The sequence below is a fragment of the Oncorhynchus mykiss genome, chromosome 12 (assembly GCF_013265735.2).
Source record: "Oncorhynchus mykiss isolate Arlee chromosome 12, USDA_OmykA_1.1, whole genome shotgun sequence".
Taxonomy (NCBI): domain Eukaryota; kingdom Metazoa; phylum Chordata; class Actinopteri; order Salmoniformes; family Salmonidae; genus Oncorhynchus; species Oncorhynchus mykiss.
In genome coordinates, this window is record NC_048576.1 from 81,325,662 (window position 1) to 81,463,580 (window position 137,919).

The window sequence follows — 137,919 nt, forward strand, 5'->3', positions numbered from 1 at the left end:
CTAACAGGACACGGGAGTTTATATGCATTTACATTGAGCTCTGTGTATGTGTGTATGAGATTGTGTATGCATTTGTCTTTATCACGTGAGCATGTTGTGTGTGTGTGTGTGTGTGTGTGTGTGTGTGTGTGTGTGTGTGTGTGTGTGAGGAGGGGATTATTTCCATTTGTTGACTGTTTGGTGTGATTTTTGCAGGGAAAGAGATATAATCCCATATCCCCATCCCTTCTTCCAGAGAGAACAAGGGAGGGGGTCATGAAACTTTCAACTGGACACTACTACAACACTGCACTGATATGTATAGGTTAACAAGTCCATATAGAAACATAAAATCAATGTTTATTGGTCACATACACAGATTTGCAGATGTTATCGCAAGGATCAATACAGGATTAAGATTGAATCCTACGACACTGGCTCTGACACTCGTCGGATGTGGCAGGGCTTGAAAACTATTACGAACTAGAAAGGGAAACCCAGACGTGAGCTGCCCAGTGACGTGAGCCTACCAGACGAGCTAAATGCCTTTTATGCTCGACTGTGTGATAACGCTCTCGGTAGCCGATGTGAGCAAGACCTTTAACAGGTCAACATTCACAAAGCCGCGGGGCCAGATTGATTACCAGGACGTGTAAGTGTCTTCACTGGCAAGTGGCAAGTGTCTTCACTGACATCTTCAACCTCTCCCTGACTGAGTCTGTAATACCTATATTCAAGCAGACCACCATAGTCCCTGTGCCCAAGGAAGTGAAGGTAACCTGTCTAAATGATTACCGCCCATAGCACTCACGTCGGTAGCCATGAAGTGCTTTGAAAGGCTGGTCATGGCTCACATCAACAGCATCCTACCGGAGACTCACTCCAATTCGCATACCGCCCCAACAGATACAAAGATGACGCAATCTCAATCGCACTCCACACTGTCCTTTCCCACCTGGACAAAAGGAACACCTATGTGAGAATGCTGCTCATTGACTACAGCTCAGAGTTCAACACCATAGAGCCCATGAAGCTCATCACCAAGCTAAGGACCCTGAGACTAAACACCTCCCTCTGCAACTGGATCCTTGACTTCTTGACGGGCAGCTCCCAGGCGGTAAAGACTTCTTGACGGGCAGCTCCCAGGCGGTAAAGATAGGCAACAACACATCTTCAAAACTGGGGCCCCTCAGGGGTGTGTACTTAGTCCCCTCCTGTACTCCCTGTTCACCCATGACTGCGTGGCCAAAAACGACTCCAACACCATCATTAAGTTTGCTGACGACACAACAGTGTTAGGCCTGATCACCGACAATGATGAGACAGTCTATAGGGAGGAGGTCAGAGAACTGGCAGCGTGGTGCCAGGACAACAACCTCTCCATCAATGTGAGCAAAACAAAGGAGCTGATCATGGACTACAGGAAAAGGCGGGCCGAACAGGCCCCCATTAACATCAACGGGGCTGTAGTGGAGCAGGTCGAGAGTTTCAAGTTCCTTAGTGTCCACATCACCAACAATCTATCATGGTCCAATCACACCAAGACAGTTGTGAAAAGGGCACAACAAAACCTTTACCCCCTCAGGAGAATGAAAAGATTTAGCATGGGTCCCCAGATCCTCAAAAAGTTCTACAGCTGCACCATCGAGAGCATTCTGACTGGTTGCATCACTGCCTGGTATGGCAACTGCTCGGCATCTGATTGTAAAGCGCTACAGAGGGTAGTGCGTACGGCCCAGTACATCACTGGGACCAAGCTTCCTACAATCCAGGACCTACATAATTGGCGGTGTCAGAGGAAAGACCATAAAATTGTCAGAGACTCCAGTCACCCAAGTCATAGACTGTTTTCTCTGCTAACGCACGGCAAGCGATACTGGAGCTCCAAGTCTAGGACCAAAAGGCTCCTTAACAGCTTCTACCCCCAAGCCATAAGACTGCTGAACAATTAATCAAATGGCCACCGACTGACTCGGTACCGGTACCCCCGTATATAGCCTCGTTATTGTTATTGTGTTACTTTTTATTATTTTTTACTTTAGTTTATTTGGGAAATATTTTCTTAACTCTTCTTGAACTGCTCTGTTGGTTAAGGGCTTGTAAGTAAGCATTTCACGGTAAGGTCTACACTTGTTGTATTCGGCGCACATGACAAATAAAGTTTGCTTGTGTTTCTAGCTCCAACAGTGCAGTAATACCAAGCAATAACATTTTTACAAATACACACATACAATGAATACTGTGTGCAGCACACACACATGCGCATACAGGCATGCAGGCGGGCATCACACATAATCTCACCTCATAAATTTTAATTCTAGGTTCAAGGAGTTTACTCATACAGCATATGCACATAGGCCCACACACACGTGCTAAGGGCATAGTCAGACCATATAGAGAAAATGGATGTAGTGGATTTCCATAAACAATAGGGAGCTTGTGTATTTATCATTGACTGTGTGTGTGTGTGTGTGTGTGTGTGTGTGTGTGTGTGTGTGTGTGTGTGTGTGTGTGTGTGTGTGTGTGTGGCAGCCCCTCCATTCCTCTCTCTCGGACTGTAATCTGAGTGTATTAATCTGTTGTTTGAACTCCTTAAGCACAGACTGTCTATCACATCTGCTCTCTTCACCCTTCTAAAGCTCTGCTATTTATAAATCCTCCCTCATACTCTCTCTTTCCTCTTTCCTTTCGATCTGTCATTGGAATGCAATTCCTCCAGCAGAACCTAGTTGTATTCTTCCCAATCCTCCAGAACAGTTTATCCATCCTCTCTTTCTGCCAAAAATATCCTTTGAAAATTCTCAATTTTTTTTTCTCCAAACGCAAACTCTGTCTTGGTTTTCTCTTGTTCTCACTCTGACTCTAAACACAACTGTTTGAAACGCAACAGCTGGGAAAGCACTTCATTGGAATGTAGATAGTCACATAGTCAGCTAATTCTGAGGTTCCATAGCACTGTTAATATCAAACCACTACCACTGACTACACTCCAGTGAAAGAAAAATGATGGTACAGAACATTCCATGAAATAGAATGAAGATGAACGATGTACACACACACCTACACCTATATACACACATCACCACAGACAAACTGGTAGCAGTACCAGGATATAAAGACAGTCAATGTGCAGCACATTCTGACTGAGGGAAAAAGAGGGAAAGTGACATGAGCACCTGGACTCCAAATTCATAGCAATTCAGTGAATGAAAAATAGCACTGACAATGGTAGTACAACTACATTTCTGGTAAATCCCACATGGGTGGGGGAGGATTTGAGACGAACATGAAAGACATGTCCAGAACATCACTCAGAAGAGGAGAAAGATCAGAGGGAGGATAGGTTAAGGGATAGAAGGAACAAAGAGAAGGGAGGTAAAGTCAGTCCTACCTGCTGTGTGTCGTCTCCCATCCAACCAGAGCAAGGCACCGGGAGAGACACAATGAAGGGAGGAAAGGATGGAGCGGTAGAGAGAGAGAAAGAATAGGCAAAATCCCAGTCCTTGCGTCATCTGAGAAAATTGGCAGATTAATAAAACAGCTTGGATCTCTGAGTCCCCTCGCTTGCTCCTTACTCTCTCTCCCTCACTCTCTCTATTTCTAGTTCTCTTTCTCTTTATGATTGAGTTGTTCCTCAAGGTCAGCGTCTAGTGATAGACTACTAGCTCCATTGATCAGCTGTATTACAGCCACTAGCTTTCCCTTGTTTTGGTTCTTTTAAGTGCTCATCTGGAAAGAACTTTGGGCTGATAATACACAAATAAATGTTTATTGTCACTATAATCATTACCATAGAGAGAGAGAGCAGGCTGTGGAGGGAGGGAGACAAAGTGAGAGAGAGATTTAGAGAGAGAAATGAGCTAGCAGTAAGAGACAGTTGAAAGAGAGTGGAAGTGAGGTTTCGGCCCAATATTCTCTCCTTCCACCTGAAATGTGCACTTGATCACTACTCTCGACAAATTTAAAAGCAATGTATTGGAGTAGGCATGCTAGAGGGAGTTTCCATATTCCAGTCATGTCCTTATAAATCCATGGAGGGACGTGAACAAGTGCACACTTTTGGAGGAAGGATAGATTATTAAGATGCAGAGTTACCTCACTCATTAGTCATGTCAATCAATGGCTAACGCTTGACTTCTGATGCATCCAGGTGTACCTCCACCCTTCCACTTGGGGGCGATAAAGGGCAGAGGAACATTGATTCTACCTTCGCTAGTAGGTACGTAGAAGATAGAAGTGTCCCTTAACCACAGATCAGGATCAGTCACCCCATACTCCAATCATGAATAAAAGTGAGGTTTGCATTTGAGCATCAGATGTACAATAATATCTATAATAACGCTGAAATTAATGATACAGCAACAGTTATGTAATTGCATACTAGCATTTTATTACAGAAATGGAATAAGGAACAGTTTCTATTGTGTTATTTAAAAAAACACTCAAAGTCATTACTATGCAATTAAAGTGAAATAGCCATGATGTCAGTAGTGTTACTGAACAGACCAAGCACTATGTCAACCAAGCACTATGTCAACCAATCACTATGTCATCCAAGCACTATGTCAACCAAGCACTATGTCAACCAAGCACTATGTCAACCAAGCACTACGTCAACCAAGCACTATGTCAACTAAGCACTACATCAACCAAGCACTATGTCAACCAAGCACTACGTCAACCAAGCACTATGTCAACCAAGCACTACATCAACCAAGCACTATGTCAACCAAGCACTACGTCAACCAAGCACTATGTCAACCAAGCACTATGTCAACCAAGCACTATGTCAACCAAGCACTATGTCACCCAAGCACTATGTCAACCAAGCACTACATCAACTAAGCACTATGTCAACCAAGCACTACGTCAACCAAGCACTATGTCAACCAAGTACTATTTCAACCAAGCACTATGTCAACTAAGCACTACATCAACCAAGCACTATGTCAACCAAGCACTACGTCAACCAAGCACTATGTCAACCAAGCACTATGTCAACCAAGCACTATGTCAACCAAGCACTACATCAACCAAGCACTATGTCAACCAAGCACTATGTCAACCAAGCACTATGTCAACCAAGCACTACGTCAACCAAGCACTATGTCAACCAAGCACTATGTCAACCAAGCACTATGTCAACCAAGCACTACGTCAACCAAGCACTACGTCAACCAAGCACTACGTCAACCAAGCACTACGTCAACCAAGCACTACGTCAACCAAGCACTATGTCAACCAAGCACTATGTCAACCAAGCACTACGTCAACCAAGCACTATGTCAACCAAGCACTATGTCAACCAAGCACTATGTCAACCAAGCACTACGTCAACCAAGCACTATGTCAACCAAGCACTATGTCAACCAAGCACTATGTCAACCAAGCACTACGTCAACCAAGCACTATGTCAACCAAGCACTATGTCAACCAAGCACTACGTCAACCAAGCACTACGTCAACCAAGCACTATGTCAACCAAGCACTATGTCAACCAAGCACTACGTCAACCAAGCACTATGTCAACCAAGCACTATGTCATCCAACCACTATGTCAACCAAGCACTATGTCAGCGTTATTAAAGCAGTGTGCTACATTCTGTCTTGTGTGACGTATTAACAAGTTCGTGACAATGACAGTGTAACAAGGTACAAGGGATAAGGATAATGACAGGGTGATGTAAGTAAGCGCATCACAGAAACCCCTGACCTCTGCTCTGTATACATACACACGTACATGCAATGTCACATGGCTGACACCTTCTGACACAGAGACACACAAATCCTCTGCCAAATGCAAAGATACACACACAAACCTCCTACAACACACACAAACACACACACACATGAACTGTCTACACACACACACACACACATTCATACACACACACACACACACACACACACACACATACACACACACACACACACACACACACACACACACACACACACACACACACACACACACACACACACACACACACACACACACACACACACCCTGTCCTGTGGGACTGACAGATGGAAAGGGGCAGAGGAACAGAACAGGGACAGAGGCTTGTGGAATTGGGCCTGTCCTTCCTTTGTGCAGTGGGTACGCTGTAAGTCTATCCTCTACTAATTGCCAGAGCGGTTCACATACAAAGTCTGCCTGTGAAACCCTATACTGCCGGGTGTCGTTCAGTGAGTAAAGTTTACAATGTGTAACAATGTTCCTCTGGCAGAAAGAGAGAGGGAGAAAAGACAGATGGATAAGGGAATGGAGAGAAAAGGCATATGTACGCATAACGGAGAAGTGGAGATGCATAAGGGAGAGATAGAATCGAGGTACAAACATGAAAAGACATCATATTTTGCATTGATACCGTTATGAGTGAGAATCAACAGTATATACAGATCTAGGATCTTAATTTGATCCCCCTGTTGCAGGAGAACTTGTAGTGTATTTAAGGTTTAAAAAGGCTTCTGAAGTTCGTAATTTCCACTTAGAAATATCATACTTGATTTTGACTTACGAAAAATATATTAACCCCTACAAAATGTACATTATTAATAATCCACATAATATTTCCCATTTCCTGTTGCTGCAGGATTATTTTTCTACTGTGGCAAACTGTCTCAAATTAAGGTCCTACATCTGTAGCGTGGGTTGCCAGATAATGTAATGCAGAGCCCCCTCTCCCCTCAGCTCTAGTTTCTCTCCCATTCAAACCTGTTTCTCATTAAGGATTAAACTGAAGTTAGTCCTCTGTTCCCATAATTAAGACATTCCTTACATCCAACTCCTCTGATTTTTTAAAATTCCCCTAGCTCTCTCGCTCTCCCACACTTTCTCCCAAAGGTGAATATCACATACAGGATATAGACTTGAGGCTTTCTGTGTGTTCGTGTAGCTGTGTTAAATGTTTTTATGAGTGAGTATGTGTATAAATGTTTTTATGAGTTTGTGTGTGTGTGTGTGTGTGTGTGTGTGTGTGTGTGTGTGTGTGTGTGTGTGTGTGTGTGTGTGTGTGTGTGTGTGTGTGTGTGTGTGTGTGTGTGTGTGTGTGTGTTTCAGTGGCGGCTCCTCTGAGCAGAAAGGGGAGGACTCTGTGAATTTCATAAAAATGAAAATAGTGAAACATTAAGAAAGTTATCATTTTTAGATAAAACTATACTAAATATATGTACTAAATACTATACTAAACTATACTAAATACATGTTACCAAATAACTGATTAAAACACACTGTTTTGCATTGAAGGTCTGCGGTAGTCTTCTCACCCTTTTCCATAGACTTACAAAGTATTTATGACAACTTCCGGAGGAAGAGCTCTTGCAGCATGAACTGACATGTTGTCCATCCAAACAGAGGATCAGAGAAAGATCGCATAAGCTACAGTTAGCTATAGCACTGCAGTGCATAAAATGTGATGAGTAGTTGACTCAAAGAGAGAGAAAGACAATAGTTGAACAGTTTTGAACAAATGAATTTATTCAAAAATAAAGGAGAAAGAGCAGGGAGAAAGAGAGGGAGATAAATGTTGTTGTATTTCGTTGTATACATAGCGGAACTATATTAATGTAGCTAGCTGGCTAAGGCTATCCAACACTTTCAATTCAAGGTAAGCCACCGGTGTAATTGCTAAACTGATTGCTGTACACTACTGCATGATTGTACACATGGATTGGATTGATAGTAGCTATGTTGACTATGACATTAGCTAATATGGTGACAACTTTGTATGCAGTGTGCAGTGATTATGGACTTGGAGAGGTTTTGTCCACAAGGGAAGGGAAAATGTGAGAAGAGGAGAGCACATAGATGTGATGATGCTGTTTGTATGGTTGCTATGAAAGTGAACTGTATGATCAGGGGTGTATTAATTCCGCCAATTCTGTTGCAAAACGTTTCTTAAACAGAAGCAAACGCAACAAAACGGGGATGGACCTACCTGAATTTGTCCAATAGAAACTCTTGTTTTAGTTGCAAAACGTAATGTTTTGAAAACCGTTTGGACTAATGACTACACCCTAGATCAGCTGAAGTGTGCAAGGGGGTATTGAATGTGTCACTGTCTGTCACCTTGATTACTCCAATTTGTCTCTTGACCTGTATGATCTGTATGTTATAAACATTCATTTGTAGGCTAGGATGTAGCAACCTCATGGGTATAGGGCAAGTTTCATTAACATGCAGTAGCCTAAACCTATCACTGTTACACTGAACTTTTTTTAACCTTTAAGCAAGTCAGTTAAGAACAAATTCTTATTTTCAATGATGGCCTAGGAACTGCCTGTTCAGGGGCAGAACGACAGATTTGTACCTCGTCATCTCAGGGATTTGAACGTGCAACCTTCTCGGTTAATAGTCCAACGCTCTAACCACCAGGCTACCCTGCCACCCCGGAACTGGGTGAATGGAATAGGAATGACAGACAGACATTCAATATTCTGTAATAGAAATAAGGCCATGCTCATTAAAAAGAAGAAATCGTCCTCCCTAATGTTAAACGGCACCGACCACCACTAGTGTCTTAGTGTGTAGGCTATGTCTGGTCTGCTTTGGAACCCCATCACACAGCCTCTCTGACCCTCCCTTTCCTGTGAAATTCAATTTCAGGCTTGAGTGATTATTCCTCAGATATGTCTGCATTATGGTCAGACGTCTGTGTAGCAGAGCTCACTTACTGCTGGGGGGCGAGGTGAGATGCTCCCCCCTCTCTCCTCCCTACCTCCACCCAGACAGAGCCAGTCACACGTTCATCATGAGATAGTATCCCCCCATCCCCTCAGTGAGCCGAACCTTTACCTCCGTGCCACAGAGGCAGGGTAGTACCGTGGCCGGTGAGGGTGACTGGGGCGTTTCCTGGAGTCGCGGGCTAATTGGGTCAGATTGCGGTGAGTGGAGCATTACGCCTGAAATTAGAAACACATGTGGCCGCTCTTCGTACCCAAGTCTGAAAAAGAGGAGGAACGGGGGATGGTGAGGTTCATGAAGAGAGAGTTTAGATGTAGTAAGAGAGTGAGAGTTGAGGAGAGAATGTGAATGGAGAAAGGGGGAATAGTGAGATGTGAGGTGATAAAGTGGACAAAGTGAGAGGGGAGAGAGACATGATATGAAGGGAGAGAGACATGGAAAGAGAGAGGCAGAGAGACATGAAAATATAGTGGGCGGGTTAGAGAGAGTAGGGGGAGAAGGAATGAGAGTTAATGGAAGATTGACACAGCCTGGGGGAAAGGGTGAGTTCAATAATTGAAGTTAAGTCTGACGCGTCTGCCTTCATGCCCCTGGTCTCTGGTGAGGGCAATCAGACTGTATAACCTCCACCCTGACAGCTTGGCTATTTGCAATAATTGCCACAATTACACTGATATTTGGCTGAGGTAAAATTGACGGGATATTCATTGCTTTGGTAATAAATCCATGTTTGATGACATTTTGTGTGAGTTTAAAATGTTTCTGTGTTTTTTGAGGTTATTGGATTGGTGCAAATTGCAATAACATGATTGTATTGTTATGTTTGTTTGTTAGTTATTGATGCCAATTAGCTACATGTACACGAGATGAATGAAAGACCAATGGATCACGAGAGTCATTTATTTATTTATGACATTTCATGTGTCTGTGTGTGCATTTTAAAATGTGCCATGTATTTATGCAGCATGGTCTCTACATCTATTAGCAGAGAATGTTTGGATAATGTGATATGTGTTTCATGTGACAGAACAATGCTCCAGGTGAAAGGGTGTACTGATGTGGTTCTGGGAGAGAGAGAGAGAGAGAGAGAGAGAGAGAGAGAGAGAGAGAGAGAGAGAGAGAGAGAGAGAGAGAGAGAGAGAGAGAGAGAGAGAGAGAGAGAGAGAGAGAGAGAGAGAGAGAGAGAGAGAGAGAGAGAGAGAGAGAGAGAGAGAGAGAGAGAGAGAGAGAGAGAGAGAGAGAGAGAGAGAGAGAGAGAGAGAGAGAGAGAGAGAGAGAGAGAGAGAGAGAGAGAGAGAGAGAGAGAGAGAGAGAGAGAGAGAGAGAGAGAGAGAGAGAGAGAGAGAGAGAGAGAGAGAGAGAGAGAGAGAGAGAGAGAGAGAGAGAGAGAGAGAGAGAGAGAGAGAGAGAGAGAGAGAGAGAGAGAGAGAGAGAGAGAGAGAGAGAGAGAGAGAGAGAGAGAGAGAGAGAGAGAGAGAGAGAGAGAGAGAGAGAAATAAGAGAGAGAGAGAGAGAGAGAGAGAGAGAGAGAGAGAGAGAGAGAGAGAGAGAGAGAGAGAGAGAGAAATAACTTTTGTCCCTACATGTGTTGACCTTACTCTCACTGTCTTTGTTTGACTGTCATCTCTGTCAATACCTTGCTAACTCTCTCTCGCTCTCCCTCTCTCACTGATGTAACCTCGGGCAGAAATATCTAAGTGTGCACAGAACAAGTTCAGACAAAAAAGCAGAGAGAGAATGGTGGGAGGGTTCCAAGGACTGCCACTTTTAGGGAGGAATGCCATGAGGGAGACACCGGGGAAGAACAGCAAAGAGGGTGAGGATATGAAGAGGTAATAACATCCAAATCTTATTTCAGGGCTGCTCCTGTATGTGTGAGAGAGATTGAGTGTATTTGATGGAGTGTGTGCGGCAGTGCGCATGTGTGTGTTGGGAGGAAAACAGTAGCAGTCAGTCACAGAGTGCTATCTATCAACATCCCTTTAGGTCTGACTGTATTGACAGTGGTAAGTACCCCCATCTTTGAGTGAGTTCTACATTTTAGCTAGTTCCACTATACACAACTGACCCGTTTAGCAGTTGGAGTTTGAAAAGTTCTTTTCATTCTCCCCCTCTTTCTCTGTCTCCTTTTCTGTCCCCATCTCTCCCATCCCAAAAGTCTTTCATGAGCAGTCTCACAGGGGCAGGGTTGTAACACAAACCTCCTCTCTTTTGTCTCCATTCTTTTCCTTATCCTTTCATCTTTTTAAACATTCATTGGAAAAAAAAGGTTTTAGTGAGATGGAAACCACTACCTTGGTAAAGAAAGAGAGTGTCTGAGAGACGCAGACACAGGGAAAAGGTAAAGCCTTCCTCTGCTCATCTACCAATTTATGGTTTCCTTTTCAACAACAAACTTCAAGGTGGACTGACTCAGTGGACATGCTGTTCTCCAAGGTTAAAAGAACATAGGCTACATACTCAGCTGGCGCGAAGACCCATCTAGATGAACTCTCTGTCATAACTCCACTGTCTTCACAGTAGCCTAGGTCTCAGCTCTCAGCCATGGTTTCATCTTCACCAGTTTGTTGTTGAGTCGGTCAAACCTCAAACGTTGGCCTAAAGACCTACACAGTAGCCTAGTATACTAGACAGGCGGTCTGGTATATGTCAGCTATCTTCAAACAATCAGAAGATAGCTGTCCAAAGTCATCCAAACACCTCAAATTCTGATTAGGTACACTATTTACAGGTAGGTTATGATGTGTTATATGCACTAGTTAACCTGACTTATATTCATCAGCACCCAAAATGTCCCACCTCATCCAATTACCTCAAATTCTGATTAGGTACAGCACTTATGGGTCGTGTTATGATGTGTTATATGCATTAGACAGTAAGCCTAGACAGTAGGCGAGTTATGAACCTGAACCCAGTTTAGCCTCATGATTTCCCAGGGAAAGGAAGGCTGAGGTAAAGGTAAATCATTGCTTAAATTATTATATTAAATCTATAATACTGTTTTTCTTTATCCCTAATAACCAGCAGTTAGGCTGTTTGGGGCTATACATTTTGTATTGAGAAAATTTGGCATTCGATATCCCTCTCACAGATGTTCCTCGTCCTGTTGTTTCTTCTGTGCTTTCTTTCCCCCTCTGTCCTTTACCCCTTTCAAAAAACTCGCTCGCCCCGTCTTGTCCTCCCTCTCCTCCGCTCCAAAAGCAACCAGAAGCTATTCGCGTTTAGGCTACAGGCGGAGTTTTTGAGAACTGGGAAGAATTTGACAAACTTTGTTGATCCCAACGTAGCCTAAACGGACCGCAGCGCTTCACTGCCAGTCGTTATAGAGACATCGATTAGTTTACTGTGTATGTCGACTTCAATTTAAATTGCAGTTCCTCTTTTCATGGAATATGAAGAACAACGTCAGGAGGATGAGATCTTGACCGAATCATGCATAGATCTTTCTTTTTTCTTTTATCAAACATCGCGTTGTCTATCTGGTTTTAAAGCGCGGTTAGGACGGAGCAGTTTTTGCATGTTTATTTTTTCTTCCCGTCGTTTTTTTAAATGATTGTTGTTTAATTCAAACGGACATGGCTAACTGATAGAATAAAAAAAAATTGTGACGTGGGAAGTACATTTGAATTGAATATGAAAACGTAACTTTTCCATTTAAACCAATATTGAGTTTTACCACTTCGCCAACTCTCTCGGACCATTAGTCTATAACCAATGTGATGTCAACTGGAAGGACGCGTGGTCCGGATCTCACCTAAACGGTACACATTTACTTGTCGTGTCCATTTTACAAACTGCAGTTCATGTATATGTTAATTTGTTTGCATATGTATTAACACGAGCTATGGACACTACTGTTGGGTTTGCCACAGCGCATTATTGGATAGCCTAATTTAAATCTCCATCAATGTTTTTTTTTTCTTTCACAAGTATTCAGATATGATAACAGGCTACGGGTATAACCTAATCCTAATCTGCAGGTGTATGCTAGAGATCACAGAAATTGACAGGTCATCAGGCCAATTGATCCATAATCTACTGAAATCTTGCCTATAGTCTACTTTGTGGCAATTTTTGAGATTTAGGTTGTTGTTTACCTCGTGTTAAAAGTATTCAATGGCATTAAGTGCACGATGTCCCCGAAATATTAGACTACTATGACTATGTCACTATACCAGTAGCAGAGTGCATTAAAGCCACAATCTGAGTATGTGTTTCAGCCAAACATCAGACCCATACTTGGTTTGGTAGGAAGCTGAGAGATGGGGTTTAGGAAATGTAACCACTCTCGTATTCATAGTGGGGCTTTGAATGCAAGTACTGACAATCTATTGCATGCATAGTGGTTTAAAACATTTTGCAGCAATACATTGTTTGTTTACTGAAGTAAATAAGGCCTACAACCCTATATTTTCTGTTGTGATGCAGTAAGAAGACGGTTATATTAAACTCATGAGGAATAATACATTCTATACAAGAATCAATGGTTATATCATTCATTGAAATAAAAAGAACCAAAGAACAGCAGAATTTGCCGTGCAAACGTGGCCCTTTGCGCACCTTCAGTTGGTTAAATGCTTAAGGAAGGTTTAAGGAAGGTTTTTCAACGCCGATTAGGTAAGAACATGGTACCATATGGAATGTTTCCTTCATGGAGGCTCCCTTCTGGTAGACAGCTTAATTCACACTGCACTGCTGCTCTCCTTTCTTCCTATGGACAGATTGACTGTAATTTATCCTTTGGATCAGTGCCTGATTAGATTTGACAGGTCCTTGCATATTCATGTTTATGTTGTGTGTGTGTGTGTGCTTTTTTGTGTGTGGGGTGTGTGTGTCCTAACAAAAAATTTATCAACCCCTACAAAAAAATGTCCATTATTTATAATCCACCTAATAATTCACATTTTGTGTTTCTACAGGATTATTTTCCTGCTATAGCAAACTGGCACAAATTAAGATTCTGTGTGTGTGTGTGTGTGTGTGTGTGTGTGTGTGTGTGTGTGTGTGTGTGTGTGTGTGTGTGTGTGTGTGTGTGTGTGTGTGTGTGTGTGTGTGTGTGTGTAAATGTGAACTGAAAAAGCTGTACACAGAGCCAAGGCCAGAGAGAGCCCAGGGTAGATACCCAGTTAGACTAAAGCGTGGAATGACACAATCATAGAATCCTAATTAATGGGCTGTTTGCACAGAAGGACAGCTAAGCACTGTTACGTGCTCAAAACTCATGAGCACAAGGCTTTTACTCCGTCTCAGGCCATACAGAGACAGAGAAAAACAAAGACAAACAATCTGCTGTAGTGTTTCCTCTGCTCTAGGCACAGCAGGTGTCACAGGCGTGAAGTTGACCTCTGTCACAGTTAGGCTATGAAGAAGTCCACACATTGCACTGACTAATCTGGTCTATGGACGGATGATTTCAGTACACACACACATGTCCATAAGGTTACGTGTTGACTCCAAAGAGATATGATTATCCCGGCTGGTCTGGGCCTTGACATAATGAATCATCTCAGACGGACAAATGGACACCCGGCCCATTACCCACACATGAAGGGGATTAGTTGTTAACAGGATAATTGCACAGCAGCCACTGCCAGGTGTGGAGCCAGCTTAATGGAATTCTCTTCACACTGTTTCCTAACAGAGCCTCCCAGACTAATTCTGGCTTCCCAGTCTCATTCCTCTCCATCCTCTCTCTCACTCCTCCTTCTCTGTCATTTCAGACCCACAATATACTTCTCAGGTAACCATCTAAAAGATAATTCAAACCAACAACCATAAGGCACCTATCCCTAATCACCAGGTTTATTTGTGAGATTTAGGCCTAGCTGTAAGTTGTACGTGTGACTTTGTTGTAGCAGTGTTACTTTGTGTCTGTTTATTTGAAGATCATTTAAAAATGAGTATGTTTTTGAACTGTTGGGCAGTTTGGTTTTCTGTAGGAACTTGGAGGAGTGTTTTGGTTTGGGGTTAGAAGGTTTGTTTTGACAGGGTTTGGGGTTTGGATTGTTTGTTTGGATAATGTTTGGAGGTTTTGTAAATTAGTTGGGAAAGTCTTGTGTTTTCTTATAGTTTTGAATCTGTGGTTTTGGGATGTTTTTTCTATAGACCGACTGTGTTCGTTTGTGAGATTTGCTGGTCAGACAGTGTTTGGGTCTTATCCAGACAGCTGAGGAGTGAGGAGGTCCTTGTCTGGCCATGCAGGGAGTGTAAATGGCGCGTGTCATTGTAGCAAATGGAGCATGATGATGAAAAGCTTCTGTGCCACAGAGTACACTGATATGGTCTCCAGCGCGTGTGTCTGCCTGCCTGTCTGGTGTGTGTTCTCAGAAAACCTTACAACCAGCTCTTCCACTAAACACACACACAGCCTTAAGATTGTTTTTATATACATGATCCCTATGTATAAAAATACATGGGGATCATAATGCCACTGATTGAATAATTGACTGTTGTTCACCTCTCTCTGTCTCTGTCTCTGTCTCTGTCTCTGTCTCTCTGTCTGTGTTGTCTGTTGCCACATGTCTGTTGTCTGTTGCCACATGGCACAGTGCATGTTCATCTATAATTGACAGTGCTCTTCTGCAGCTCACCATCTGTCTGGGCTGGAACTAACCAGAACCCAGAATGGCACTTCAGGACACTTTATCTGCATACAGCACACAGCACACCTGTGTTTACGAACTTATGGATGGCCCTGTGCCAATAAGAGCAAACAGGTAAAGAGTCCTTTGATGTGATTTGTGTATCACCAGGGAACGAGGCCCACAGCATATGCAAGCATAAATACATGGCTGATGTGTCATCTAATGTCCCTGGTTCTTTTACTAATCACTACTGCATTGTGTCCCAGGTGTGGTCAGGTGTAGTGAATCTCTTGTCATTTCTCTTTCTCTCACTGTATCTTTCTTTCTCCCTCTCTGTCTAACTCGCTCAACCTCCTACCCCCCCTCCCTATCTGTCCCCTCCCCCCCTTCTCAGTCTCCCCCTTCCCCTTTCTCAGTCTGTTGTCTGGTCTGGGGACACCTGAAGATAGCAGTAAACCCACATCACAGACATTCTGAGCATTCTACCTTTTTAAACTCTTTCTAAATATCCTCCTCCCATTTTTCACACAACAACAGATTAAATAGAAGTGACACATGACTCAGTCTTGGAAGTGGGTTCATCTTTTTCTGGGTGGAGGCCATATGCTCTCCCAGAGGAATCCTCATAATCATGGTTGACTAGTCCTACATGATGTGTGACACCATCATGATATGCCACATATGTAGCAGGCCTCTTCAGACAAAACGCGAACCAGAGGAAGGCATGTGTGGTTGCTGTACTGATCAGTGTTTCCCTTATATTCCTTTAACAGTGGCGCATAGCCGCTGCTAAATTGTTGGCGCTAAGTTCAGAGTGACAAGTTCAGAGCGACAAGTTATAACAAGTTACATATCTTCCTCAGATTCTCATCAGATCTTCCAAGAAACCTCCCATGTAACTAGCTAGCTAGTTTGTAATCCTGGAAGTGCAGCCAACCATAGAGATAGTGCCCAAATCTAGTGCCCAAAATCCAGTTTGAGCATGGGCAGCGCCATTGAGGACTTTTACCATTTTGAAGTAGTCAACTGGGTGGGACTTCCTATGGGTTAAGGAAGGATCACATAATTCCATCCAGGTTATCAGGAGGGGGGGGGGGGGGGGGGTAGAAGAAGAAAATTAACTATTTCAAAATGGAGATGGCCTCAATGGTGCTGTCCATGCTCTTACAGACGCCCTAATGGGACAGATACAATGTTGAGTCCTCTAACTATCTCTATGAGCCATCCCTATTAATACAGATGTAGGATCTTAATTTGATCGCCCTGCAGGACATTTTAAAACATGTTGTGTATTTGAGGTTTAAAAGGGCTGCTGAAGTTTGTAATTTCCACTTTGAAATTACAGACTGATTTTTCGTAAAGGGAAAATCATCAATCCCTACAAAAATGTCCATTAATTATAATCCACATAATAATTAAAATGTCCTGTTGCTGCAGGATAATTATAATCAACATAATAATTTACATTTCCTGTAGCTGCAGGATTATTTTCCTGCTGTAGCAAACTGGCTCAAATTAAGATCCTACATGTGTAGATGTATGTAATAATTATGATACAGTAACTTTACACTAGCTAAATTATTTTTAGGGTTCATATAGAATTGACTGGGGATGTCATTGAGGTCATGAGATAAAAGGAAACTGTCCTCGATTTTCAGAAGAGTTCTAAAGGAAGAGAACATAATTATATTTTGGAGTAGAATGTCCTTTCAAAAAATCCTTAATGTTACACTTTTACATGAAACTACATGAAAGTTGACATACTAATATGACATTGAAGCTCAGTCAATAGACTATTATTGTAGTACCATATTATCTTGAAAGCGTATCAAGTTGAATATGATGGTCTGCTTTGCCCTCTGGTGGCAGGTGTGAGTGAGAGGACAGAGGATTGGTTAAAATAAAATTTTATTGGTTAGATACACGTGTTTAGCAGATGTTATTGCGGGTGTAGCGAAATGCTTGTGTATCTAGCTCCAACAGTGCAATAATATCTAACAAGTAATATCTAACAATTTCACAACAATACAAACAATACACACAAATCCAAAGTAAAGGAATGGAATTAAGAATATATAAATATTTGGACAAGCAATGTCAGAGCGGCATAGACTAAGATACAGCAGAGTAGAATAGAATACAGTATATACATATGAGATGAGTAATGCAATATGTAAACATTATTAAAGTGACCAGTGTTCCCTTATTAAAGTGGCCAGGAATTTCAAGTATATGTATATAAGGCAGCAGCCTCTAAGGTGCTACTGATGGCTACAGTATTTGCTGATGGCCTTGAGATAGAAGCTGTTTTTCAGTCTCCCGGTCCCAGCTTTGATGCACCTGTACTGACCTCGCCTTCTGGATGATAGCGGGGTGAACAGGCAGTGGCTTGGGTGGTTGTTGTCTTTGATGATCATTTTTGGCCTTCCTGTGACATCTGGTGCTGTAGGGCAGGTAGTTTGCCCCTGGTGATGCGTTGGGCAGACCGCACCACCCTCTGAAGAGCCCTGCGGTTGCGTGCGGTGCAGTTACCAGATGATGATACAGTCCGACAGGATGCATCTGTAAAGGTTTGTGAGGGTTTTAGGTATCAAGTCAAATTTGTTCAGCCTCCTGAGGTTGAAGAGGTGCTGTTGTGCCTTCTTCACTACAGTGTCTGTGTGGGTGGACCAATTCAGTTTGTCAGTGACGTGTACGCCGAGGAACTTGAAGCTTTCCACCTTCTCCACTGCGGTCGCCGTCAATGTGGATAGGGGGTGCTCCCACTGCTGTTTCCTAAAGTCCACAATCAGCTTTGTTTTGTTGACATTACGTGAGAGGTTATTTTCCTGGCACCATACTCCCAGGGCGCTCACCTCCTCCCTTTAGGCTGTCTCATCATCCCTTTAGGCTGTCTAATCAGTCCTACTACTGTTGTGTCATCTGCAAACTTGATGATTGAGTTGGAGGCGTGCGTGGCCACGCAGTCATGTGTGAACATGGAGTATAGGAGGGGGCTGAGCACACACTCTTGTGGGGCCCCTGTGTTAAGGATCAGCGAAGTGGAGGTGTTGTTTCCTACCTTCAAACCTGGGGGCCCCAAGCTTAATGATGAGCTTGGAGGGTACTATGATGTTGGATACTGAGCTATAGTCAATGAAAAGCATTCTTACGTAGGTATTCCTCTTGTCCAGATGGGATAGGGCTGTGCGATGGCGATTGCATCATCTGTGGATCTATTGGGGCGGTAAGCAAATTTAAGTGGGTCTAGGGTGTCAGGTAAGGTAGAGGTGATATGATCTTTGACTAGTCTCTCAAAGCACTTCATGATGACAGAAGTGAGTGCTACGGGGCGATAGTCATTTAGTTTAGTTACCTTTGCTTTCTTGGGTACAGGAACAATGGTGGACATCTTGAAAGAAGTGGGGACAGCAGACTGGGATAGGGAGAGTTTGAATATGTCCGTAAACACTCCAGCCAGCTGGTCTGCACATGCTCTGAGGACGCGGCTTGGGATGCGGTCTGGGCCGGCAGCCTTGCAAGGGTTAACACGCTTAAAAGTCTTACTCAAGTTGGCCACGGAGAAGGAGAGCCCACAGTCCTTGGTACGGGGCCACGTCGGTGGCACAGTGTTATCCTCAAAGCGTGCGAAGAAGGTGTTTAGCTTCTCTGGAAGTACTAGGGAAGCGTTTAAAGGTTTATCTGGTATCACTCATCATTCATCATTGTGTTCATAGGAGGTTGTGATGTAAACTTTCAGAGAATTGGCCAAGGGCCAGGATTTTCTGGAGCCTTTGAGAAGAAAAACTGTTCTTCAAGTATTTCTGGTTTCACTTTTAAAATTTTCTAAGTTCAGCATCTGTCACAACAACAATTAAGTGATTAGTTCAGTTATTACTGTGAAATTCCTTATTTTCTGCCACAAGGCAAAACATTTATTGGATCAAAGCTTGCGTATTTACTCGTATGCACATGTATGTTTTTGCAAACTGACATGCACCAAACCAAATCTGTTTATAGAATTGACCAAAGGGACTACTTCGCACACAACCATAGATTGGGCACAGAGGACCAACTGCAACTACAAACATTTGATGTTTTACGCCCTTAAAAGTTGAAAAAAGCCTTTCGAAACCCTAAGGCCTCATTATGACTGCTTGAGTTGTAATTCATTTCCTTTGGCGGTGAGATTAATGACCCACAGTCGACACACATAGCAGGATTATAGAGGCTCCATTTGAAGGCCAACAACCGGGCAGCCAACCGGGCAGCCAACCGTGCTGCATGTCCATTGACCCACTGTCTCCTCACATGGATACACTGAGCTTTCTGCAGTTTTCCCCATTTTCCATGAGTTCCGCTAAGATTATAAAGCTACAGTGCCTTGCGAAAGTATTCGGCCCCCTTGAACTTTGCGACCTTTTGCCACATTTCAGGCTTCAAACATGTGGAAGATGGTGCTCTGGTCAGATGAAACCAAAATTGAACTTTTTGGCAACAATGCAAAACGTTATGTTTGGCGTAAAAGCAACACAGCTGAACACACCATCCCCACTGTCAAACATGGTGGTGGCAGCATCATGGTTTGGGCCTGCTTTTCTTCAGCAGGGACAGGGAAGATGGTTAAAATTGATGGGAAGATGGATGGAGCCAAATACAGGACCATTCTGGAAGAATACCTGATGGAGTCTGCAAAAGACCTGAGACTGGGACGGAGATTTGTCTTCCAACAAGACAATGATCCAAAACATAAAGCAAAATCTACAATGGAGTGGTTCAAAAATAAACATATCCAGGTGTTAGAATGGCCAAGTCAAAGTCCAGACCTGAATCCAATCGAGAATCTGTGGAAAGAACTGAAAACTGCTGTTCACAAATGCTCTCCATCCAACCTCACTGAGCTCGAGCTGTTTTGCAAGGAGGAATGGGAAAAAATGTCAGTCTCTCGATGTGCAAAACTGATAGAGACATACCCCAAGCGACTTACAGCTGTAATCGCAGCAAAAGGTGGTGCTACAAAGTATTAACTTAAGGGGGCTGAATAATTTTGCACGCCCAATTTTTCAGTTTTTGATTTGTTAAAAAAGTTTGAAATATCCAATAAATGTCGTTCCACTTCATGATTGTGTCCCACTTGTTGTTGATTCTTCACAAAAAAATACAGTTTTATATCTTTATGTTTGAAGCCTGAAATGTGGCAAAAGGTTGCAAAGTTCAAGGGGGCCTAATACTTTCGCAAGGCACTGTAACAGTTAAGCTACAGGTTAGAACCAGTAAAAAGGCTTGTTTTACCTTTTCATGAGAGTTCCACATTTACTGTATTGAACACTGTTTTAACCCCACTGTTTTAACCCCAACCCCATAACCCCTCTCCTCTTTCTCTCTCTCCCCATACCCATCTCTCCATCCTCAGTTGATACGTGTTGGGAGTGATGCACTGGCTTCCCCTGGTTGCCATGGTGATCGCCTCGGCCCTGCCCTTCCCTCACAGCCCTGTGACCAGTACTGTTGCTGCGATGACGGAGCCCGGCAGTAGCCTGGACAACCACACAGAGGACATCGATGACTCTTCCAGTCGCTCCCCCGGATCTTACTCCACACGTCCAGCTCCTCAGGCCTCTGTGGACTACAACTCCCACAGTAATGCCTCACTCAAGGACTACAATGTGACTGCTGATTCTGGGAGAGCAGACAGTACAAAACGCCTCAGCGTGACGGGTGTCAAGAAAGACTACAATAACCCCTCCATAATTAAAGAGGAGGTGAAAACTTTGAAAGGGAAGCGAAAACAACAAAGTTATCTGTCAAAAAGCAATTTTCCTATAGAAAACACGAACAGCGTTGGTTTAAATAAATATTCTAACACTGATGGAGGAAAACGCAGGAGCACCAATGGCAGCAGTCATCAGGACTTCCCCTCCCAGGAGAACTATGTACTAGGGGACTATAAACCAGACAGCAGCAGAGCTGGTGATGACAGCAGCTTTAGAGACATGGCTCAGAAGGAAAACCATCATAATTCTCTAGACCCCAGGACCGATGAACAGGATCTCAGACCTCCCAACATGTATGTGGTGAAAACTTACAAACCTTCCACTAATGCTGGACACCACAGTAAAACTGGGCCAGATCCCTCCAGTCAGAGGACCCCGCAGAGAGCAGAGGCTAGGACAGAGAGCAGTGATAACAGGGGAGAGGAGGGGAGGGAGGGTGGGCCTGGGGCAGGGGCTGGGAAAGGTCCGGATCTGTCAGAGGAAGGAATGGAAGTAGGACTAGGGTTAGGACTGGGTCAGGGGCTGGGAGGTGTAAAGGAGAAGCAAGAGCTGCTGTTTTTAGATGCACACCCGCGGGTCCTTTTCTCTTCCTCTCCTCCAGAGCACCCGCCCCTCCTCCTCATGCTGGAGTCAGGCATGTTGCCCATAGAAGGAGAAGACAAGGAGGAGGAGGAGGAGGAAGTGTCGGACGCAGACGGACACATGGAGGGTCATGGGGACAGAGAGATGGACAGGAGTGTGCCGCTGAGCTGGGTGGACACTCTCAGGGGGGCCAGGGAGCCCCCTCTCCCCGCCCCCAGGCACAAGCGCTCTCACTTGTCCCACACCAGGCGGGGTGAGATGCCGGTGTGCGAGTCGGAGAGTGTGTGGGTAACGGACAAGACGACGGTCATCGACGATAGGGGTAAAACAGTCAACATCGTGCCAGAGATCAAGACAGTCAAGGGGGCGCTTAAGCAGTACTTCTATGAGACTCGCTGCCTCCAGGAGGGGCAGCAGAGGGGCGGTGGGCCGCAGCGGGAGGCAGAGGGGGCAGGGGCCTCGTCAGCGGGCACGTCAGGGGCCGTAGGTGTGTCCGGGGCCAGCTGCCGGGGCGTGGACATCAAACAGTGGGTGAGTCAGTGTAAGGCCAAGGACACATATGTCCGAGCCCTCACTGTTGACAACAACGGTCTGCAGGGCTGGAGGTGGGTCCGCATCAACTCGTCCTGCGTGTGTGTCCTACTGTCCAGAGTAACCAGGAAAAACAGAGGAAGGGAGTGAGGGCAGGAGATGGAGGAAAGGTGGAGAGGATAATGTGGACGAAATGTTAACACAGATAATGCTTGGAACATTGGATGTAATGTCAGTGAGACAGTAGGTGTTACTTTATAGGCCAGGGTGCCTCTTATCCAGAGCGACTTACATTAGTACATTCTTCTTATGATAGCTGCACTCTTACAAAAAAAGGGTTCCAAAAGGGTTCTTCGGCTGTCCCCATAGGAGAACACTTTTTAGTTCTAAGTAGAACCCTTTTTGAGGTTCTATGTAGAACCCTCTGTGGAAAGGGTTCTACCTGGAACCAAAATGGGTTCTTCAAAGGGTTCTCCTACAGGGACAGCCAAAGAACCCTTAGGTTCTAGATAGCACTTTCTTTAAAGAGTGTAGGTGAGACAACCCCTCCACCCATCACGGGCTCAGTGAGAGTGACTACACAAAAACAATAAAACCTCAACAATACAACTTAGGGAAAACTATCATATCAAAATAGTGATTTTAGAAAAGTACTGTTTGTTTCATAATTGTCTTCATGTCATACTTGTTATTGCTGAGTAATACTGTATGTAACGATGAGTTTTAAATTAATATATTTCTTTATATATGTGTACAATATGTGAACAGTATGCTTTTATGTATGAAAGTATGTATATTTATAGAGAAAGGTATGTGGAATGATAGGTTTGTTGTTGTTACATGATTCCAGCCTCTGGCGTCTGGCCTCTGCTCTGAATGGGAGAGGAAGGGACTGGCAGCACCTAGTGATTTAGCCTGATACTGCTCAACACTCCATACTGAGCACTGACCATCCCCAGTCCTCCTTTGTGAAGTCTCACAGAGAACATTATCACTGAGTGGTTTAATAGTAAGATAGAGAGGAGAATTGAGCCATGTATACTGTGAGCACAATGCTGGGTGTCATCATGATGCCCATACTGTTGTCATGAGAGCAACAGTCCATTTACAGTGTAGCCAGTCATATGTGATCAGAACATTTGAGTGACCAATAGAAACCATGCAGCAGTGTGACAACCACAGAAGCATTTTATCTCTATCTCTCCCTGTAGTTAGATCATTAGATGATTGAAGAATTCCATTCGCCTCAGTTTGCAGTTTGAACTCTGCACTCTATAGTATATGCAGTACAACATATTTATACATCTGAATTTTTGTAATACATGTATGTATATTGTAAAGGCCTGTTTCTTATTTCATAAGTAAAAGATAAACTATTATAACTTATTTTATCATGATTTTTATGCATAATGGTCTTTCCCGGCAAGTGTCAATGGTGTGATCTATCGGTGTGTGTTGTCTCTTTTTCTGTCATATACACATACAGTATATATATATGTATATATATACACATGCTGATACACAAATACACAAACCACAAATACACAAACCACAAATCCTCCCCTTACACACTCTCCTGTTGTCTACACTCGTGCCAACCCCAGGTACACAAAGTGAGAACACACACATTGGGATGTGTTGTACAACGAGTCCACTTTATTTTGTCTTTTTATCACCATCATCTTCATTACTGTTTATTTTGCAGGTGTTATTTTCAATTTGTATTATCATCTTTGTCATTCTTTTTTTTTTTTCAATCATAACACAATTTGTTTTCAAAATGTACACATACAGTAGCATATCTTAATGACCATTTTTAATGTTTCATATTTACTTTTCAAATTAGGTCAAATTAAATGAGTAAGAATTAAGTATTAAATGAACATGTACATACAATTATTCAATACATACAAACATAACGAAAATAAATATAGTTATCATAAAAACATAAAAATAAAAATACACACATTTTACAAATTGTTCCCCAGGCTTTCATCCTCATAGGTTAGATTTCTACAGATATATGTGTATCATCTTCACCCCCCAAAGTTGACTTCATTGTCATCTTGGTTGTTTGACATGCATCGTAACACAGAAGCTAAAGGTTTTTCTTGACTTCCAACAGTCTCTTCTCTCACCTGGATCTCCTAATCATCCTTCCTCTCTTGGTTTCTGTTATGGCTTGCGTGCAGTAAATGAATCGTCTCCATCCTCTTTTCTTCTGGTCACTTTGACTGTTTTATCTCACCTTCGTCACACCTCCATCTTTCCCCTCGTCTTCCAGGGGCACCCAATGAACCTGAGCTGATGATGAGAGCCGTAAAGTTCACCACATCTAGAAAGCCATTACCCTGGGCTTTGTACTAGACCTGCAGTATGTAACCTGGCTTCAACAACATGTCCCCCACTCTAATTTAGCTGGCTTTAGTGGATACCTACAAATGACTAAATGACATCACAGCTGTATGGCCCCCCATCCCATCGATTCCCGCTGCTGTGGCCCCCAAATCCCATCTTATCCTCGCTGCTGTGGCCCCCCATCCCATCGTATCCTCGCTGCTGTGGCCCCCCATCCCATCGTATCCTCGCTGCTGTGGCCCCCCATCCCATCGTATCCTCGCTGCTGTGGCCCCCCATCCCATCGTATCCTCGCTGCTGTGGCCCCCAAATCCCATCGTATCCCCGCTGCTGTGGCCCACCCATCCCATCGTATCCTCGCTGCTGTGGCCCCCCATGCCATCGTATCCTCGCTGCTGTGGCCCCTCAACCCATCGTATCCCCGCTGCTGTGGCCCCACCATCCCAATGTATCCCCGCTGCTGTGGCCCCCCATCCCATCGTATCCTCGCTGCTGTGGCCCCCAAATCCCATTTTATCCTCGCTTCTGTGGCCCCTCCATCCCATCGTATCCTCGCTGCTGTAGCCCCCAAATCCCATCTTATCCCCACTTCAGTGGCCCCCCATCCCATCGTATCCTCGCTGCTGTGGCCCCTCAACCCATCGTATCCTCGCTGCTGTGGCCCCCCATCCCATCGTATCCTCGCTGCTGTGGCCCCCCATCCCATCGTATCCTCGCTGCTGTGGCCCCCAAATCCCATTTTATCCTCGCTTCTGTGGCCCCTCCATCCCATCGTATCCTCGCTGCTGTAGCCCCCAAATCCCATCTTATCCCCACTTCAGTGGCCCCCCATCCCATCGTATCCTCGCTGCTGTGGCCCCTCAACCCATCGTATCCTCGCTGCTGTGGCCCCCCATCCCATCGTATCCTCGCTGCTGTGGCCCCCCATCCCATCGTATCCTCGCTGCTGTGGCCCCCCATCCCATCGTATCCTCGCTGCTGTGGCCCCCCATCCCATCGTATCCTCGCTGCTGTGGCCCCCCATCCCATCGTATCCCCGCTGCTGTGGCCCCCCATCCCATCGTATCCTTGCTGCTGTGGCCCCCCATCCCATCGTATCCTTGCTGCTGTGGCCCCCCATCCCATCGTATCCTCGCTGCTGTGGCCCCCAAATCCCATCTTATCTTCGCTGCTGTGGCCCCCCATCCCATTGTATCCTCGCTGCTGTGGCCCCGCATCCCATCGTATCCCCGCTGCTGTGGCCCCCCATCCCATCGTATCCTCGCTGCTGTGGCCCCCCCATCCCATCGTATCCTCGCCGCTGTGGACCCCCATCCCATCGTATCCTCGCTGCTGTGGCCCCTCAACCCATCGGATCCCCGCTGCTGTGGCCCCCCATGCCATCGTATCCTCGCTGCTGTGGCCCCTCAACCCATCGTATCCCCGCTGCTGTGGCCCCCCGTCCCATCGTATCCTCGCTGCTGTGGCCCCCAAATCCCATCTTATCCTCGCTTCTGTGGCCCCTCCATCCCATCGTATCCTCGCTGCTGTAGCCCCCAAATCCCATCTTATCCCCACTTCAGTGGCCCCCAAATCCCATCTTTTCCTCGCTGCTGTGGCCCCCAAATCCCATCTTTTCCTCGCTGCTGTGGCCCCCCATCCCATCATATCCTCGCTGCTGTGGCCCCCCATCCCATCGTATCCTCGCTGCTGTGGCCCCCCATCCCATCGTATCCCCGCTGCTGTGGCCCCCCATCCCATCGTATCCCCGCTGCTGTAGCCCCCAAATCCCATCTTATCCCCACTTCAGTGGCCCCCCATCCCATCGTATCCTCGCTGCTGTGGCCCCTCAACCCATCGTATCCCCGCTGCTGTGGCCCCCCATCCCATCGTATCCTCGCTGCTGTGGCCCCCAAATCCCATCTTATCTTCGATGCTGTGGCCCCCCATCCCATCGTATCCTCGCTGCTGTGGCCCCGCATCCCATCGTATCCCCGCTGCTGTGGCCCCCCATCCCATCGTATACCCGCTGCTGTGGCCCCCCATCCCATCGTATCCTCGCTGCTGTGGCCCCCAAATCCCATCTTATCTTCGCTGCTGTGATCCCCCATCCCATCGTATCCTCGCTGCTGTGGCCCCCCATCCCATCGTATCCCCGCTGCTGTGGCCCCTCCATCCCATCGTATCCTCGCTGCTGTGGCCCCTCAACCCATCGTATCCCCGCTGCTGTGGCCCCCCATCCCATCGTATCCCCGCTGCTGTGGCCCCCCATCCCATCGTATCCCCGCTGCTGTGGCCCCTCCATCCCATCGTATCCTCGCTGCTGTGGCCCCTCAACCCATCGTATCCCCGCTGCTGTGGCCCCCCATCCCATCGTATCCCCGCTGCTGTGGCCCCCAAATCCCATCTTATCCTCGCTGCTGTGGCCCCCCATCCCATCGTATCCTCGCTGCTGTGGCCCCCCATCCCATCGTATCCTCGCTGCTGTGGCCCCCCATCCCATCGTATCCTCGCTGCTGTGGCCCCCCATCCCATCGTATCCTCGCTGCTGTGGCCCCCCATCCCATCGTATCCCCGCTGCAGTGGCCCCCCATCCCATCGTATCCCCACTTCAGTGGCCCCCCATCCCATCGTATCCTCGCTGCTGTGGCCCCTCAACCCATCGTATCCCCGCTGCTGTGGCCCCCCATCCCATCGTATCCTCGCTGCTGTGGCCCCCAAATCCCATCTTATCTTCGCTGCTGTGGCCCCCCATCCCATCGTATCCTCGCTGCTGTGGCCCCGCATCCCATCGTATCCCCGCTGCTGTGGCCCCCCATCCCATCGTATCCCCGCTGCTGTGGCCCCCCATCCCATCGTATCCTCGCTGCTGTGGCCCCCAAATCCCATCTTATCTTCGCTGCTGTGATCCCCCATCCCATCGTATCCTCGCTGCTGTGGCCCCCCATCCCATCGTATCCCCGCTGCTGTGGCCCCCCATCCCATCGTATCCCCGCTGCTGTGGCCCCCCATCCCATCGTATCCCCGCTGCTGTAGCCCCCAAATCCCATCTTATCCCCACTTCAGTGGCCCCCCATCCCATCGTATCCTCGCTGCTGTGGCCCCTCAACCCATCGTATCGTATCCTCGCTGCTGTGGCCCCCAAATCCCATCTTATCTTCGCTGCTGTGGCCCCCGATCCCATCGTATCCTCGCTGCTGTGGCCCCGCATCCCATCGTATCCCCGCTGCTGTGGCCCCCCATCCCATCGTATCCTCGCTGCTGTGGCCCCCAAATCCCATCTTATCTTCGCTGCTGTGGCCCCCCATCCCATCGTATCCTCGCTGCTGTGGCCCCCCATCCCATCGTATCCCCGCTGCTGTGGCCCCTCCATCCCATCGTATCCTCGCTGCTGTGGCCCCTCAACCCATCGTATCCCCGCTGCTGTGGCCCCCCATCCCATCGTATCCCCGCTGCTGTGGCCCCCCATCCCATCGTATCCCCGCTGCTGTGGCCCCTCCATCCCATCGTATCCTCGCTGCTGTGGCCCCTCAACCCATCGTATCCCCGCTGCTGTGGCCCCCCATCCCATCGTATCCCCGCTGCTGTGGCCCCCCATTCCATCGTATCCCCGCTGCTGTGGCCCCCAAATCCCATCTTATCCTCGCTGCTGTGGCCCCCCATCCCATCGTATCCTCGCTGCTGTGGCCCCCCATCCCATCGTATCCTCGCTGCTGTGGACCCCCATCCCATCGTATCCCCGCTGCTGTGGCCCCCCATCCCATCGTATCCCCGCTGCTGTGCCCCCCCCATCCCATCGTATCCCCGTTGCTGTGGCCCCCCGTCCCATCGTACCCTCGCTGCTGTGGCCCCCCCGTCCCATCGTATCCCCGCTGCTGTGGCCCCCCATCCCATCATATCCCCGCTGCTGTGGCCCCCCATCCCATCGTATCCTTGCTGCTGTTGCCCCCCACCCTATCGTATCGTAGCTGCTGTGGCCCGGCCTTTGATCTCCACAATAGATTCCATTCAAAAGAGATTACACTAGAGCCTAGAGCCTCTCAGCTTTCAAGGTGCCAATGGACAAACCATGAGTAGAGGAGCGGCTTGCTGCCCCTCTGATGTGGCTGGAGCCAAGATGGCGGCCTGAATGGGGACATGGTTTTACTGCAGCACTCTAACCAACTTAGGAGAACCCCTGACAGCACCATAGAAGCTAACAGATAGAGAGCCACAATGGGTGACATTGGATATCAGTCTCCTCCTCCTCAGAACACAACTCCACATCGCACAATCACATATTGAGACAGAACAAAGAGAGATAAAACAGTCGTCCTGCCTCATCCTACCCCTCTATCCATGTACGTACAGTATATATCCTGTCAATATTTCATACATTCTTCATGTTCTTTTCCCTTTGTTGTTTCTCCATCTCCGTCATTTCTTCTTTATCTCTGTTATTGCAGAATGGTCAGACCAATAGATTTATATTTAATAAATGTATATATTCATTGCTTCTCTGCTGCTTTCCCCTCCTGTGAATGAATGAGAGGAGGGCAGTCCAGTTGTGATCCAGTCACCATGGCCCTGAGGAGAAACACAGGATTACTCTCACGCACACCACTGTCCTCCTGACTTCACTCAAACCAAATCCCCACCAACCAATGAACCAAGCCCACCGCTAAAGACCTCACCCACAAACAATGATATAACCAAAGCACAGCACCACAACAAACAATGTAGCTTGAAAACAAGTCAAACCACTTCAATATGCACACATGCAAGCTATCTGGCATGCCTGAAGGTTTTATTGCAAATCAAACCATGAGAAAACTCTTAACTAGCTACTACATGTGTTTAATGTGTTGGTTGAGGGCTTCTCACCTCCGTGTCCTTCAGCAAGAGTATGTCCTGACTGAGGCTACCTCACCGCGAGGCCCAGAGTTCACTAAGCGAGAAGGAGAGAGAAACATCAAAATAACAACTAAATAGCATTGAACTTTTCCATGATGTACTATTATAAAGGTATGGGAGGGGGAATTTGTGGTAGCCTTGCCCTCTGAACCTGCTGTGTCCTGTAGGAGCGAGCCACTGGAGGTTTTGCATATGAATGTCCAAGCTAATGCCATCAGTGTTGGAACAAGCCCAATAATGGACTGAAGGAGCCTAATGTTACTCCTTATAGTCCTAGGACCTAACATGTTCTGTTTATAGGCAAAATACTTCATCTAAACGTGATTCGACTCTCAATTGTGATAAGATTTTAGAAACACAACGCCCTCTACTTTCATGTCACATCAAAATAATTTCACAAAGGCAAAATATACACTTACTGTAGACTATTTTAACTGGTTTTAAAACAGTTGAGCCGACAGTATCTTTCAGTGACAACACATTTGTGGTGTCCGTCTTCCTTTTACACACAGTTGTTCAGAGACGCCGAATGCTAATTAGCACAGGTAGTCTACTCAGTCTTCTCTGTCAAGCGCTGTAACATTGGAAATATGGCCGTGTGGGAACCCTATAAATGTGTGTAGTAATTGAACCTTTTGTTTTTAGAAAATGATTTCTCGCTGATATGAAAGACAGGTTCCTTATGTTTCCAAAACTACCGCAAGCGATGTGTGTTAACATTTAGAGCAAGCGTCAGGGCTTTTAACAAAACTTCCCCAGACAGAAAATACTATCATCAATCGTTAGTAAGCTTCTATGAATGGGGCACATCTGAACATACTCGCATGTGACACTGGTCTTACACTTCTTCTCTAATGTAACATGCAACCTGCTTCAAGACAAAGTCAGTAGTTTTTCTCGATGAATAAATCAGTATGACTAGCCCATAGTAAATATGTGTTATCCAGGGTTTTAAGGGGTCATAAATTGTCCAAAGCGTGACCTTCTGAGTGATAATAGAAGAACAGCCCTGGAGGTGTAAGAAGCGGAACAAATAGGGATCTGAGAGCGTGGCCAAAGGGAAGGGTCAGAGGTTAGGGGGAGAGGTCATCCTTCTCACCGTCACTCTGAACCTTTCTCAGGGTCACGGAGGGTGTGGAGATGGCGGAGGCACGGAAGTTAGCAGGCAGGTTCTCCGATGAGTCCGAGGTCACCCCCCTAAGGTCCTTCTCCCTGAACATCTTCCTCCAGGAAGGGGAGCGGGTAAACGTCTTAGTCCCATCCTAATGGAGGGGGGGGGGGGGGTAGAGAGAAGGGGGGAAATGGGGAGAAAAAAAGAGGGGGAGGGGAGAGAGAAATATAGAAAAAAAGGTTATGTCTGTCAACATTGTCAAACTGTCAAGTTAGAAAGAATGACTTGTATGAGGTGGAAAATGCAGTCTTCACATAGTCTCTGAACTAAGCCTACTGTGTTCTTTAATACCTCATCTGGTCTTCTCTCTGTTCCCATAGAGATGAGGGAGTTGTATTCCTTCTCTAGGAGTTGTCTGGCCTAGAGGAGAGATGTGAGAGGAGGGAGTACAGATTAGAATCAGGCTAGTCACTTCATTTGATATACACTACTATCAGTTTCACCTGCATGCCTGAGATACAACTGTCATCCACCAGCCACTGAGGACGATGTTACTGAGATACACCTGTCATCTACCAGCTACTGGGGAAGATGTTACTGAGATACAACTGTCATCTACCAGCCAGCTGTTAGCCTGGGGATGCTGTGACTGAGATACAACTGTCATCTACCAGCCAGCCGTTAGCCTGGGGACGATGTTACTGAGATACAACTGTCATCAAACCAGCCACTGGGGACATTGTTACTGAGATACAACTTTAATCTACAAGCCAGCAGTTAGCCTGGGGAAGCTGTTACTGAGATACAGATGTCATCCACCAGCCACTGGGGACGCTGTTACTGAGATACAGCTGTCATCCACCAGCCACTGGGGACGCTGTTACTGAGATACAGCTGTCATCCACCAGCCACTGGGGACGCTGTTACTGAGATACAGCTGTCATCCACCAGCCACTGGGGACGCTGTTATTGGAAAACAGCTTTCATCCACCAGCCAGCAGTTAGCCTGGGGACGCTGTTACTGAGATACAACTGTCATCCACCAGCCACTGGGGATGATGCTACTGAGATACAACTGTCATCCACCAGCCAGCAGTTAGCCTGGGGACGCTGTTACTGGGAAACAACTGTCATCAACCAGCCAGCAGTTAACCTGGGGACGCTGTTACTGAGAAACAACTGTCATCCACCAGCCAGCAGTTAGCCTGGGGACATTGTTACTGGGAAACAGCTGTCATCAACCAGCCAGCAGTTAACCTGGGGACGCTGTTACTGAGATATAACTGTCATCAACCGGCCAGCAGTTAACCTGGGGACGCTGTTACTGAGAAACAACTGTCATCCACCAGCCAGCAGTTAGCCTGGGGACATTGTTACTAAGATACAACTGTCATCCACCAGCCTGCAGTTAGCCTGGGGACACTGTTACTGAGATACAACTGTCATCCACCAGCCAGCAGTTAGCCTGGGGACACTGTTACTGAGATACAACTGTCATCCACCAGCCAGCAGTTAGCCTGGGGACACTGTTACTGAGATACAACTGTCATCCACCAGCCAACAGTTAACCTGGGGACGCTGTTACTGAGATCCAGCTGTCATCCACCAGCCAGCAGTTAGCCTGGGGACACTGTTACTGAGATACAACTGTCATCCACCAGCCAGAAGTTAGCCTGGGGACACTGTTACTGAGATACAGCTGTCATCCACCAGCCAGCAGTTAGCCTGGGGACACTGTTACTGAGATACAGGTGCAGTAAGAATCCAGTTCATGGGCGCGTTTCTCTGTCCAGGCGTTGCTGACGCATGACATATATTACAATGCCTGGATAGGTATTTGAAGTGTGAAAAGCATTTTGTTGCACCTGCGATAACATCTGCAAAATCTGTGTGCGTGACCAATAAACTTTTATTTTGAAGTATCTGCTACCCACATCATATGTTATAGCAATCTGGTCCCGAAGACACAGTCGATGACGTGGCAGACAACCATCGGTTGTTGCATGCAACATCTGAGCAGGGGAAGGCATTTAATCACTTCTGATTAGTGGGTGGGGTGAGACTTGTGCATGCCTGTGTATTCTGATTGGTTAGATGGGTGAGTACCTTGGGGTTCTGATTGGTTAGATGGGTGAGTACCTGTGTGTTCTGATTGGTTAGATGGGTGAGTACCTGTGTGTTCTGATTGGGTATCTGCAGCAGCAGGGCCAAGTCTGTGTAGTCGAAGGTGTCGTCCAGAGCCAGGAGGGCCCCATGGACCCCGCTCTCTGTCAGGTTGTCAGCGTACTCCTTCAGCCCGATGTTCTGCACCCAGCACATCACACGCTCGTTGGACCACACCATCACATCTACGCAGAGGGGTAGTGGGACGAAGACATCTGTCAGAAAATATCAGAACACCTGATTCTCACTCAAAGAAACCCACAGGGTGACTGGATCTTACACTGACAGGGCCAATGTGGGTGCAGACTTTTGCTCAAGCCAAGCAGTGAAACACCTTCTACTGACCATCAATCGAGGCTTTGATTGTTACTGAATGGAGGATTGGTTGGATGGATGGATGGATGAGAAGCACTAAATTGGAACAAAGGATTTAATGTCAGAGAGGAGGAACACACCTTTGTTCTGGTGCTGGCTGTCTTCTCTCCTCCTCTCTAGCTCTTTGCGGTCGTAGTTCAAGCGCTTCAGACACATTATGCCATAATGCAAACTAACCCTGAGAAAGGTCAAGAGAGGTCAAAAGGTCAGGCGGTTAATAGAGGGCATGGCGACTGACTCTCACCTGTACTCAGAGAAAGTATTAGAGCACTCCGGTGTCTTTGACCCGGAGAAGGCCTGAAGACACACCTGCAGATTGAGAGTGTCACAACAGCAGGAAATCTTTCAACATATCCTTTAACACCTGCATGTTTCCCATGCCACGAACACACACAGTGACATACCAGAGAGAGAGCTAGAGTGTCAACAGAGGGAGAGAAAGAATGACGGACAGAAAAGGAAAGGCAGTGAGTGAAGTGGGAGTGGGAAACAGTTGCAGAAGAAGAATTCATTGTTCATTTGCAGAAACTGGAATTTTGTCTATTTGCTTTTCACCACCCCCTCGAGGCAGAAAAACGCCTCCCCACCCAGGTGCCGAGGTTAATAACAGCAACAGAAAGAGAGAGTGAGAGCGAGAGACAGACAGCCGAGAGCAGGCCATACGTACCTATGGAAGCTGTCCACCATTTTGAGCTGTCCCCTCAGCTCCTTCTTGGTCAGGTGGTCCAGCATGCGGGCGTCCACCAGGGACTCCATGAAGTAGGAGCGGTACTGGGGCAGACCCAGGCTGGGCAGCCAGTCATTACCCACCCACTCATGGTTCATATCCCCATAGGCCAGGATCTGAGATGCAGAAGAGGACTCCTTCACTAGTGTCTCATTTGTTTCAGTTGTAGTTTGATTATTACTTATAGTACTTTTCTGTATGAATCATTTGTTTTTCAATGGCCACATTCAATAGTGTAATTAGTGTGTTATATGTTGATGCCATTTAATACAGTGCTTCCATTCCTTACCTGATCCCAGCTAATCTCTTTCAGCTCCTTAGATGCAGCAGATGGACAGGAGAGAGAGAAACATGGGCAGAAAGAGCGAGAGAACAGAGGCAGAGCAGGATAGGGGGAGCAGGCAAGACAGATGGATGGAGGAAAAGCAGAGGGAGGATAGGAGAAGACAGTAAACAGGAAGGAGAAGACAAAGGGAGGAACAGTGTGTTAGTGAACGGGTCATTAGTGTGAAGCAGTTTAGTGAACGGGTCATTAGTGTGAAGCAGTTTACACAGAAACTAGAGGGAGAGAAGAAGATGCTCAACACCAAGACCTAGTAGTCCCACAAACTCAGAAAGAGAGAGAGAGAGAGAGAGAGAGAGAGAGAGAGAGAGAGAGAGAGGGGGGGAGGGTCAGAGGGAGAGAGAGAAAGAGTTTAACTCCTAACTGAGCAGTATAAGTTATAAGTAGAGCAATATATATTTACAGTGCATTCGGAAAGTAGTCAGACCCCTTGACCTTTTCCACATTTTGTTATGTTACAGAGTTATTCTAAAATGTATTAAAATGTTTTTTTTCCTCATCAATCTACACACAGTACCCCATAATGACAAATCAAAACGGGTTTTTAGAAATGTTTGCAAATCTATTACAAAGAAAAAACTGAAATATCACATTTACATACGTATTCAGACACTTTTGGCAGCGATTACAGCCTCAAGTCTTCTTGGGTATGACGCTACAAGTTTGGCACACCTGTATTTGGGGAGTTTCTCACATTCTTCTCTGGCTGGGCCACTCAAAGACATTCAGAGACTTGTCCCGAAGCCACTCCTGCATTGTCTTGGTTGTGTGCTTAGGGTTGTTATCCTGTTAAAAGGTGAACCTTCGCCCCAGTCTGATGTCCTGAGTGCTCTGGTGCAGGTCTTCATCAAGGATCTCTCTGTACTTTGTTCATCTTTCCCTCGATCCTGACTAGTCTCCCAGTCCCTGCTGCTGAAAAACATCCCCACAGCATGATGCTGTCATCACCATGCTTCACAGTAGGGATGGTGCCAGGTTTCTTCTAGACGTGATGCTTGGCATTCAGGCCAAAGAGTTCAATCTTGGTTTCATCAGACCAGAGAATCTTGTTTCTCATGGTCTGAAAGTCCTTTAGGTGCCTTTTGGCAAACTCCAAGCAGGCTGTCATGTGCATTTTACTGAGGAGTGGCTTCCGTCTGGCCAATCTACCATAAAGGCCTGATTGGTGGAGTGCTGCAGAGATGGTTGCCCTTCTGGAAGATTCTCCCATCTCCACAGAGGTACTCTGGAGCTCTGTCAGAGTGACCATTGCTCAGTTTGGCCGGGCAGCCAACTCTAGGAAGAGTCTTGGTAGTTCCAAACTTCTTCCATTTAATAATGATGGAGGCCACTGTGGTCTTGGGGACCTTCAATGCTGCAGAAATGTTTTGGTACCCTTCCCCAGATCTGTGCCTCGACACAATCCTGTCTCGGAGCTCTACAGACAATTCCTTCGACCTCATGGCTTGGTTTTTGCTCTGACATGCACTGTCAAATGTGGGACCTTATATAGACAGGTGTGCCCTTCCAAATCATGTCCAATCAATTTAAATTTACCACAGGTGGACTCCAATCAAGTTGTAGAAACATCTCAAGGATGATCAATGGAAACAGGATGGACCTGAGCTCAATTTCAAGTGTCATAGCAAAGGGTCTGAATACTTATTTATGTAAATAAGGTATTTCAGTTTTTTATTTTTAATACATTTACAAACATTTCTAATAGCTTGTTTTCGATTGCCATTATGGGGTATTGTGTGTAGATTGATGAGGAAAAATAATAATTTAATCCATTTTAGAATAAGGTTGTAATTTAACAAAATGTGGAAAAAGTGAAGGGGTCTGAATACTTTACGATTGCACTGTAGATCACAGGAGGCTGCTGAGGGGAGGATGTCTCATAATAATGTCTGGAATAGAGTGAATGGAATGGTATCAAACACATGGAAACATGATGTGTTCGATACCATTCCACTCATTCCTTTCCAGCCATTACTATGAGCCCGTCCTCCTCAATTAAGGTGCCACCAACCTCCTTTGTTATACGTCAATGTTAGATGAACGTCAGTGTTAAATGTCTCGAAAATGTTGAGACATTAACATAACAGGACATACTTACCGGTTTGGTGGCTGCGTTTAACGACTCCATCTCAGCATGGGTCATCCACACGTTACTGGTCGACTGTGGTCACAAGACAGGAGAGAAAGAAAACATGATCGTCAGAAAAACTCAAATGTTTGTGTGTTGATGAGTCTGCTGTGAATGCATGTAACATTTTTATGTTAATCTCTACACATAATGTAAATGTGCATTACAGGTAGCTGCCAAAATAATGGAACTACTTCAGTAAATGAGGGACACAAAGTATATTGAAAGCAGGTGCTACCACACAGGTGTGGTTCCTGAGTTAATTAAGCAATCACCATACCATCATGCTTAGGGTCATGTATAAAAATGTTGGGCAGGCCATTATTTTGGCTACCATTGCTATAGGATGACAATGCACCCATCCACCGGGCACGAGTGGTCACTGAATAGTTTGATGAGCATGAAAAAGATGTAAACCATATGCCATGGCCGTCTCAGTCACCAGATCTCAACCCAATTGAACACATATGGAAGATTCTGGAGTGGTGCCTGAAACAGCGTTTTCCACCATCACCAAAAAAACACAAAATAATGGAATTTCTCATAGAAGAATGGTGTCACATCTCTCCAATAGAGTTCCAGACACTTGTAGACTGTGTCAAGGCCATTGAAGCTGTTCCGGCTCGTGGTGACCCAACGCCCTATTAAGACACTTGTAGACTGTGTCAAGGTGCATTGAAGCTGTTCTGGCTCGTGGTGACCCAACACCCTATTAAGACACTTGTAGACTGTGTCAAGGTGCATTGAAGCTGTTCTGGCTCGTGGTGACCCAACACCCTATTAAGACACTTGTAGACTGTGTCAAGGTGCATTGAAGCTGTTCTGGCTCGTGGTGACCCAACACCCTATTAAGACACTTGTAGACTGTGTCAAGGTGCATTGAAGCTGTTCTGGCTCGTGGTGACCCAACACCCTATTAAGACACTTGTAGACTGTGTCAAGGTGCATTGAAGCTGTTCTGGCTCGTGGTGACCCAACACCCTATTAAGACACTTGTAGACTGTGTCAAGGTGCATTGAAGCTGTTCTGGCTCGTGGTGACCCAACGCCCTATTAAGACACTTGTAGACTGTGTCAAGGCCATTGAAGCTGCTCTGGCTCGTGGTGACCCAACACCCTATTAAGACACTTGTAGACTGTGTCAAGGTGCATTGAAGCTGTTCTGGCTCGTGGTGGCCCAACACTCTATTAAAACACTTGTAGACTGTGTCAAGGTGCATTGAAGCTGTTCTGGCTCGTGGTGGCCCAACGCCCTATTAAGACACTTGTAGACTGTGTCAAGGTGCATTGGAGCTGCTCTGGCTCGTGGTGACCCAACACCCTATTAAGACACTTGTAGACTGTGTCAAGGTGCATTGGAGCTGCTCTGGCTCGTGGTGACCCAACACCCTATTAAGACACTTGTAGACTGTGTCAAGGTGCATTGAAGCTGTTCTGGCTCGTGGTGGCCCAACGCCCTATTAAGACACTTGTAGACTGTGTCAAGGCCATTGAAGCTGTTCTGGCTCGTGGTGGCCCAACACCCTATTAAAACACTTGTAGACTGTGTCAAGGTGCATTGAAGCTGTTCTGGCTCGTGGTGGCCCAACACCCTATTAAAACACTTGTAGACTGTGTCAAGGCCATTGAAGCTGTTCTGGCTCGTGGTGGCCCAACACCCTATTAAGACACTTGTAGACTGTGTCAAGGTGCATTGAAGCTGTTCTGGCTCGTGGTGGCCCAACACCCTATTAAGACACTTGTAGACTGTGTCAAGGTGCATTGAAGCTGTTCTGGCTCGTGGTGGCCCAACACCCTATTAAGACACTTGTAGACTGTGTCAAGGCCATTGAAGCTGTTCTGGCTCGTGGTGGCCCAACACCCTATTAAGACACTTGTAGACTGTGTCAAGGTGCATTGAAGCTGTTCTGGCTCGTGGTGGCCCAACGCCCTATTAAAACACTTGTAGACTGTGTCAAGGCCATTGAAGCTGTTCTGGCTCGTGGTGACCCAACGCCCTATTAAGACACTTGTAGACTGTGTCAAGGTGCATTGAAGCTGTTCTGGCTTGTGGAGGCCCAACACCCTATTAAGACACTTTATATTGATGTTTCCTTCATTTTGGCAGTTACCTGTACGTATATGTGTGTATATCAATATAGTATCATGTGTACCCCTATAATTGTGTCTACATGGTTTGTGTTCTGTGAGTGTGTACTAGTGAGACTACTAACAGAGCGATTGCTGGCCGGGGCAGATGGGCTGGTGAGGGACACCATCTCCTGGATGGCCAGTCTCAGTTTGAGGCGGTGCAGGGGGTTACTGATGCCAATCTCCCTCTGGATCTCTGTGTCAGACAGGTTGGCCATGATGGCGCCACTCTTCACGTTGGCACGACAGGCTGCCACGTACCATGCTGGCATTCCTACCCACAGCTGGAGTAGAGAGGGAAAGAGGTGAGCAAGAAACAGATTGGCTAGAATGTAGTGATCGTGAGGGTTTATATGGCTATAAAGGTTTCCCATCTATCTATCAAACATCTATGATTACCTCTAGCCAGGAGACCACAGTGGGTCCATCCCAGGATGCAAAGGGCAGACCCTGACGACACGCCTCCTCCAGCAGCTCATGTCTGGGAGAGAGAGACCGGGAGAAACAGAGGTTGAATTAGCATAAAACGAAAAGTGCTTTCTGAAAGAGTGGAAGAAAAGCAGTGGAACAGAGAGTGGAAAGAGAAATGACTTCAGGAGAGAAATGAATCGGAGGGTGATATTCCCTGAGACCCACTTCCTTTTGCTGCGGCGGTTGTCAACAGTTCCTGTCATGCTTCCCTTGGTCAGTCCCATAGAATCCCCAGTACCCAGGTCCTCAGAAGGCGTAGAGGCTGAGAGACACAGGGGGTCATGGGTTACAAAGACTACAAATATGGGTGTCAACACCAGGTGGACTTTGACCTGTTGCAGTTAAAACACATTTAAAGTCATGGACTATGTCGCTTTCAATTTCAATTCTCTCTCACCCAGAGAGGCAGACTCTCGCCCAGCCGGGCCCATCCTTCCCTTTTCCTTCTTCCCAAAAAGGCGGCCGATGGAAGACTTGATGCTTTTCTTTTTACTGGCTTTGTGGAGAGAGTCCTGACTGCTGTTGGAACTGCTGCCGTCTGCTGACAGACTGAGAGACAGAAGAGACAGATGGAATAAGAGAAACAGGGAAGGACCGAACCATATGAGCGCTACAGGGTTTCCTCGATGATGATTGGCTGTCACACCTGCGGAATTCCCTGGGGTCGTCCATCATGGCCCCTGGGTGGGTGAGGGTCATCCTGTCTAGTCGCAGCGCTCGGGGGGTGGGTGGAGGGGTGGAGTCAAGAAGGGCAAGTGACCGATCATCCTCTTTGTTGTTCTGGAGGGTAAAGTTGGAACACATTTAGAGGCCTTATACAGTATGTATACTGTACGCACGTATGTACACACACCACAGGAGGTTGGTGACCCCTTAATTGGGGAGGATGAGCTTGTGGTAATGGCTGGAGCGGAATGAGTGGAATGATATCAAATACTTTCAAGCATGGTTTCCATGTGGAAAAAGGAGGAAGGGTACAGGTACACAATAGTAGATTTTGGTAGACAGAAGGTGCTCTTTGGTAAAAGGGGTAAATGGGTCATCAAAAAGAGGACCAAGACACTCTTCATATAATTCATTAAAATGCCTTTATTTGTATGGCATGTTCAATGGAAACAAAGTTTTAAATCTCTGGCGCGTTTCGGCTGCATGGCCTTCGTCAGGGGGTACAAAGAAATGATAATACAATGTCCTGTTTTGAACAGCTTTTTCCAATAAACCCTGAATTGAAGAGGAAGTAGTTACAGCATGTATTAGACAACACCTAGTAAGCAATACTAAACACATTAAAAAGTGAAATCCTGTAAATATGTTATCAAAAATGTGCTTGTTTAATGCCATTTCATTCACTCTGTTCCAGACATTATTATGAGCCGTCCTCCCCTCAGCAGCCTCCACTGACGCACACACAAAGACTCACACATTCCCAACACACCCACACAGATACACAGACAGAGCAGCTGTACCTGTCTATCTGTCTCGCGGTGAGGGGAGTGGGACAGGCGAGGGGTGGAGACCCCAGAACTGGGGGGAGAAGGGGAGGCCAGGGTGGAGGAGGTGAGGGATTGAGGGATGAAGCCGCGTCCCATACTGTCCCTCCCCAGGGAGGAGGGTGGGATGGGGGAACCATCCAGAGCCACACTGCTAACCCTGCTCTCGATCTCCTCCGCCCGCAACTCTGTACTCTCCTTCTCTTCCTGGATCAGCCTGACAGGGGGGGGGGCAGAGAGGGAGAGTGAGAAAGATAGACAGACAAACGGGTCAGAGAGAGAGAGGGTAAACAGAGTGAAAAGGGGAGAAGAGGGAAAGACAGGAGATTTAGGAGCATGTCAGACGGAAGACCAATGAATGTTGGTCTTGAATGAGAAAATGAAAAGAAACCTCGGATGAATCTTCTCCACCTGCATTTGACCTAAACTGCTTGTACACAAATACAGCTTCTCGCTACCTGCATCCCTTCCTCCACCTCCCTTACTTGATCTCCTTGTTGATTGCCTCTAGTTGTTCCTGCAGCATGATGGCCAGTGTCTGGACATCAGTCTGTCCGCTGGGAGACAGCAGCTCCGAGCCAAACAGTGTCTCTCTGTCGTCCTCATCGTCAGAGCAACCGTGGTCCACACCCCCCTCAAACCCTGTCCTCAGCAGCGCTGACCCACTGTCCCAGTCCCCGTACTGCACACATACACATACGCACAAACACACATGCAAGCATGCACACACACATACACACAGAGAAGGCTCAGTTTGTTGTGTTGTGATGCTTATGACCATATCAACTATATCAATGTGACTATATCATTATCAATATTAGACACGTCAAAGGTGATCATGTGATCATGTGACCTCTGACCTTGCTGGTGTCCTCCCGGGCTGTGCTCCAGCGCCCGCGATGCGTCCGCCTGACCACGGCCACTGTGTTGGAGTTACCGTAGTGATCCAGGTGAGCGGTGGAGCCCGTGGGGAGGGAGCCGCCCCCGTGGGAGTACCTCAGCTCCAAAGCACTGCCTGGGAGAGACCTGAGAGCGGTAGGGAGGGAGAGAGGGAGAGAGGGAGCGAGAGAGAGAGAGAGAGAGAGAGAGAGAGAGAGAGAGAGAGAGAGAGAGAGAGAGAGAGAGAGAGAGAAACAGAGAAACAGAGAGAAACAGAGAAACAGAGAGAGAGGGAGAAGAGAAAGATAGACTGATATAGACAGTGAGTGGGAGAGATAACTGGAATGTACATTCATCCAGCCTCTCTGCTCCATATGTACAGGCCACACCTGAACCTATACTGAGAGTAGGAGAGAGAGGTTATAGGAAGCACATAACACTGCAAACCACTTATACTACTTGGTTACAATACTGCCAGCCACATTCATAGGCAGCAGCTGTATGAGGTGTGTAGGAGGTGTGTTGAGGAAGGGAGAGAGACCTGGAATAGCAGGACCCGCCGGGTCTCAGTCTGAGCTGGTCCAACTCCAGCTGAATCCTCTCCAGCTCGGCTATCAGCTGGTCCTGAAACAGGGAAAGAAAGAGAGAATAAGTTAATACAATTGAAATATTTAATTATAGTATGTGAAAATGGAATTATCTCTTGATATACCTTGTTTGCTAGAAGGTCGTCCTGGATCTTCTTCATGTTAGAAAGTTCCTCAGAGAGAGCATTCTGAAAGGTTCACCATTAAAAAAAACTTTATTAGGTCTACTGCATAACAACAACATCTGTAATTACACATTATCAATGCCATGAGGTCCGAACTGTATTCCAGAGTAGCTGTTTAAAGCCAGAGTGGGTTTAATATTGAAGTGACAACAATCTTGAATAGAAACTGGATGAAGACGATTGTGTTGACTGTTTTGAGTGGGAACTCAGGTGTGTGTGAAATGAAGGGGTATGGGTTTTAGTTGAAGTGTTTTGATTGTTTTGAGTGGGAACTATGCTATGTGTGAAGAGGTGTGAGAGGGTGTGAGTGGGCCGGTAAGTAGTACCTTGTCCTCCAGAGCAGCCATCCTCTCCTTGAGATGGAGCTGAAGCCTTTCGTTAGACTCAGACAGCAGCTTGTCCACCGTGTCAGACAGGCGCTTGTTGTGTTCATCATTCATTCTCTCCCTCTGCCTCGCCTAGGGAAAGGAGAGAAGGAGAGAGAGAGAGAGAGAGAGGGTGAGCGAGAGAGAGAGAGAGAAAGAGAAAGAGAAAGAGAAAGAGAAAGAGAAAGAGAAAAGAGAAAAGAGAGAGATTAGGGAGCTAAATAGTGAGGTATTTTCATGTCTGTTATTGTTTCTACTGTTGATCCTGTTGCCATCTTGGACAAGGCCTCTCCAGTTGGGAAACTCTGTGTGCCTCCCTTGCCCTGAGGCAGGGAGAGAGAAAAATAGAACATTGTAAGGACAGAGGGTGGGCGGATAGTTAACAACGACCTTTCTGCTTGACTGAGTGAGAGAGAAGGAGATTGGGATCTGAATACAGACTGACAGATAGAGGGTTTAGAAAATTAGTATGCCATTGTAGAGTAAAGAGTGATAAAGGAATAGTATGAAAGAGGGGGTGTAAGGGAGAAAAGGAAAAGGGAGAGCGAGCATGACTCACCCTCTGTAACTCCTGATTCTTCTCCTCTAGTTGCGCCTCCATCTGTCGCAGTCGCTCCTCAAAGTTACCATGACGCTCCTCAGCCTGTGATGCAAGAGGAGGAGGGTGGGGAGTCAAAACAGGCAGCATGTCAGAATGTTGATAGAACATAATTATGACTGCGCAACCTTGGGTTGGGTAAAACGTTTGATTTAAGTGATCTCCTGTCTGTGCAGATCATAGTCAAACACAGTAGGATGTTTTCTAGCATACACATTCACTTCTGATCTGTTTGCAGATGTCAGACAGTGGCGGTCAGTGCTGTTTAAGATTTTGTTTTTCATGAGCATGGCCTTATTTCTATTACAGCATATTGGATGACTGTCATTCATATTCCATTCACCCAGTAACAACGATAGGTTTAGGCTACTACAGGATACTCAAATTTGACCTATAACCTCATGAGGTTTCTACAACTTAGCCTATGAATGAAAGTTTACAACGTAGGTGCACACAGGTCGAGAGAAAATGTTGAGGTGGCAGACAGTGACACATGGACAGACAGTGACACATTCAATACCGCCTTCCACACTCTGGCCTGCATCTAGCTGATATAGGGTGTAATCATTAGTCCAACAGTTGCAAACAATAGTTTCTATTGAACAAATTCAGGATTGTTCATCCCCGTTTTGTTCCATTTGCTTCCGTTTAAGAAACATTTTTGAGTGATGTTATTGCAAAATAGTGGGCTTTAATCAATTATTTGGTGACGTGATTATATTTAGTATAGTTTTATCTGAAAAGGATAACTTAAATGTTTTACAATTTTTTATTTTTTATGAAATTCACTGAGGAGGATGGTGCTCCCCTTCCTCCTCTGAGGAGCCTCCACTAATGTCAGTGTACATGAATATGATTTGGAGTGACATTTCAGGCATCTTGCCTCAACAAGTACTACATAATTGGTTCTTTAGGGTTATGCTGATGATTGAGACATTTACATCTCCTTGACAATCATGTTTGTTATAAATTACAGTTTTATGATACAAGCAATTAATTATCATACAGCTCTTGACATGTTCTGCACCTGAGGCTGAACTACAATGTGAACAGTGTGATGAACAGTGTGATGAAGCAGCATCCATTATCATGCAGGGCTCGTAGCAACTATTGATTTATTTCAGATTTTGATTTGATATTTATTTGATTTGAGTGTTCTGTCAATTTTACACACGAATGCACGCTTGGATGTACTCACACACGCACGCGCGCACACACACACAGGTAGTGGAGGTGGTGTACCTTGTTCAGTGCAGTCACTCTCTGGGCGAGCTGGGCCTCTATCTCAGGCAGCGTCTCGGCCCTCTGCAGGGTCTGCTGCAGCTTCTGCTTGGCATCGTCTAGACGCTCCTGGAGCTGCCTGTTCTTCTCCTCACTCTGCAGGAGTGGAGGAGGACGAGGAGGAGGAAGAGGGAGAGGTAAGATGAGGAGGAAGAGAAGGAGGAGAAGGAATTGACCCTCACAGTCAGTAACAAAAATAATTCTTAACCCTGAACGCAAAATGCAGAGCTTTTATCATTGCTAAACTACCAATCCTCTCCACTAGCAGAAACAACCAGAAGAAAGCAGGTCGCTTCACCCACCTGCCTGTAGAGGGAGTCTTTACTGGCCAGGTCATTCTCCAGCCTGTCTTTAATGTCGTGGAGAGACGTCGCCTCCCTCTGGGCACTTAGGTACCTGCAGGCACACAGCACAATGACATACAGCAGACACATCTTGAAGGCAATGTCGTACAACTGAACACAACAGACACAATTGCCTATGGCAAAAGACATTCCCTGGTGTATTCAGGGGGGGGGGGGGGTGGATAGACAGTTGTATTTACCTGCGTTCTAAAGTAGTTATTCTCTCCTCCATGTCCTCTCTCTGGCAAAGAGCCTGATAGAGAGGAGAAAGGGGGAGGGACAGAGGAAAAGAGAGAAAAACAAAACAAAAGTCGGACATGATCAAAGAGACTTGGCGCTGCTGGCTAAACCACTAGAACTGTAGCTGAAGTATGATAATGGTTAGTTGAAGGAAGTTGTTGACAGAGGAAACACGTCGCTGCCAAGTGACAGATGTTATTGCACAAGTCCTGGAGGAGGAGGAGGAGGGAGAGGGGGGGGGGGGGAGGAGGGGGGAGGGAGAGGAGGGGGGGAGGGAGAGGAGGGAGAGGAGGAGGGGGGGGGGAGCGGGAGAGGAGGGGGGAGAGGAGGGGTAGGAGGAGGAGGAAGAGGGAGAGGAGGGAGAGGAGGGGGGGAGAGGAGGACGGGGGGAGGAGGGGGAGAGGAAGAGGGGGGGAGGGGAGGGAGAAGAGGGGGGGAGAGGAGGGGGGGAGAGGAGGAAGAGGAGGAGGAGGAAGAGGGAGAGGAGGGGGGGAGAGGAGGAGGGTGAGAGGATGGGGGGAGGGAGAGGAGGGGTAGGAGGAGGAGCAGGAAGAGGGAGAAGAGGGAGAGGAGGGGGGGAGAGGGAGAGGAGGGGGGGAGGAGGGGGAGAGGAGGGGGGAGAGGAGGAGGGGGAGAGGAGAGGGGGAGGGGGAGAGGAGGGGGAGGGGGAGGGAGAGGAGGAGGGGGGGAGAGGAGGGGGGAGAGGAGGAGGGAAGAAGGAGGAGGAGGGAAGAAGGAGGAGGGAAGAAGGAGGAGGAGGAATGGGAGGGAGAGGAGGAGGGAGGAGGAGGTAGGGGGTGTGGCGACTGGGTGGCTCTGGGACCACTTGCCCCAAAATTCCTCCCAGTCCCAAGCCACCAATCAGCTGTGTGAGTGACAACGCCAGCTTCTATCCACGCGCTTGCCTGTTTACTAGTGATACTGTCGCCATGGCTACAGGGCAAGTCTCACACATACAGTACAGTACAGTAGCAGTTATTGCTGCCAAGTAGGAAAATGGCTCTGTTGCCACAGGAAACTGTTACATTTCTCTAATAGAGTAGGGAAAACAGACACACATTTCTCTCTAGCGCAATGAGATGCTGACACACACGTGTATTTTCAACCAATTGGGAAGTAGAGCTCACCTCCTTCACATCCCTCTGCAGTTTCTGATTGGCTTCCTCTGACTTGGTCACCTCCCTCCTAGCTGCAGTCAGCTGTTCCTCGATCTCCCCAACCTGGAGGGTGACATAATAGTTACACACAAGAAGCAACCCTCTGGGTCAGTATCACATCTATGAAAGTCATATTCCTTATAACACATGTATGTCTGGTGTATGTATGACTCAAACTGTTAGTTATCTCTATTTGTCCCTCACCTGTCTGCACATGAGGGCCAGTCTTTCTTTCAGCTGGGCCAGCTCTGCTCTCTGCCGCTCTATCTCTGTTTCTCTCTGTCTCTCTCTGTCAATCTCTCCATCCTCCAGGATGGAGGAGGGTCCATTGGGCAGCCGCTGTGAGAGGAAGAAGGAGAGGAAAACGACAAGGGAAAGACAAGATCATGTAAAGATGGAAATGTGATGCGACTCCTTAAACTCCAAGCAAACTATGCAGCACATGAGACACTAATACTTCAACATTTACTTCAGCCAATACAGCATAAATCCCCTCACCTCTTTCCCATTTTCTAAGCCTTGTTGGCGTCTTTTGATTTGGTCTCGTAGAGAATGGCACTAGGTAGAGATGGAGAACAGGAATGTTTAGAAAATATGCTTTATCTGCGGACAGAGGAAAAGGAGAACGAGGATAACTCACCTCATTTGAGGAGGACTCCAGCTCTTCCTCTAAAACAGTCACTCGCTCCAGAGCCACACGTAACCTCTCTCGCACCTAAGGAGGTCCCAGACAGGCAGAGGGGGAGAGAAAGACGAGATAGTGGAAAGGGAGAAAGAGAGTGGGAGTGGAGCCAGCCCACTCACTCCTCCATTTAGCACCCAGACTGACCTTCTTGTCCAGCCCTTTACCACACACACACACACACACACACACACACACACACACACACACACACACACACACACACACACACACACACACACACACACACACACACACACACGCACACACACCTTCTCGTCCAGGGCTTTGTGGTGTTCGAACAGGGACTTGAGGGCCTTGAGGACCTCCACCTCGCTGGAGACCCCGGCAGGAGACTGGGCCTGCCTCTTCACCACTGTCATCCTCAGACTGCGCTCATGACGAGACACCAGGCACTCCAGATGCTCCAGCAGCAGCTAGACACACAGAGAGCAGGGGCCACTTGGAATAAGGATCTGATCTACATGAAAACAGAATTTCAGCATGCTTATAGGGAAGGACACTCAACAAGCACAGCACTTACACAAATGACTGATGACTGGCTGAGAGAAATTGATGATAAAAATATTGTGGGAGCTGTCTTATTAGACTTCAGTGCAGCTTTTGACATTATCGATCATAGTCTGCTGCTGGAAAAAACGTATGTGTTATGGCTTTACACCCACTGCTATAATGTGGATAAAGAGTTCCTGGTCTAACAGAACACAAATGGTGTTCTTTAATGGAAGCCTCTCAAATATAATCCAGTTAGAATCAGGAATTCCCCAGGGTTTTCAATTTTTACTAACGACATGCCACTGACTTTGAGTAAAGCCAGAGTGTCTATGTATGCGGATGACTCAACACTCAACACGTCAGCTACTACAGCTACTGAAATGACTGCAACACTCAACAAAGAGCTTCAGTTAGTTTCAGAGTGGGTGGCAAGGAATAAGTTAGCCCTAAATATTTCTAAAACTAAAAGCATTGTATTTGGAACAAAACACTCACTTAAACCCTAAACCTCAACTAACTCTTGTAATAAATAATATGGAAATTGAGCAAGTTGAGATGACTAAACTGCTTGGAGTAACACTAGATTGTAAACGGTCATGGTCAAAACAAATTGATGCAGTAGTAGCTAAGACGGGGAGAAGTCGGTCTATAATAAAGCGATGCTCTGCCTTAACAACACTATCAACAAGGCAGGTTCTACAGGCCCTAGTTTCTACCTTCTTAACAACACTATCAACAAGGCAGGTCCTACAGGCCCTAGTTTCTACTTTCTTAATAACACTATCAACAAGGCAGGTCCTACAGGCCCTAGTTTCTACCTTCTTAACAACACTATCAACAAGGCAGGTCCTACAGGCCCTAGTTTCTACTTTCTTAATAACACTATCAACAAGGCAGGTTCTACAGGCCCTAGTTTCTACCTTCTTAACAACACTACCAACAAGGCAGGTCCTACAGGCCCTAGCTTCTACCTTCTTAACAACACTATCAACAAGGCAGGTCCTACAGGCCCTAGTTTCTACCTTCTTAACAACACTATCAACAAGGCAGGTCCTACAGGCCCTAGTTTCTACCTTCTTAACAACACTATCAACAAGGCAGGTCCTACAGGCCCTATTTTCTACCTTCTTAACAACACTATCAACAAGGCAGGACCTACAGGCCCTAGTTTCTACCTTCTTAACAACACTATCAACAAGGCAGGACCTACAGGCCCTAGTTTCTACCTTCTTAACAACACAATCAACAAGGCAGGTCCTACAGGCCCTAGTTTCTACCTTCTTAACAACACTATCAACAAGGCAGGTCCTACAGGCCCTAGCTTCTACCTTCTTAACAACACTATCAACAAGGCAGGTCCTACAGGCCCTAGCTTCTACCTTCTTAACAACACTATCAACAAGGCAGGACCTACAGGCCCTAGTTTCTACCTTCTTAACAACACTATCAACAAGGCAGGTCCTACAGGCCCTAGTTTCTACCTTCTTAACAACACTATCAACAAGGCAGGTTCTACAGGCCCTAGTTTCTACCTTCTTAACAACACTATCAACAAGGCAGGTCCTACAGGCCCTAGCTTCTACCTTCTTAACAACACTATCAACAATGCAGGTCCTACAGGCCCTAGTTTCTACCTTCTTAACAACACTATCAACAAGGCAGGTCCTACAGGCCCTAGTTTCTACCTTCTTAACAACACTATCAACAAGGCAGGTCCTACAGGCCCTAGTTTCTACCTTCTTAACAACACTATCAACAAGGCAGGTCCTACAGGCCCTAGCCTCTACCTTCTTAACAACACTATCAACAAGGCAGGACCTACAGGCCCTAGTTTCTACCTTCTTAACAACACTATCAACAAGGCAGGTCCTACATGCCCTAGCTTCTACCTTCTTAACAACACTATCAACAAGGCAGGTCCTACAGGCCCTAGTTTCTACCTTCTTAACAACACTATCAACAAGGCAGGTCCTACAGGCCCTAGCTTCTACCTTCTTAACAACACTATCAACAAGGCAGGTCCTACAGGCCCTAGCTTCTACCTTCTTAACAACACTATCAACAAGGCAGGACCTACAGGCCCTAGTTTCTACCTTCTTAACAACACTATCAACAATGCAGGTCCTACAGGCCCTAGTTTCTACCTTCTTAACAACACTATCAACAAGGCAGGTCCTACAGGCCCTAGTTTCTACCTTCTTAACAACACTATCAACAAGGCAGGTCCTACAGGCCCTAGCTTCTACCTTCTTAACAACACTATCAACAAGGCAGGTCCTACAGGCCCTAGTTTCTACCTTCTTAACAACACTATCAACAAGGCAGGACCTACAGGCCCTAGTTTCTACCTTCTTAACAACACTATCAACAAGGCAGGACCTACAGGCCCTAGTTTCTACCTTCTTAACAACACTATCAACAAGGCAGGACCTACAGGCCCTAGTTTCTACCTTCTTAACAACACTATCAACAAGGCAGGTCCTACAGGCCCTAGTTTCTACCTTCTTACCAACACTATCAACAAGGCAGGTCCTACAGGCCCTAGCTTCTACCTTCTTAACAACACTATCAACAAGGCAGGACCTACAGGCCCTAGTTTCTACCTTCTTAACAACACTATCAACAAGGCAGGTCCTACAGGCCCTAGCTTCTACCTTCTTAACAACACTATCAACAAGGCAGGTCCTACAGGCCCTAGTTTCTACCTTCTTAACAACACTATCAACAAGGCAGGACCTACAGGCCCTAGTTTCTACCTTCTTAACAACACTATCAACAAGGCAGGTCCTACAGGCCCTAGTTTCTACCTTCTTAACAACACTATCAACAAGGCAGGACCTACAGGCCCTAGTTTCTACCTTCTTAACAACACTATCAACAAGGCAGGACCTACAGGCCCTAGTTTCTACCTTCTTAACAACACTATCAACAAGGCAGGACCTACAGGCCCTAGTTTCTACCTTCTTAACAACACTATCAACAAGGCAGGTCCTACAGGCCCTAGTTTCTACCTTCTTAACAACACTATCAACAAGGCAGGTCCTACAGGTCCTAGCTTCTACCTTCTTAACAACACTATCAACAAGGCAGGTCCTCCAGGCCCTAGTTTTGCCGCACCTTGACTACTGTTCAGTCGTGTGGTCAGCTGCCACAAAAAAAGGAGTTAGGAAAATTGCAATTGGCTCAGAACAGGGCAGCACGGCTGGCCCTTGGATGTACACAGAAAGCTACTATGAATAATATGCATGTCAATCTCTCCTGACTGAAAGTGGAGGAGAGATTGACTTCATCACTACTTTTATTTATGAGAGGTATTGACATGTTGAATACACCGAGCTGTCTGTCTAAATTACTGGCACACAGCTTGGACACCCATGCATACCCAACAAGACATGCCACAAGAGGTCTCTTCACAGTCCCCAAGTCCAGAACAGACTATGGGAGGCACACAGTACTACATAGAGCCATGACTACATGGAACTCTATTCCACATGAAGTAACTGACACAAGCAGTAAAAGATTTAAAAAACAGATTAAAACAACACCTTATGGAACAGCGGGGAATGTGAAGCAACAAACATTGGCACAGACACTTACACACACACACACATGAACACATAGGCACTATACATACACATGGATTTAGTACTGTAGATGTGGTAGTGGAGGAGTAGGGGGCTGAGGGCACACAGTGTGTTGTGAAATCTGTGAATGTATTGTAATGTTTTTAAAATTTGGCAGCAACTAATGGAGATCCATAATAAATACAAACTGAACTGAATAACATATAGGTATACAGACCTACTCCAGCGTAAACATATGCGTGAATGAATAGACATGCACACATCAATAGACACAAAGACGTACACTTAAGCCCACAATTCAACACGCACGCATGCACACACGCACGCACGGACACACACACACACACACACACACACACACACACACACACACACACACACCCGTGTGTTGTTCCTCTCTGCCTTGAGTTCTGCTATCTCCTCCTCTCTCTCCAGCAGCTGCTCCCGGCAGACATTCAGCTCTTTGGTCAGCACTGCAAACTCCTGCAGAGACACAAGGGGGCGGCGTTACTCACAATACACTGTATGTAGCCATAATCATATACAGTACATTAGCACACATACATACAGCACAATTACAAACAGTTCAACAAGACACAATTAAGCACAAAAACATTTCAACGAGAAAAAATAAACATTTAAATTACAGACCTGTGACACACTGGTGTCACACATACACACACAGTGGAGGCTGGTGGGAGGAGCTATAGGAGGACGGGCTCATTGTAATGGCTAGAATGGGATGAATAGAAGGGGATCACACACAAAGATATGGAAACCACGTTTGACCCCATTCCAAGCCTTCCAATCAAGCCATTACAATGAGCCCATCCTCCTATAGCTCCTCCCAACAGCCTCCACTGTGTGTGTATGTGTGACACCAGTGTGTCTATAGTATGACGTTGAGTTTCCAACTACGTATATCTGGGAGCAGATAATGTCTATGTTCCTGACCTGGGTTGCTCATAACACTCCAGTGAACACCTTCATGGCCATGGCGGGGCCAGCCACGTTGTCTAGGCTAGGCTGACATATGGCCACATATGACACTGTACCATCCTCTGTCCTGACGGCCATCTTGGCTCAGATGGACTTTACCCGTGCGTGACCAAGCCGTGACACACATTCACTATCAGTGTCACAGTAAGGAAAGGCATGCAACCGCCCGTGTCCTGGAGCATGTGAAGACTGAATCATGGGCGTTTCCACAAGCCACTGGGAGGCATTGGTGCTCAGTCCAGCTCTTCCAGTATATGGTGTAATTCTACATGCCCTGGAGCATTATAACATAACACTGTTGATTATTGTGTTCAGTGGACTGGTAGGAAGATTAGGGACTGGGCTGTCAGTGTGCACATCAGTGGTAACTACTGATAGAGGAGAAAAGAGAAAAAGAAGACAGGGGAAAAAGGAAAAATAAGACAGGGGAAAAAGGAAAAAGAAGACAGGGGAAAAAGGAAAAATAAGACAGGGGAAAAAATGAAAAATAAGACAGGGGAAAAAGGAAAAATAAGACAGGGGGAAAAGAGAAAAAGAAGACAGGGGAAAAAGGAAAAATAAGACGGGAAAAAATGAAAAATAAGACAGGGGAAAAAGGAGAAAAAGAAGACAGGGGAAAAGGAGAAAAATAAGACAGGGGAAAAGGGAAAAAGAAGACAGAAGGAAAAGGAAAAAGAAGACAGGGGAAAAAGGAAAAGAAGACAGAAGGAAAATGTAAAAGAAGACAGGGGGAAAAGGAAAAAGAAGACAGGGGGAAAAGGAAAAAGAAGACAGGGGAAAAGGGAAAAAGAAGACAGGGGGAAAAGGAGAAAAAGAAGACAGGGGGAAAAGGAGAAAAATAAGACAGGGGGAAAAGGAGAAAAAGAAGACAGGGCGAAAAGGAGAAAAATAAGACAGGGGAAAAGGGAAAAAGAAGACAGAAGGAAAAGGAAAAAGAAGACAGGGGAAAAAGGAAAAATAAGACAAGGGGAAAAGGAGAAAAGGAAGACAGGGGGAAAAGGAAAAAGAAGACAGGGGAAAAAGGAAAAAGAAGACAGGGGGAAATGGAAAAAGAAGACAGGGGGAAAATGGAAAAAGAAGACAGGGGGAAAATGGAAAAAGAAGACAGGGGGAAAAGGGAAAAATAAGACAGGGGAAAAAGAAGACAGGGGGAAAAGGGAAAAAGAAGACAGGGGAAAAAGAAGACAGGGGGAAAGTAAGGGGTGATGTACAGATGGTACACAGCAGACCCATAGGAATTTGGATTTCTGGGATTGACTCTAGATGAAAAGACAGCTTTTGGCACCAATATCCCACAATTATTTGCTTTCTCTCTCTAGAGTTCTCTCTTTCTACTATCCTTGTCTCACTCCCCCTACACAGTCCAAGACACAATGTGATCATATACTACCTCAAGGTGTCTCCCGACTGTACCGAGCCTCCATCTCTCCCTCTCATCCTCTCACTCGGCCTACTCCGCTCTCATCCTCACAATCCTTCATCCATCTCTATCTCTCCATGTGATAACACAGAACACCTAAGAATAGATGCCAGAAGCTCCATCATTAGTATGCAGCAATATGCAAATTGGCCTGATTCATTAGTCTGTGTGTGTGTTTCACACCACCAGTTCTCTCTCTGTACCATGCTCTTATTCTCACTCTGCAGCCCTCTCTCTCTATCAATCTGTCTCTCTCCACTCTCCCGCTCTCCCTTTCTCAGCAGTGGCGGCACTCTGAGCAGACGCACTCAATGAACCCTGCTGGTGTTGAATCTATCACAGCGCTCTGTGCTGCTAGCTCTAGTGTTGAATCTATCACAGCGCTCTGTGCTGCTAGCTCTAGTGTTGAATCTATCACAGCGCTCTGTGCTGCTAGCTCTAGTGTTGAATCTATCACAGCGCTCTGTGCTGCTAGCTCTAGTGTTGAATCTATCACAGCGCTCTGTGCTGCTAGCTCTAGTGTTGAATCTATCACAGCGCTCTGTGCTGCTAGCCCTAGTGTTGAATCTATCACAGCGCTCTGTGCTGCTAGCCCTAGTGTTGAATCTATCACAGCGCTCTGTGCTGCTAGCTCTAGTGTTGAATCTATCACAGCGCTCTGTGCTGCTAGCCCTAGTGTTGAATCTATCACAGCGCTCTGTGCTGCTAGCTCTAGTGTTGAATCTATCACAGCGCTCTGTGCTGCTAGCTCTAGTGTTGAATCTATCACAGCGCTCTGTGCTGCTAGCTCTAGTGTTGAATCTATCACAGCGCTCTGTGCTGCTAGCCCTAGTGCTGAATCTATTACAGCGCTCTGTGCTGCTAGCCCTAGTGTTGAATCTATTTAGCGCTAGTGTTGAATCTATCACAGCACTCTGTGCTGCTAGCTCTAGTGTTGAATCTATCACAGCGCTCTGTGCTGCTAGCTCTAGTGTTGAATCTATCACAGCGCTCTGTGCTGCTAGTGTTGAATCTATCACAGCACTCTGTGCTGCTAGCTCTAGTGTTGAATCTATCACAGCGCTCTGTGCTGCTAGTGTTGAATCTATCACAGCACTCTGTGCTGCTAGCTCTAGTGTTGAATCTATCACAGCGCTCTGTGCTGCTAGCTCAAGTGTTGAATTTATCACAGCGTTTCTGTGCCGCTAGCGCTGGTGTTGAATCTATCACAGCGCTCTGTGCTGCTAGCTCTAGTGTTGAATTTATCACAGCGCTCTGTGCCGCTAGCCCTAGTGTTGAATCTATCACAGAGCTCTGTGCTGCTAGCTCTAGTGTTGAATCTATCACAGCGCTCTGTGCTGCTAGCTCTAGTGTTGAATCTATCACAGCGCTCTGTGCTGCTAGTGTTGAATCTATCACAGCACTCTGTGCTGCTAGCTCTAGTGTTGAATCTATCACAGCGCTCTGTACTGCTAGTGTTGAATCTATCACAGCACTCTGTGCTGCTAGCTCTAGTGTTGAATCTATCACAACGCTCTGTCCTGCTAGCCCTAGTGTTGAATCTATCACAGCACTCTGTGCTGCTAGCGCTGGTGTTGAATCTATCACAGCACTCTGTGCTGCTAGCCCTAGTGTTGAATCTATCACAGCGCTCTGTGCTGCTAGCTCTAGTGTTGAATTTATCACAGCGCTCTGTGCCGCTAGCCCTAGTGTTGAATCTATCACAGCACTCTGTGCTGCTAGCGCTGGTGTTGAATCTATCACAGCACTCTGTGCTGCTAGCCCTAGTGTTGAATCTATCACAGCGCTCTGTGCTGCTAGCTCTAGTGTTGAATTTATCACAGCGCTCTGTGCCGCTAGCCCTAGTGTTGAATCTATCACAGCGCTCTGTGCTGCTAGCCCTAGTGCTGAATCTATTACAGCGCTCTGTGCTGCTAGCCCTAGTGTTGAATCTATTTAGCGCTAGTGTTGAATCTATCACAGCACTCTGTGCTGCTAGCTCTAGTGTTGAATCTATCACAGCGCTCTGTGCTGCTAGCTCTAGTGTTGAATCTATCACAGCGCTCTGTGCTGCTAGTGTTGAATCTATCACAGCACTCTGTGCTGCTAGCTCTAGTGTTGAATCTATCACAGCGCTCTGTGCTGCTAGTGTTGAATCTATCACAGCACTCTGTGCTGCTAGCTCTAGTGTTGAATCTATCACAGCGCTCTGTGCTGCTAGCTCAAGTGTTGAATTTATCACAGCGCTCTGTGCCGCTAGCGCTGGTGTTGAATCTATCACAGCGCTCTGTGCTGCTAGCTCTAGTGTTGAATTTATCACAGCGCTCTGTGCCGCTAGCCCTAGTGTTGAATCTATCACAGAGCTCTGTGCTGCTAGCTCTAGTGTTGAATCTATCACAGCGCTCTGTGCTGCTAGCTCTAGTGTTGAATCTATCACAGCGCTCTGTGCTGCTAGTGTTGAATCTATCACAGCACTCTGTGCTGCTAGCTCTAGTGTTGAATCTATCACAGCGCTCTGTACTGCTAGTGTTGAATCTATCACAGCACTCTGTGCTGCTAGCTCTAGTGTTGAATCTATCACAACGCTCTGTCCTGCTAGCCCTAGTGTTGAATCTATCACAGCACTCTGTGCTGCTAGCGCTGGTGTTGAATCTATCACAGCACTCTGTGCTGCTAGCCCTAGTGTTGAATCTATCACAGCGCTCTGTGCTGCTAGCTCTAGTGTTGAATTTATCACAGCGCTCTGTGCCGCTAGCCCTAGTGTTGAATCTATCACAGCACTCTGTGCTGCTAGCGCTGGTGTTGAATCTATCACAGCACTCTGTGCTGCTAGCCCTAGTGTTGAATCTATCACAGCGCTCTGTGCTGCTAGCTCTAGTGTTGAATTTATCACAGCGCTCTGTGCCGCTAGCCCTAGTGTTGAATCTATCACAGCGCTCTGTGCTGCTAGCCCTAGTGTTGAATCTATTTAGCGCTAGTGTTGAATCTATCACAGCACTCTGTGCTGCTAGCTCTAGTGTTGAATCTATCACAGCGCTCTGTGCTGCTAGCCCTAGTGTTGAATCTATTACAGCGCTATGTGCTGCTAGCCCTAGTGTTGAATCTATCACAGCACTCTGTGCTGCTAGCTCTAGTGTTGAATCTATCACAGCACTCTGTTCTGCTAGCCCTAGTGTTGAATCTATCACAGCGCTCTGTGCTGCTAGCTCTAGTGTTGAATCTATCACAGCGCTCTGTGCTGCTAGTGTTGAATCTATCACAGCACTCTGTGCTGCTAGCTCTAGTGTTGAATCTATCACAGCGCTCTGTGCTGCTAGTGTTGAATCTATCACAGCACTCTGTGCTGCTAGCTCTAGTGTTGAATCTATCACAGCGCTCTGTGCTGCTAGTGTTGAATATATCACAGCACTCTGTGCTGCTAGCTCTAGTGTTGAATCTATCACAGCGCTCTGTGCTGCTAGTGTTGAATCTATCACAGCACTCTGTGCTGCTAGCTCTAGTGTTGAATCTATCACAGCGCTCTGTGCTGCTAGCAATAGTGTTGAATCTATCACAGCGCTCTGTGCTGCTAGCCCTAGTGTCGAATCTATCACCGCGCTATGTGCTGCTAGCGCTAGTGTCGAATCTATCACAACGCTCTGTCCTGCTAGCCCTAGTGTTGAATCTATCACAGCACTCTGTGCTGCTAGCGCTGGTGTTGAATCTATCACAGCACTCTGTGCTGCTAGCCCTAGTGTTGAATCTATCACAGCGCTCTGTGCTGCTAGCTCTAGTGTTGAATTTATCACAGCGCTCTGTGCCGCTAGCCCTAGTGTTGAATCTATCACAGCACTCTGTGCTGCTAGCGCTGGTGTTGAATCTATCACAGCACTCTGTGCTGCTAGCCCTAGTGTTGAATCTATCACAGCGCTCTGTGCTGCTAGCTCTAGTGTTGAATTTATCACAGCGCTCTGTGCCGCTAGCCCTAGTGTTGAATCTATCACAGAGCTCTGTGCTGCTAGCTCTAGTGTTGAATTTATCACAGCGCTCTGTGCCGCTAGCCCTAGTGTTGAATCTATCACAGCGCTCTGTGCTGCTAGCCCTAGTGTTGAATCTATTTAGCGCTAGTGTTGAATCTATCACAGCACTCTGTGCTGCTAGCTCTAGTGTTGAATCTATCACAGCGCTCTGTGCTGCTAGCTCTAGTGTTGAATCTATCACAGCGCTCTGTGCTGCTAGCCCTAGTGTTGAATCTATCACAGCACTCTGTGCTGCTAGCCCTAGTGTTGAATCTATCACAGCACTCTGTGCTGCTAGCCCTAGTGTTGAATCTATCACAGCACTCTGTGCTGCTAGCCCTAGTGTTGAATCTATCACAGCACTCTGTGCTGCTAGCCCTAGTGTTGAATCTATCACAGCACTCTGTGCTGCTAGCCCTAGTGTTGAATCTATCACAGCGCTCTGTGCTGCTAGCCCTAGTGTTGAATCTATTACAGCGCTCTGTGCTGCTAGCCCTAGTGTTGAATCTATCACAGCACTCTGTGCTGCTAGCTCTAGTGTTGAATCTATCACAGCGCTCTGTGCTGCTAGCTCTAGTGTTGAATCTATCACAGCGCTCTGTGCTGCTAGCTCTAGTGTTGAATCTTTCACAGCACTCTGTGCTGCTAGCTCTAGTGTTGAATCTATCACAGCGCTCTGTGCTGCTAGTGTTGAATCTATCACAGCACTTGGTGCTGCTAGCTCTAGTGTTGAATCTATCACAGCGCTCTGTGCTGCTAGTGTTGAATCTATCACAGCACTCTGTGCTGCTAGCTCTAGTGTTGAATCTATCACAGCGCTCTGTGCTGCTAGCAATAGTGTTGAATCTATCACAGCGCTCTGTGCTGCTAGCCCTAGTGTCGAATCTATCACCGCGCTATGTGCTGCTAGCGCTAGTGTCGAATCTATCACAACGCCCTGTCCTGCTAGCCCTAGTGTTGAATCTATCACAGCACTCTGTGCTGCTAGCGCTGGTGTTGAATCTATCACAGCACTCTGTGCTGCTAGCCCTAGTGTTGAATCTATCACAGCGCTCTGTGCTGCTAGCTCTAGTGTTGAATTTATCACAGCGCTCTGTGCCGCTAGCCCTAGTGTTGAATCTATCACAGAGCTCTGTGCTGCTAGCTCTAGTGTTGAATCTATCACAGCGCTCTGTGCTGCTAGCGCTGGTGTTGAATCTATCACAGCACTCTGTGCTGCTAGCCCTAGTGTTGAATCTATCACAGCGCTCTGTGCTGCTAGCGCTGGTGTTGAATCTATCACAGCGCTCTGTGCTGCTAGCGCTGGTGTCAAATCTATCACAGCGCTCTGTGCTGCTACTGCTAGTGTTGAATCTATCACAGCGCTCTGTGCTGCTAGCCCTAGTGTTGAATCTATCACAGCGCTCTGTGCTGCTAGTGTTGAATCTATCACAGCACTCTGTGCTGCTAGCTCTAGTGTTGAATCTATCACAGCGCTCTGTGCTGCTAGCCCTAGTGTTGAATCTATCACAGCGCTCTGTGCTGCTAGCAATAGTGTTGAATCTATCACAGCGCTCTGTGCTGCTAGCCCTAGTGTCGAATCTATCACCGCGCTATGTGCTGCTAGCGCTAGTGTCGAATCTATCACAACGCTCTGTCCTGCTAGCCCTAGTGTTGAATCTATCACAGCACTCTGTGCTGCTAGCGCTGGTGTTGAATCTATCACAGCACTCTGTGCTGCTAGCCCTAGTGTTGAATCTATCACAGCGCTCTGTGCTGCTAGCTCTAGTGTTGAATTTATCACAGCGCTCTGTGCCGCTAGCCCTAGTGTTGAATCTATCACAGAGCTCTGTGCTGCTAGCTCTAGTGTTGAATCTATCACAGCGCTCTGTGCTGCTAGCGCTGGTGTTGAATCTATCACAGCACTCTGTGCTGCTAGCCCTAGTGTTGAATCTATCACAGCGCTCTGTGCTGCTAGCGCTGGTGTTGAATCTATCACAGCGCTCTGTGCTGCTAGCGCTGGTGTCAAATCTATCACAGCGCTCTGTGCTGCTACTGCTAGTGTTGAATCTATCACAGCGCTCTGTGCTGCTAGCCCTAGTGTTGAATCTATCACAGCGCTCTGTGCTGCTAGCCCTAGTGTTGAATCTATCACAGCGCTCTGTGCTGCTAGTGTTGAATCTATCACAGCGCTCTGTGTTGCTAGCCCTAGTGTCGAATCTATCACAGCGCTCTGTGCTGCTAGCTTTAGTGTCAAATCTATCACAGCGCTCTGTCCTGCTAGCCCTAGTGTCGAATCTATCACAGCGCTCTGTGCTGCTAGCTTTAGTGTCAAATCTATCACAGCGCTCTGTCCTGCTAGCCCTAGTGTTGAATCTATCACAGCGCTCTGTGCTGCTAGCCCTAGTGTTGAATCTATTTAGCGCTAGTGTTGAATCTATCACAGCACTCTGTGCTGCTAGCTCTAGTGTTGAATCTATCACAGCGCTCTGTGCTGCTAGCTCTAGTGTTGAATCTATCACAGCACTCTGTGCTGCTAGTGTTGAATCTATCACAGCACTCTGTGCTGCTAGCTCTAGTGTTGAATCTATCACAGCGCTCTGTGCTGCTAGCTCTAGTGTTGAATCTATCACAGCACTCTGTGCTGCTAGCCCTAGTGTTGAATCTATCACAGCGCTCTGTGCTGCTAGCAATAGTGTTGAATCTATCACAGCGCTCTGTGCTGCTAGCCCTAGTGTTGAATCTATCACAGCACTCTATGCTGCTAGCGCTGGTGTTGAATCTATCACAGCACTCTGTGCTGCTAGCCCTAGTGTTGAATCTATCACAGCGCTCTGTGCTGCTAGCTCTAGTGTTGAATTTATCACAGCGCTCTGTGCTGCTAGCCCTAGTGTTGAATCTATCACAGAGCTCTGTGCTGCTAGCTCTAGTGTTGAATCTATCACAGCGCTCTGTGCTGCTAGCGCTGGTGTTGAATCTATCAAAGCACTCTGTGCTGCTAGCCCTAGTGTTGAATCTATCACAGCGCTCTGAGCTGCTAGCGCTGGTGTTGAATCTATCACAGCGCTCTGTGTTGCTAGCGCTGGTGTCAAATCTATCACAGCGCTCTGTGCTGCTACTGCTAGTGTTGAATCTATCACAGCGCTCTGTGCTGCTAGCCCTAGTGTTGAATCTATCACAGCGCTCTGTGCTGCTAGTGTTGAATCTATCACAGCACTCTGTGCTGCTAGCTCTATTGTTGAATCTATCACAGCGCTCTGTGCTGCTAGCTCTAGTGTTGAATCTATCACAGCACTCTGTGCTGCTAGCCCTAGTGTTGAATCTATCACAGCGCTCTGTGCTGCTAGCAATAGTGTTGAATCTATCACAGCGCTCTGTGCTGCTAGCCCTAGTGTCGAATCTATCACCGCGCTATGTGCTGCTAGCGCTAGTGTCGAATCTATCACAACGCTCTGTCCTGCTAGCCCTAGTGTTGAATCTATGACAGCACTCTGTGCTGCTAGCGCTGGTGTTGAATCTATCACAGCACTCTGTGCTGCTAGCCCTAGTGTTGAATCTATCACAGCGCTCTGTGCTGCTAGCTCTAGTGTTGAATTTATCACAGCGCTCTGTGCCGCTAGCCCTAGTGTTGAATCTATCACAGAGCTCTGTGCTGCTAGCTCTAGTGTCGAATCTATCACCGCGCTATGTGCTGCTAGCGCTAGTGTCGAATCTATCACAACGCTCTGTCCTGCTAGCCCTAGTGTTGAATCTATCACAGCACTCTGTGCTGCTAGCGCTGGTGTTGAATCTATCACAGCACTCTGTGCTGCTAGCCCTAGTGTTGAATCTATCACAGCACTCTGTGCTGCTAGCCCTAGTGTTGAATCTATCACAGCACTCTGTGCTGCTAGCCCTAGTGTTGAATCTATCACAGCACTCTGTGCTGCTAGCCCTAGTGTTGAATCTATCACAGCGCTCTGTGCTGCTAGCCCTAGTGTTGAATCTATTACAGCGCTCTGTGCTGCTAGCCCTAGTGTTGAATCTATCACAGCACTCTGTGCTGCTAGCTCTAGTGTTGAATCTATCACAGCGCTCTGTGCTGCTAGCTCTAGTGTTGAATCTATCACAGCGCTCTGTGCTGCTAGCTCGAGTGTTGAATCTATCACAGCACTCTGTGCTGCTAGCTCTAGTGTTGAATCTATCACAGCGCTCTGTGCTGCTAGTGTTGAATCTTTCACAGCACTCTGTGCTGCTAGCTCTAGTGTTGAATCTATCACAGCGCTCTGTGCTGCTAGTGTTGAATCTATCACAGCACTCTGTGCTGCTAGCTCTAGTGTTGAATCTATCACAGCGCTCTGTGCTGCTAGCAATAGTGTTGAATCTATCACAGCGCTCTGTGCTGCTAGCCCTAGTGTCGAATCTATCACCGCGCTATGTGCTGCTAGCGCTAGTGTCGAATCTATCACAACGCTCTGTCCTGCTAGCCCTAGTGTTGAATCTATCACAGCACTCTGTGCTGCTAGCGCTGGTGTTGAATCTATCACAGCGCTCTGTGCTGCTAGCTCTAGTGTTGAATTTATCACAGCGCTCTGTGCCGCTAGCCCTAGTGTTGAATCTATCACAGAGCTCTGTGCTGCTAGCTCTAGTGTTGAATCTATCACAGCGCTCTGTGCTGCTAGCGCTGGTGTTGAATCTATCACAGCACTCTGTGCTGCTAGCCCTAGTGTTGAATCTATCACAGCGCTCTGTGCTGCTAGCGCTGGTGTTGAATCTATCACAGCGCTCTGTGCTGCTAGCGCTGGTGTCAAATCTATCACAGCGCTCTGTGCTGCTACTGCTAGTGTTGAATCTATCACAGCGCTCTGTGCTGCTAGCCCTAGTGTTGAATCTATCACAGCGCTCTGTGCTGCTAGTGTTGAATCTATCACAGCACTCTGTGCTGCTAGCTCTAGTGTTGAATCTATCACAGCGCTCTGTGCTGCTAGCCCTAGTGTTGAATCTATCACAGCGCTCTGTGCTGCTAGCAATAGTGTTGAATCTATCACAGCGCTCTGTGCTGCTAGCCCTAGTGTCGAATCTATCACCGCGCTATGTGCTGCTAGCGCTAGTGTCGAATCTATCACAACGCTCTGTCCTGCTAGCCCTAGTGTTGAATCTATCACAGCACTCTGTGCTGCTAGCGCTGGTGTTGAATCTATCACAGCACTCTGTGCTGCTAGCCCTAGTGTTGAATCTATCACAGCGCTCTGTGCTGCTAGCTCTAGTGTTGAATTTATCACAGCGCTCTGTGCCGCTAGCCCTAGTGTTGAATCTATCACAGAGCTCTGTGCTGCTAGCTCTAGTGTTGAATTTATCACAGCGCTCTGTGCTGCTAGCGCTGGTGTTGAATCTATCACAGCACTCTGTGCTGCTAGCCCTAGTGTTGAATCTATCACAGCGCTCTGTGCTGCTAGCGCTGGTGTTGAATCTATCACAGCGCTCTGTGCTGCTAGCGCTGGTGTCAAATCTATCACAGCGCTCTGTGCTGCTACTGCTAGTGTTGAATCTATCACAGCGCTCTGTGCTGCTAGCCCTAGTGTTGAATCTATCACAGCGCTCTGTGCTGCTAGCTCTAGTGTTGAATCTATCACAGCGCTCTGTGCTGCTAGCCCTAGTGTTGAATCTATCACAGCGCTCTGTGCTGCTAGTGTTGAATCTATCACAGCGCTCTGTGTTGCTAGCCCTAGTGTCGAATCTATCACAGCGCTCTGTGCTGCTAGCTTTAGTGTCAAATCTATCACAGCGCTCTGTCCTGCTAGCCCTAGTGTCGAATCTATCACAGCGCTCTGTGCTGCTAGCTTTAGTGTCAAATCTATCACAGCGCTCTGTCCTGCTAGCCCTAGTGTTGAATCTATCACAGCGCTCTGTGCTGCTAGCCCTAGTGTTGAATCTATTTAGCGCTAGTGTTGAATCTATCACAGCACTCTGTGCTGCTAGCTCTAGTGTTGAATCTATCACAGCGCTCTGTGCTGCTAGCTCTAGTGTTGAATCTATCACAGCACTCTGTGCTGCTAGTGTTGAATCTATCACAGCACTCTGTGCTGCTAGCTCTAGTGTTGAATCTATCACAGCGCTCTGTGCTGCTAGCTCTAGTGTTGAATCTATCACAGCACTCTGTGCTGCTAGCCCTAGTGTTGAATCTATCACAGCGCTCTGTGCTGCTAGCAATAGTGTTGAATCTATCACAGCGCTCTGTGCTGCTAGCCCTAGTGTTGAATCTATCACAGCACTCTATGCTGCTAGCGCTGGTGTTGAATCTATCACAGCACTCTGTGCTGCTAGCCCTAGTGTTGAATCTATCACAGCGCTCTGTGCTGCTAGCTCTAGTGTTGAATTTATCACAGCGCTCTGTGCTGCTAGCCCTAGTGTTGAATCTATCACAGAGCTCTGTGCTGCTAGCTCTAGTGTTGAATCTATCACAGCGCTCTGTGCTGCTAGCGCTGGTGTTGAATCTATCACAGCACTCTGTGCTGCTAGCCCTAGTGTTGAATCTATCACAGCGCTCTGTGCTGCTAGCGCTGGTGTTGAATCTATCACAGCGCTCTGTGTTGCTAGCGCTGGTGTCAAATCTATCACAGCGCTCTGTGCTGCTACTGCTAGTGTTGAATCTATCACAGCGCTCTGTGCTGCTAGCCCTAGTGTTGAATCTATCACAGCGCTCTGTGCTGCTAGTGTTGAATCTATCACAGCACTCTGTGCTGCTAGCTCTATTGTTGAATCTATCACAGCGCTCTGTGCTGCTAGCTCTAGTGTTGAATCTATCACAGCACTCTGTGCTGCTAGCCCTAGTGTTGAATCTATCACAGCGCTCTGTGCTGCTAGCAATAGTGTTGAATCTATCACAGCGCTCTGTGCTGCTAGCCCTAGTGTTGAATCTATCACAGCACTCTGTGCTGCTAGCGCTGGTGTTGAATCTATCACAGCACTCTGTGCTGCTAGCCCTAGTGTTGAATCTATCACAGCGCTCTGTGCTGCTAGCTCTAGTGTTGAATTTATCACAGCGCTCTGTGCCGCTAGCCCTAGTGTTGAATCTATCACAGAGCTCTGTGCTGCTAGCTCTAGTGTCGAATCTATCACCGCGCTATGTGCTGCTAGCGCTAGTGTCGAATCTATCACAACGCTCTGTCCTGCTAGCCCTAGTGTTGAATCTATCACAGCACTCTGTGCTGCTAGCACTGGTGTTGAATCTATCACAGCACTCTGTGCTGCTAGCCCTAGTGTTGAATCTATCACAGCGCTCTGTGCTGCTAGCTCTAGTGTTGAATTTATCACAGCGCTCTGTGCCGCTAGCCCTAGTGTTGAATCTATCACAGAGCTCTGTGCTGCTAGCTCTAGTGTTGAATCGATCACAGCGCTCTGTGCTGCTAGCGCTGGTGTTGAATCTATCACAGCACTCTGTGCTGCTAGCCCTAGTGTTGAATCTATCACAGCGCTCTGTGCTGCTAGCGCTGGTGTTGAATCTATCACAGCGCTCTGTGCTGCTAGCGCTGGTGTCAAATCTATCACAGCGCTCTGTGCTGCTACTGCTAGTGTTGAATCTATCACAGCGCTCTGTGCTGCTAGCCCTAGTGTTGAATCTATCACAGCGCTCTGTGCTGCTAGCTCTAGTGTTGAATCTATCACAGCGCTCTGTGCTGCTAGCCCTAGTGTTGAATCTATCACAGCGCTCTGTGCTGCTAGTGTTGAATCTATCACAGCGCTCTGTGTTGCTAGCCCTAGTGTCGAATCTATCACAGCGCTCTGTGCTGCTAGCTTTAGTGTCAAATCTATCACAGCGCTCTGTCCTGCTAGCCCTAGTGTCGAATCTATCACAGCGCTCTGTGCTGCTAGCTTTAGTGTCAAATCTATCACAGCGCTCTGTCCTGCTAGCCCTAGTGTTGAATCTATCACAGCGCTCTGTGCTGCTAGCCCTAGTGTCGAATCTATCACCGCGCTATGTGCTGCTAGCGCTAGTGTCGAATCTATCACAACGCTCTGTCCTGCTAGCCCTAGTGTTGAATCTATCACAGCACTCTGTGCTGCTAGCGCTGGTGTTGAATCTATCACAGCACTCTGTGCTGCTAGCCCTAGTGTTGAATCTATCACAGCGCTCTGTGCTGCTAGCTCTAGTGTTGAATTTATCACAGCGCTCTGTGCCGCTAGCCCTAGTGTTGAATCTATCACAGCGCTCTGTGCTGCTAGCTCTAGTGTCGAATCTATCACCGCGCTATGTGCTGCTAGCGCTAGTGTCGAATCTATCACAACGCTCTGTCCTGCTAGCCCTAGTGTTGAATCTATCACAGCACTCTGTGCTGCTAGCGCTGGTGTTGAATCTATCACAGCACTCTGTGCTGCTAGCCCTAGTGTTGAATCTATCACAGCGCTCTGTGCTGCTAGCTCTAGTGTTGAATTTATCACAGCGCTCTGTGCCGCTAGCACTAGTGTTGAATCTATCACAGAGCTCTGTGCTGATTGCTCTAGTGTTGAATCTATCACAGCGCTCTGTGCTGCTAGCGCTGGTGTTGAATCTATCACAGCACTCTGTGCTGCTAGCCCTAGTGTTGAATCTATCACAGCGCTCTGTGCTGCTAGCGCTGGTGTTGAATCTATCACAGCGCTCTGTGCTGCTAGCGCTGGTGTCAAATCTATCACAGCGCTCTGTGCTGCTACTGCTAGTGTTGAATCTATCACAGCGCTCTGTGCTGCTAGCCCTAGTGTTGAATCTATCACAGCGCTCTGTGCTGCTAGCTCTAGTGTTGAATCTATCACAGCGCTCTGTGCTGCTAGCCCTAGTGTTGAATCTATCACAGCGCTCTGTGCTGCTAGTGTTGAATCTATCACAGCGCTCTGTGTTGCTAGCCCTAGTGTCGAATCTATCACAGCGCTCTGTGCTGCTAGCTTTAGTGTCAAATCTATCACAGCGCTCTGTCCTGCTAGCCCTAGTGTCGAATCTATCACAGCGCTCTGTGCTGCTAGCTTTAGTGTCAAATCTATCACAGCGCTCTGTCCTGCTAGCCCTAGTGTTGAATCTATCACAGCGCTCTGTGCTGCTAGCCCTAGTGTTGAATCTATTTAGCGCTAGTGTTGAATCTATCACAGCACTCTGTGCTGCTAGCTCTAGTGTTGAATCTATCACAGCGCTCTGTGCTGCTAGCTCTAGTGTTGAATCTATCACAGCACTCTGTGCTGCTAGTGTTGAATCTATCACAGCACTCTGTGCTGCTAGCTCTAGTGTTGAATCTATCACAGCGCTCTGTGCTGCTAGCTCTAGTGTTGAATCTATCACAGCACTCTGTGCTGCTAGCCCTAGTGTTGAATCTATCACAGCGCTCTGTGCTGCTAGCAATAGTGTTGAATCTATCACAGCGCTCTGTGCTGCTAGCCCTAGTGTTGAATCTATCACAGCACTCTATGCTGCTAGCGCTGGTGTTGAATCTATCACAGCACTCTGTGCTGCTAGCCCTAGTGTTGAATCTATCACAGCGCTCTGTGCTGCTAGCTCTAGTGTTGAATTTATCACAGCGCTCTGTGCTGCTAGCCCTAGTGTTGAATCTATCACAGAGCTCTGTGCTGCTAGCTCTAGTGTTGAATCTATCACAGCGCTCTGTGCTGCTAGCGCTGGTGTTGAATCTATCACAGCACTCTGTGCTGCTAGCCCTAGTGTTGAATCTATCACAGCGCTCTGTGCTGCTAGCGCTGGTGTTGAATCTATCACAGCGCTCTGTGTTGCTAGCGCTGGTGTCAAATCTATCACAGCGCTCTGTGCTGCTACTGCTAGTGTTGAATCTATCACAGCGCTCTGTGCTGCTAGCCCTAGTGTTGAATCTATCACAGCGCTCTGTGCTGCTAGTGTTGAATCTATCACAGCACTCTGTGCTGCTAGCTCTATTGTTGAATCTATCACAGCGCTCTGTGCTGCTAGCTCTAGTGTTGAATCTATCACAGCACTCTGTGCTGCTAGCCCTAGTGTTGAATCTATCACAGCGCTCTGTGCTGCTAGCAATAGTGTTGAATCTATCACAGCACTCTGTGCTGCTAGCCCTAGTGTCGAATCTATCACCGCGCTATGTGCTGCTAGCGCTAGTGTCGAATCTATCACAACGCTCTGTCCTGCTAGCCCTAGTGTTGAATCTATCACAGCACTCTGTGCTGCTAGCGCTGGTGTTGAATCTATCACAGCACTCTGTGCTGCTAGCCCTAGTGTTGAATCTATCACAGCGCTCTGTGCTGCTAGCTCTAGTGTTGAATTTATCACAGCGCTCTGTGCCGCTAGCCCTAGTGTTGAATCTATCACAGAGCTCTGTGCTGCTAGCTCTAGTGTTGAATCTATCACAGCGCTCTGTGCTGCTAGCGCTGGTGTTGAATCTATCAAAGCACTCTGTGCTGCTAGCCCTAGTGTTGAATCTATCACAGCGCTCTGTGCTGCTAGCGCTGGTGTTGAATCTATCACAGCGCTCTGTGCTGCTAGCGCTGGTGTCAAATCTATCACAGCGCTCTGTGCTGCTACTGCTAGTGTTGAATCTATCACAGCGCTCTGTGCTGCTAGCCCTAGTGTTGAATCTATCACAGCGCTCTGTGCTGCTAGTGTTGAATCTATCACAGCACTCTGTGCTGCTAGCTCTAGTGTTGAATCTATCACAGCGCTCTGTGCTGCTAGCCCTAGTGTTGAATCTATCACAGCGCTCTGTGCTGCTAGCAATAGTGTTGAATCTATCACAGCGCTCTGTGCTGCTAGCCCTAGTGTCGAATCTATCACCGCGCTATGTGCTGCTAGCGCTAGTGTCGAATCTATCACAACGCTCTGTCCTGCTAGCCCTAGTGTTGAATCTATCACAGCACTCTGTGCTGCTAGCGCTGGTGTTGAATCTATCACAGCACTCTGTGCTGCTAGCCCTAGTGTTGAATCTATCACAGCGCTCTGTGCTGCTAGCTCTAGTGTTGAATTTATCACAGCGCTCTGTGCCGCTAGCCCTAGTGTTGAATCTATCACAGAGCTCTGTGCTGCTAGCTCTAGTGTTGAATCTATCACAGCGCTCTGTGCTGCTAGCGCTGGTGTTGAATCTATCACAGCACTCTGTGCTGCTAGCCCTAGTGTTGAATCTATCACAGCGCTCTGTGCTGCTAGCGCTGGTGTTGAATCTATCACAGCGCTCTGTGCTGCTAGCGCTGGTGTCAAATCTATCACAGCGCTCTGTGCTGCTACTGCTAGTGTTGAATCTATCACAGCGCTCTGTGCTGCTAGCCCTAGTGTTGAATCTATCACAGCGCTCTGTGCTGCTAGTGTTGAATCTATCACAGCACTCTGTGCTGCTAGCTCTAGTGTTGAATCTATCACAGCGCTCTGTGCTGCTAGCCCTAGTGTTGAATCTATCACAGCGCTCTGTGCTGCTAGCAATAGTGTTGAATCTATCACAGCGCTCTGTGCTGCTAGCCCTAGTGTCGAATCTATCACCGCGCTATGTGCTGCTAGCGCTAGTGTCGAATCTATCACAACGCTCTGTCCTGCTAGCCCTAGTGTCGAATCTATCACAGCACTCTGTGCTGCTAGCCCCAGTGTTGAATCTATCACAGCGCTCTGTGCTGCTAGCTCTAGTGTTGAATTTATCACAGCGCTCTGTGCCGCTAGCCCTAGTGTTGAATCTATCACAGAGCTCTGTGCTGCTAGCTCTAGTGTTGAATCTATCACAGCGCTCTGTGCTGCTAGCTCTAGTGTTGAATCTATCACAGCGCTCTGTGCTGCTAGTGTTGAATCTATCACAGCGCTCTGTGTTGCTAGCCCTAGTGTCGAATCTATCACAGCGCTCTGTGCTGCTAGCTTTAGTGTCAAATCTATCACAGCGCTCTGTCCTGCTAGCCCTAGTGTCGAATCTATCACAGCGCTCTGTGCTGCTAGCTTTAGTGTCAAATCTATCACAGCGCTCTGTCCTGCTAGCCCTAGTGTTGAATCTATCACAGCGCTCTGTGCTGCTAGCCCTAGTGTTGAATCTATTTAGCGCTAGTGTTGAATCTATCACAGCACTCTGTGCTGCTAGCTCTAGTGTTGAATCTATCACAGCGCTCTGTGCTGCTAGCTCTAGTGTTGAATCTATCACAGCACTCTGTGCTGCTAGTGTTGAATCTATCACAGCACTCTGTGCTGCTAGCTCTAGTGTTGAATCTATCACAGCGCTCTGTGCTGCTAGCTCTAGTGTTGAATCTATCACAGCACTCTGTGCTGCTAGCCCTAGTGTTGAATCTATCACAGCGCTCTGTGCTGCTAGCAATAGTGTTGAATCTATCACAGCGCTCTGTGCTGCTAGCCCTAGTGTTGAATCTATCACAGCACTCTATGCTGCTAGCGCTGGTGTTGAATCTATCACAGCACTCTGTGCTGCTAGCCCTAGTGTTGAATCTATCACAGCGCTCTGTGCTGCTAGCTCTAGTGTTGAATTTATCACAGCGCTCTGTGCTGCTAGCCCTAGTGTTGAATCTATCACAGAGCTCTGTGCTGCTAGCTCTAGTGTTGAATCTATCACAGCGCTCTGTGCTGCTAGCGCTGGTGTTGAATCTATCACAGCACTCTGTGCTGCTAGCCCTAGTGTTGAATCTATCACAGCGCTCTGTGCTGCTAGCGCTGGTGTTGAATCTATCACAGCGCTCTGTGTTGCTAGCGCTGGTGTCAAATCTATCACAGCGCTCTGTGCTGCTACTGCTAGTGTTGAATCTATCACAGCGCTCTGTGCTGCTAGCCCTAGTGTTGAATCTATCACAGCGCTCTGTGCTGCTAGTGTTGAATCTATCACAGCACTCTGTGCTGCTAGCTCTATTGTTGAATCTATCACAGCGCTCTGTGCTGCTAGCTCTAGTGTTGAATCTATCACAGCACTCTGTGCTGCTAGCCCTAGTGTTGAATCTATCACAGCGCTCTGTGCTGCTAGCAATAGTGTTGAATCTATCACAGCGCTCTGTGCTGCTAGCCCTAGTGTTGAATCTATCACAGCACTCTGTGCTGCTAGCGCTGGTGTTGAATCTATCACAGCACTCTGTGCTGCTAGCCCTAGTGTTGAATCTATCACAGCGCTCTGTGCTGCTAGCTCTAGTGTTGAATTTATCACAGCGCTCTGTGCCGCTAGCCCTAGTGTTGAATCTATCACAGAGCTCTGTGCTGCTAGCTCTAGTGTCGAATCTATCACCGCGCTATGTGCTGCTAGCGCTAGTGTCGAATCTATCACAACGCTCTGTCCTGCTAGCCCTAGTGTTGAATCTATCACAGCACTCTGTGCTGCTAGCGCTGGTGTTGAATCTATCACAGCACTCTGTGCTGCTAGCCCTAGTGTTGAATCTATCACAGCGCTCTGTGCTGCTAGCTCTAGTGTTGAATTTATCACAGCGCTCTGTGCCGCTAGCCCTAGTGTTGAATCTATCACAGAGCTCTGTGCTGCTAGCTCTAGTGTTGAATCGATCACAGCGCTCTGTGCTGCTAGCGCTGGTGTTGAATCTATCACAGCACTCTGTGCTGCTAGCCCTAGTGTTGAATCTATCACAGCGCTCTGTGCTGCTAGCGCTGGTGTTGAATCTATCACAGCGCTCTGTGCTGCTAGCGCTGGTGTCAAATCTATCACAGCGCTCTGTGCTGCTACTGCTAGTGTTGAATCTATCACAGCGCTCTGTGCTGCTAGCCCTAGTGTTGAATCTATCACAGCGCTCTGTGCTGCTAGCTCTAGTGTTGAATCTATCACAGCGCTCTGTGCTGCTAGCCCTAGTGTTGAATCTATCACAGCGCTCTGTGCTGCTAGTGTTGAATCTATCACAGCGCTCTGTGTTGCTAGCCCTAGTGTCGAATCTATCACAGCGCTCTGTGCTGCTAGCTTTAGTGTCAAATCTATCACAGCGCTCTGTCCTGCTAGCCCTAGTGTCGAATCTATCACAGCGCTCTGTGCTGCTAGCTTTAGTGTCAAATCTATCACAGCGCTCTGTCCTGCTAGCCCTAGTGTTGAATCTATCACAGCGCTCTGTGCTGCTAGCCCTAGTGTCGAATCTATCACCGCGCTATGTGCTGCTAGCGCTAGTGTCGAATCTATCACAACGCTCTGTCCTGCTAGCCCTAGTGTTGAATCTATCACAGCACTCTGTGCTGCTAGCGCTGGTGTTGAATCTATCACAGCACTCTGTGCTGCTAGCCCTAGTGTTGAATCTATCACAGCGCTCTGTGCTGCTAGCTCTAGTGTTGAATTTATCACAGCGCTCTGTGCCGCTAGCCCTAGTGTTGAATCTATCACAGCGCTCTGTGCTGCTAGCTCTAGTGTCGAATCTATCACCGCGCTATGTGCTGCTAGCGCTAGTGTCGAATCTATCACAACGCTCTGTCCTGCTAGCCCTAGTGTTGAATCTATCACAGCACTCTGTGCTGCTAGCGCTGGTGTTGAATCTATCACAGCACTCTGTGCTGCTAGCCCTAGTGTTGAATCTATCACAGCGCTCTGTGCTGCTAGCTCTAGTGTTGAATTTATCACAGCGCTCTGTGCCGCTAGCCCTAGTGTTGAATCTATCACAGAGCTCTGTGCTGATTGCTCTAGTGTTGAATCTATCACAGCGCTCTGTGCTGCTAGCGCTGGTGTTGAATCTATCACAGCACTCTGTGCTGCTAGCCCTAGTGTTGAATCTATCACAGCGCTCTGTGCTGCTAGCGCTGGTGTTGAATCTATCACAGCGCTCTGTGCTGCTAGCGCTGGTGTCAAATCTATCACAGCGCTCTGTGCTGCTACTGCTAGTGTTGAATCTATCACAGCGCTCTGTGCTGCTAGCCCTAGTGTTGAATCTATCACAGCGCTCTGTGCTGCTAGCTCTAGTGTTGAATCTATCACAGCGCTCTGTGCTGCTAGCCCTAGTGTTGAATCTATCACAGCGCTCTGTGCTGCTAGTGTTGAATCTATCACAGCGCTCTGTGTTGCTAGCCCTAGTGTCGAATCTATCACAGCGCTCTGTGCTGCTAGCTTTAGTGTCAAATCTATCACAGCGCTCTGTCCTGCTAGCCCTAGTGTCGAATCTATCACAGCGCTCTGTGCTGCTAGCTTTAGTGTCAAATCTATCACAGCGCTCTGTCCTGCTAGCCCTAGTGTTGAATCTATCACAGCGCTCTGTGCTGCTAGCCCTAGTGTTGAATCTATTTAGCGCTAGTGTTGAATCTATCACAGCACTCTGTGCTGCTAGCTCTAGTGTTGAATCTATCACAGCGCTCTGTGCTGCTAGCTCTAGTGTTGAATCTATCACAGCACTCTGTGCTGCTAGTGTTGAATCTATCACAGCACTCTGTGCTGCTAGCTCTAGTGTTGAATCTATCACAGCGCTCTGTGCTGCTAGCTCTAGTGTTGAATCTATCACAGCACTCTGTGCTGCTAGCCCTAGTGTTGAATCTATCACAGCGCTCTGTGCTGCTAGCAATAGTGTTGAATCTATCACAGCGCTCTGTGCTGCTAGCCCTAGTGTTGAATCTATCACAGCACTCTATGCTGCTAGCGCTGGTGTTGAATCTATCACAGCACTCTGTGCTGCTAGCCCTAGTGTTGAATCTATCACAGCGCTCTGTGCTGCTAGCTCTAGTGTTGAATTTATCACAGCGCTCTGTGCTGCTAGCCCTAGTGTTGAATCTATCACAGAGCTCTGTGCTGCTAGCTCTAGTGTTGAATCTATCACAGCGCTCTGTGCTGCTAGCGCTGGTGTTGAATCTATCACAGCACTCTGTGCTGCTAGCCCTAGTGTTGAATCTATCACAGCGCTCTGTGCTGCTAGCGCTGGTGTTGAATCTATCACAGCGCTCTGTGTTGCTAGCGCTGGTGTCAAATCTATCACAGCGCTCTGTGCTGCTACTGCTAGTGTTGAATCTATCACAGCGCTCTGTGCTGCTAGCCCTAGTGTTGAATCTATCACAGCGCTCTGTGCTGCTAGTGTTGAATCTATCACAGCACTCTGTGCTGCTAGCTCTATTGTTGAATCTATCACAGCGCTCTGTGCTGCTAGCTCTAGTGTTGAATCTATCACAGCGCTCTGTGCTGCTAGCCCTAGTGTTGAATCTATCACAGCGCTCTGTGCTGCTAGCAATAGTGTTGAATCTATCACAGCGCTCTGTGCTGCTAGCCCTAGTGTCGAATCTATCACCGCGCTATGTGCTGCTAGCGCTAGTGTCGAATCTATCACAACGCTCTGTCCTGCTAGCCCTAGTGTTGAATCTATCACAGCACTCTGTGCTGCTAGCGCTGGTGTTGAATCTATCACAGCACTCTGTGCTGCTAGCCCTAGTGTTGAATCTATCACAGCGCTCTGTGCTGCTAGCTCTAGTGTTGAATTTATCACAGCGCTCTGTGCCGCTAGCCCTAGTGTTGAATCTATCACAGAGCTCTGTGCTGCTAGCTCTAGTGTTGAATCTATCACAGCGCTCTGTGCTGCTAGCGCTGGTGTTGAATCTATCAAAGCACTCTGTGCTGCTAGCCCTAGTGTTGAATCTATCACAGCGCTCTGTGCTGCTAGCGCTGGTGTTGAATCTATCACAGCGCTCTGTGCTGCTAGCGCTGGTGTCAAATCTATCACAGCGCTCTGTGCTGCTACTGCTAGTGTTGAATCTATCACAGCGCTCTGTGCTGCTAGCCCTAGTGTTGAATCTATCACAGCGCTCTGTGCTGCTAGTGTTGAATCTATCACAGCACTCTGTGCTGCTAGCTCTAGTGTTGAATCTATCACAGCGCTCTGTGCTGCTAGCCCTAGTGTTGAATCTATCACAGCGCTCTGTGCTGCTAGCAATAGTGTTGAATCTATCACAGCGCTCTGTGCTGCTAGCCCTAGTGTCGAATCTATCACCGCGCTATGTGCTGCTAGCGCTAGTGTCGAATCTATCACAACGCTCTGTCCTGCTAGCCCTAGTGTTGAATCTATCACAGCACTCTGTGCTGCTAGCGCTGGTGTTGAATCTATCACAGCACTCTGTGCTGCTAGCCCTAGTGTTGAATCTATCACAGCGCTCTGTGCTGCTAGCTCTAGTGTTGAATTTATCACAGCGCTCTGTGCCGCTAGCCCTAGTGTTGAATCTATCACAGAGCTCTGTGCTGCTAGCTCTAGTGTTGAATCTATCACAGCGCTCTGTGCTGCTAGCGCTGGTGTTGAATCTATCACAGCACTCTGTGCTGCTAGCCCTAGTGTTGAATCTATCACAGCGCTCTGTGCTGCTAGCGCTGGTGTTGAATCTATCACAGCGCTCTGTGCTGCTAGCGCTGGTGTCAAATCTATCACAGCGCTCTGTGCTGCTACTGCTAGTGTTGAATCTATCACAGCGCTCTGTGCTGCTAGCCCTAGTGTTGAATCTATCACAGCGCTCTGTGCTGCTAGTGTTGAATCTATCACAGCACTCTGTGCTGCTAGCTCTAGTGTTGAATCTATCACAGCGCTCTGTGCTGCTAGCCCTAGTGTTGAATCTATCACAGCGCTCTGTGCTGCTAGCAATAGTGTTGAATCTATCACAGCGCTCTGTGCTGCTAGCCCTAGTGTCGAATCTATCACCGCGCTATGTGCTGCTAGCGCTAGTGTCGAATCTATCACAACGCTCTGTCCTGCTAGCCCTAGTGTTGAATCTATCACAGCACTCTGTGCTGCTAGCCCCAGTGTTGAATCTATCACAGCGCTCTGTGCTGCTAGCTCTAGTGTTGAATTTATCACAGCGCTCTGTGCCGCTAGCCCTAGTGTTGAATCTATCACAGAGCTCTGTGCTGCTAGCTCTAGTGTTGAATCTATCACAGCGCTCTGTGCTGCTAGCGCTGGTGTTGAATCTATCACAGCACTCTGTGCTGCTAGCCCTAGTGTTGAATCTATCACAGCGCTCTGTGCTGCTACTGCTAGTGTTGAATCTATCACAGCGCTCTGTGCTGCTAGCCCTAGTGTTGAATCTATCACAGCGCTCTGTGCTGCTAGCTCTAGTGTTGAATCTATCACAGCGCTCTGTGCTGCTAGCCCTAGTGTTGAATCTATCACAGCGCTCTGTGCTGCTAGTGTTGAATCTATCACAGCGCTCTGTGTTGCTAGCCCTAGTGTCGAATCTATCACAGCGCTCTGTGCTGCTAGCTTTAGTGTCAAATCTATTACAGCGCTCTGTCCTGCTAGCCCTAGTGTTGAATCTATCACAGCGCTCTGTGCTGCTAGCCCTAGTGTTGAATCTATTTAGCGCTAGTGTTGAATCTATCACAGCACTCTGTGCTGCTAGCTCTAGTGTTGAATCTATCACAGCGCTCTGTGCTGCTAGCTCTAGTGTTGAATCTATCACAGCACTCTGTGCTGCTAGCCCTAGTGTTGAATCTATCACAGCGCTCTGTGCTGCTAGCAATAGTGTTGAATCTATCACAGCGCTCTGTGCTGCTAGCCCTAGTGTTGAATCTATCACAGCACTCTATGCTGCTAGCGCTGGTGTTGAATCTATCACAGCGCTCTGTGCTGCTCGCATCATGTGTGTATGTGTGTATGTGTGTGTCCGTAGATGTGTGCACCATATTGATCTCCCTGTCAGTGAGGTAATATGGCCCTTTAATGTCCAGTCATTCTCAGTAAAAACACATTGTCCTATCACATCTGTTATTGCTTTCAATAGTTCAGAGAACATATGGGTTCTAACAAAATAAACCGCATCACTCATCTTAGGCATCCAGGGAGACTGCCTGTCTGAAATCCAAGATGGAGTCCTTTTCGCATGTTCAGTGGCGTCAGTCACACTAGAATGATTACTCTACGGGCATAAGGATGTGGGCTAATATTGGCCTGGGTATTATAGAGGTCTTTACTCAATCGAATGGAACCGCCAATAATATGTAACTGTCTGTCATGAAGTCTAAGTCATGATTCAGCCACAGCCCTGCTCAGTATGCACCAGAAATGGTCCGTAGGAGCAGGAACAACCACATACCAACAAGAACAGACGGAACAGCTAAGTACAGATGGAACAACTCCGTAAAAAACTGAACAGCTCATTGGTGAGTCCAGTAGATAGCAGGATAGCTCAGTATGGATAAGAGAAGCAACATAAAACCAGAACCATGTTAAAGTCTGAGCATAAAAAACTGAAATATAACATTTACATAAGTATTCAGACCCTTTACTCAGTACTTTGTTGAAGCGCCTTTGGCAACGATTACAGCCTCGAGTCTTCTTGGGTATGACACTACAAGCTTGGCACACCTGTATTTGGTGGAGTTTCTCCCATTCTTCTCTGCAGATCCTCTCAAGTTCTGTCAGGTTGGATGGGAAGCGTCGCTGCACAGCTATTTTCAGGTCTCTACAGAGATGTTTGATTAGGTTCAGGTCCGGGCTCTGGCTGGGCCACTCAAGGACATTCAGTTCAGAGAGTTGTCCCGAAGCCACTCCTGCGTAGTCTTGGCTGTGTGCTTAGGGTCATTGTCCTGTTGGAAGGTGAACCTTCGCCCCAGTCTGAGGTCCTGAGCGCTCTGGAGCAGGTTTTCTGTACTTTGCTCTGTTCATCTTTCCCTCAATCCTGACTAGTCTCCCAGTCCATGTCACTGAAAAACATCCCCACAGCATGATGCTGCAACCACCATGCTTCACAGTAGGGATGGTGCCAGGTTTCCTCCAGACGTGACACTTGGCATTCAGGCCAAAGAGTTCAATCTTGGTTTCATCAGACCAGAGAATCTTGTTTCTTATGGTCTGAGAGTCCTTTAGGTGCCTTTTGGCAAACTCCAAGCGGGCCTTTTACTTTTACATGTGCCTTTTACTGAGAAGTGGCTTCCGTCTGGCCAATCTACCATAAAGGTCTGATTGGCGGTGCTGCAGAGATGGTTGTCCTTCTGGAAGGTTCTCCCTTCTCCACAGAGGAACTCTTGAGCTCTGTCAGAGTGTCCATCGGATTCTTGAGGCCCTTATTGCTCAGTTTGGCCGGGCGGCCAGCTCTAGAAAGAGTCTTGATGGTTCCAAACTTCTTCCATTTAATAATGATGGAGGCCACTGTCAACTGTGGGACTTATATAGACAGGTGTGTGCCATTCCAAATCATTCCACTTAATTAAATTTACCACAGGTGGACTCCAATCAAGTTGTAGAAACACCTCAAGGATGATCAATGGAAACAGGATGTACCTGAGCCCAAAAAAACAGGATGGAGTCTCATAGCAAAGGGTCTGAATACTTATGTAAATAAGGTATTTCAGTTTATTTTTTTATTCTAAAAACCTGTTTTCACTTTGTCATTATGGGATATTGTGTGTAGATTGATGAGGGAAATATTTAATTTAATCAATTTTTGTAACGGTTCTCTTTAGGTGAAGTAGAGGCGGACCAAAATGCAGCGTGGTTTCTTTGATTCATGTTTAATAACAAAAAGATAAACACGAACACTACAAAACAATAAACGTGGAAAACCTAAACAGCCCTATCTGGTGCAAACACAGAGACAGGAACAATCACCCACCAACACACAGTGAAACCCAGGCTACCTAAGTATGGTTCTCAATCAGAGACAACTAATGACACCTGCCTCTGAGAACCATACTAGGCCGAAACATAGAAATCCCCCAAAACATAGAAAAACAAACATAGACATGCTCGGGACAGAGGTGCAGCTGCTCGGGACAGAGGTGCAGCTGCTCGGGACAGAGGTGCAGCTGCTCGGGACAGAGGGGCAGCTCGGGACAGAGGTGCAGCTCGGGACAGAGGTGCGGCTGCCCGGGACAGAGGGGCAGCTCGGGACAGAGGGGCAGCTCGGGACAGAGGGGCAGCTGCTCGGGACAGAGGGGCAGCTGCTCGGGACAGAGGGGCAGCTGCTCGGGGCAGAGGGGCTCTGGCAGATCCTGGCTGGCTGGCAGTTCTGGCAGATCCTGGCTGACTGACAGATCCGGGCTGAACGGCGGATCCTGGCTGAATAGCGGATCCTGGCTGACTGGCAGCTCTGGCTGCTCCATGCTGACTGGCAGCTCTGGCTGCTCCATGCTGACTGGCTGCTCTGGCTGCTCCATGCTGACTGGCTGCTCTGGCTGCTCCATGCTGACTGGCTGCTCTGGCTGCTCCATGCTGACTGGCGACTCTGGCTGCTCCATGCTGGCTGGTGGCTCTGGCTGCTCCATGCTGACTGGCAGCTCTGGCTGCTCCATGCTGACTGGCAGCTCTGGCGGCTCCTTGCAGACTGGCAGCTCTGGCTGCATCCTGCAGACTGGCAGCTCTGGCAGCTCCTTGCAGACTGGCAGCTCTGGCAGCTCCTTGCAGACTGGCAGCTCCTTGCAGACTGGAGACTCCGGCAGCGCTGTAGAGGCGGAAGGCTCTGGCAGCGCTAAATAGGCGGGAGACTCCGGCAGCGCTGTAGAGGAGGAAGGCTCTGACTGCGCTGAACAGGCGGGAGACTCCGGCAGCGCTGTAGAGGAGGAAGGCTCTGGCAGCGCTAGATAGGCGGGAGACTCCGGCAGCGCTGTAGAGGAGGAAGGCTCTGACTGCGCTGAACAGGCGGGAGACTCCGGCAGCGCTGTAGAGGAGGAAGGCTCTGACTGCGCTGTAGAGGAGGAAGGCTCTGGCAGCGCTGTAGAGGAGGAAGGCTCTGGCAGCGCTAGATAGGCGGGAGACTCCGGCAGCGCTGTAGAGGAGGAAGGCTCTGGCAGCGCTAGATAGGCGGGAGACTCCGGCAGCGCTGTAGAGGAGGAAGGCTCTGACTGCGCTGAACAGGCGGGAGACTCCGGCAGCGCTGTAGAGGAGGAAGGCTCTGACAGCGCTAGATAGGCGGGAGACTCCGGCAGTGCTGTAGAGGAGGAAGGCTCTGGCAGCGCTGAACAGGCGGGAGACTCCGGCAGCGCTGTAGAGGAGGAAGGCTCTGACAGCGCTAGATAGGCGGGAGACTCCGACAGTGCTGTAGAGGAGGAAGGCTCTGACAGCGCTAGATAGGCGGGAGACTCCGGCAGTGCTGTAGAGGAGGAAGGCTCTGGCAGCGCTGAACAGGCGGGAGACTCCGGCAGCGCTGTAGAGGAGGAAGGCTCTAACTGCGCTGAACAGGCGGGAGACTCCGGCAGCGCTGTAAAGGAGGAAGGCTCTGACTGCGCTGAACAGGCGGGAGACTCCGACAGTGCTGTAGAGGAGGAAGGCTCTGACTGCGCTGAACAGGCGGGAGACTCCGGCAGCGCTGTAGAGGAGGAAGGCTCTGACTGCGCTGAACAGGCGGGAGACTCCGGCAGCGCTGTAGAGGAGGAAGGCTCTGGCAGCGCTAGATAGGCGGGAGACTCCGGCAGCGCTGTAGAGGAGGAAGGATCTGACTGCGCTGAACAGGCGGGAGACTCCGGCAGCGCTGTAGAGGAGGAAGGCTCTGACTGCGCTGTAGAGGAGGAAGGCTCTGGCAGCGCTGTAGAGGAGGAAGGCTCTGGCAGCGCTAGATAGGCGGGAGACTCCGGCAGCGCTGTAGAGGAGGAAGGCTCTGGCAGCGCTAGATAGGCGGGAGACTCCGGCAGCGCTGTAGAGGAGGAAGGCTCTGACTGCGCTGAACAGGCGGGAGACTCCGGCAGCGCTGTAGAGGAGGAAGGCTCTGACAGCGCTAGATAGGCGGGAGACTCCGGCAGTGCTGTAGAGGAGGAAGGCTCTGGCAGCGCTGAACAGGCGGGAGACTCCGGCAGCGCTGTAGAGGAGGAAGGCTCTGACAGCGCTAGATAGGCGGGAGACTCCGGCAGTGCTGTAGAGGAGGAAGGCTCTGACTGCGCTGAACAGGCGGGAGACTCCGGCAGCGCTGTAGAGGAGGAAGGCTCTGACTGCGCTGAACAGGCGGGAGACTCCGGCAGCGCTGTAGAGGAGGAAGGCTCTGGCAGCGCTAGATAGGCGGGAGACTCCGGCAGCGCTGTAGAGGAGGAAGGCTCTGACTGCGCTGAACAGGCGGGAGACTCCGGCAGTGCTGTAGAGGAGGAAGGCTCTGACTGCGCTGAACAGGCGGGAGACTCCGGCAGCGCTGTAGAGGAGGAAGGCTCTGGCAGCGCTAGATAGGCGGGAGACTCCGGCAGCGCTGTAGAGGAGGAAGGCTCTGACTGCGCTGAACAGGCGGGAGACTCCGACAGCGCTGTAGAGGAGGAAGGCTCTGGCAGCGCTGTAGAGGAGGAAGGCTCTGACTGCGCTGAACAGGCGGGAGACTCCGGCAGCGCTGTAGAGGAGGAAGGCTCTGACTGCGCTGAACAGGCGGGAGACTCCGGCAGCGCTGTAGAGGAGGAAGGCTCTGGCAGCGCTAGATAGGCGGGAGACTCCGGCAGCGCTGGAGAGGAGGAAGGCTCTGGCAGCGCTGGACAGGCTGACTGTAGGCCTGATGCGTGGTGCTGGCACTGGTGGTACTGGGCCGAGAACACGCACAGGAAGCCTGGTGCGGGGAGCTGCCACCGGAGGGCTGATGCGTGGAGGTGGTTCTGGGTAGACCGGACCGTGCAGGCGCACTGGAGCTCTTGAGCACCGAGCCTGCCCAACCTTACCTGGTTGAATGCTCCCGGTCGCCCTGCCAGTGCGGCGAGGTGGAATAGCCCGCACTGGGCTATGCAGGCGAACCGGGGACACCATGCGCAAGGCTGGTGCCATGTAAGCCGGCCCAAGGAGACGCACTGGAGATCAGCTGCGTAGAGCCGGCTTCATGGCACTTGGCTCAATGCTCACTCTAGCCCGGCCGATACGCGGAGCTGGAATGTACCGCACCGGGCTATGCACCCGCACTGGGGACACCGTGCGCTCCACAGCATAGCACGGTGCCTGCCCGGTCTCTCTAGCCCCCCGGTAAGCACAGGAAGTTGGCGTAGGTCTCCTACCTGGCCTCGCCATACTCCCTGTGAGCCCCCCGCCCAATACATTTTGGGGGCTGACTCTCAGGCTTCCTACCGCGCCGCCGTGCTTGTCTCTCCAACTCCATTCTCCGATAACCTTCCGCGCACTGCTCCATCGAATCCCAGGCGGGCTCCGGCACTCTCCCTGGGTCGACCGCCCACCTGTCTATCTCCTCCCAAGTAGTATAGTCCATACTCCTGCTGTCCAAAACGTCCTCCCATGTCCATTCCTCTTTTCGCTGCTGTTGCTGTTGCCCGTTACCACGCCGCTTGGTCCTGTTGTGGTGGGTGATTCTGTAACGGTTCTCTTTAGGTGAAGTAGAGGCGGACCAAAATGCAGCGTGGTTTCTTTGATTCATGTTTAATAACAAAAAGATAAACACGAACACTACAAAACAATAAACGTGGAAAACCAAAAACAGCCCTATCTGGTGCAAACACAGAGACAGGAACAATCACCCACCAACACACAGTGAAACCCAGGCTACCTAAGTATGGTTCTCAATCAGAGACAACTAATGACACCTGCCTCTGATTGAGAACCATACTAGGCCGAAACATAGAAATCCCCCAAAACATAGAAAAACAAACATAGACTGCCCACCCAACTCACGCCCTGACCATACTAAATAAATACAAAACAAAGGAAATACAGGTCAGAACGTGACAATTTTAGAATAAGGCTGTAAAGTAACATAATGTGAAAAAAGTCAAGGGGTCTGAATACTTTCCGAATGCACAGTATACACTCACTCTCTCTTTTTCACACTCACAATGTGTGTGCAGCGAGGCAACAGGAAGGTCTCTATAGATTCTTTGTCCAGATCTCACACTTAGTATGTAAACACACATACAACACACACTCATGCACACAGAAACACACACACAGGCAGCCACATATGCAGCAAGTGCAGGCGCAAACACGGACGCACGAATGTACACACACACAGACACACCCCCCCTCCCCGTGTGTACCTGTGGTAGGGCGATAGACAGCTGTCTTGAGAGGGAGTCCTTCTCATGGCCCAGGTCTCGGAGTCGAAGCTGGGCTGTCCCCAGACTGTCCTGGGTCTCCCTTAGGCTGTCCAGCAGCCTCTCCCTCTCCGTCAGCATGTTCACCATCAGAGATTCCAGATTCCCGGTGCTGCCCCCCTCGTCACCTCCGCCCCGGGGCTCCCCTCTGCCCCCGTACCCACCCCCCATACCGCCTCCCATTCCCCCGCCACTCCCTCCCGGAGAGGAAGGCCCTCCCCCACTCCCGCCACGCCCATCCTCAGAGATGGTGGGCATCACCTCGCACATCATCTTGAGGCCGGAGAGTGTGTGGGGTGTTAGCTGAAAGTTGGTGGGTGTCGGTGGAGAGTGTGGGATTGTTCTGGGAAAATTTGCTTCAAGGAGCCCACAGAATATTTTTTCAAGTGTGTATGCTTGTATGAGGTAAGGTGTGACGGGCACTCTATTATCTTTTGTCTCTCTCTATTTCTCTCTGCCTAGCTTTGGCCCTTGGTCTCTCTCTTATGTTTGTGTGCTTGTCCTTTTCTCCTGTCACTATGTGAGAGAGGTTGGTTGACAGGCAAGCAGAATGGTGGCACTCTGTTACCCTTCTCTCTCCTCTGTACCTCACCTCTCTATGAATAAGACGTCACAGTCATCACTAACAAGCCTGTGTTTGGTTGGTTAACGGCTTGTTACTCTGTACCTTGCTACTTCCTCATCTCTACTTCCTGGCTTCACCGAATTAGCTCCTTTGGATGTATTGCTACAATAGGAATATCTCTGCTGTGTCTAGCAAACACCTGATTGGCTCTCTGCTTGTGGTGATAACAACTGATTGGTTGTCTCAGTGAGTCTGGCTGAGTGACAGGGCCCATGTAATTGTGAGATACCTTTGGGGTACGGTGTGTGTCTTTGGGTGGGGTGCAGTTAGGTTTCCAAAGGCAAGGTCTAGAGTGGTAGGACGAGATAGGAGGAGTCCATGGGGGTGAAAGAGTTTAGGGAAGGGGCAAGAGGGAGGGCAGGTGTAGTGGAGGGTCTTGGACACCCCAGGGTGGTCTTCAGACAGATGAGAGAAGCTGCTGGAAAATAGAGAACAAGATGATCGTAAACAGGGGACACTAATAGAGAAACAGGGTAAAGGAAGAGAGAAACAGGGTAAAGGAAGAGGGAAACAGGGTAAAGGAAGAGAGAAACAGGGTAAAGGAAGAGAGAAACAGGGTAAAGGAAGAGAGAAACAGTGTAAAGGAAGAGAGAAACAGGGGAAAGGAAGAGATAAACAGGGTAAAGGAAGAGAGAAACAGGGTAAAGGAAGAGAGAAACAGGGGAAAGGAAGAGAGAAACAGGGGAAAAGAAGAGAGAAACATGGTAAAGGAAGAGAGAAACAGGGTAAAGGAAGAGAGAAACAGGGGAAAGGAAGAGAGAAACAGGGTAAAGGAAGAGAGAAACAGGGGAAAGGAAGAGAGAAACAGGGTAAAGGAAGAGAGAAATAGGGTAAAGGAAGAGAGAAACAGGGGAAAGGAAGAGAGAAACAGGGGAACGGAAGAGAGAAACAGGGTAAAGGAAGAGAGAAACAGGGGAAAGGAAGAGAGAAACAGGGTAAAGGAAGAGAGAAACAGGGGAAAGGAAGAGAGAAACAGGGTAAAGGAAGAGAGAAATAGGGTAAAGGAAGAGAGAAACAGGGTAAAGGAAGAGAGAAACAGGGGAAAGGAAGAGAGAAACAGGGTAAAGGAAGAGAGAAACAGGGGAAAGGAAGAGAGAAACAGGGGAAAGGAAGAGAGAAATTAGTGTTTTTCCATTAAACTCTCAAGGCTCTCAATCAACTTATATAATTGTAATTGACAAGTTGAAAGAGCCACATCCTTGGATCTAATAATTAGAGGTTGACCGATTAATCGGAATGGCCGATTAATTAGGGCCGATTTCAAGTTTTCATAACAATCGAAAATCTGTATTTTTTTTACACCTTTATTTAATCTTTATTTAACTAGGCAAGTCAGTTAAGAACACATTTTTATTTTCAATGACGGCCTAGGAACGGTGGGTTAACTGCCTTGTTCAGGGGCAGAACGACAGATTTTTACCTTGTCAGCTCGGGGGATTCAATCTTGCAAACTTACAGTTAACTAGTCCAACGCTCTAACCACCTGCCTCTCATTGCACTCCACGAGGAGACTGCCTGTTATGCGAATGCAGTAAGCCAAGGTAAGTTGCTAGCTAGCATTAAACTTATCTTATAAAACAATCAATCAATCAATCAATCATAATCACTAGTTAACTACACATGGTTGATGATATTACTAGTTTATCTAGCGTGTCCTGCATTGCATATAATCGATGCGGTGCGTATCGTTGCTCCAATGTGTACCTAACCATGAACATCAATGCCTTTCTTAAAATCAATACACAGAAGTATATTTTTTAAACCTGCATATTTAGCTAAAAGAAATCCAGGTTAGCAGGCAATATTAAACTAGGGAAACTGTGTCACTTCTCTTACGTTCATGGCACACAGAGTCAGGGTATATGCAACAGTTTGGGCCAACTAATTTGCCAGAATTTTACATAATTATGACATAACATTGAAGGTTGTGCAATGTAACAGGAATATTTAGACTTATGGATGCCAACGCTTAGATAAAATACGGAACAGTTCCGTATTTCACTGAAAGAATAAACGTCTTGTTTTTGAGATGATAGTTTCCGGATTCGACCATATTAATGACCTACTAATGACCTTTCTGTGTGTTATTATGTTATAATTAAGTAGGCAGTGATGGTAGGCAGCAGCAGGCTCGTAAGCATTCATTCAATCAGCACTTTCGTGCGTTTTGCCAGCAGCTCTTCGTTGTGCGTCAAGCATTGCGCTGTTTATGACTTCAAGCCTATCAACTCCCGCGGTTAGGCTGGTGTAACCGATGTGAAATGGCTAGCTAGTTAGCTGGGTGCGCGCTAATAGCGTTTCAAACATCACACGCTCTGAGACTTGGAATGGTTGTTCCCTTTGCTCTGCATGGGTAACACTGCTTCGAGGGTGGCTGTTGTCGTTGTGTTCCTGGTTCAAGCCCAGGGAGGAGCGAGGAGCGGGATGGAAGCTATACTGTTACACTGGCAATACTAAAGTGCCTATAAGAACATCCAATAGTCAAAGGTTAATGAAATACAAATGGTATAGAGAGAAATAGTCCTATAATTCCTATAATAACTACAACCTAAAACTTCTTACCTGGGAATATTGAAGACTCATGTTATAAGGAACCACCAGCTTTCATATGTTCTCATGTTCTGAGCAAGGAACTGAAACGTTAGCTTTTTTACATGGCACATATTGCACTTTTACTTTCTTCTCCAACACTTTGTTTTTGCATTATTTAAACCAAATTGAGCATGTTTCATTATTTATTTGAGGCTTAATTGATTTTATTGATGTATTATATTAAGTTAAAATAAGTGTTCATTCAGTATTGTTGTAATTGTCATTATTACAAATACATTTTAAAAATTGGCCGATTAATCGGTATCTGCTTTTTTTGGTCCTCCAATAATCGGTATCAGCATTGAAAAATCATAATCGGTCGACCTCTACTAATAATGCAACAGGTTTTAGAGAACAGTTTGTTAGTAACCAACATCATAAAGACAATCCAGGTCGGAAGAGGAGGAAGTGGAGAACCCCTTTTCTGAGATGTGGGTGGACCAGGTGAGATGATTGGGTGGCCAGCACAGACACAAAACCAGATGATAATGACTAAATCAAATTTGTCATAGCCAGTTGGATGCAGCTGTTTACAGAGCAGACCAGACAATTAAGACACCTACAGTAGCCTATGTATTGCACAATGAAAGCATTTGACTTGATGAAGAAAAAAAAGCTTCCACACTCATGTCTAATCAACCTCCACACGCATGTCTAATCAACCTCTCTCTCATCTCTCTCTCACACACACACTTCACACATTCATTGGACATCAAACACACACACACCTATCTCTGTTCCACCACAACGACTTATCAGTAGAATACATAGTTGGAGCCTATTGCATTACTTCTGTCCAGCATCCACGGCAACCTACTCCGTTGCACACGTCTGTCTGAAGCTATGTATCCATCGGTCTCTGCTCTTATCCATACAGCCGATTAGTCATAATGCTAATCATGGATGCGCGTCTACACGGAAATGAGAGTCATGGAGGGTTACGCTGTAGCCTTAGCCTGGCCATCTCGTTCAGTAGGGGGATCATGGGTAAAATAAACGAGCCGGATGTATCCCTTAATAGTCTACAGAGATAGACAGACAGACATGTATTTATGCGGGCAGTCTCATAACCTATTTGAATTTAAATTGTCATCATTGTAATTATGGACTATGTGTAGTCTGTAGAAGGGAATATATCTCTGTCTCATAATAACCTCTGTCTCACACTGTCATGTATGATACAATCTGAAAATATATTTAGCGAGAAAGGTCTATGTTAGGCCTAATAAACTAAAACCACAGTCACAACAGAAAAGAGACGTGAATAAAATAAAACAGAAGATGTAATGTAGCCTATAGACTCTTCCCGTCCGATTTCCTTCCAATGGCCTCTATGCAAATAATTCTGCAAACGAAATAAAGGCCATACGCACAAATGAAAGATTATGCATTATTCTATACTTAAATGCCCCAATTATATTGTAGGCAATGAAGCATCCCGTTACACCCAATGTTAGGCGTTACACCCCACCGCCTCGCCCCCTCTCCATCCTCGAAAACAGCTGGCAGATCATGCACAGCTCCATCTCACAACATTAATTACATGCCAGATACCAATGTTGTATTCATAATCTTATCTCACCCTTGTCATCGTCGAAAGCAAAAAAATACATGATTCCCATTTACCCCATCCGGGCATCTCGCGGTTAAAAGTCGTATCGCCGTGAAAACCCAGTTTCCAAGCAAGCAACCCCCTCCCCTCTCCCTTCTCACACATGTAAACGATGGCACTGGGCGCGAGCGACGTGACACCTCACCATAGACAGCCCCCTCCCCTCTCCCTTCTCACACATGTAAACGATGGCACTGGGCGCGAGCGACGTGACACCTCACCATAGACAACCCCCGTCGTTCTCTCTCTCGTTTTTTATCTCTCTCCTCATTCTCTCCATCCATCCCTCCCTTCCTCTCTCGGATAAAAAGGTGCTGGGTCTTAAAGAAACAAACTCGCAGCTCTCACGCGCCCGCTCACGCACGTGGGGCTATACAATTAATTGATCATGCATGGGAGCGCGCGCACACACACTCATGAGGGCACAGTCGTGGCACAGTCGTGATTTCATTTTACATTGACAAACATTAAAATTACACTCACATTCAATGTTAGACCCAATATGTATGGAAATCAGAGAAGGACTAATAACTTCTACAGCCTCATATTGTAGGCTACAGTGAAACATTCTCCCCCTCTGGTGTCTAGAATGAGAACTGCGTCATTCACAGCTCAAAACTCACCTATTGCTCATACTGGCTTTTTGACCGTGACCCCCCATAATAAACTATGTATATCACAAATATTCATTTTTGTCACCATTTTTGTCACCATTTAATGTTTTGTTGTGCAGAGTTTGGTCGTTAAATGGTTAGGCCTAAATATGGTTTATGATAACATAATGTGTTATTTTCAGATCTTTCTAAATTCAACTGTGTATATCATGGATTTTGAACGTATTTCTACAGAAATGCAAATCGTCTATACATGTCAAAACCAAATTACCCGCTAGTCATCTCCACCTCTGTATTCTTCTCATGGTCGGACGCACAGACAGATGTGCAGTTGACACCAATCACCACAGGGCATCGGTTACACTTCAACCAACCGAAGGCAAGAGAAGGCGTTTCCTGGAACTGGCAGAACCAATAGAAAAAAATTAAATTGGTTTCAGCTCAATTGGTTGGGGCGGTAAGAAGGGTCCCGGAAGGGATGACGTAATTTTCTCTTAGAGGATGATGTCATTGTAATGCACAGAGAGAGCATTCAAATAGGCAATAATATTTCCTTTAGTAGAATGAATGTGTCAATAGTCTGAGTAAGTCTGCGGGTCCCCACTTCAGATAAGTACAGATGTGATGTCAAGAACAATAATTGTCAGACAGAAAAGTGTGTCCATTGCATAGTTTATCATATAAAACATGCACACCCCTCTCTCTCCCTCTCTCCTTCCCAGGTCAGACTAAGGTCAGGGTCAGACCAGAGGTAGCAGCAGTCTGACCTCATAGAGAGCCAAACAGATTATCAGTCCCTGTCTCCCATGATGCCCTTTCTCTTCTTTCCTTAAGATACATTCGTAATCCAACACTCTTTGGCCAAAGGACTTATTGAAAAGATACTTGATCTGCCCATTTTCAACATTTAAATCCCTCGTCCAACTCATGCCAAATCACAAATACTGTTATTATTCCAGAGACTTGCTCTCTGAGATTCCACAGTGTGCAGATAGTGACAATGGATAGGACACACATGACATAACAGGTTTCAGCAACTCTCTGTCCTATACCTTGCTGTTGCATGGAGAGGACTGGCTGACACTGATGCCTCCTCTCAGAAGACACCAGACCAGATGAGAAGTTCACCCACACACTGTGAATTGGAAAATGTATGTGCTTTTTAAACTACCTTTATCTGAAAAAGGTCTATTAGTGAAAGCTCAGCACAATGTCTAACAGCCCATCTGCAGGATTAAAGTGAAGAACTGGACAGAATTACATTGTATTGATCTGTAGGCATATTGGCTTGGTAAACAGACCAAATGTATGGGTGTTTTTCTACAAAGCTCTCAATAGGAGAGTGAGGCTAATGACAGAAAGAACTCTGTGTCCATATCTTTCCACATTTGTGCTGTTTCTGCACTGACTCAATGTCTCCCTCTGCAGGTAAATATGGATACTGCACCATGGCCTAATAACAAATAAAATAAAATAAAAAAAACATGCACCAAATACAACAGGTGTAGACTTTACAGTGAAATGCTTACTTACAAGCCCTTAACCAACAATGCAGTTTTAAGAAAATACCTAAAAAAAAGAAAACGATAAGAATAACAAATAATTGAAGAGCCACAGTAAATAACAGTAGCTAGGCTATATACAAGGGGGTACCGGTACAGAGTCAATGTGTGGGGAACCAGTGTCGAGATAATTGAGGTAATATGTACATTTAGGTAGAGTTATTAAAGTGACTATGCATAAATAATAACAGAGAGTAGCAGCAGCGTATAAGAGGGGGGGGGGGGGGGGGTGCAAATAGTCTGGGTAGCCATTTGATTAGATGTTCAGGAGTCTTATGGCTTGGAGGTAGAAGCTGTTTAGAAGCCTCTTGGACCTAGTACCGGTGCCCTGGTACCACTTGTCGTGCGGTAGCAGAGAGAACAGTCTATGACTAGGGTGGCTGGAGTCTTTGACAATTTTTAGGGCCTTCCTGACATCACTTGGTATAGAGGTCCTGGATGGCAAGAAGCTTGGCTTCGGTGATGTACTGGTCTGTACGCACTACCCTCTGTAGTGCCTTGCGGTCGGAGGCCGAGCAGTTGCCATACCAGGCAGTGATGCAACCCGTCAGGATGCTCTCGATGGTGTAGCTGTAAAACCTTTTGAAGATCTCGCAAGGCTGCAGGCCCAGACGGCATCCCCAGCCGCGCCCTCAGAGCATGCGCAGACCAGCTGGCCGGTGTGTTTACGGACATATTCAATCAATCCCTATACCAGTCTGCTGTTCCCACATGCTTCAAGAGGGCCACCATTGTTCCTGTTCCCAAGAAAGCTAAGGTAACTGAGCTAAACGACTACCGCCCCGTAGCACTCACTTCCGTCATCATGAAGTGCTTTGAGAGACTAGTCAAGGACCATATCACCTCCACCCTACCTGACACCCTAGACCCACTCCAATTTGCTTACCGCCCAAATAAGTCCACAGACGATGCAATCTCAACCACACTGCACACTGCCCTAACCCATCTGGACAAGAGGAATACCTATGTGAGAATGCTGTTCATCGACTACAGCTCGGCATTCAACACCATAGTACCCTCCAAGCTCGTCATCAAGCTCGAAACCCTGGGTCTCGACCCCGCCCTGTGCAACTGGGTACTGGACTTCCTGACGGGCCGCCCCCAGGGGGTGAGGGTAGGCAACAACATCTCCTCCCCGCTGATCCTCAACACTGGGGCCCCACAAGGGTGCGTTCTGAGCCCTCTCCTGTACTCCCTGTTCACCCACGACTGCGTGGCCACGCACGCCTCCAACTCAATCATCAAGTTTGCGGACGACACAACAGTGGTAGGCTTGATTACCAACAATGACGAGAGGCCCTCGGAGTGTGGTGTCAGGAAAATAACCTCACACTCAACGTCAACAAAACTAAGGAGATGATTGTGGACTTCAGGAAACAGCAGAGGGAACACCCCCCTATCCACATCGATGGAACAGTAGTGGAGAGGGTAGCAAGTTTTAAGTTCCTCGGCATACACATCACAGACAAACTGAATTGGTCCACTCACACAGACAGCATTGTGAAGAAGGCGCAGCAGCGCCTCTTCAACCTCAGGAGGCTGAAGAAATTCGGCTTGTCACCAAAAGCACTCACAAACTTCTACAGATGCACAATCGAGAGCATCCTGGCGGACTGTATCACCGCCTGGTACGGCAACTGCTCCGCCCTCAACCGTAAGGCTCTCCAGAGGGTAGTGAGGTCTGCACAACGCATCACCGGGGGCAAACTACCTGCCCTCCAGGACACCTACACCACCCGATGTCACAGGAAGGCCATAAAGATCATCAAGGACATCAACCACCCGAGCCACTGCCTGTTCACCCCGCTATCATCCAGAAGGCGAGGTCAGTACAGGTGCATCAAAGCTGGGACCGAGAGACTGAAAAACAGCTTCTATCTCAAGGCCATCAGACTGTTAAACAGCCACCACTAACATTGAGTGGCTGCTGCCAACACACTGACTCAACTCCAGCCACTTTAATAATGGGAATTGATGGGAAATGATGTAAATATATCACTAGCCACTTTAAACAATGCTACCTTATATAATGTTACTTACCCTACATTATTAATCTCATATGCATACGTATATACTGTACTCTATACCATCGACTGTATCCTTATGTAATACATGTATCACTAGCCACTTTAACTATGCCACTTTGTTTACATACTCATCTCATATGTATATACTGTACTCAATACCATCTACTGTATCTTGCCTATGCTGCTCTGTACCATCACTCATTCATATATCCTTATGTACATATTCTTTATCCCCTTACACTATGTACAAGACAGTAGTTTTGGAATTGTTAGTTAGATTACTTGTTGGTTATTACTGCATTGTCGGAACTAGAAGCACAAGCATTTCGCTACACTCGCATTAACATCTGCTAACCATGTGTATGTGACAAATAAAATTTGATTTGATTTGATGAGATCTGAGGACCCATGCCAAATCTTTTCAGTCTCCTGAGGGGGAATAGGTTTTGTCGTGCCCTCTTCACGGCTGTCTTGGTGTGCTTGGACCATGTTAGTTTGTTGGTGATGTGGACGCCAAGGAACTTGAAGCTCTCAATCTGCTCCACGACAGCCCCGTCGATGAGAATGGGGGGCGTGCTCGGTCCTCCTTTTCCTGTAGTCCACAATCATCTCCTTTGTCTTGATCACATCGAGGGAGAGGTTGTTGTCCTGGCACCACAGTCAGGTCTCTGACCTCCTCCCTATAGGCTGTCTCATCGTTGTCTGTTACCAGGCCTACCATTGTGGTTTCATCAGCAAACTTAATGATGGTGTTGGAGTCGTGCCTGGCCGTGCAGTCATGAGTGAACAGGGAGTACAGGAGGGGACTGAGCACAGACCCCTGAGGGGCCCCAGTGTTGAGGATCAGTGTGGCGGATGTATTGTTACCTACCCTCACCACCTGGGTTCGGCCCGTCAGGAAGTCCAGGATCCAGTTGCAAAGGAAGGTGTTTAGTCCCAGAGTCCTTAGCTTAGTGATGAGCTTTGAGGGCACTATGGTGTTGAACGCTGAGCTGTAATCAATGAATAGTATTCTCACGTAGGTGTTCCTTTTGTCCAGGTGGGAAAGGGCAGTGTGGAGCGCAATAGTGATTGCATCATCTGTGGATCTGTTGGGTAGGTATGCAAATTGGAGTGGGTCTAGGGTTTCTGGGATAATGGTGTTGATGTGAGCCATGACCAGCCTTTTAAAGCATTTCATGGCTACAGACGTGAGTGCTGCGGGTCGGTAGTCATTTAGGCAGGTTATCTTAGTGTTCTTGGGCACAGGGACTATGGTGGTCTGCTTGAAACATGTTGGTATTACAGACTCAGACAGGGAGAGGTTGAAAATGTGAGTCTCTCTGATCTGGAGATGGTGGTGAAGAAGACATGTGTCAGCAGCATCAGCACTATGTCTAATACTAGGATAATTCCATAATGGTATCATTTCCTATTATTATCTGGTGATTCCTTCAGGTTCCAGTGGGGTTCCAAAGGTCACAGGCAGAGACAGTCAGTTGTTCTATCCAGAGAATTAACATGAGAACAGAGGAGGTGATGTGCCTCAGGCTATGGACATTAGACACATAAGAACAAGGTAACACAGGTCACTTCCATAACCAACTCATGAAGTAACCACCCCCCCCCCAAACTCCAAGATGGAGGCGAGGTGCTGTAAATATCAAAGCTGAAAGATGATTCCTTTATAGATAAAAAGGAAAGACAGTTACATAAATCTGTGTGAGGGACACTCAGTTTGATCAGTGTCTACCATCATCTGCTGTGCTGCTCTGGTACTGCATGTTTTCCAACCATATAGATGTTCAAAATGGTCACATATAGAACTTATGTTGCTCATAACTTGAGATTACATCCAGCTGTCTCTCCTTCATTTTGTCACATACTTGTCTCACCTACTACCAGACTGAGAATAAAAAATTAAACATTTTGAAGAAAAATGAGTGCAGATGTTGCTAAACACACAGATATGTCCTTCCCTGAGCAGTGACATCACCAGCAGCGGAGTGATTGACAGCTAACAGCTGCATCGCCACCCAGAAAGAAGGGGCAGTGAGGTCATCATTGAGGTCACCGGGGGTCAGGGGGTGAGTGGAATGCAGGGTAGGAATGCACTGTGTGCCAGGGGACCCATTCCATGGGAGAGAACAACGATCAGCACATACTCCCCAGGAAACCATACCACTGGACAACAGCAGAGGAAAAGAGAGAGCACAGTAGAGAGACACTGAAGGGATTCATTACTACAACAATGTTTAAAATACATTTAAAATAAGAAGGGTGATGACAGAAAGGACAAGGCTGGAATAACAACAATGTACAGAAGCATGCAAGATCCCAGTGACCAATAGACAAATTAGTTATTGGCAGGAGAGGTCAAAGGTCAACTAGAGGAGTGTGAAGGCAGAAGGGATTGGGAATTAAATATTCAAACAATGTACCTCATCTGGGAAAGGGTTAGCAGTCACAAATCAGAAATTTGACATTTGGGGGAAAACAGTGGAAATAGTAAGCTAGGTATACAACACACAGACAACATAAGGGCAGAATATCTATAGACAGAGAATTTAAAAATGAAGAAGGCTAGGTCCAGTGAGTTGAATAATTTATTGAGATCAAATGTAAACCACAGAGATAGGTGAACACCGGGACTGTGCCAGGGGACGATACGATGTGCTTGACTGACTGGGGTTGTGCGCTTGTGCTGTATGATGTCATCTGCTGTACCTATCTGGATATGTGTGTCAGTGAAAGAGATGTGTTCCTGCGAGAGCGTGTGTGTATTTAGGGTTGCACAGCTACCACTATTTTACCAAAGTTACTGGAATCCTCTGTAATTTTGGTAAATAACAGGTAATCTATGGTAACTTTGATGATTTATACTTGAACTAAAAAAATGTTATTCATATATAGTATAAACATTTTTTACATCTGTGACCATAATGTCCATGAGTTTCTAGTGGATAGACTATATGGTTCAAGAGAAAAATAACCTAAATAATTTTGGAAAAGCATCTAATCAACAATTGCATTGTTTTCAATTCACTCCACAAACTATTGTATTTTTTCACAACTGCCACCAGTTTGACCCCCAAATATTTACAACAAAGACATATTGAAATAGTAAAATAAAAAAAGTGTGTAAAATAAACAAAGGGTATTTTATTCTGAAACTCTCATATTAAACATCAATGACATTCACTACGTTGATGGTTTATATTTAGGATCTTTTACAGCTTTGTCATCTCATTGAATTATTGTATAGATTTTATTTCTGATAAGGCCACACAGAGGGCCAGAGATAATTCATGAGTATGTTTACATGCACACTAATAATTTGATATTAAACTGATTATGGCAGTAGGCCAGGTATGGAAATAGTCATGTGAACACCTTACTCTGCTTATCTTGAATCGGCGTACGGTCAAAATCTAAGTAAGCATCCACCGATTAAAACACCTGGTTTTCTAGGCAATCTTTCAAATTACTGCATTCGAGCTGTGTATTTGATTTGCGCCCAGCACCAGTAGCGCAAAACTCCCTCTTATGCGTGAATTTGGAAAAACAAAAGTATGCATATTAGAAATTGTTTTCACATACAAACTTTATATGTCCCAACTCAGAATCAAAAAGGTTTTGCAAAAAAGTTTGGCCAATGTGGTCGAACATTTTTTTAGATGGCTGATTTTTGGAATTTATCTGAAGTCCCATCAGTAGCCTGATTTCAGACGTAAACAGGATTATTAGGGAAATCGTTCTTCTTGCAAAGCATGTAAATGTTTTAAACAAAATCAAATTATGGTGCGCATGTAACCATGCTCACAAACACCTGTGATAATCTGAAGTACCAAAAAAAGACACTAGATGTCATCTGATAAAATTCCATATATTCCTTGAAAGTTACAAAAATTCTGGTAGTTTACTGGTAAACTTAGAAAGTTTCCAGTAATATACCCTCCCATTGCAACCCTATATGTATCAGGGTGCTGCATTAGGTGTGTATGGGCAGGTTCTGTGGTGGTTCTGCAGGCAGGTTATTCTGGGCCTCTTGGACTTCTTGTTCAACAGGAGCTTTAGCACCTGAATGAGAGCGCCAGAGAGAACATTCCATTACTGAAAGAACCCCTCAGAGGAGACAAAAGCAAAAATGTCCCCAACTCACTCCATCCCCGCCCTTTTTATCTTGTCTATCCCGTTTACCTTGATCTTCCAGTTTCTGCATCTCTTGGTGGAACTGTAGTTCTCCGTTAGGACCCGTAGGAGGCTGCCCCTCCACTGCCTGTTTCTCCTTCCTCTGAGACATCTCTAGTACTGCCTGACAGAATCAGACAAACATTTCATCATATGGCTACTCATAGTTTTATATTTCATTGAAGATATAATCGCTATAGTGACAGTATGGCTTATTCTGCAGTATTTGGCTGTTCATAGTATGGCTATCCTCCATACCACTGTGCAGAGTAAGTGGTGGTTGTCTACCTGTTGGTACTCTCGTCTCTGGGCCTCCAGGGCCTTGCCCCTCTCCTTCAGCAGATCCTGCTCCTGACGAAGAGACTCCGCCCTCTTACCGAGCTCCTCCTCCTTGGTCTGCAGCTCCGCCTCAAACCGCTGGAGCTCAGCCTCTGTAAACACCGGCTTGGTGTCATCTAAAGTCTGGAGGGATGGGGAAGACGAGTCTGACATGACTCAAAACACAAACTATAAAACGACCCAACGTCCCTCACTCACTTACATCCCATTCTTTAGGGTTATTGAACTCTTTCTTGTCTGTTGATTTAAGGAACTCTTCCAGGCTGACAAGTCGATCTTGATTGATGTCCACCTGTCAAAACAGAAAAAAGTAATAAATAACAGACCGAGAGTGAACGGATGAGAGGTGAACAGACAGACAGTGAACGGATGAGAGGTGAACGGATGAGAGGTGAACAGACAGACAGTGAACAGATGAGAGGTGAACAGACAGAGAGTGAACGGATGAGAGGTGAACGGATGAGAGGTGAACAGACAGACAGTGAACGGATTAGAGGTGAACAGACAGACAGTGAACGAATGAGAGGTGAACGGATGAGGTGAACGGATGAGAGGTGAACAGACAGACAGTGAACAGATTAGATGTGAACAGACAGACAGTGAAAGGACGAGAGGTGAACAGAGAGAGAGAGGAGAGAGGGACAAAGACACAGAAACAAGGAAAAACAGGAATGGAGGGTTAAAACAGAGGACAGAAATCCAAACAATACTAACGTTCTTCATGACATGCTCCCTCATCCTTAGCCTCTCTTCCTCCATCTCCATCATATCATCCTCCTCATTCTTTGGGTCGTAGACCTTCTCCAGCTGGTGGTAGAGGGCAGGAGAGAGCTGTTACTATACCACACGGACGGACGGACGGACACACACACACACACGTGAGGGGAATGTGCGTTACCTCTTTGGCAAAGAGGGCCTCTAGTTCCTGCTCATCTAAAACACCATCTCCATTCGCATCTACCGGGAGGAAAATAAACATTATTTGAACACATACAAACGTCATCATCATGTAATAGTAGAGTGCAGCTTAACTGACCATGCAGTTTGAAGAAGGTCTTTGGGTTAAACTCTGTTGGGTCCAGTCCATCAGTCTCCTCCCATACCTCACGAAGTTGAGCTACACTGCCCTGATGGAGAGATAGAAAAGAGAGGGAGAGAGAAAAGAGAGAGATTCCATTCTACTGGTCTCGCATACAAAAAGCATTCCCTCCATCTTACTCGCTCTCTCCGTCTTTCTCTCTCACCGGAGCGTTGACCTTGGGGTGCTTGCGGTGTTTATCCTTCAGCTCCTCCATCCTCTTCTCCTCCTTCTCTCGCTTCTCCTGGTCCAGACCCTTGAGGTACTCCCGTCTCTCGTGCTCCTTCAGCATCTCATAGCGTTTGAACTCATCATGTCTCTCTGCATCGTAGTTCTCTAGGTCTTTGGTGGCCTAGCAGGGAGACAAGAGGACAAGGATGAGGGAGATACTCATGTACAGTACCAATCAAAATTTTGGATACACCTACTCCTTAATTTATTTCTACAATGTACAATAATAGTGAAGACAAACTATGAAATAACACATATGGAATCATGTAGTAACCACAAAGTGATAAACAAATCAAAATGTATGAGATTTTTCAAAGTAGCCACCCTTTGCCTTGATGACAGCTTTGCACACTCAAAGGCATTCTCTCAACCAGCTTCATGAGGTAGTCACCTGGAATGCATTTAAATTAACTGGTGTGCCTTCTTAAAAGTTAATTTGAGGAATTTCTTTCTTTCTTAATGCATTTGAGCAAAGAGAAAACAACAGTCCATCATTACCTTAAGACATTAAGGTCAGTCAATCTGGAACATTTCAAGAACTATGAACGTTTCTTCAAGTGCAGTCGGAAAAACCAAGTACTACTATGATGAAACTGGCTCTCATGAGGACCGCCACAGGAAAGGAAGACCCAGAGTTACCTCTGCTGCAGAGGATAAATTAATTAGCATTAACTGCACCTCAGATTGCAGCCCAAATAAATGCTTCACAGAGTTCAAGTAACAGACACATCAACATCAACTGTTCAGAGGAGACTGCGTGAATTAGGCATAAATGGTCGAATTGCTGCAAAGAAACCACTACCAAAGGACACCAAAAAGAAGAGACTTGCTTGGGCCAAGAAACATGAGCAATGGACTTTAGACCGGTGGAAATCTGTCCTTTGGTCTGATGAGTCCAAATTGTAGATTTTTGGTTCCAACCGCCATGTCTTTGTGAGACCCAGAGTAGGTGAACAGAAGATCTCCGCATGTGTGGTTCCCACTGTGAAGCATGGAGGAGGTGGTGTGATGGTGCATTGCTGGTGACACAGTCTGTGATTTATTTAGAATTCAAGGCACACTTAACCAGCATGGCTAGCACAGCATTCTGCAGCGATACGCCCTCCCATTTGGTCTGCGCTTATTGGGACTATCATTTGTTTCTCAACAGGACAATGACCCGAAACACACCTCCAGGCTGTGTAAGGGCTATTTGACCAAGAAGGAGTGATGGAATGCTGCATCAGATTACCTGGCCTCCACAATCACCCGACCTCAACCCAATTGAGATGGTTTGGGATGAGTTGGACCATAGAGTGAAGGGAAAGCAGCCAACAAATGCTCAGCATATGTGGGAACTCCTTCAAGACTGTTGGAAAACCATTCCTCATGAAGCTGGTTGAGTGAATGCCAAGAGTGTGCAAAGCTGTCATCAAGAAAAAGGGTGGCTACATTGAAGAATCTAAAATCTAAAATATTTTGATTTGTTTAACAGTTTTTTGGTGACTACATGATTCCATATGTGCTATTTCATAGTCTTGATGTCTTCGCTGTTATTCTACAATGTAGAAAATAGTAGAAAATAAAGAAAAACCATTGAATGAGTAAGTGTGTCCAAACTTTTGACTGGTACTGTACATTGGCCTAGCAGGGAGACAGAGGACAAGGGGGAAACTGATGTACATCGGCCTAGCAGGGAGGCAGAGGACAAGGATGAGGGGGATACTGAAGTACATTGGCCTAGCAGGGAGGCAGAGGACAAGGACGAAGGGATAAAGAAGTACATCAACACCAGTGTTATGATACAAGTAGATAAGAATCAGGGCCCGTATTCATAATGCATTCTGGAGTAGGAATACTGATCTAGGATTAGCAGCCAATATAATCGCATTAATTATGATAAAAGATGGCAAACTTGGCAGATCTGCTTCTAGCGCTTAAGCAACTTTGCCGTATTTAGTTTTTTTTGTGTTATTTCTTACATTATTAGCCCAGAACATTTTTTGTGTTATTACATACAGCCGGAAATAACTTTTGGAAATCAGAGCGGCGGTAACTCACCAGCATTACGACCAGGAATACGACTTTCCCGAATACTCAGGAGGCTTGCACACCCTCCACCGCTTCCAAGTATATTACTCGCTAATATTCAGTCTCTGGACAATAAAGTAGATGAGCTCAGGGCAAGGATCCCCCTCCAGAGAGTCATCAGGGACTGTAACATACTCTGTTTCAGGGAATCATGGCTCTCTCGGGATATACTGTCCCCGTCCATACAGCCAGCTGGGTTCTCAGTACATTGCGCAGACAGGAATAAAGAACTCCCAGGGAAGAAGGGCGGTGGTGTATGTTTCATGATTAACTACTCATGGAGTGATTGTGATAACATACAGGAACTCAAGTGCTTTTGTTCACCCGACCTAGAATACTTCAAATTCAAATGCCGACCGTATTACCTCCCAAGAGAATTCTCTCCGGTTCCAGTGACAGCCATGTATATTCCCCCTCAAGCCAATACCACGACAGTTCTCAAGGAACTACACTGGACTTTATGCAAACTGGAAACCACATATCCTGAGACTACATTTATTGTAGCTGGGGATTTTAACAAAGCAAATTTGAGGAAAACGCTACTGAAGTTCTATCAAGACATTGACTGTCGTACTCGCTCTGATAAAACACTCGACCACTGCAACTCTTTCGAAATGCCTACAAGGCCCTCCCCCACCCTCCCTTCGGCAAATAAGATCACGACTGCATTTTGCTCCTCCCTTCCTATAGGCAGAAACTCAAACAGGAAGTACCCATGCTAAGGTCTAGTCAACGCTGGTCTGACCAATCGGAATCCATGCTTCAAGATTGTTTTGATCAAGCGGACTGGGATATGTTCTGGCTAACCTCAGAATAACATTGACGTATACAAAGACACAGTGACTGAATTCAACAGGAAGTGTATAGAGGATGTTATTCCCACTGACTATTAAAACCTACCCAAACCAGAAACCGTGGATAGATGGCAGCAGTCGCACAAAACTGAAAGCGCGAACCACTGCATTTAACCATGGCAAGGTGGCTGGGAATATAGTCGAATACAAACAGTGTAGTTATTTTCTCAGTAAGGCAATCAAACAGGCAAAACGTCAGTACAGAGACAAAGTGGAGTCACAATTCAATGGCTCAGACACGAGACGTATGTGGCAGGGTCTACAGACAATCACAGATTACAAAGGGAAAACCAGCCACGTCGCGGATACCGACGTCTTGCTCCCGGACAAACTAAACACCTTCTTTGTCCGCTTTGAGGATAACAATGCCACCAACACGACCGGATTTCAAGGACTGTGGGCTCTCATTCTCTGTGGCTGATGTGAGTAAGACATTTAAGCGTGGTAACCCTCGCAAGAATGCCAGCCCAGAAGGCATCCCTAGAAGTGTCCTCAGAGCAAGTGCAGACCAGCTGTCTGGAGTGTTTACAGACATATTCCATCTCTCCCTATCCCAGTCTGCTGACCCCACTTCCTTCAAGATGTCCACCATTGTTCCTGTACCCAAGAAAGCAAAGGTAACTGAACTAAATGACTATTTCCCCGTAGCATTCACTTCTGTCATCATGAAGTGCTTTGAGAGGCTAGTTAAGGATCATATCACCGCTACCTGACACCCTAGACCCACTTCAATTGACATACCGCCCCAATAGATCCACAGACAATGCAATCGCCATCGCACTGCCCTATCCCATCTGGACACGAGGAATACCTACAGAAGAATGCTTTCAACACCATAGTACCCTCAAGTTCCTCGGCGAACACATCACTGACAATCTGAAATGATCCACCAGTGTGGTGAAGAAGGAGCAACAACTGCTCTTCAACCTCAGGAAGCTGAAGAAATTCGGCTTGGCCCCCAAGACACTCAAACTTTTACAGACGGACAATTGAGAGCATCCTGTCGGGCTGTTTCGCCCCCTGGTATGGCAACTTCTCCACCCGCAATCGCAGGGCTCTTCAAAGGGTGGTGCAGTCTGCACAACGCATCACCGGGGGCACACTTCCTGCCCTCCAGGACACCTACAGCACCCGATGTCACAGGAAGGCCAAAAAGGACATCAACCACCCGAGCCACTGCCTGTTCACCCTGCTATCATCCAGAAGGCGGGGTCAGTACAGGTACATCAAAGCTGGGACTGAGAGACTTCTATCTCAAGGCTATCAGACTGTTAAATAGCCATCACTAGCCAGCTACCACCCGGTTATTCAACCCTGCACCTCAGAGGCTGCTGCCCTATATACATAGACATGGAATCACTGGCCACTCTAATAATGGAACACTGGTCACTTTAATAATGTTTACATACTGCTTTACTCATCTCATATGTATATACTGTATTCTATTCTATGGTATTTTAGTCAATGCCACTCCGACATTGCTCGTCCTAATATTTATATATTTCTTCATTCCCTTCTTTTACTTTTAGATTTGTGTGTATTGTTGTGTGTTGTTAGATACTATTGCACTGTTGGAGCTAGGAACACAAGCATTTCGCTACACCCGCAATAACATCTGATAAATATGTGTGTGTGTACACAATAAATATGTGTATTTGTACCAATAAAATTTGATTTGAAAAGGCTAAACTGATCCTAGATCTGCACCTACTCTTAGATGTTCTATGAATACACATACAGGCCCTGGACTCTATGCTCACTGCATTACCGTTGAGATGAGCAGCTCAAGGTCTTTGGCCTCAAAGGTGTTCTGATTGTGTGGATCCAGGTGTTCAAACTGCTTCAACAGAGAGGCATGGTCCATCTGTAAACCTTGGGGATAAACAGAGGGGTTTTAACAAGTGACTGAGAAAACATATATAATCTTGGTCTTCCAGGCCTTTAGAAACCCTCACTCTGTGTGTTGGTGCTGTCCAGTTTGGCTTTGAGCAGCATCCTGAGGCGAGACACCTCCTGTCTCTTCAGCTCATCCAGACGAGTTCTAACATGGTGCCCCACAAGGTCCAGCTCCTTACTGAGACGACCATTCTGAAGAAGATGGACAGTCAGTCAGACACATAGATTCACCTTTATTCGCCAGGACATTTACTGTACATGTACCAGGAACTTGACCCAGTGACTTGATGCTGCCACAATAAACAGAACATAGACAGAATACAGACAGAATGTATAGACAAAGAATTTACACATACTCGACATACAGTATATACACTATAGATTAGGGATGGGCATTTGAAATTATTTCACTATACAAATATGATATTTTTTCAGATATCTGGATTGTAGAAATACATTTTTTAAAGAAAACGGTACCCTACGCGTTTCAGCAGAAGGGTAAGTGAGGTGTGAGAGAGGAGCAGGGGCCAGTGTGTGTGGCACAGAGGGAGAGAGAAAAAGTAGACAAACCGACTCGTGCTAGTTAGAAAACCTATGGCAGCAACAAGTTATCTATCATACCATCTGGTAGTACCGGTCTTGACTGAACCAAATCATTGTAAAGAAGCTAGCTGGCTACAGTAGCTAGGTAAGTTAGTCAGCTAGCTAGCTAAAGTAGAAAGGCTAATTGAGGCACACCTCGTAATTGTCCACAACAACTCCATTCATATGAAACAACAGCCTACCGGTTGGTTGATCACTGTAGCCTACTCCTTCTCATTTAGCCAACTTAATTCCCTAATTTTTATTATATTTTGCATCGATTAGAAATCTCCCACTTCCTTTGCTACACATTGAGCCTCCGACTGTAACACCACTTTGATTGACCAACAATAACAACAAGCTACACGTGTGAAGGCTACCGGGGCATCTTTTTTATGGGCCGCACTCATAAAAACTGTCATAAAACTGTTGTGTTATTAAAATGTTTAATGTAATGGTCTATCCTTGTAGGCTATGTAGCAATGTCACATAGATACTTTTATGACATTTTAGACCAAGCATTTTCATTGTTAAAATAGACCATTAAGTCATCGAATACTAACGTCCATTCAGATATTCAAATAACCCGTGCCAAGCCCTAATATAGATTACTTGTGCAACATCATAGGTTACTACACAAGGAGGTGAGGGGTTAATACTAATAGTGAGTTAATACTTCGAAAAACTACTAAGGTCAGAAAATATAAGACAAGAGAGAGAAAGAGAGAGAGCGAGAGACAGACCTTGATGTCCTCTGTGTTGGCAGTCTGGAGTTTCTCTCTGAAGTGGGGATCTGTCTCCAGCACCTCAATCACCTCTCTCAGATATCGGTCATAGTATAGGCCTGTGTCCTGCAACGGACAGGCAACCACACACACATCACACATGGATACACACACAGACAACACACACACAGACAGACAACAAAGGCGTACCACATTATCCTCCTGTTTGTCCTCCTGAGGAGGCTGTGCTTCCTGGGGGGTTGCATTGCGGTCGAGGGGCACTGACCAAACCTCCAGAAACATGGATAGGAGCAGCAGCCAGCCAGGATCCAGGTTCATCCTCCTGCAAGTATGAACATATATGATCTGTCTATGTCAATTATATATTCAGACATTCAGCTATCTGTCATTTGGTACTGAACACCAACTGAATGATGTTTGACGGCTGACATCTGACAGACAGAGGCACATCACAGGAGGCGTATCCTGTTGCATGGACATTATATGGGAACTGGCAGACTGACCATCAGATACTGTGGGCTAGTGACGCACTGTGGGCTAACGCGAAACCTCGCTGAATGAAAGGTCTACGCTCTGATTTCGCGTGACAATATACAGCTTTTCAGTAGAAAGCGCAACAACACGCAACAAAGACACTACCGCCCTCTGAAGAACAGCAAGCTAGCTAGCTACGGACGAGAGAGAGAGGCTTCCACCCATCTTGCATCCCCCATTCATATTAAATGTGCGAAACCCTCTAGAAAACATATGGCAACGCCAACAGGCCAAATGTAGTATTATGTACACTCGTTGTGACATTGATTCTCGCTTACCGTTACTTGTTAATCGGTGGCTAATTCTTGCCCGTTGTATTAGCCAGATAACGTTACTTCCTTCACCAAAATCTTTCCGAAATGAAAAAAAAAGAAAGATTTTTGCGTCGCAGCTGAAAATTACGTCAAAAAGAAGCGACTGTGTATGGGTCCCGTCCGTTCTTATAACGCGTTCATCTACTATTCGGAACTAGGAAATTAGTACATTTCCGAGTTTGCTAGTTTCGAGTTTCCTAGTTCCGACTTTCACATGAACGCGGCATTATTATACCTCAGCGTCTCCATCCCGTCCGTTCTTAATAAACTGTAGTTCAGTGGTCTCGTCATTGGGGAAGAGGCGAAGCGAGAGGATTTACTGCGCCCAAAATATGTCCGCGTGAGATAAGCCCTTTTTTGCATGGAGGGTGTCGAAATCGAATATAAGTTTTGTAATGTTTAGGCGGTTACAAATGTACTTATATAAGTGGATTCACGTGGCATTCCGGCAACTTAGAGAAAAACAACTTGTGCCTGTTGGTCATACGCTTATCTACCCTCTCATTGGCTAAAATGGTCTCACCTGATTTCTCCTGCCTTCCATCATTGATGACATATGTTTCCGTTGTTAAAATGGTCAGTCGTGTCAATATAATAGATCATCTTTGGTCTCGTTCCAATACAGAAAAACGTACATTTCCTTTACGTCTTCCTTATCTTATGAAAACCACCCACATATGCGAAGTACAGTTATTGTTTTGAAGTTAAATAAGGTAATACATAAATAAGTGAAATTGTATTTAATTTACATTGTAAGGGTGTCTTATTTCCAGAAGGGTGTTTGTCCATCACACACATCACATATAAAGAGAAAATAAATAAAATATCAAATTCTAACAGGTAAAAGGTATGTATTTATTTCATTAAAATAGATAGCTATGTATATTATTTCATCAATTACCTTGTCACAAACACAAACAATGGTGAATTGAAATAAATTAATATTATGTAACTGCACATAATAAATAAATTGATAAATAATAGACTAAGGACATACTATCAACAACATAATGACAAAGTCATGACAGTCATTCAAGTCATTCACAGTCATGAAATAAATAATAAATATGGCACAAGAAACACAATGAATAAATAAACAATATTAAATTAAAGTAATTTCAAAATATAATAAATTGTAGAGCATTTGAGGTCATAAAGAGTTTATATCAGTTTCACTGATGAGCTACATGCAGGACTTTGATTGATTCGCACTTTGCCTTACACAATTTAGTGTTTAGAAATCAATCTCTCTCATATCAGTAGGAGTGCCTGCTCTTTCATCCTCTATTTCTCCATCCTTCTCCATGGCACTGTCTTGGAGTCCACCTCTGAGCCGTTGTTTGAGGGCAGCTTCTATCAATTCACTGTAACACTGCAACACCATCTGTCATCAAAGAAGAAAGATAAACACAGATTAGGATTAAAACCAGTACCCTTCCAGTCACACTAACCATATCACAACCAATCTGTAACTCAAACACTTAGTTCTGTGGTCCTTTCTTTCCAGTCCCATTTTCACCTCTAAATCAGTCTTTCATTCAGCATTGCTATTGAATAGAGTTGAACTGCAGCTCCTGGCTGTAATACAACCAATATGTTGAGATATTTTATGTAGAGATATTAGAGATACTGCAAGGCACTCACCAGGTCAGTCTGACACAGTTCTGCCAGTGTAGCACTCATATGACCCAGATGACCTGGACCCTTGTTGCCCAAACCCCGAAGCGCAGAGTTCAGCGCTGCCGCAGCAACCAGGGATGGAGGGGCTCCCAGGAAACGGTAATCGCAGACACACATGGCAACCAGGGTGTCACTATGCCGACGCAGTGTGGAGAATAACTCCTCTGTGTCTGTCTTTCCATCCTTCCTCTCTCCTACAGGGGGAAGGAAATGTGGAATGAAGTCCTGAGCCGTTACCGCAGCAACGTCCCATCGAAGAGTCGCAAGGATGACACGTTCCATCTCCTTATGATGAAAGGGCAAGAACATCAATATACATGTGTTTCTGTGTAAAAACATTTTCATTTAGTGTATATATAGCCCACTGAATACAATGCATATAATAATACAGAGATGGTTTGCATTCACAAATCCCCCATATTGTCACATACAGAGTTTTGAAAGTGTCTCTCCTCAATATCAAAATGGTGACCTACCCGTATGTTGGAGGGCAGGAAGCTGTACTCAGCTGCAGCACAAAGAGAGTCAGCAGAGATTGTGTCACACTCTGTTAGTTTGGAGGCGATGAGGATGCAGGCTGCAGCCAGGCAGTAGGGTGAGACAGGGAGAGACAGGGAGGCAGACAGGAAGCGGTCCAACATAGAGACAGACAGGGGAAACACTGTTTCGTCACAGCCACGCTCACAGCATACCTAGTAGAGAGACCAACAGGAGAGAATCAATTGGTGCCTCATCACAGTACACCAAAGACATTCATGTGGGGAAAAAAGAGATGAAAATGGAATCCAGAGAATGAAAGTTCATACTTCCATAGCCCACTTGGCGAGCTCCTCTCTGCGCTCCGGCTCTCTCTGGATGAGAGCGACGTAGAGGGCGGAGGGCAGATATCTCTCCTCCACCTGTAGCAGCCTCTGGATGATCCGCTGCCCAGACACACTGGGGTCCCAGGGGGCCCGGAGCTGTGAATGGCCCCTGGCCTGGCCCTGTTGGGCTCCCTGGTCTTGCTGGCCTCGGACTTCCTCCTCACACCACAGAGACACAGACACAGACATCCCTCAGCTCAGCCCACGCACAACTACCTAGGTGGGTTTGTGTTCCTCTCGGTCCAGAAAGTGGGATACAACAAGTCAATGTTACTCTGTCAGTGTAAGGAGAGAGAATGTAGGACCAATGTGTGTGCTGAAAATCTGCAACTAATCCAACTCAATTGAACCCTCTTCTTGTCACTGCTATGTTGGATGTCCTTTTATTTCCTCGCCCCTCTGTATGTGTGTGTTCCTGTGTGGTGCTGGTGTGAATCTTAGCCCGAACCTCCTCTGGCTGGGTTTTATACCCCTCAGAGAAAGAGGGTGACAGAGAGGGTGTGGTGAAGAGGGAATGAAAGAGAAAGAGGGTGGTAACATAGTGACTGACATAAAATAATAAAAATACAACAATGCTGTCTGTACAACAATGGCATCAACAGGTGGAGAGAGTGAGAAAATAGAGAAGGAGAGAGAGGGAGGGGAGGAGAGAGGGTGCAGACAAGAGAGGGAGGGGCCCGCAGGGACAGGGCAACAGCTTGCCCCCAAAAGTGAAAAAGAGAAGGGGAGAAAGGGAGAGAAGGGAGGAGAGAAAAGGTCATCTCCAAACTCTGACAATGGGAATGGATAACATGAGGAGTAGGTTGTTTGTTGACAATATTAAAGGGGAAAGAGAAAAGATGGAAATATATCTTCTCAAACTGAAAATTCCAAATTCTTTCCCATTAAATAAAATAAACTGTATAGAGAAATTAGAGATTATAATTGCAGTTAATTGGAAAAGCAACATGAGGGTTTATGCTGTGTTGAATGGTTGCATTTTTACAAAATCATTTTAGAAACCTTTTTGCCCTGTCCTGTTTGTAGCTACACAGAATTTATTGTGCTACGAACTAATATCTATGTATAAAGATTTCCGGCCTCTAAATGTCTAACTTCTGGCATGAAACTCTCTCTCTAGTGCCCAGAACTCTCTGAGGAATCTCATTGTCAAAGCAACCTGTGTCCCGTCACTCTACTCTCTACTCCCCATTACCCCCCACCCCACCCCCCCCCCCGGCCTGTGGCAATCTGGTACCCCTGTTTAAAGAAGGGTGAATCCACTAGGGAGGACAGGGTGAGGTATGAGCAACAGACAGTAGAGCAGGCAGGTCAATGAGCCGTATTGTCTCCTTTACAAATCAGTGTCAGACACCAGCCCCTGGCCTTCTGCTGGGTCCTCTCTCTCTCTGACACACACACACACCCTTCACACATTCACTGGACAGCAGACACACTCTCGCATGCTCCTCAGGGACTCCCCTGACGGTCACAATGGGGTCACACTTACAAGTAGTGAATTCAGATTCTATTTGACACAGTGAGTCACTACAGGTGGTTTAAGGGACACACGAGGGCTTATGTTTCACAAAGACATTTGGGAAGCACTGAAAATGAAACAATTACACACCTCTTGAATCAGCCTTAAAATATCATAAGACAAAAGCATACATTAAGGTTATGTATTTTTACTTGATTAAAGGGGAAATCTGCACATCAGAACCCAAAATATTAGCTTGTTTTATCCCAATGGTTGTAAACAAAGTAAATGCAAACAAACATGGTTAAAACTATCATATTGATATCATGGATGGTCAGTCCTTGCATCCATAGCTCTTTCTTTGAATTTGACAGTTGTTACATTTCTACAGCCCCATCCCTTAGCTTTTTACCAAAACAGGGGCGGGAGTCACTTATTGTTTCAACTGCTGATTGCCGCTTTAAATCAATCACGATAATCAGACCTTCAAATAGATATGTTGTAATACAGTTGTTTTCTTTTAAAATAGTATCTGTTTTATGCAAATGTTTAGCTGGAATGTATTTTGTGTTTCTCACTAACATTTAGTGTGGAAAGTCATAGCATCATTTCTGAGTCCTTTTGTTGAATCTCTTCGAAGTCAAGAGATTTCATTGCTGAAATATTCATCCATCACCCTTAATCATTAGTCATCTGTGTGTGTGTTATTCATGGCTGCACATTTGCTGGAAAACCCCAAGAAGAATGCAAAAGGCATTCTTCTTTAGTAAGAGCACACTTATCTGGGACTTGAGATTTAAACCACAGACTTTATCTCCTCTGAGGTCTCAAACACTCCAGACAAAAACCCCTCCAAGCGGTAACACAATCACAACAAGAGAGATTATCACCCCAACACACTGGGACCATTGTAGAATTAGAGGGGATGATGGCTGTTGAGAGAGACATCCATAAACAGGGATTGGATTAGCACTGAAAACAGATTGAGTTTGAATGAGAGCCAGAGTGAGTTTGGCTGTGGGAGTCAGAAGAGGTCAGGTCAGAAGAGAGAGAGGGCAGAGAGGGGCGTGGGGAAGAGAAACAGAGTGACAGATCGCCCGCCTGTTTAAGTACCCTGCTAAATTCATACATTGCAGCTGTATTCAAACTGAGACAGAGAGGGAAGGAGGGAGAGAGGGGGACAGAGAGACATGAACGACCCAGTCGGTCTTGAGAGGGGGGGGGGGTGTGTTTCTCCGCCCCTCATTTTCCACCTCATTGCCCGGGACAGTGGAGGACAGAGATCCCTTTTCACCTCACAGACACCTGCTGACGGGGAGGGGAAGGGGGTCTGCTCACTCAGTTAACACACTGCATAAACCATCCTACAGAACTGATAAACACTTTATCACTCAGAACTAAGTCAACCAACTAAGTGCTTTTGACACATTTCTGGCAAATGAGCTGTGTTTTACACTTAATTTTATTAGTTTACAACAATAACTACAGTGTAAACAACAAGAGTATCAAAACTCACAGACCATCTGACAAGACAATATTTGAATGAACCTTTATTTCAACAGGAAGTCATTAAGATCCAGTCCTTTTCCAAATGAGCGCTGCAGAACACATAAAATACCATTATTAAAATACAAAATGCAATCAATAAATAGTAATACAATCAAACAGTTACCCCAACAGTTTCCGCACCTCAAATACATACTTGTATTTTAGGTTTCCGGTAAATCTTTCATTGTTTGCATGTCGATCTCTCTCTTATACGTACTAGCATTACCATGTCTAAAACTTCATATGGAACTGAGATGAGGGAGAGGGCATGGACCAGTCACACATTAAAATTCATGGGAGTGTTAGGATGAATAGTTTGGGAGGGTAGTGGAGGGTTAACAGAATTGGGGGGGTTCACACTGTCTGGTGGGAACATATGACTTGTAAACAACATCAGAAAAAAAGAGTCAATTTCACCAGTAATTGATTGTTTTTGTACCCTTTATTTGGTAAGATTCAGCAATTTCAGGTAAATGAAAATATTGTTATGACATAATACCAGTAGTTAAAAACCTTAAACATTATAGTACTGCATGTATAACACTCTACAAGGCAGGCATTTTATAGTACTTGTAATGCTCTGTCAGTAAGATTATTCTTCATATTATATTTAGTATTACTTAGAGTGAGAAGGACAGCAATAGAGAGGAGAGCATGGATAGAAGGAACAACAGGGTGGAACTAATGCAGACCACAATGATACACCATTAAAAAGGGACAAATGGGCTGAGATAAAGAAAGGGATAAAACAATTTAACAGACTATTTTAAAATGGAAGCATTTCACACAAAGAAGAATTTGGAAGAAAAAAATGAAAAAAAGAAATTCTCACAAGACCGGTACATAAATATAAATGACTGGACATAACTTGGATTCACACAAAATGGGAAACAAAAAAATGTATTGCGGTATTTATATAAAGACAAAGCACTGCATATATAGACCATTTCAATATTTTGGGATAGTTACATTCATGAAAAAAAAAACAACCTCTCACCGTTCACTCTAATGCCCCGTCTGTCAGAAATGGTAACAGTCTGCAACCCTCATCAGTACATTATCAAACTCTCTCTCCTATGCCCCATATCATCCAACATACAATAAATGGCCAGTTTATTAGGTACACCACCCCATTCACAAAAATGGTTAGCTCCTATAGATAGCGAGTGTCATGGCCTGCTATATAAAGCAGGCAGACAGGCATGCAGTTACTGTTCCATTGAATGTTAGAATGGGCAAAACAAGTGCCCTAAGCGTCATTGAGTGCAGTATGATCGTTGGTGCCAGGCGCGCCGGTTCCAGTATCTCAGAAACGACCACCCTCCTGGGCTTTTCGTGCAGGACAGTGTCTAGGGTTTACCGAGAATGGTGTGACAAACAAAAAACATCCAGTCAGCAGCAGTCCTGTGGGCGAAAACAGCTCGTTGATGAGAGGTCGAAGGAGAATGGCAAGAATCATGCAAGCTAACAGGCAAATAACGGCGCAATACAACAGCGGTGTGCAGAACGCCATCTTGAACCGCTGAACTCTGTCCTTTTCATGGATGGGCTATTGCAGCAGACGAGCACACCGGGTTCCATTCCTATCAGTTAAAAACAAGAAAAAGCAGCTCCAGTGGGCACACGATCACCAACACTGGACAAATGAGGAGTGGAAAAACATTGCCTGGTCCGACAAATCACGATTCCTGTTGCATCATGCTGACGACAGAGTCAGGATTTGGTGTAAGCAGCGTGAGTCCATGGACCCATCCTGCCTGGTGTCAACGGTACATGCTGGTGGAGGGTAAAGTAATGGCATGGAAATGTTTTCCTTCGCACATGTTAGGTCCCTTGATATCAATTGAGCAACGTGTCCATGTCCCGATGAATTGAAGCTGTTCTGGAGGCAAAAGGGTGTCCCTTACTAGATGGGTGTACCTAAAAATAAATGAAAAAAATAACTAAACTGGCCATTGAGCGTATATCTTCCTATATGAAACACCTCATATCGGTTAATGGCTTTCTCTCCTCATGTCAATGACCCTGTCCTTCAGAGTTACGGGTAGGTAGGGCGAGGGCGTGCTGCTGCAGCAGCAGTGCTGTTACTTGACTGGCTCGTTTCTGTAGCTGCTGCCTGTGATTGGCTGAGAAGCTGCTGCGTCTCATGTGACTCTGATTCTGGGCTCGTCTCGTCATCAGGGCTGGGGGGAACGTACAGACCAATGACCTCCTGCACCTTCACCGGCAGCTCCTGAGAGATAGAAGGAATGGAGAGAGGAGAGGAGGGTAGATGACAATACACAATATGTTAAATATATCATGTCCAAATGAATGTATCCTCCTCTAAGATATTTCCTACTTTGCAGCAGGCCAGCTGTAGGTAGTTAGCTTCTGCTCCTCGTAGGACTGTCTGCAGATCCAGCTTCATGGTCAGTTCATTGATGTGCTGCACATAGACACAAACACAGTCCTTAGTACTGTACACACAAACAAAAAGACAACATCATTAAGAAAAATAACTTCAAACACATTTCCAACAAACCTTCAAAATAGTGTTGAAGTCGTGGTCAGAGCCGATGAACTCCCCCCTCTGTGATTCCAGAATGGAAGCAGCCATCAGCAGATGGAAGTTTTCACAGGGCAGACGAGTCCAAAGAACCTAGCACAGAACAGTGCGCTCACTGTGTGTTTACTTACATATATTGTAAAACGAAGGGTGTTTTTTCCATATAGTGTGTGGCTACATGCGAGTGTTTCTAATGAGTAGTATCCACCCACTCACCTCCCAAAGGGACAGGATGTCCTCGAAGGAGAACTCTCTCTTAAACCAGATCAGTAACCAACGGAAACAGAAGCACAGAGAGCCACTGTCCTGGGTGTCTGAAAGAGAGACAACATAATAACATAACAATGTGAAGAATTTACCATGTCAACCGATTACGCATCCAGGTAGTTACATAACACACCTTGAGTTAAGGTCAAATATAATCAATTGGCTGATTGGAGAATTGACTGCCTGATGAATGTCTACCTCACTGAGTAATAACAAGTTTGAGTTATGGTGAAGTGTAAGAGAAACACAGTAACTAAGTGATAGTCATTGTTTACCCAGGTAGTCAAGGAGCTCAGGGTCCAGAGCCTTCATCAGCAGGCTGAGCTGAAGGAGCTGTTGCTTCATGGCCTCCTGAGACTCCTCAAAGTTCTGGTGCTGAGGGCCCGAGAGAGAGAGAACGTTAAAATAGTGTATAAATGTATAATGCTATGTTTTAACACTCTTATGTGGTAATACAGTGCCTTGCGAAAGTATTCGGCCCCCTTGAACTTTGCGACCTTTTGTCACATTTCAGGCTTCAAACATAAAGATATAAAACTGTATTTTTTTGTGAAGAATCAACAACAAGTGGGACACAATCATAAAGTGGAACGACATTTATTGGATATTTCAAACTTTTTTAACAAATCAAAAACTGAAAAATTGGGCGTGCAAAATGATTCAGCCCTCTTAAGTTAATACTTTGTAGCGCCACCTTTTGCTGCGATTACAGCTGTAAGTCGCTTGGGGTATGTCTCTATCAGTTTTGCACATCGAGAGACTGACATTTTTTCCCATTCCTCCTTGCAAAACAGCTCGAGCTCAGTGAGGTTGGATGGAGAGCATTTGTGAACAGCAGTTTTCAGTTCTTTCCACAGATTCTCGATTGGATTCAGGTTTGGACTTTGACTTGGCCATTCTAACACCTGGATATGTTTATTTTTGAACCATTCCATTGTAGATTTTGCTTTATGTTTTGGATCATTGTCTTGTTGGAAGACAAATCTCCGTCCCAGTCTCAGGTCTTTTGCAGACTCCATCAGGTATTCTTCCAGAATGGTCCTGTATTTGGCTCCATCCATCTTCCCATCAATTTTAACCATCTTCCCTGTCCCTGCTGAAGAAAAGCAGGCCCAAACCATGATGCTGCCACCACCATGTTTGACAGTGGGGATGGTGTGTTCAGCTGTGTTGCTTTTACGCCAAACATAACGTTTTGCATTGTTGCCAAAAAGTTAAATTTTGGTTTCATCTGACCAGAGCACCATCTTCCACATGTTTGGTGTGTCTCCCAGGTGGCTTGTGGCAAACTTTAAACAACACTTTTTATGGATATCTTTAAGAAATGGCTCTCTTCTTGCCACTCTTCCATAAAGGCCAGATTTGTGCAATATACGACTGATTGTTGTCCTATGGACAGAGTCTCCCACCTCAGCTGTAGATCTCTGCAGTTCATCCAGAGTGATCATGGGCCTCTTGGCTGCATCTCTGATCAGCCTTCTCCTTGTATGAGCTGAAAGTTTAGAGGGACGGCCAGGTCTTGGTAGATTTGCAGTGGTCTGATACTCCTTCCATTTCAATATTATCGCTTGCACAGTGCTCCTTGGGATGTTTAAAGCTTGGGAAATCTTTTTGTATCCAAATCCGGCTTTAAACTCCTTCACAACAGTATCTCGGACCTGCCTGGTGTGTTCCTTGTTCTTCATAATGCTCTCTGCGCTTTTAACGGACCTCTGAGACTATCACAGTGCAGGTGCATTTATACGGAGACTTGATTACACACAGGTGGATTGTATTTATCATCATTAGTCATTTAGGTCAACATTGGATCATTCAGAGATCCTCACTGAACTTCTGGAGAGAGTTTGCTGCACTGAAAGTAAAGGGGCTGAATAATTTTGCACGCCCAATTTTTCAGTTTTTGATTTGTTAAAAAAGTTTGAAATATCCAATAAATGTCGTTCCACTTCATGATTGTGTCCCACTTGTTGTTGATTCTTCACAAAAAAATACAGTTTTATATCTTTATGTTTGAAGCCTGAAATGTGGCAAAAGGTCGCAAAGTTCAAGGGGGCCGAATACTTTCGCAAGGCACTGTATATGAGTATTTAACAAGAGAGTAAGGTGCTTACCACCATCTCCATAAAACCTGTCAGACACCAGAAGGACTCCACTTCGTTCTGAGTGACAAAAAGGAGAGGAGCCAAGAGGTCACTCATCCCCTGGACATAGCCTGCAGGGAGAGAAAGAGAGAGACAACAGGAACCACAAGGAGAGAGGAGAGTCAGGTGTGAGATATTGATAATCAATACAGTTGAAATGTGATACAATGGCTTTGAACTTTCAAGTGTAAGGACAAGGGAAGTGGCTTACCCAGATCAAAGTTGAACATGCAGTATGTCATCAGCACGTCATTGAGAAGAGTCAGGCCTGGGTTGTCGTTGCCAGAGAAGAAGGTGTTGTGTCTGTCCGTCCGACTCACGTCCCTTTCTGTCCAATCAAAACAACATGAACAGATAAGTAACAAATCATAAAATGTGTGTCAACCAATGAGGCGTGAGATCATGTTTAACAAACAGCAACACCAACCTATCAGGCTGCGGTATCCTCTGAGGAGGGAGTTCCTCATCTCCTGCTCTTCACTGACTGACTTCCACTGAACCTTCATTCTGAAATACTCATCTCTGAAGACAGAGAAACACAGAGGGGTTGTGGAGATGAATTTACTCACTCCCGTTTAGACAACAGTCCCAGTCTGTGATAAGAGAGCCATAACAAGCGAGGAAGATAATAAGAGACTAACGTTTTCATCCTCAGAATGTCCTCCCTCTCTTTCACAGTACTATTCCAGGGATAGAAACCCAGCAGAAACTTCCACACATCCTTCCTCAGGGAGGGTGTGATACCCTAGGAGAGGGAAAGGAGGGATGGTTTGAATGACATGGTGTAGACAATGTACAGCAAAACCCATTTGGATGGAAGATGGTGTCCGGTGTTTTTTTTACAAGAGAGGAATTATACTGTAAGGTCTTACCCCCCTGAAGACCAGCTCTTTGATTTGCTGTGGGTCCTTCACACGCCCCTCTGGATCCAGGAACTCCTCCCATTTGTCGAGAGGCTGTCCCCTGGTTACGTCTGGTTTAGGGCCAAGCTCCACCCCCTGGTGCCACCAAAAATAAAACTCTCACCACTGATATCGCCATCCGTATGTTACAGCCAACATCTGGACAATATCGCCATCCGTATGTTAACGCCAACATCTGGACGATATCGCCATCCGTATGTTAACGCCAACATCTGGACGATATCGCCATCCGTATGTTACAGCCAACATCTGGACGATATCGCCATCCGTATGTTACAGCCAACATCTGGATGCTATAAAGTGAGGTCCTCTTCTCCATCTACTCCACAAATGTCAGGGCTAGTGATGAGTTTACATCTCCAACCCCATCCCCCCCACTTACACAGGTGATGAGCTCAAAGCCTGGTTCGTCGTCAGCTGTGGGGGGCCCATGGTGGTCCTGAGGGCCACGGGGGTGGAAGGGGGAATCTGGTGGTCGTAGAGCCCCTCTGAAGAAATTGGTGACCTTGGAGAATCCCCCAAAGGTGGTGGCATAAGGGTCCTGGATAAACCTCTGGAAACAAAGAGATTAATATAATTATAAACACACACATTAAAACCTTCTCAGAGAATAGCACACACAAAACACAAGACTTACAGAGACGAGGTCGGAGCTTCCATCGTCAAAGAGGTGCAGCTCATCAAAGGACTGAGAGAGAGCCCCAGAGTCATGGGGATACGCTAGGAAGAGACGACCATCTACAGGTGATCTAAAACAACAGAAAAACACAGTCAGGCAGATAGTAAGAGACACAGACAGCGACAGAGAAGATATAGAAGCTCAGAATAAAAGAAAATGTTAGCAAGAAGGAGAGAGAGAAAGTATGAAAAAGACACTTCAAAATATATGTACTAAGGGGGTTGGGTACAACAGCTGCTAAACTCTACTGTTCAGAGTCCAGTTAAATGCCAGTGAAATGCCTTGAATTCCTCTGAGGCATTGATCGGAGAGAGAGAGAGCTGGCTGTCTGCTGCTACTCACGGGGCCAGGATGATGTAACGCTGCATGGCCCTCAACAGCTCCCTGGTGCCCCCCCTGTGGAAGTGCAGAGGAGGTAGGGGGTGGCCACCCCTGCTGGTAAAAACCAGGAAGTTACGGCCCAGGGAGAAACGGGACCGTCGCAGAGAGTACAGCTCCGACAGAGGCAGGGAGAACGACCACTGGCCTGGGAACAGAGGGGGAGACATCAACATCAAGAATAGCACTATACACTTGCTGCAAACACACTTGTGAGTATAGCCTAGTATGAGAACTACAAACGCAGAAGGCAAGTTATAAAAGTTTACGTACTTGTCTCTTTGACGGGGGGGTGCTCTCTGACTTGGTCTCTCTTCACTGTGCTGATGACTGCCCAGTCTGGCTCGTAGCCAGGGTCAAAGTTGGTGTCCTCCACCCCTCCTTCTCCATCCTAACAGGAAGACAGGCCGTATATAAAGAACATGAAGAAAACAGAGTGATGTGTGTCACTAGTGTATTAAACAAGCGCTCACCTTTTTAGTGTAGAATACAGCAGCCGCATTGCGGCCCTCGTCCTCTAGTGCGCTCCACTCCAAAGCTGGCTCCCCACCCTGTAAACATAGACAAACACCTTAGTCTAGTCCAGAATAATGTGTGATAGCCTAACACTAAGAAGAAAGGACATACTGTATATGATCTATAGGCCTATGTGTTTGACTAAAGGAAGCAAAAGAAAGTTACTGATGACAAAGACTTCCACCACAGGGATGAGTACACTTTGAATATGACCAGAATTGGTTTTCAATCAATCAACCAATAGCATTTTTATTTTTACCTCTTTTGCATGATAGTGCAAAGTGGTAGTTACAGTCTTGTCCCGTCGCTGTAACTCCTGTACGGACTCGGGAGAGGCGAAGGTCGAGAGCCATGCGTCCTCCGAAACCCCGCCAAGCCGCACTGCTTTTTGACACACTGCTCACTTAACCCAGAAGCGAGCCTCACCAACGTGTCGGAGGAAACACCATCCAGCTGGCGACCGATGGCAGCGCGCATGTGCCCGGCCCATCACAAAGAGTAGCTAGAGCGCGATAGGACAAGGACATCCCAGCCAGCCAAACCCTCCCCTAACCCAGACGACGTTGGGCCAATTGTGCGCCGCCTCATGGGTCTCACGGTCACAGCTGGCTGCGACACAGCCTGGGATCGAACCCAGGTCTGCAGTGACGCCACTAGCACTACGATGCAGTGCCTTAGATCGCTGTGCCACTCGGGGGGCAATATTTTCATATACAGTGAGCTCCAAAAGTATTGGGACAGTGACAATGGTGTTGTTGTTTTGGCTTTCTACTCCAGCACTTTGGACTTGAAATTATACAATGATGAGTTAGAAAGTTATCATACCCCCAAGACATGCTAACCTCTCACCATTAAAGTAACAGGAGATGTTAGCATTTTTGAGGGGATATGATATTTATGCCTCCAACTTTCTCACTCATCATTATTCACAACTCATTAAGGATTATCTGTGATCATAGTAGCATCCACAATAATGTGAGGTGTTCTTATTTACAATTTAAAGTGACTCCAAAATGACAAAATGCATTATTTACCATTAATTTCTATTGGGCACAAAACCTGGATCTAATCTGAAACACAACCAAAACAAACAGTAAATGCATCCAATAAGTTTGTAGGTTCACAAGCTTAATGTATGTATGATTGTAATGAATGTAATGATTGCATGCTAAGAATATGGGACCAAATACTAAAATGTTGACTACTTTAATACACATAAGTGAATTTGTCCCTATACTTTTGGTCCCCTAAAAAAAGTGCTGTAACTCCTAAGCGGGTGAAAATACCCTAAAATTAAAGCTGACAGTCTGCACCTTAACCTCATATTCAATGTATCATTTCAAATCCAAAGAGCTGGAGTACAGAGACAAAATAAATGTGTCACTGTCCAGGAATCGGTCCCAAAAACATTGCAAATAACAAAGTTGCCAACAAACAACGCATACAAAGTTGTATAGTGGCAGAAAAAGATACCGGGTAGGGAGTGGGCTATTTTATTAAGTTTTTCCACATGTCCCAACCTCCTTGTAAATTACTTAGTTTTTGGACAGATTCCTTTTGCAACGTTCCACAAATTATACCCACCCCTTTTGGAGCTCACTGTAAATATGGTGTCTATGGGAGAAGCTTAACTTACCCGTTCCACTATACGGATGAATCCTGGGATTGTGGTGTCCTGGTTGCTCCTCTTGGCATTGGTGTGAAGGTAAACCCCCTCCTTCTCAAACACCAGCTGTGTGACAAAACAACATATGCTATTAATAGAATATAATTTGCTGTGAAAACTAAGGGCAAAATGTCATGTCATGGATTCCAGTGCAATGAATCAGAAAGTGTGATCGAGTGGGAATAGGGTGGGGTATGACAATCATATGACATCCCAAAGAGGATGAGTTAGCGGACTTTACTGTAGCCTACAAAACAGAGTCACATGAACACTATGAGTCACTCACACAGTGATTCCACCTGTGTGCCTGCCAGGGGTTTCTCCCAGGTAGTGTCTGGTACTGGTACTCCCTGTCTATAGCTCCATTCCTGTGCATTTTATTCCTCTTATGTTAACATTTTATTTTTAAACTCGGCATTGTTGGGAAGGGCTAGTAAGCAAGCGTTTCACGGTAAAGTCTACACCAATTGTATTCGGCGCATGTGACAAATAACACTTGATTTGTGTCTACTGCAGCTCAGAATCGAATTACCCTACTGGACTTAAACTGACTGAACCCAATTGGACACATCTAGCTAGCTTCCATACAAATACAATATACCATCATATCTATCCTGAATATTACCCTAAATGTATAATCAATAATAATTTGCCAGATGTGACATCAATTCAGGTGAAATATTACATAAGCCATCCTCCACCAACGAACTGCTCAAACGTTTCGTTAGTTAGATACCGTAATCACATTCACAGGGAAGTTTACAATGCTAATTTTATGGAATGGGATCCTCGGCCCCGGGACCCTTACTTCACTGTAAACAGGTCTAACTACTACTAGTAGCTGTTAGAGAACCAGCAGTGCTTATTGCTTTACATATTGAAGTCTGCCGTGGAAAATAGCACAGCTATGATGATATTTCTCGTGACTAATTTATTGAACAAGTAATATTTCACAGCAGCAAATATCAATTTAATCTGGAAATAATTATGAAGCTAGCTTGTTTGTTGTTATAACGTTAGCTAGCTAGCTAACTGTTACTGTAGTTACGTCAGCTTCCCCAAATATCACACGACTTTGTTGTGAAGGTGATATTCAAGCTACAATTGGTGATAACCGAGTTTATTTAGTTAGCGGCCCTTTAATACAGACCGAATCAATCAGACGAAGACGAAATCTAAACTTCAATTTCAATACATTGCGCTTACCTTGTGACTAGTCTCAGCCTTTGGCTCCATTATTCTTCCACTAGCCTTTTTTCCAAAACAATTGTCGTCAGAAGAAGACTTCCGCCTACATAGACTGCACGGTCTATGTTATACGTAAGGCAGGTGGTCAGGAACATCAACCAATCATATGTGGTGGCACGTTTAAATTGGAATAGATACCGCGTTCAAAACAACAGGGAACTCAGAACTGGGAAATCGGAAATGTCCGACTTCCGACTTCAGTGCGTTCAAAACAACAGGGAACTCGGAAAAAACGATAGAACAGTTATCCAACTCGGGCTTCTTTCTAGAGCTCCGACTTTCCGACCTGACGATCACCGATGTCAGGATTTGAAGTATTTTCCCAGTTGTTCTTAACGTGGCAAGAGTACCACCGTTGGAATCATAATACCCATAAACCCTAGTGGTCAAAGCGGGAAATGGTTCCAATCTTTTTTCCACCATTGATGTCACCTTAAAACAAGGCCCGTATTTCATTTAGGATTACCCCGGTGTGACGTTTTGATAACTGTGTGAATCTCTCTAGGACAAGGTGACTTATCAATATTTTCGCCTGTATTTACCCCCAAAAAGCAAACGCTAATGAGGCTATTATAAAGAACTACAAATGCCATGATGATCTGGACGAGACTGCTGAATTGAGGCAAAGGTAAAAAATCTCTGGATTAACTATCTAAATGTAGTAATGAATAAATTGGCTACATTTCTTTAAATGGACAATTCTGTGAACTGTCTTGTGCAAGTTTTAAATTGACACAATACCTGTTAACAAGGGTGTCAGCTAGCGATGATGTGCAGGAGCTTGCAGGGATTTGTAGTTTTGCATGATGTCCACCTTGATGGTAATTAGCATTTTCGAATCTGAGAGTAAGTAGAGCCGAATATACTGATGTCTCCTTGTCCGAGATTTACATGATTATCAAAACGTCACGCCAGGGTAAACCTACACGAACACAGCCCTTATGTGTTTCTGAAATCCCATATGGGAAAGATTAATGGTGGAAAAACGATTGGAACCATTTCTCTGTTTGACAACTAGGTTTTATGGGTATTCAAATCAAATTGTATTGGTCACATATATATATTTAGCAGATGTTATTGCGGGTGTAGCGAAATGCTTGTGTTCCTAGCTCCAACAGTGCCGTAGTATCGAACAATACACACATCTCAAAGTAAAATAATGGAATGAAGAAATATATAAATATAACGACGAGCAATGTCGGAGTGGCATTGACTGGGATGTATTTATTTATTTTTATTTAACCTTTATTTAACTAGGCAAGTCAGTTAAGAGCAAATTCTTATTTACAATCACGGCCAAACCCGGACGACGCTGGGCCAATTGTGCGCCGCCCTATGGGACTCCCAATCACAGCCGGTTGTGATACAGCCTGGATTTGAACCAGGCGTCTGTAGTGACGCCTCAAGCACTGAGATGCAGTGCCTTAAACCGCTGGAATACAGTATATACATATGAAATTAATAAAGCAGTATGTAAAAAATATTAAAGTGACCAGTGTTCCATTATTAAAGTGACATGTGATTCTATGTACATAGGGCAGCAGCCTCTAAGGTGCAGGGCAGGGTACTGGCTGGAGGCCAGCTATTGATGGCTATTTAACAGTCTGATGGCCTTGGGATAGAAGCTGTTTTTCAGTCTCTCAGTCCCAGCTTTGATGAACCTGTACTGACCTCGCCTTCTGGATGATAGCGGTGTTAGAGTTGCGAAAATTCGAATCTGGTATCAGGATAAATATAACAACGAGTCACCGATTTTATACTATGTATTTTTTATTAGCTAAGTAATAAATGCCAAATGCAACTTTCGTATATACGGGCTCACTGTAATACCACGCAGGGCAGAACAGAGAACTGACAAGATGAATGTAAACAGTATTCTTTATACTGTGATAGACAGTTCCAACCCGTCTGTTGGCCTATCACAGTAGAGACTGGGCGTGGTTTAAACTTGCTCAGCCTATTGCAGGCGCTCAGGCGAGTCCCCGCCTCTTGGCGCTTCTGTTGATAGATGTAACTGTTGCTGTGAAGAACATCCATGCGCTCATGCTCCATACCGTTATCTCGCACCTGGCTCCTGTTATCTAACAAAAGACCGCTTGTTCTGCAACCCCATGCTACTCTGTATTTTTCCATCATGTGAAAGGCCCATGGCCCTGAAGCTTTTAACAATGTTTCAAGTCAGCTATGTTGCATAACACATACATACATCCACACAAGCCAAGAGCAGATAATATTCAATCATATATATGGTAATGGCTATAATGTAAAACACAGGATCCAACAGCGGTTGAACAGGCCATGGCTCGGGTGCCGGATGTCCTTGATGATCTTTTTGGCCTTCCTGTGCCATCGGCAGCGCCACTGGTGATGCTTTGGGCAGACCGCAGCACCCAGTGGAGAACCCTGCAGTTGCAGGCGGTGCAGTTGCCATACCAGGCAGTGATACAGCTGACAGGATGCTTTCAATTGTGCTTCTGTAAAAGTTTGTGAGGGTCCTAGGAGCCTAGCCAAATGTCTTCAGCCTCCTGAAGTTGAAGAGATGCTGTTGCTTCTTCTTCACCAAATTGTCTGTGTAGGTGGACCATTTCAGATTATCAGTGATGTGTACATCGAGTAACTTGAAGCTTTTCACCTTCTCCACTGCGGTCCTGTGGATGCGGGCGTGCTCCCTCTGCTTCTCCTGAAGTTCACGATCAACTCCTTTGTTATGTTGACGTTGAGGGAGAGGTTATTTTCTTGGCACCACTCCAACAAGGCCCTCACCTCCTCCCTGTAGGCTGTCTCCTTATTGTGGGTAATCAGGCCTACTACTGTTATGACACCTCCACCGTGGGGCTCTATTCTTGCAATATTTGTCAGTTTCATGTAATTATGAAAATGGCAGTTTATTAGGCATCAGTGGTGGTAATGAAAATCCCAATGTGAATAGTGAAAAACTTCTAACAAATGTATGAGTGACAGTGAGTATCCTGGTGCTACCACCAATGTAGCAAAGAACAGAAAAATCACACCGAAAAACAGAAGTGGTTAGGACAGAGAGAATTTAGACAGGGAGGCTGATGAAGGCGGCAAGGGGTTGTTGTTGTCTGTCTTCTCAAAGTTGCATCCCAGTTTTAGTACTCCCGAGTGGCACAGGCGGTCTAAGGCATTGCATCTCAGGGCTAGAGGTGTCATTACAGACTCTGGTTCGATTCCAGGCTGTATCACAACCGGTCGTCATTGGGAGTCCCATAGGGCGGTGCACAATTGGCCCAGTGTCGTTAGGGTTTGGCCGGGGTAGGCTGTCATTGTAAATAAGAATTTGTTCTTAACTCACTTGCCTAGTCAAATAAAAATGTAACATTTTACTCTTCTCTCCTTTCCTTAATCTGCACTGCAAAATGAGAAGACAGTTTAGGTGGGAATAATATGGAGATTGAAAAGCCTACCAAAAGCATTTGCTTCCACCTGTCAAGCTATCCATCATGTCAGATCAGTGAGGATGAAGTAAATTATACCAGTAGAAGAAACCATGACAAACTATTGAGATGCAGCCAGCCCCAAGCCTCGTCCAAGTGCGCGTCCAAAACAAGACGAGTACGAGCCCGCCCACAGTCACGTGTAAAACGTGCGTCTCTAAACAGCAACGTCGGAGTCTAGGGTAGACTATTCTTGAGAGATGAAGAATCAGACAAAGAAGGATAAAGAAATAATTAGAACTAGAAAAACGCTTGCAACAGACGAAATAAGGAACTGAATGTGTAAGCTGACTTCTTGTTATTGCTGTTTCTTTGTGTCTGTGTGTGCTAGTGTCTTTGCAAAGGCAAGAAATGGAGGTGAAATGTGTTCATGTTGGAAGGAGAGTGCACAGGAGACCAGTTGGCTAGCATGTTAGCAAACAAACAATCCGCAGTCATGAAGTGCTTTCCTGGTAGTAATAATCACAGGGATGACATTTAGAAACGAGCTGGGTAAGTCTAGAGCAGGCAGTCACCCCATAAGGTTTTGGCAGAGCCAGTTCGTATGCTAACGAATGCACGAGATTGTGGGGGGAGAAAGGGACGACGACGCTGAATTGCGACAGTTCGCGAGACGTAACGACAGGTGGACAACGTCTTCCCACGGTTAGCATAGGTCTATTTTGGAACATCCTCAAACTGCCACTGAGATATTGACCATTGAGATATTGACCATGAACTCAGACTGAAACAAGGCAGTCTCTGACATCAGAAAAGTTATATGGAATTGAAATGTATGTACAGTATTTGGATCGTGAATTTTACACTCAACTCAAGCATATCATTTGTAATCTAATTTCATGAAGTTTCATCATGCCTAATTTTTTTAGATTATTATCTGAATTCTGGTTTGGTGATAATCTAAATAGTGCCTAGCTAGTGACATCAGCTAATATTGCTATAATGACTAACAATGCAAACTTTTTTGGGGGGGCAACTCAAGCTTTATTTCTCCATTTTGTTTTTTTCCAGGTAACACCAGCAACATTTTCGTTTCTCTCCCCTAGTTCTCTCAGGCACACTGACATTAATAATATTAAACAATCACCTTGTGCCTCTGAAACCTGCTTTATAACAACTAAGGATAGTTTTATTCTTAGCTTAAACCAAACCAGCAATAGAAAAAGGATCCTAACGTTTCCTCAGATTAGCCAAAAGCAGATTCCAAAAACACATCAACACTAAAGCCTACAATGCAGTAAGAAAAAAGGTAAATTTATCACAAGACTTGTTAATAAAAATATATATAGTATTTAATATCAAACTGCTGGCTGAGTCCTACAGGTGCCTGATTACACTAACCTAAACCATTTTAACTATTGATCAATAAAAACAGTTACAAAGCATCTATACGTTCCATAAAAGCTAGCCCAAATAAATTAAACACATCCAACAGTCATTGGAAGTCCTGTTTACCCATCATGGCCTCCATCACCCAATCATCTGACCCCGAGATCCCAGACAACCACAAAGAGAGCTGGCTGGCACTACTTGCCGCAGCGGAGGGATATTGTCAGAAGTCAGGCTGCGACCTGGCTATTCTTACAGCCTGTAAGAAGTTCTGGCCATCTGTAGTGGAGGGAGATGAGAGGAAAAGGGAGAGTGGCAGTGGCTTGCCTGCCGGAGGCCGGAAGTGGGATTTCTCCTATCACGTGTGGGGTCAGGGGGCTTTGGCTGAGTCTTCGCGGCGCTACATGGACGACATTGCGGTGCTACACTCCACATCTATGCTAACGGCGCATAGATATACACGTCTGAGTGCAGGAGACGGAGGAGCTAAACTGGTAGTGGACATGCCCACTGACAGGGCGGTGAGTAGACTGACTCAGTCATTTTGTGCCATTCAATGTGGCTGTCATTCATAGTGCTGTGTGTGATTGTAAAGTTCTTAACTTCTCTTCCACAGGGCCTAACAGGTGAGGGTGGGGTGGGAACCATCAGCCCCAATACCACACTCTATTCGCAAAGCTACCCATCAATCTACCACTCAGGGGCTGTCATTGGTCAAGCTGCTGGGCAGCATGGGAATGGAGAGAGGGAGCGAGAGATGGCTGTGATGATACAGGAGGCTGGACGAGGGAGAGACATTCCTGGAATTGGGGACTTGGAGGAAGAGTGTGAGGAAGAGGAGGACATGGACGAAAGGAGCCGTAATCTGAATGAGACTGCAGGTGAACACAGCTCTGTGGGACTATTTTATTTTTTTTAATCTTCAGGTCTGAATGACTTTGTAAATATTAATCTCTCTCTGCTTCAGGAGTGTTTTCCATGGATGAGGACTCGCTGTCTCGTGACTGTGAACCATTCTTTGAGTCCGATGGAGAGGAGGAGAGCACTGATGGTGAGTGTGTGTAGTAATATTAGGTAATGATGATCTAATGCTCTTAATATGTGCCTCCTCTCTGCTCCAGGCTCGTTAAGTGAGGACTGTCCTCCTCCCCCGCGCAGCATGGCCATGGGGCAGTCATTCTCATCCCGTCACCCCAACCCCATGAACATGGCCCGCTCTCTCCCCGTGTCTGTTCCTGTGTGGGGCTTCAAGGGCAACAGACCCCACCAGGGAGAAGGCCATAGTGGGGAACGGGTCAGTCAACCTTCATTTAAAAACATACAGCTCACTTTCTCTCTGTCAATCAGTCATTCTGACACACATACCCACTAACTGTCTCTGTGTTGCAGGCTGGTGTAGCAGACCTGGATCATATTGCTGCCAGCATGAAGGCCCTGTTGGCCCCAGGAGCCAACGACGGAACAGAAATGTTTGGAGGACTACCTCGCCCTCGCCTCAACACGGGAGACTTCTCCCTCAAACATTGAGAGAGCCAAAGAAAGTGAGGGGATGAAGGAGTGAGAGAGTGTGTGGATGAAAGAGCTAATTGATTGGCTGGCAGGTGGAAAAGTACCCCAGTGTATTAGCTAATCACTAACCCCAAATTTGGTAGTAACAACAGTGAACCCAGAGAGGATTAACTGACATAACATATGCTCGTATACACACTAATATCATTTTCAACACATTACCTTACACCCATAAACACTACAAGACAACTCACTACACACAACTTCAAATGTGCTCACCCACTGTACTGACCAACATGGACACTAACATATTGAAATGTTTCTAACTGACACAGGTGTTGAATCTGTTGTGGGACTTTGCCAAGTAGATTCGTGGAGGATGGGTCACCCTTCTAGAAATGGTTGGCTCTAGGGGGCTTTTTAACATGAAGCCTGTAGCTTTTCAAATTGTGAGTGAAGGGCACCATGTCTCCATGAAACATGCCTTTTTATACTTCTACCTTGCCAATGAATGACTGACTGGTAGAATGATAGTAGGTGTACAATCTCTGATATTGACACTTATTATAATAATAATGTCCTTCAAATGTGTTGACTGTGAGAGCGAGAGAAAGCGGAGGAGGCAAACAGAGATGTATCTATCATCTCCCAACTTTTCAAAAGCAGATAAATGTTTTAATTTGAGTACCTGTATGGTTTAAATTAAGGAACAACATCCGTGAATCAGGCTGTTGGTTCTGACACTGAATATTATTTGGATGCAGTATAATGGCTGTCCTAGAGAGGGCAGTATCAGATTAAGAAATATCCTGAACAGAAATAAACACATGTAAAGTGTTGGTCCCATGTTTCATGAGCTGAAATAAAAGGTCCCAAAAATGTTCCATACGTTACAAAAAGCTTCTCTCATTTTGTGTACACATTTCTTTACATCCCTGTTAGTGATCATTTCTCCTTTACCAAGATAATCCATCCACTGGTGTTAACTAAACAGCAATATCATTTATGTATCTTAACAGGTGCACATTGTGCTGGGGACAGTGAAAGGCAACTCTAAAATGTTTCGTTTTGTCACAACACAATGGCCACAGATGTCTCAAGTTGAGGGAGTGTGCAATTGGCATGCTGACTGCAGGAATGTCCACCAGAGCTGTTGCCAGAGAATTGAATCGTCATTTCCCTACCATAAGCCGCCGCCAACATAATTTTAGAGAATTTGATAGTACGTCCAACCGGCCTCACAACTGCAGACCACATGTAACCATGCCAGCCCATGACCTCCACATCTGGCTCCTTCACCTGCGGGATCGTCGGAGACCGGATACCCAGACAACTGATGAAACTGTGGCTTTGCACAACCAAATAATTTATGTCAGAAACCGTCTCGGGGAAGCTCATCTGCATGCTTGTCATTCTCACCAGGGTCTTGACCTGACTGACTAAAGTAGGTAAATGCTAACCTTCAACGGCCACTGGCACGCAGGAGAAGTATGCTCTTCACGGATTAATTCCGGTATCAACTATACCGGGCAGATGGCAGACATTGTGTATGGCGTCGTGTGGATGAGCTGATGTCAACGTTGTGAACGGAGTGCCACATGGTGGGGTTATTGAATGGGCAGGCATAAGCTACGAACAATGAACACAATTGCATTTTATCTAGGGCAATTTGAATGCATAGAGATACTGTGATGAGACCCTGAGGTCCATTGTCGTGCCATTCATCCACAGCCATGTTTCAGCATGAAAGTGCATGGCCCCATGTCACAAGGATATGTAAACAATTCCTGGAAGCTGAAAATGTCCCAGTTTTTCCATGGTCTGTATTCTCACCAGACATGTCACCCATTGAGTATGTTTGGGATGCTCTGGATCGTGTACGACAGCCGTGTTCCAGTTCCTGCCAATATCCAGCAACTTTGCACAGCCATTATTGGAGAGGATTGGGACAAATTTCCACAGGCCGCAATCAACAGCCTGATCAACTCTATGCGAAGGAGATGTGTCTCGCTGCATGAGGCAAATGGTGGTCACACCAGATACTTTCTGATACACTCCCCTACCTTTTTTTAAAAAGGTGTCTGTGACCAACAGATGCATATCTGTTTTCCCAGTCATGTGAAATCCATAGATTAGGGCCTAATGAGTTTATTTCAATTTAATGATGACCTTATATGAACCTTAACTCAGTAAAATTGTTGCATGTTGCGTTTATATACATTTTTTCAGTGTAAATAATTTAACTCTATTGTTACACAGTTGTATTTATTCATCACATTCATACATGACCATGGTTCAATCAGAATTGTTTTTATATAAGCTATGAATTTAAACTACACACCCTACTTTAACACTAACAAACTAGTGCTGTAACAAAAACGACTGACTGTACTAATAAATAGTAATAGTCAATATAATAAAAATTGTCATTCTAAATATAATATAACCTAGTAATTCATATGTATGTTGTCCTCATGCAACAGAGGGATAACAGCAACACTTAAAACCATAGACATGATGTGAACAGATTATTTGATTATTCTCTGCTTCAATTCTGCATTCTGACACCAGTGCTTGTTCTCCAAATATTAGAAACATATATCTTCTCGTTCACTTTACCTCCCTCTCTTACAAATTCCCTGACCCATTATTCCATCTCTCCTTTCCTACACCCTTCTTGTTACTGTCCCTCTTTCTTCCGGATCCAACAGAAGGATTTACTGCCAACCCAGAAACAAGGCAGAATCTTCTCTTTGAGGTCAGTTTTGAACTTGTGTATCAGTCGCACCGCCTTCTCCGCCTCCCCTTCTCCTTCCACGATGAAGAACTTGATGATGCCAGCGGGCTGGTCCAGGTATATGCTCATGGTGTTGCACAAAGGGAGCCCGACCTCCACGTTCTCCCCGTTGTGCCAGACTTGGTAGCAGGAGCCGGCCCAGCCCGCACCCCATGAGCATTCGTTCTCCCCCAGCCCACATGGCCCTTCCTTCCGGCCCATGCTCTCGTACACTGCCCCAATCACCACCCAGCCGCCATAGTCCACCTCCCAGTACCCTCTCTGCCCCAACAGACCCTCCTTACACAGCACCTACACAGAGTAGAGAGTGGATAGTAGAAAGGGTATATTAGAGATGTCTTAGAGCCAGGCATGCACTGATGGCATGTCCAAAACGGTGGGCACACTTTAGTTACACAATGGCACTATGATGTGTGCACTGTAACTGATGATGGCAGACCAACCTGTGGCGAATGCTCATATCTCTCCGGTCTCATGGGGTATGGACACACCTCCTCTGACATACGCGACACCTTGAGGTTGCTCTCGGATATCCACAGCAGCTTTTGGGCCGTTTTGTCATCCAGGGAGAGGGGGATCCAGTCTGAGGGGAGAAAGAGAAACGATGAGGTAAAGAGAGAGGAATTGAGTTGAGTGGTTGGATGAATATGGATGAGAAGAAAGGGTCGGATAACAGATAAGGTCAGATGAGTACTGCGATATTATTGAGATTTGTACAATCTCTTGTGTGTAGGCCGTGAAGCGGATATACTGTAAGCCAGGTCATAATTGTGCATTTCAACATTGTATAGGCTGTGGGAAAGCAGGATTTAGCATCAAATGCATTACAGAGAGTGAGGCCCAAAGTGATAAAGAGCCAATTACATGGCCTTACATTTCATGAGGTCAGCCCTGGTGGTGGGATCATGAATATTGGGCTCGTACACCGGCGGCACCTCTGTTATGAGGAGAGAGAGAGATAAAGTGTGAAATCCATTAATGGTATACTGATGAGATAATCCAGTTTGAATTACACCACCGGTCTAATGTAATTCCTGGATGCCATTGTTAGTCAGGATTTACAAAGGCTTTTCAGTACTTATACATGCAATATTACAGAAATCATACCTGCAGGAGCTGCCTGGGATTTTCTTCCTACAGAAAAAAGGCAAAAATGAATTTTCTTTCCCAAGTAGAACATTATCTTGTGTCAGATTGTTGTTATGTATTTATTCACTGTGCATTTGCAGAGGTTGTGCTAGTTGCAGTTTGTAGAAGTTGTGTTATGTGCAGTTTGTAGAGGTTGTGCTAGCTGCAGTTTGTAGATGTTGTGCTAGCTGCAGTTTGTAGAGGTTGTGCTAGGTGCAGTTACTGACCATGATTCCTTCTCTCCTTTCCTTCTCTTCATCTCTCCTTTCCTTGCTTCTATCTCCCTGCTCCTGCCACTCTCTGCCTTCATCCCCCCTCCCTCCCACTATTTGCCTTTATGCCATATATCACTTTGGAAAGTGTGTGCTATTCGGAGTCTTTTTTCTTAGCACTGATTAATGTAGTTTACCCATACCAGCCCAGGTTTGGGTTACGGCTTTACATCCGCTAAGGACACACATCACAGCCACTGACACCAGGGGTCAGGCCGTTATAAGATTACAAGTTGTGTGTGATGGACATTATTTCACGCCACTGACAGCATGTTTGTCTCTGCTGCTGAAGTACTCTAGATGTTGTTTAATCTCCAGTTCTCCCTCCTGTCCAATCATTTGTCATCCCACTTTCTCAGAAAACTGGGTGCTATTGCTGTTTCCACTCGGACTGTCACCATCAGCCAGTCTCCTTTCGTCTATGGGCGACATTAGCTCAAATGACATGATTTTCACAGGGTCATCCATCTAATTTCAGCTCATCTCTCATTCTCACCTATCAGACTTAATCTGTTTTAATTGCCTCAACAAGGTTCACATTAAAGTCCCTTGATATACAGGGACTTGTGAATACCCCCCCTTGGTATTTTTCCTATTTTGTTGCCTTACAACCTGGAATAAAAATAGATTTTTACGGGGTTTGTATCATTTGATTTACATAACATACTACTTTGAAGATGCAAAATATTTTTTATTGTGAAACAAACAAGAAATAACACAAAAAAACTGAAAACTTGAGCTTGCGTAACTATTCACCCTCCCACAAGTCAATACTTTGTAGAGCCACCTTTTGCAGCAATTACAGCTGCAAGTCTCTTGGGGTATGTCTCTATAAGCTTGGCACTGGGATTTTTGCCCATTCTTCAAGAATGAACTGCTCCAGCTCCTTCAAGTTGGATGGGTTCTGCTGGTGTACAGCAATCTTTAAATCATACCACAGATTCTCTTTTTTGTTTCTTTTTTTTTGTGTGAATTTTTTACCCCTTTTTCTCCCCAATTTCGTGGTATCCAATTGTTAGTAGCTACTATCTTGTCTCATCGCTACAACTCCCGTACGGGCTCGGGAGAGAAGAAGGTTGAAAATCATGCGTCCTCCGATACACAACCCAACCAAGCCGCACAGCTTCTTAACACAGCGCGCATCCAACCCGGAAGCCAGCCGCACCAATGTGTCGGAGGAAACACCGTGCGCCTGGCAACCTTGGTTAGCGCGTACTGCGCCTGGCCCGCCACAGGAGTCGCTGGTGCGAGATCAGACAAGGATATCCCTACCGGCCAAACCCTCCCTAACCCAGAAAACGCTAGGCCAATTGTGCGTCGCCCCACGGACCTTCCGGTCGTGGCCGGTTACGACAGAGCCTGGGCGCAAACCCAGAGTCTCTGCTGGCACAGCTGGCGCTGCAGTACAGCGCCCTTAACCACTGCGCCACCCGGGAGGCCCATACCACAGATTCTCAATTGGATTGAGGTCTGGGCTTTGACTAGGCCATTCCAAGACATTTAAATGGTTCCCCTTAAACCACTTGAGTATTGCTTTAGCAGTATGCTTGGGGTCATTGTCCTGCTGGAAGGTGAATCTCTATCCCAATCTCAAGTCTCTGGAAGACTGAAACAGGTTTCCCTCAAGAATTTCCCTGTATTTAGAACCATCCTTCAATTCTGACCAGTTTCCCAGTCCCTGCCGATGAAAAACATCCCCACAGCATGATGCTGCCACCACCATGCTTCACTGTGGGGATGGTGTTCTTGGGGTGATGGTAGGTGTTGGGTTTGCGCCAGACATAGCATTTTCCTTGATGGCCAAAAAGCTACATTTTAGTCTCATCTGACCAGAGTACCTTCTTCCATATGTTTGGGGAGTCTCCCACTTGCCTTTTGGCAAACACCAAACGTGTTTGCTTATTTTTTCCTTTAAGCAATGACATTGTTCTGGACACTCTTCCGTAAAGCCCAGCTTTGTGTAGTGTACGGCTTAAAGTGGTCGTATAGACAGATACTTCAATCTCTGCTGTGGAGCTTTGCAGCTCCTTCAGGGTTATCTTTGGTCTCTTTGTTGCCTCTCTGATTAATGCCCTCCTTGCCTGGTCTGTGAGTTTTGTTGGGCGGCCCTCTCTTGGTAGGTTTGTTGTGGTGCCATTTTCCTTCCATTTTTTTATAATGGATTTAATGGTGCTCCGTGGGATGTTCAAAGTTTCAGATATTTTTTTATAACCCAACCCTGATCTGTACTTTTCCACAACTTTGTCCCTGAACTGTTTGGAGAGCTCCTTGGTCTTCATGGTGCCACTTGCTTGGTGGTGTCCCTTGCTTAGTGGTGTTGCAGACTCTAGGGCTTTTCGGAACAGGTGTATATATTCTGAGATCATGTGACACTTAGATTGCCCACATGTGGACTTTATTTCATTAAATATGTGACTTCTGAAGGTAATTGGTTGCACCAGATCTTATGTAGTGGCTCCATAGCAAAAGGGGTGAATACATATGCAAACACCACTTTTCCGTTTCTTATTTTTTAGAATCTTTTGAAACAAGTAATTTTTTTCATTTCACTTCACCAATTTGGACTATTTTGTGTATGTCCATTACGTGAAATCCAAATAAAAATCCATTTAAATTACAGGTTGTAATGCAACAAAATAGGAAAAACACCAAGGGGGGTGAATACACTTGCAAGGCACTGTACCTCTTTGACATGCCAGCGGTTGACAGTTTGGTCATCAGGTATATGCTTGATTTGCGGTAAATGGTTTGTTTTCTTAGATAACTCATTGCGAAATGTCAATGAAACAGTAAAGCAGAAGTTGTTGCAAATGTGGTCCAAAGGTATGCTAAATGTGGCTTTGTTCATGTCATTTTGATTGGTCCAAATATTTCTTGTGATACCTTGTGATGGCTTACAATACAAGGGTGTTCTCAGATACATGAGTCCTGTTCTTCATTTATTTCAAGTTCCCTGGGTTTTGTTGACTCTTACTTTTCATCTACCAGTATCTCTCAAGGGACTCATTCACACACAAATTCATGTTATCTGTACCAGGGCTCAGAAGAAGTCAACCATAGGTTTGAAAATGCACTGACTGGGGTAAAGGTTTGTTGACATGTCAAATCAAATCAAATTTTATTTGTAACATGCGCCGAATACAGCAGGTGTAGTAGACCTTACCGTGAAATGCTTAATTACAAGCCCTTAACCAACAATGCAGTTCAAGATATAGAGTTAAGAAAATATTTACTAAATAAACTATAGTTAAAAAATATATAACAATTTGAATCAAAAAGTAACAAGAAAATGACATAACAATAATGGGGCTATATACAGGGGGTACCGATAACGAGTCAATGTGGGGGGTACAGGTTAGTTGAGGTCATTTGTAAAGTGACTGTGCATAGATAATAAACAGCGAGTAGCAGCAGTATAAAACAAAGGGATGGTGTCAATGTAAATTGTCCGGGTGGCCATTTGATTAATTGTTCAGCAGTCTTATGGCTTGGGGGTTGAAGCTGTTAAGGAGCCTTTTGGTCCTAGACTTGGCGCTCCGGTACCACTTGCTGTGCGGTAGCAGAGAAATCAGTTTATGACTTGGGTGACTGGAGTCTTTGACAATTTTATGGCCTTCCTCTGACACCGCCATGTATATAGGTCCTGGATGTCAGGAAGCTTGGCCCCCTACCTTCGGTCAGATGCCGAGCAGTTGCCATACCAAGCGGTGATGCAACCCATCAGGATGCTCTCAACGGTGCAGCTGTAGAACTTTTTTTTTTAGGATCTGGGGACCCATGACAAATCTTTTCATTCTCCTGAGGGGGAAAATGTGTTGTCATGCCCTCTTCACAACTGCCTTGTTTTTAGACCATGACCAGGAACTTGAAACTCTCGACCTGCTCCACTTCAGCCCGTCGATGTTAATGGGGGCCTGTTCGGCCCTCCTTTTCCTATAGTCCATGATCAGCTCCTTTGTCTTGCTCACATTGAGGGAGAGGGTGTTGTCCTGACACCACACTGCCAGGTCTCCTCCTCCCTATAGACTGTCTCATTGTTGGGGGTGGCCCGTCAGGAAGTCCAGGATCCAGTTGCAGAAGGAGGTGTTAGGTCCCAGGGTCCTTAGCTTAGTGATGAACTTTGTGGGCACTATGGTGTTGAATGCTGAGCTGTTGTCAATGAACAACATTCTCACATAGGTGTTCCATTTGTCCAGGTGAGAAAGGGCAGTGTGGAGTGCGATTGAGCTTGCGTCATCTGTGGATCTGTTGGGGTGGTCTGTGATCTGTATGTGGATTGGAGTGGGTCTAGGGTTTCCGACATGATGGTGTTGATGTGAGTGCTACCAACGTGAGTGCTACGTGGCGGTAATCATTTAGGCAGGTTACCTTCGCTTTCTTGGGCACAGGGACTATGGTGGTCTGTTTGAAACATGTAGATATTACAGACTCAGTCAGTGAGAGGTTTAAAATGTCAGTGAAGACATTTGCCAGTTGGTCAGCGCATGCTCTGAGTACACGTCCTGGTAATCCATCTGGCCCTGAGGCTTTGTGAATTTTGACCTGTTTAAAGGTCTTGCTCACATCGGCTATGGAGAGCGTGATTACAGTCGTCTGGAACAGCTGGTGCTCTCATGCATGCTTCAGTGTTGCTTGCCTCGAAGTGAGCATAAAAGTCCTGTATTGACGCTTTGCCTGTTTGATGGTCCGTCTGAGGGCATAGGCGGATTTGTTAAGTGGCTTGATTGAACCATTGTTTGTGGTAAAAGTGTTGGGATTGGTAAGAATTTCGAGCCTTCTTTTTGTAGTGTGGTCATTGAACAGTTTTATGCAGTAATATTGCTGTGATTTGACTGTTTTATACAGTAATAGTGTGGTGATTGGTCAAATTTGCAACCCCTCGTATAATATGCAGAATCGCAGAATTCCAAAATCCTGGAGGGACTGATATGGGTATTTTCTCCTTTACATAACACACACGTGCACACATAGGATACCGGTACGCACGTGTACCCCTACACACCCACCCACGTGAGAACTAGGTACAGAGTGAGCGTTTCCATTTATTTTCTACATCCATTGCAATGCCAACATGCTCTCAAATGCCCTAAACGCGTGTTTGAGGATGTCGCTAGATAGCAAGCTTTCAGTGATGGAGGGGATAGCAGAGAGCGTGAGCGATATGTCTTAATGGTTCTTCCTGACAGTCTGCACCATTGCAGGAAGCCAGGGCCTTTGCTAACACCAATGAATTACTTTTTAGAGGACAGGAGGTCTACTGGTCATTGATCACGGTGGCCCTGCCAACACATTGCTGGAATGATTGGCCAGTCTGTCCTTTTAGCCCAGCTCTCTTGCGCAGGACAGTCCATCCTGTCTGAGGGAAACCTAACTCTCCAGCTTTCACGATGTGTCTGCCCAGTGGCGGAGAGGGAGCCGACAGGATGATGAGAAAAATGTGAGCTTGTTACAACATCAGCAGAGGCAAAGCAAAACTGGGAGGATGAGCAAAGGAAGAATAAGGCTGAGAACCTCACTGTCTTCCTTGCTTGAAGCATGTGTACCAAAAAAGCTGCCACATTACTGTATGCCCAGTTTAGAGGTTATGATGTATTTCAACAACTTCCCATCGTGGTTGGCTGAACTCTGATCCACTGGTCTTTCCAATAAAGCTTCCATGTTTGTGACTTACACTCCACTGTATGTGTCCTGAAGACTGAACAGCTGCACACTGCCCCAAAGAGATTAAAATGACTTTGACAGAAAGGCATGCATATAATGTATACTGTGCTGAACAACAAGTAGAAGTAATGATCAGGCAAGAGAGAAAGGGAGAAGGACATCTGATCTCTGGAGTCGGGACGTGGGTAGTAGGAAGGAAAGGGGTTGATGACAGGTCACTTAATCCGTCATCCCTCCCCATACTCTCCCGGAATCCTCCCTTATAGGGACAGAGCGATGGGAGAGGGAGGGACACAGAGAAAAATAGCAAGAGTCGGCTAATGGGATAACCAAGGATAGTTAGTAGATGGCAAAAGTAAGACATTGATGGAGGGTGTCACCAAGGGATTCAGGAGAATCATTGCGAGGGTAGAGAGATTTAAATATACATTTTAAAGAGGGGATTGGCAATTGGCGGCTCCCCCAAAAAATGTAATAAGCCTTACTGTTGCAAGTTAGAATAGTAGAATACACAAGGTGCAATTTTGAAATTTGGTTCATCAGCAGTTTTTCTCTTGTTATGTCAGACACTGATAGTCACTCAATCAGCAAAACATTTGTATATTGGCAAATTAGTCTAGCGGCCAGCTAGCTACTTAGTAATCATGGTCGGAATATCGGCTGGGGGTGATTTTGTTAGTCAGTCTCACTCAGATACCATAAAACCTGCAAACATTTCTCTCCACCCTATGGAAAAATGTATATAATTGCAGGAAATTAGCTGTCAAACAGCCAATTGTTTCTCTCCGCCATCTTGGCAAAATGAGTACAATTACATGAAATGAGTTATAAAATTGCTAAATCGTCTCTCTGCCGCATGGTAAAATGTGTAGATTTGCAGCAAACTTGCTTTAAATCGTCAACATTTTCTCTGTGCCCCGTTTCACAATGTGTGGAATTGCACAAACTTAACTCTAAAACGCTGTCAAGAGGGGGGCTGCTGAAAAATGTTGCTAGAACAGTAATGTGATGGGAGCATTTGACAGGCAATCTTGCTATTTGAAAGTGTCTGAATGTTTCACAGGCAGTATACAGTGCATTCTGAAAGTATTCACACCCCTTGACTTTTTCCACATTTTGTTACATTACAGCCTTATTCTAAAATGTATTAAATACTTTTTTTCCCCTCATCAATCTACACACAATATCCCATAATGGAAAAAAAAACGGGTTTTTAGACATTTTTGCAAAAAGGGAAAGGAAAACATCCAGAGTCACCATGGAGTGAGACATGGCTGGTTATTATGAGCGGGGCCCGGCAGGGGTGGGGGGGGATATGAGTGGGATCTGGCTCCCCTGTGGAGGATAAGCCCAGCCAGATACCCTGCTGCTCTCAGTGGGGTCAGATTGACAGATGGATAAACAGATACTCAGAGAGATTGATGAGTTGACACAGAGATAGAGACATTTAAAGAAAGAGAAAACGGGTGGATGAATGTTCAGGCACATAGAGACAGTGGCAGAAAATGACAAACAAGGGAGGTTGCTACCTCAGGTCAAACATACGGGTCAAATGCATTGGAATCCATTGAACCATAAATCTAATTGTGAAATCATAGGATTGAATTGGCAGGGGAAGGGTTGGAATGGAAGTCCAACAGTATTGGAAACAGCATTTGAATAGATTTCTTCTGATCTTGGAAAAGTTTGTCCATTTAACCAACATTTGTCAATTTTTTAGATGTTTTTGAAGATGAGTATGATTTTTATTCACAGTAACAACGACATTCCGGACATATGATAGGTGTGCTGCGGATGGACAGAAGCTAATCGGAGAATGAAATGAAGACTCCTCCCTGGTAATTGGAGGAAAGCCAGTCCGCCATGTTGAGGACATCTGTAGATGCCTTTCAGAGGCCAGGACGATGACCCCTCTGACATGGTAGAAAAGAAGCTGCTTATGTTGGACGTGCTCGTCGGTGGTCTGCGCAACCCCCCTGGATGAGATGGAGCTCTCTGCCCGGATCGGGTTCGGGAACAGCGGGATCCCCACTGATAGGGAGATCACGAGATGTGACGGAGATAGGTGAAGGGAGCTGGCCAAAGCTCAGAACCATCCCTTTGCCCTCTG

General features: G+C 46.2%; 9 protein-coding genes across 12 annotated transcripts in view; 3 read left to right on the top strand and 6 right to left on the bottom strand.

The window, feature by feature from the left end:
- LOC110538991 (excitatory amino acid transporter 2) overlaps window positions 1–3,481 on the bottom strand; it is a 27,070-nt gene extending 23,589 nt beyond the window's left edge. The window contains exon 1 of the mRNA XM_036938676.1: window positions 3,371–3,481. The gene's annotated coding sequence lies outside the window, so the exon portion shown is untranslated. The remainder of the gene's footprint in view (window positions 1–3,370) is intronic.
- A 6,899-nt stretch (window positions 3,482–10,380) lies between these two features.
- On the top strand, window positions 10,381–23,549 carry LOC110538603. Of its 2 annotated transcripts, none has more exons than XM_036938679.1 (2): window positions 10,381–10,497; window positions 20,642–23,549. In XM_036938679.1, exon 2 carries the CDS (start codon window positions 20,661–20,663, stop codon window positions 22,263–22,265), a length of 1,605 nt encoding a protein of 534 aa, XP_036794574.1. In that variant the 5' UTR covers window positions 10,381–10,497; window positions 20,642–20,660; the 3' UTR covers window positions 22,266–23,549. The 2 variants fall into 2 exon arrangements, with proteins under 2 accessions (XP_036794574.1, XP_021481194.1); XM_021625519.2 differs by lacking the exon at window positions 10,381–10,497 and adding an exon at window positions 11,823–12,426 and having other exon boundaries at window positions 20,642–23,548.
- A 1,031-nt stretch (window positions 23,550–24,580) lies between these two features.
- Window positions 24,581–27,360, top strand: LOC118937826 (proline-rich extensin-like protein EPR1). Its single transcript, XM_036939539.1, has 4 exons — window positions 24,581–24,921; window positions 25,038–26,150; window positions 26,263–26,634; window positions 27,036–27,360. Exons 1-4 carry the CDS (start codon window positions 24,581–24,583, stop codon window positions 27,358–27,360), a joined length of 2,151 nt encoding a protein of 716 aa, XP_036795434.1.
- A 1,093-nt stretch (window positions 27,361–28,453) lies between these two features.
- Window positions 28,454–86,952, bottom strand: LOC110538992 (liprin-alpha-3). 3 transcript variants are annotated; one of them, XM_036938683.1, is made up of 32 exons: window positions 86,693–86,952; window positions 81,837–82,936; window positions 51,082–51,183; window positions 46,873–47,037; window positions 46,559–46,633; window positions 46,417–46,476; window positions 46,123–46,257; window positions 45,889–45,981; window positions 44,722–44,774; window positions 44,480–44,573; window positions 44,139–44,273; window positions 42,858–42,941; window positions 42,260–42,391; window positions 41,874–41,936; window positions 41,703–41,785; window positions 41,143–41,308; window positions 40,768–40,964; window positions 40,259–40,499; window positions 39,439–39,572; window positions 39,190–39,341; window positions 38,958–39,054; window positions 38,721–38,802; window positions 38,405–38,605; window positions 36,163–36,225; window positions 34,011–34,037; window positions 33,662–33,837; window positions 33,075–33,172; window positions 32,629–32,804; window positions 30,808–30,876; window positions 30,445–30,607; window positions 29,316–29,379; window positions 28,454–29,018 (listed from the first exon to the last, which is right to left on the bottom strand). In XM_036938683.1, the coding sequence occupies exons 2-31, from the start codon at window positions 82,164–82,166 to the stop codon at window positions 29,327–29,329; spliced, it is 3,699 nt and encodes a 1,232-aa protein (XP_036794578.1). In that variant the 5' UTR covers window positions 82,167–82,936; window positions 86,693–86,952; the 3' UTR covers window positions 28,454–29,018; window positions 29,316–29,326. The 3 variants fall into 3 exon arrangements, with proteins under 3 accessions (XP_036794578.1, XP_036794575.1, XP_036794577.1); XM_036938680.1 differs by having other exon boundaries at window positions 32,629–32,834; XM_036938682.1 differs by having other exon boundaries at window positions 32,629–32,834; window positions 81,837–82,933; window positions 86,693–86,948.
- A 6,540-nt stretch (window positions 86,953–93,492) lies between these two features.
- On the bottom strand, window positions 93,493–104,176 carry nucb1 (nucleobindin 1). The gene is made up of 13 exons (XM_021625520.2): window positions 103,704–104,176; window positions 103,081–103,213; window positions 102,889–102,996; window positions 101,623–101,755; window positions 101,436–101,539; window positions 96,679–96,864; window positions 96,471–96,561; window positions 96,333–96,391; window positions 96,149–96,241; window positions 95,637–95,726; window positions 95,384–95,557; window positions 95,105–95,219; window positions 93,493–94,984 (listed from the first exon to the last, which is right to left on the bottom strand). The coding sequence occupies exons 2-13, from the start codon at window positions 103,207–103,209 to the stop codon at window positions 94,896–94,898; spliced, it is 1,371 nt and encodes a 456-aa protein (XP_021481195.2). The 5' UTR covers window positions 103,210–103,213; window positions 103,704–104,176; the 3' UTR covers window positions 93,493–94,895.
- Window positions 104,177–104,507: 331 nt separating this feature from the next.
- LOC110538993 (G1/S-specific cyclin-D2) lies at window positions 104,508–106,736 on the bottom strand. Its single transcript, XM_021625952.2, has 4 exons — window positions 106,226–106,736; window positions 105,896–106,111; window positions 105,384–105,704; window positions 104,508–105,123 (listed from the first exon to the last, which is right to left on the bottom strand). Exons 1-4 carry the CDS (start codon window positions 106,469–106,471, stop codon window positions 104,974–104,976), a joined length of 933 nt encoding a protein of 310 aa, XP_021481627.2. The 5' UTR covers window positions 106,472–106,736; the 3' UTR covers window positions 104,508–104,973.
- Window positions 106,737–109,712: 2,976 nt separating this feature from the next.
- LOC110538606 (TBC1 domain family member 17) lies at window positions 109,713–120,277 on the bottom strand. The gene is made up of 17 exons (XM_021625522.2): window positions 119,614–120,277; window positions 118,378–118,473; window positions 116,699–116,776; window positions 116,499–116,616; window positions 116,190–116,373; window positions 115,806–115,917; window positions 115,551–115,721; window positions 115,118–115,243; window positions 114,887–114,990; window positions 114,673–114,767; window positions 114,457–114,573; window positions 114,216–114,316; window positions 112,380–112,479; window positions 112,054–112,151; window positions 111,814–111,930; window positions 111,631–111,717; window positions 109,713–111,522 (listed from the first exon to the last, which is right to left on the bottom strand). The coding sequence occupies exons 1-17, from the start codon at window positions 119,641–119,643 to the stop codon at window positions 111,328–111,330; spliced, it is 1,929 nt and encodes a 642-aa protein (XP_021481197.2). The 5' UTR covers window positions 119,644–120,277; the 3' UTR covers window positions 109,713–111,327.
- A 2,961-nt stretch (window positions 120,278–123,238) lies between these two features.
- Window positions 123,239–126,844, top strand: LOC110538608. The gene is made up of 6 exons (XM_021625523.2): window positions 123,239–123,395; window positions 124,125–124,963; window positions 125,059–125,323; window positions 125,410–125,493; window positions 125,564–125,736; window positions 125,832–126,844. The coding sequence occupies exons 2-6, from the start codon at window positions 124,574–124,576 to the stop codon at window positions 125,967–125,969; spliced, it is 1,050 nt and encodes a 349-aa protein (XP_021481198.1). The 5' UTR covers window positions 123,239–123,395; window positions 124,125–124,573; the 3' UTR covers window positions 125,970–126,844.
- A 1,355-nt stretch (window positions 126,845–128,199) lies between these two features.
- Window positions 128,200–137,919, bottom strand: part of LOC110539178 (tripartite motif-containing protein 16-like) — a 14,168-nt gene continuing 4,448 nt past the window's right edge. The window contains exons 2-5 of the mRNA XM_021626138.2: window positions 129,856–129,882; window positions 129,623–129,685; window positions 129,192–129,331; window positions 128,200–129,039 (exon numbers count right to left, since the gene is read on the bottom strand). Of these exons, the coding sequence (XP_021481813.2) occupies window positions 128,632–129,039; window positions 129,192–129,331; window positions 129,623–129,685; window positions 129,856–129,882 (638 nt within the window). The 3' untranslated portion in view covers window positions 128,200–128,631. The remainder of the gene's footprint in view (window positions 129,040–129,191; window positions 129,332–129,622; window positions 129,686–129,855; window positions 129,883–137,919) is intronic.

Coding starts and splice junctions, on each gene's coding strand:
- LOC118937826 (XM_036939539.1), top strand. CDS start 24,581: ATGGCCCCCCATCCCATCGATTCCCGCTGCTGTGGCCCCCAAATCCCA. Junction 26,151..26,262: donor CTGTGGCCCCCCATCCCATC/GTATCCTCGCTG, acceptor TCCCCACTTCAG/TGGCCCCCCATCCCATCGTA. Junction 26,635..27,035: donor TGTGGCCCCTCCATCCCATC/GTATCCTCGCTG, acceptor TCCCCGCTGCAG/TGGCCCCCCATCCCATCGTA.
- nucb1 (XM_021625520.2), bottom strand. CDS start 103,209: ATGAACCTGGATCCTGGCTGGCTGCTGCTCCTATCCATGTTTCTGGAG. Junction 102,997..103,080: donor ACAAACAGGAGGATAATGTG/GTACGCCTTTGT, acceptor TGTCCGTTGCAG/GACACAGGCCTATACTATGA. Junction 96,392..96,470: donor GACCTTCTTCAAACTGCATG/GTCAGTTAAGCT, acceptor TCCTCCCGGTAG/ATGCGAATGGAGATGGTGTT.
- LOC110538992 (XM_036938680.1), bottom strand. CDS start 82,166: ATGATGTGCGAGGTGATGCCCACCATCTCTGAGGATGGGCGTGGCGGG. Junction 41,786..41,873: donor ACGACCTTCTAGCAAACAAG/GTATATCAAGAG, acceptor TCCCTGTTTCAG/GACCAGCTGATAGCCGAGCT. Junction 39,342..39,438: donor GACCCCAGGGAATTCCGCAG/GTGTGACAGCCA, acceptor TCTGTCTCTCAG/TCTGTCAGCAGACGGCAGCA.
- LOC110538606 (XM_021625522.2), bottom strand. CDS start 119,643: ATGGAGCCAAAGGCTGAGACTAGTCACAAG. Junction 115,722..115,805: donor GAAGCTCCGACCTCGTCTCT/GTAAGTCTTGTG, acceptor CTTTGTTTCCAG/AGGTTTATCCAGGACCCTTA. Junction 111,523..111,630: donor TACAGCTGGCCTGCTGCAAA/GTAGGAAATATC, acceptor TCTATCTCTCAG/GAGCTGCCGGTGAAGGTGCA.
- LOC110538993 (XM_021625952.2), bottom strand. CDS start 106,471: ATGTCTGTGTCTGTGTCTCTGTGGTGTGAGGAGGAAGTCCGAGGCCAG. Junction 105,705..105,895: donor TCCTGCCCTCCAACATACGG/GTAGGTCACCAT, acceptor TTTCATCATAAG/GAGATGGAACGTGTCATCCT. Junction 105,124..105,383: donor AACTGTGTCAGACTGACCTG/GTGAGTGCCTTG, acceptor CTTTGATGACAG/ATGGTGTTGCAGTGTTACAG.
- LOC110538603 (XM_036938679.1), top strand. CDS start 20,661: ATGCACTGGCTTCCCCTGGTTGCCATGGTGATCGCCTCGGCCCTGCCC.
- LOC110538608 (XM_021625523.2), top strand. CDS start 124,574: ATGGCCTCCATCACCCAATCATCTGACCCCGAGATCCCAGACAACCAC. Junction 124,964..125,058: donor ACATGCCCACTGACAGGGCG/GTGAGTAGACTG, acceptor TCTCTTCCACAG/GGCCTAACAGGTGAGGGTGG. Junction 125,324..125,409: donor TAATCTGAATGAGACTGCAG/GTGAACACAGCT, acceptor TCTCTGCTTCAG/GAGTGTTTTCCATGGATGAG.